The sequence below is a fragment of the Ammodytes marinus genome (assembly GCF_949987685.1).
Source record: "Ammodytes marinus genome assembly, chromosome: 6".
Lineage (NCBI taxonomy): Eukaryota > Metazoa > Chordata > Actinopteri > Uranoscopiformes > Ammodytidae > Ammodytes > Ammodytes marinus.
The window spans coordinates 29784241-29926327 of NC_137235.1; the positions used below are offsets into that span (position 1 = coordinate 29784241).

The 142087-nt window shown below is 42.3% G+C and overlaps 9 protein-coding genes across 10 annotated transcripts; 4 read left to right on the forward strand and 5 right to left on the reverse strand.

Annotated features, from left to right (window-relative positions):
• Window positions 1-683: 683 nt before the first annotated feature.
• On the reverse strand, window positions 684-28080 carry LOC307251883 (ribosomal protein S6 kinase beta-2-like). The gene is made up of 16 exons (XM_080029326.1): window positions 27891-28080; window positions 26651-26705; window positions 26447-26484; window positions 26229-26343; window positions 25183-25251; window positions 24552-24699; window positions 23608-23665; window positions 22763-22863; window positions 22257-22347; window positions 21862-21952; window positions 21240-21347; window positions 20900-20962; window positions 19931-20008; window positions 19622-19729; window positions 4933-5039; window positions 684-4254 (listed from the first exon to the last, which is right to left on the reverse strand). The coding sequence occupies exons 1-16, from the start codon at window positions 27902-27904 to the stop codon at window positions 4083-4085; spliced, it is 1416 nt and encodes a 471-aa protein (XP_079885452.1). The 5' UTR covers window positions 27905-28080; the 3' UTR covers window positions 684-4082.
• Window positions 28081-33496: 5416 nt separating this feature from the next.
• tk1 (thymidine kinase 1, soluble) lies at window positions 33497-41460 on the forward strand. Its single transcript, XM_080029628.1, has 7 exons — window positions 33497-33667; window positions 33884-33915; window positions 34340-34453; window positions 35065-35158; window positions 35346-35435; window positions 35689-35808; window positions 36997-41460. Exons 1-7 carry the CDS (start codon window positions 33602-33604, stop codon window positions 37177-37179), a joined length of 699 nt encoding a protein of 232 aa, XP_079885754.1. The 5' UTR covers window positions 33497-33601; the 3' UTR covers window positions 37180-41460.
• Window positions 41461-41601: 141 nt separating this feature from the next.
• Window positions 41602-49335, reverse strand: syngr2b (synaptogyrin 2b). Its single transcript, XM_080029627.1, has 4 exons — window positions 49105-49335; window positions 45931-46168; window positions 44542-44678; window positions 41602-43466 (listed from the first exon to the last, which is right to left on the reverse strand). The coding sequence occupies exons 1-4, from the start codon at window positions 49213-49215 to the stop codon at window positions 43206-43208; spliced, it is 747 nt and encodes a 248-aa protein (XP_079885753.1). The 5' UTR covers window positions 49216-49335; the 3' UTR covers window positions 41602-43205.
• Window positions 49336-49597: 262 nt separating this feature from the next.
• On the reverse strand, window positions 49598-65511 carry LOC307251523 (platelet endothelial cell adhesion molecule-like; the record flags this gene model as incomplete). The annotated part of the gene is made up of 13 exons (XM_080028891.1): window positions 65423-65511; window positions 65300-65326; window positions 65052-65178; window positions 64768-64964; window positions 63898-64084; window positions 55200-55306; window positions 54479-54751; window positions 54042-54347; window positions 53535-53636; window positions 53382-53409; window positions 51309-51357; window positions 50863-50928; window positions 49598-49684 (listed from the first exon to the last, which is right to left on the reverse strand). The coding sequence occupies exons 1-13, from the start codon at window positions 65451-65453 to the stop codon at window positions 49598-49600; spliced, it is 1587 nt and encodes a 528-aa protein (XP_079885017.1). The 5' UTR covers window positions 65454-65511.
• Window positions 65512-73031: 7520 nt separating this feature from the next.
• Window positions 73032-79817, reverse strand: tmc8 (transmembrane channel-like 8). Of its 2 annotated transcripts, none has more exons than XM_080030125.1 (16): window positions 79606-79817; window positions 78804-79038; window positions 77562-77710; window positions 77324-77458; window positions 77174-77226; window positions 76942-77081; window positions 76681-76828; window positions 75976-76140; window positions 75400-75551; window positions 75184-75247; window positions 74915-75024; window positions 74574-74760; window positions 73936-74087; window positions 73665-73808; window positions 73398-73476; window positions 73032-73209 (listed from the first exon to the last, which is right to left on the reverse strand). In XM_080030125.1, exons 1-16 carry the CDS (start codon window positions 79646-79648, stop codon window positions 73096-73098), a joined length of 2070 nt encoding a protein of 689 aa, XP_079886251.1. In that variant the 5' UTR covers window positions 79649-79817; the 3' UTR covers window positions 73032-73095. The 2 variants fall into 2 exon arrangements, with proteins under 2 accessions (XP_079886251.1, XP_079886250.1); XM_080030124.1 differs by having other exon boundaries at window positions 75172-75247.
• A 1774-nt stretch (window positions 79818-81591) lies between these two features.
• Window positions 81592-102325, forward strand: tmc6b (transmembrane channel-like 6b). Its single transcript, XM_080029785.1, has 21 exons — window positions 81592-81624; window positions 86196-86375; window positions 87525-87655; window positions 89739-89912; window positions 92647-92802; window positions 93041-93149; window positions 93522-93606; window positions 94107-94364; window positions 94692-94906; window positions 95014-95155; window positions 95560-95715; window positions 97729-97916; window positions 98012-98102; window positions 98238-98335; window positions 98535-98630; window positions 98717-98792; window positions 99174-99307; window positions 99803-99979; window positions 100833-100911; window positions 101477-101563; window positions 101671-102325. The coding sequence occupies exons 2-21, from the start codon at window positions 86320-86322 to the stop codon at window positions 101683-101685; spliced, it is 2523 nt and encodes an 840-aa protein (XP_079885911.1). The 5' UTR covers window positions 81592-81624; window positions 86196-86319; the 3' UTR covers window positions 101686-102325.
• Window positions 102326-102451: 126 nt separating this feature from the next.
• Window positions 102452-109904, reverse strand: notum1b (notum, palmitoleoyl-protein carboxylesterase b). The gene is made up of 11 exons (XM_080029786.1): window positions 109159-109904; window positions 107724-107776; window positions 107514-107609; window positions 106917-106977; window positions 106456-106514; window positions 105715-105817; window positions 105377-105568; window positions 104877-104974; window positions 104630-104777; window positions 104456-104503; window positions 102452-103434 (listed from the first exon to the last, which is right to left on the reverse strand). The coding sequence occupies exons 1-11, from the start codon at window positions 109533-109535 to the stop codon at window positions 103089-103091; spliced, it is 1581 nt and encodes a 526-aa protein (XP_079885912.1). The 5' UTR covers window positions 109536-109904; the 3' UTR covers window positions 102452-103088.
• Window positions 109905-114575: 4671 nt separating this feature from the next.
• aspscr1 (ASPSCR1 tether for SLC2A4, UBX domain containing) lies at window positions 114576-134731 on the forward strand. Its single transcript, XM_080029653.1, has 17 exons — window positions 114576-114673; window positions 114913-114968; window positions 115499-115613; window positions 118958-119058; window positions 120592-120637; window positions 120979-121052; window positions 121769-122336; window positions 123004-123063; window positions 124035-124174; window positions 124996-125077; window positions 125516-125582; window positions 125943-126005; window positions 127924-127976; window positions 131875-131926; window positions 132070-132139; window positions 132631-132818; window positions 134397-134731. The coding sequence occupies exons 1-17, from the start codon at window positions 114584-114586 to the stop codon at window positions 134405-134407; spliced, it is 1836 nt and encodes a 611-aa protein (XP_079885779.1). The 5' UTR covers window positions 114576-114583; the 3' UTR covers window positions 134408-134731.
• A 5383-nt stretch (window positions 134732-140114) lies between these two features.
• On the forward strand, window positions 140115-141652 carry LOC307251847 (myeloid-associated differentiation marker-like protein 2; the record flags this gene model as incomplete). The annotated part of the gene is made up of 2 exons (XM_080029273.1): window positions 140115-140392; window positions 141001-141652. The coding sequence occupies 2 exons, from the start codon at window positions 140115-140117 to the stop codon at window positions 141650-141652; spliced, it is 930 nt and encodes a 309-aa protein (XP_079885399.1).
• Window positions 141653-142087: the final 435 nt, after the last annotated feature.

Genomic DNA, 142087 nt, shown 5'->3' on the forward strand with positions numbered 1-142087 from the left:
TTTAAGGTTATAAATCAGAACATTTGGTGCCCACTTTGCTTTAAGACCTTATAATAGACCTTCTGTTATACGAGGAATACTAAAAGGTGTAAATTCAACTTCTACAGAAAAAAACATATCCAAGGGTTTCGATCCATAAGGGAAAGTAAAAATATCACTATTAAAAAGGTGGTTAAATTCATGTATTGTCAAAATCAGTGAATATCTCCTCACGATCCACTATCTGACTATTCTGTCAGTGCGCTGGAAAACAATCTGGTGTTAATTAATACACAGCCTAGGCTTTGTAAACTGTTACTGTATGTAAACAAAGGGGCCAACCGTTGCTAGCCACATACCTGTTTTAACAGCCTGGGCTGTGTATAAACACTGTATTTATTTTTTCAGCGCACACAGTACGTACAGGTAGTGGATCATGAGGAGATAGCCACTGATTTAGACAAATATTGATTTAGACAACAAGGATACTCTAGAATTGCTGACTCCACCTTTAATGAAACATTATTTACGATTCTTTTTTATTGTATTCATAGCTATCAGAAATGTTCCTTTTAAAATGTAACTGGCACCTGCATAAATCAAACTCTCAAAACTACAATTCATGTTTGTTTTTTTAATTCTTATCACATTCATCAGTTGCCAGGAGAAAAACAAGACGAAGAGAACACATCAGTAATCGGCTCAAAAATAAACTGAAGTCCAATCAATTCCATTTTCAAAATATAAATTTCCAAATAATTCCAGAAGTGTAGAATCCTTTCAATACTGTATCTTTCACTCCATAATTATTATTAATTATTTTAAATAAATATACAAAACTGAACACAATAATAGCTTTTTCCAGCTCTCCAACTGTAAATATTGTGACAAGACGCTGGCAAGTTGGAGTTGGGACCAAAAAAAAGAAAAAAAAAAGAGCCATGTTTCTTTTTAACTTGCATTACAAATACTTAGTTTACAATTCATGATGAACATGTACAGCCTGTGGGTCCAGTGTTAATGAAGACAGGCTGCTAGAGGAAGACATTATGTGACGGAGCAGGAGAGACCTGCAAACAGGAAACTTCTTTAGGAAAAAGAAAAATCCTGGCTTGATTTTATGGCAACCCAGTGTGTCCAATATTAAATAAATTAATACAAGATTGTGACATTCATATGAAAGGACAGACAGAATACATATCCATGACCTGACTGACTCACCTTTTAAATGGTTAAAAGTTTTTTTTTAATGTCCTTTTTCCAGAGTCTGTAATCCAGTTTGCCATTGTCTGACTGAATGAGCAGAAAGCCAACTACACTGTTGTGAGTTAACAAGACAAGAGCCTACAGCCATGCAAGCGACTTGCTAAGGCTGTACTCAGGCACAGCATTTCTAAAAGTCAGCATGACTCCAATGACAATGCTAAGATGCGGATGTACTGTATAGCAGGTAGGCTATAATGTGTATTGTGGCCCTTAATCATGGGACACCATGATGCCATGTTAGCATGCTAACATTTCAAAACTATGCACTAAACACCAAGAATAGCGGAGACTGGTTGGAATGTTCAGTATTGAATTAAGTCAAAAACCACATCAAAATAAATAAATAAATCCAATAACTCTCGACTTAAAAAAATAAAGAATCACTAAACTGATGACAATTTATTCTTATAGACATATAACATTTCAAGTCCATTCAATATTTCAGTCTAGATTTATCAACCACTGACATACAGGCACTGCCATCCCTAGAACCATGAAGCTAGCGTAGCCCAAAGTTTATAGAATTATTTCAGTTTTATAGTTCTATTGTCATATTTTCTGCCTACATTCGTATCCACTATGTGTTATTCATTTATGTAATAATGAACACTTGGTAAAATACATTCTTTATTCTCCAGAACCAGACCATGACAGACAGGCAACATGTGGAAGCATTGAAGCAAATATACACACATGTTAACTTATTCAGCCATGTTATTTACATCTATTGGTGTGGCAATATTTGCCCATCTCCATCACCTCTGATTGTACATACATGTCACATACATATATACACATACAGACTGGAGGATATGATTAAAGGCTATAGCTCTTCTTTTTTTTACTAAAAATTAAAATGTCATATTTTGTTAACTTAAATTCACTTGAATGTTTGCACTGTCTCTTCTGCCTTTGCCTGTACTTTAGTGATGTAAGACTCAAGAGTGCTTTTCTTTTCTGATTTGTACTGTATTAATACAAGATATTGGGACATGGGTCAGGGAGGTGGGTAAATGTACCTGCACCTAGGAGCTATTTACTCTTTAAGAAAAATAAAATATCAAAAAGCAGAAAGAATTTTGGCATCAAATTAATCTCATAGACTTTCTCTGATCCATGTAAGTGCTGAATTAGTATTTGGTGGATCACACCCCAGCAATACAATCAAGCACTTCAAAAGTATCTAGCATTTTCATTATTTGTGAAAAATACCACAAACCAAGCTTTCATGTGTAAAAATATGTTTGGTTAAATAACCCAAAATACTCTTTTTTTTACAGGAATATAATTAGTTTAGTCAGTGCACCACAGTCTACTTTGAACTTATATGGATGTATGTGTTTATGTAAAAACACATGGTAATACTTGAATTACTATACAGGGGCTTTTTGATGAAGGATGAAAGATAACGTCTTGATTCACCAAAATTAGGAAAATACAGCGTATCACTCTTTTCAAATCATATCACTGTGCGATTGGTCCTTCTAAACAGTATGAAGAAAAGAACGTTAAAGCTTTGGCAGTAAAACTGAATGAAAGACCCTCTTGCTAAGACATATCAAAGAAATGAAAAAAAACCTGATAAACGTCACCATATTTTCAGACAGAGAGGATCGCCCGGAGAGACAATTTGACATTAGTGAAGACATTATCTTCAGTGAGCGATGCAACATTGTATTCAGTGTATTTTCAATATGATATAGTCCCACCCTTACACACGTAAACACATCTTTAAAGGGATAGTTCAATATTTTGTGTATAAGGTACTTATATATAGTTAGTTTGTAACCTTATGGAGATGGTGGTCAATGCAGTCATCATCTTAATGGCCAGCGGAAAAAACTTTTTTTTTTTTGCCACGTATATCAGCAGTGAAAAAATCCTAAATTGAGAAGACGATTGAAAGGACTTTTAGGTAAGCTTTTATATACATGGTGAAAACGTTTTTTTCGGCTGGCTCTGTCTGCAACAGTACAAGGCTGCCTTCTTCTCCTTTAAATGACTGTGTTGATCAGCCATCTCCATAAGGTAGCAGCCCTTAATATGCATAAGTACCTCATACAACGACACTTCAAAACTACAGACCAATCCCTTTAAAGCTAACTTGATAACCTGATGGCCAGAAGATCAGCTTCACAGTTCAACCTTAATGGAAAAAGAATCAGGACTTCTATCAAGTGATCCTTCATCAGTTCTCTAATTAAAATGTCAGCCTGCGATAGCCTGAACATCCTTGCCAAACTCTGAAGAACCAATTAAAAGCTGATGAACTAAATTATACCCAAAGACTTTTATCTCACAGTGTCCCTTTACTGTAATTGTGCCAGCGTGTGCACACAAAATGAAACAGTTACCAGTCAATCCATAATTTATCTGACCCTGACCACTCATGATAAGAGTCAGTGTTAAAAAAAAAAGAATCAATGGTTCTCTTCCCCCTCTTCCTAGTGCTATCTTAGGTAAAACATAGTCAAGTCATTGTTCCACCCTTATTTTAACTATAAGAAGAGACTAAATGGGAGCTGTAAATTAAAGCTTTGGAAAATAAAAGGTGACCGTCGGAGACAAAATATAAAACTGAAGTTATTTGATTTAACTTCACCAAAGTATAAGCACATAAGTCCATGTTGATCAGGTGAATGGTTGAAGGGGGATCTAACCTGTACATAGCTCTATGACCAACACCTGTATTATGTTAATCAAACCACCTCAAAAAAAAAAAAAGCCTGATACTCGCAAAAGAAAAAAAAACACTTTAGCTCTGTTCCTCAACCCCCCTTACTGTATAGTTTTAAAACATGTGAATCCCTCAAAAGGCTGCTTGAAGACTTGCACCTTTATCTTCGATGTCCCTTCTGCTTCTTGTTCCGAGCGGGCGTCCTGATTGGCTGACTGGCCCCTCCGTTTTCCATTGGAGTCGGAGCTGCGGGCGGAGAGGTGGGAGGGTAAAAGTCTGGCTCTCTGTCCATGCTGGTCTTAAAGGGGCCGCCGGAGGAGAATTTCATGGGACTGAAAGAAATAGACAAAGTCAAAAGTTAAAGTCAAAATGATTTCTATAGCACATTTAAAAACAACATCAGTTGACCAACAAGATACAATACAAAATAACATATAAGATACATGAAAAAAAAAAGTTAGGAGTGTCAAAGTCTCAACTTGTGTTAAAGGCCAATGCAACAAAAGTGAGTCTTCAGCAACAAATTAAACTGTTCAACTTTACAGGGATCCAGACAAGGAAAGCAGTTGTGAGAAATACAAGATAGTTGAAAATGAGGCAGATAAATAATGATTTTTTCTAATCTTTAAGAGACACCAATTATAAGAAATAAGAGCACATTTGATTGAGCTATAATAAACAAGGAAACAACAGTGTGTACAACATTTATGCTTTCTTCCAATACAAATAATTTACAATTGTTGGTTTGACGAGGTTGTGGTGAACCTTTAGGGGAGCTTTAATATGTATGTTTTTTTTAAAAAGAAGAAAGCTCTTCTCCTTGTTGTACTGGATGATGTAACAGAAACAGTTTAATCATCAACCTTTTTATTGTTGGGAAATATTGATATTTTTTTAAAGGTAATTTGTAAAACTATATGTCAAACAATAATGATAATTGTGTGTGTGTGTGTTTCCGTGTGTGTTTCCGTGTGTGTTTCCGTGTGTGTGTGTTTCCGTGTGTGCGTTACCTGATGGGTGTGCGAGGGCTCTGTCGGCGTACATTTCGTGTTCGAGGTGCGAATGAGAAGCCTTCCTTTAGACTCTCCAGGACCGATGGAGCCACGTAGGTGAAGCCCTGTTAGGAAATCAGCATTCCTTTTCACAGTCATATCATAGGTTGCTAATGCTACTATGCTACTAGCTTACTAGCATTAAAACAAGTTGTTAGAATTGTATTTTATTACAATGGAAGAAGAAAAAAAAAAGAGAGGACAGCAGTGCACTTAAGTAGGTAGCAGAAAGTTAGCTTTCTTTTTCAGTTGACAAATACAAAAAAAACTAGAACTGCAAGCAGTTTTTACCGGGGGCCAAGCCTCCGACGCAACTCGTCGTCAACCGCCGCGCCGGCCGCTCACTCCGCAGAATCTGCGGATGTAAAGTTTTTGACCGTGGGATGTTCGGTGCGGGAGTTGTATAGGTATCGCTGTTTACGGATGAATTTCGCGAAAGTGCCACGGTGGAACGATGCAGCTCAATTCACAGAACAAGTGGATGTCAAGTTTTTTAATGTGCGATGTGTGGTTGGTGAGTTATGAGTAAAAGCAGATTGTCAGCCTTGACAAAATGGCCGCCGGAGCTAATTGCACAATGTAATGTCAATGGACATGCTAACATTCCCGCCTTTTTTCTTTGACGGAAAAAAAAAAATCTAATTTTATTAAAAAGTCCCTTACACATTAATATTTCTTGGCCATATTTTTTATATAGACTCGTGTATGCCCCTTGATGGTTTACCGTGAGTTTTAAGAAAATTCCTCTGGCCAATTAGGAGATATAAAATTTCCTAATTTATGGCGCCCCCTTGTGGCGAAATTCTCCAAATATTTTATTGAACGCAATTAAGGGTAGCCCCAACATATGTCTAAAGTTTGGACTTGATCCGACTTATGATTTTGGATTTATGAATATTAACGTAAAACGTAGCTAATCAACAAATATTCAAAGCGCTACCGTTTCGTTATCGATGGTCGTATCCAAATTCTTTCGAAAAATTTGTTTCCGTATGGGTCGGTAGATGTTCTGTGCAAACTTTGGTGTCAATTGTCCAAAAATTGTGGGAGGAGTAGCGAAAAATATGTTTTTCAGTTTTCGCGATTTTGCGAAAAATCTATAATATCGCAAATGGGCGTGGCCTATGCCAAATGATGCAACTGACTCCAGTGCATCTGTGGGTATAAAGTTTTTGACTGTGGGACGTTCGGTTTGGGAGTTATGACCCCAAACGCGTTTTCCTTCGTTGTAGCGCCACCTAGTGGCCGGCATGTCTGAATTTTTTTGTAGGCCGAGAGGCCGGGGGTCTGAACTAGTCATACAAGTGGCATGTCCCAACCCTTTACGGTTTGGGCTGCAGCACCACTTTTACTCGGAGAAAAATAAAAATAACTAGAACTGCAAGCAGTTTTGACCGGGGGCCAAGCCTCCAACGCAACTCGTCGTCAACCGCCGCGCCGGCCGCTCACTCCACGGAATCCGTGGATGTAAAGTTTTTGACCGTGGGATGTTCGGTGCGGGAGTTGTATAGGTATCGCTGTTTACGGATGAATTTCGCGAAAGTGCCACGGTAGAACAATGCAGCTCAATTCACAGAACAAGTGGATGTCAAGTTTTTTAAAGTGCGATGTTTGGTTGGCGAGTTATGAGCAAAAGCAGATTGTCAGCCTTGACAAAATGGCCGCCGGAGCTAATTGCACAATGTAATGTCAATGGACATGCTAACATTCCCGCCTTTTTTCTTTGACGGAAAAGAAAAAATCTAATTTTATTAAAAAGTCCCGTAAACATTACTATTTCTTGGCCATATTTTTCATATAGACTCGGGTACGCCCGTTGATGGTTTCCCGTGAGTTTTAAGAAAATTCCTTTGGCCAATTAGGAGATATAAAATTCCCTAGTTTATGGCGCCCCCTTATGGCGAAAATTTCCAATTTTTTTTTTGAACGTAATTAAGGGTAGCCCCAACATATGTCTAAAATTTGAACTTGATCCGACTTATGATTTTGGATTTATGAATTTCTACGTAAAACGTAGCTAATCAACAAATATTTAAAACGCTACCGTTTCTCTATCCATGGTCGGATCAAAATGCATTAGCATGATTTCTTTCCGTGTGGGTCGGTAGATGTGCTGTGCAAACTTTGGTGTCAATTGTCCAAAAATTGTGGGAGGAGTAGCGAAAAATATGTTTTTCAGTTTTCGCGATTTTGCGAAAAATCTATAATATCGCAAATGGGCGTGGCCTATGCCAAAAGATGCAGCTGACTCCAGTGAATATGTGGATATAAAGTTTTTGACTGTGGGAGTTTCGGTGTGGGAGTTATGGCCCCAAACGCGTTTTCTTTGGTGTAGCGCCACCTAGTGGCCGGCATGTCTGAATAGTTTTGTATGCGTACACGGCCCGGACCTGGATCTAGTCATGCAATTGGCATGTCTGCACCCTTTACGGTTTGGCCTGTGGACACAGTTTTAGGTGACTACAAATAATAATCCTTACTAAAACAATAGGGTTCCCTGCCCCGCAGGGCTTGGGAACCGCGTTGCTGTGCAAAACGCGGTCCCAGCTCCTGCTCGGGCTTGGCCCCCTAATAATAATAATAATAACTAGAACTGCAAGCAGTTTTTACCGGGGGCCAAGCCTCCGACGCAACTCGTCGTCAAGCGCCGTGCCTGCCGCTCACTCCACAGAACCTGTGGATGTAAAGTTTTTGACCGTGGGATGTTCGGTGCGGGAGTTGTATAGGTATCGCTGTTTATGGATGAATTTTGCGAAACTGCCACGGTGGAACGATGCAGCTCAATTCACAGAACAAGTGCATGTCAAGTTTTTTAATGTGCGATGTGTGGTTGGCGAGTTATGAGCAAAAGTAGATTGTCAGCCTTGACAAAATGGCCGCCGGAGCTAATTGCACAATGTAATGTCAATGGACATGCTAACATTCCCGCCTTTTTTCTTTGACGGAAAAAAAAAATAACTAATTTTATTAAAAAGTCCCTTACACATTAATATTTCTTGGCCATATTTTTTATATAAGGTCGTGTATGCCCCTTGATGCTTTCCCGTGAGTTTTAAGAAATTTCCTCTGGCCAATTAGGAGATATGAAATTTCCTAATTTATGGCGCCCCCTTATGGCGAAAATGTCCAATTTTTTTATTGAACGCAATTAAGGGTAGCCCCAATATATGTCTAAAATTTGGACTTGATCCGACTTATGATTTTGGATTTATGAATTTTTACGTAAAACGTAGCTAATCAACAAATATTTAAAACGCTACCGTTTTGTTATCGATGGTCGGATCAAAATTCTTTTGAATGATTCTTTTCCGTGTGGGTCGGTAGATGTTCTGTGCAAACTTTGGTGTCAATTGTCCAAAAATTGTGGGAGGAATAGAGAAAAATATGTTTTGCAGTTTTTGCGATTTTGCGAAAAATCTATAATATCGCAAATGGGCGTGGCCTATGCCAAATGATGCAGCTGACTCCAGTGAATATGTGGATATAAAGTTTTTGACTGTGGGACGTTCGGTGTGGGAGTTATGACCCCAAACGCGTTTTCCTTCGTTGTAGCGCCAACTAGTGGCCGGCGTGTCTGATTTTTTTGGTCAGCTGAGAGGCCAGGGGTCTGAACTAATGATGCTAGTGGCATGTCCCAACCCGTTACGGTTTGGGCTGCAGCACCAATATTACACCGTTTTTCCGAGAAAAATAAAAAGAATAATAATAATAATAATCCTTACAAAAACAATAGGGTTCCCTGCCCCGCAGGGCTTGGGAACCGCGTTGCTGTGCAAAACGCGGTCCCAGCTCCTGCTCGGGCTTGGCCCCCTAACTAGAACTGCAAGCAGTTTTTACCGGGGGCCAAGCCTCCGACGCAACTCGTCGTCAACCGCCGCGCCGGCCGCTCACTCCGCAGAATCTGCGGATGTAAAGTTTTTGACCGTGGGATGTTCGGTGTGGGAGTTGTATAGGTATCGCTGTTTACGGATGAATTTCGCGAAAGTGCCACGGTGGAACGATGCAGCTCAATTCACAGAACAAGTGGATGTCAAGTTTTTTAATGTGCGATGTGTGGTTGGCGAGTTATGAGCAAAAGCAGATTGTCAGCCTTGACAAAATGGCCGCCGGAGCTAATTGCACAATGTAATGTCAATGGACATGCTAACATTCCCGCCTTTTTTCTTTGACGGAAAAAAAAAAATCTAATTTTATTAAAAAGTCCCTTAAACATTACTATTTCTTGGCCATATTTTTCATATAGACTCGTGTATGCCCCTTGATGGTTTCCCGTGAGTTGTAAGAAAATTCCTCTGGCCAATTAGGAGATATGAAATTTCCTAATTTATGGCGCCCCCTTATGGCGAAAATTTCCGAATTTTTTATTGAACGCAATTAAGGGTAGCCCCAACATATGTCTAAAATTTGGACTTGATCCGACTTATGATTTTGGATTTATTAATTTTTTCGTAAAACGTAGCTAATCAACAAATATTTAAAACGCTACCGTTTCGTTATCGATGGTCGGATCACAATTCTTTCGAATGATTTTTTTCCGTGTGGTTTGGTAGATGTTCTGTGCAAACTTTGGTGTCAATTGTCCAAAAATTGTGGGAGGAATAGAGAAAAATATGTTTTGCAGTTTTTGCGATTTTGCGAAAAATCTATAATATCGCAAATGGGCGTGGCCTATGCCAAATGATGCAGCTGACTCCAGTGAATATGTGGATATAAAGTTTTTGACTGTGGGACGTTCGGTGTGGGAGTTATGACCCCAAACGCGTTTTCCTTCGTTGTAGCGCCAACTAGTGGCCGGCGTGTCTGATTTTTTTGGTCAGCTGAGAGGCCGGGGGTCTGAACTAATGATGCTAGTGGCATGTCCCAACCCGTTACGGTTTGGGCTGCAGCACCAATATTACACCGTTTTTCCGAGAAAAATAAAAAGAATAATAATAATAATAATCCTTACAAAAACAATAGGGTTCCCTGCCCCGCAGGGCTTGGGAACCGCGTTGCTGTGCAAAACGCGGTCCCAGCTCCTGCTCGGGCTTGGCCCCCTAATAATAATAACTAGAACTGCAAGCAGTTTTTACCGGGGGCCAAGCCTCCGACGCAACTTGTCGTCAACCGCTGCGCCGGCCGCTCACTTCACAGAATCTGCCGATGTAAAGTTTTTGACCGTGGGATGTTCGGTGTGGGAGTTGTATAGGTATCGCTGTTTACGGATGAATTTCGCAAAAGTGCCACGGTGGAACGATGCAGCTCAATTCACAGAACAAGTGGATGTCAAGTTTTTTAATGTGCGATGTTTGGTTGGCGAGTTATGAGCAAAAGCAGATTAAAATGGCTGCCGGAGCTAATTGCACAATGTAATGTCAATGGACATGCTAACATTCCCGCCTTTTTTCTTTGACGGAATTTTTTTTTAAACATTTTATTAAAAAGTCCCTTACACATTAATATTTCTTGGCCATATTTTTTATATAGACTCGTGTATGCCCCATGATGATTTCCCGTGAGTTTTAAGAAAATTCCTCTGGCCAATTAGGAGATATAAAATTTCCTAATTAATGGCGCCCCCTTATGGCGAAAATGTCCAATTTTTTTATTGAACGCAATTAAGGGTAGCCCCAACATATGTCTAAAATTTGGACTTGATCCGACTTATGATTTCGGATTTATGAATTTCTACGTAAAACGTAGCTAAACAACAAATATTTAAAACGCTACCGTTTCGTTATCCATGGTCGGATCACAATTCTTTCGAATGATTTATTTCCGTGTGGGTCGGTAGATGTTCTGTGCAAAGTCTGGTGTCAATTGTCCAAAAATTGTGGGAGGTGTAGCGAAAAATATGTTTTGCAGTTTTCGCGATTTTGCGAAAAATCTATAATATCGCAAATGGGCGTGGCCTATGCCAAATGATGCAGCTGACTCCAGTGCATATGTGGATATAAAGTTTTTGACTGTGGGACGTTCGGTGTGGGAGTTATGACCCCAAACGCGTTTTCCTTCGTTGTAGCGCCACCTAGTGGCCGGCATGTCTGAATTTTTTTGTAGGCCGAGAGGCCGGGGGTCTGAACTAGTCATACAAGTGGCATGTCCCAACCCTTTACGGTTTGGGCTGCAGCACCACTTTTACTCGGAGAAAAATAAAAATAATAATAACTAGAACTGCAAGCAGTTTTTACCGGGGGCCAAGCCTCCGACGCAACTCGTCGTCAAGCGCCGCGCCTGCCGCTCACTTCGCGGAATCCGTGGATGTAAAGTTTTTGACCGTGGGATGTTCGGTGCGGGAGTTGTATAGGTATCGCTGTTTACGGATGAATTTGGCGAAACTGCCACGGTGGAACGATGCAGCTCAATTCACAGAACAAGTGCATGTCAAGTTTTTTAATGTGCGATGTGTGGTTGGCGAGTTATGAGCAAAAGTAGATTGTCAGCCTTGACAAAATGGCCGCCGGAGCTAATTGCACAATGTAATGTCAATGGACATGCTAACATTCCCGCCTTTTTTCTTTGACGGAAAAAAAAAATATCTAATTTTATTAAAAAGTCCCTTACACATTAATATTTGTTGGCCATATTTTTTATATAGAGTCGTGTATGCCCCTTGATGGTTTCCCATGAGTTTTAAGAAATTTCCTCTGGCCAATTAGGAGATATGAAATTTCCTAATTTATGGCGCCCCCTTCTGGCGAAAATGTCCAATTTTTTTATTGAACGCAATTAAGGGTAGCCCCAACATATGTCTAAAATTTGGACTTGATCCGACTTATGATTTTGGATTTATTAATTTTTTCGTAAAACGTAGCTAATCAACAAATATTTAAAACGCTACCGTTTCGTTATCCATGGTCGGATCACAATTCTTTCGAATGATTTCTTTCCGTGTGGGTCGGTAGATGTTCTGTGCAAAGTCTGGTGTCAATTGTCCAAAAATTGTGGGAGGTGTAGCGAAAAATAAGTTTTTCAGTTTTCGCGATTCTGCGAAAAATCTATAATATCGCAAATGGGCGTGGCCTATGCCAAATGATGCAGCTGACTCCAGTGCATCTGTGGATATAAAGTTTTTGACTGTGGGACGTTCGGTGTGGGAGTTATGACCCCAAACGCGTTTTCCTTCGTTGTAGCGCCACCTAGTGGCCGGCATGTCTGAATTTTTTTGTAGGCCGGGAGGCCGGGGGTCTGAACTAGTCACGCAAGTGGCATGTCCCAACCCTTTACGGTTTGGGCTGCAGCACCACTTTTACTCGGAGAAAAATTAAAATAATAATAATAACTAGAACTGCAAGCAGTTTTGACCGGGGGCCAAGCCTCCGACGCAACTCGTCGTCAACCGCTGCGCCGGCCGCTCACTCCACGGAACCTGTGGATGTAAAGTTTTTGACCGTGGGATGTTCGGTGTGGGAGTTGTATAGGCATCGCTGTTTATGGATGAATTTCGCGAAACTGCCACGGTGGAACGATGCAGCTCAATTCACAGAACAAGCGGATGTCAAGTTTTTTAATGTGCGATGTTTGGTTGGCGAGTTATGAGCAAAAGCAGATTGTCAGCCTTGACAAAATGGCCGCCGGAGCTAATTGCACAATGTAATGTCAATGGACATGCTAACATTCCCGCCTTTTTTCTTTGACGGAAAAAAAAAAATCTAATTTTATTAAAAAGTCCCTTAAACATTAATATTTCTTGGCCATATTTATTCTATAGACTCGTGTATGCCCCTTGATGGTTTCCCGTGAGTTTTAAGAAAATTCCTCTGGCCAATTAGGAGATATAAAATTTCCTAATTTATGGCGCCCCCTTGTGGCGAAATTCTCCAAATTTTTTATTGAACGCAATTAAGAGTAGCCCCAACATATGTTTAAAATTTGGACTTGATCCGACTTATGATTTTGGATTTATTAATTTTTTCGTAAAACGTAGCTAATCAACAAATATTCAAAGCGCTACCGTTTCGTTATCGATGGTCGGATCAAAATTCTGTGTGATAATTTCTTTCCGTGTGGGTCGGTAGATGTTCTGTGCAAAGTCTGGTGTCAATTGTCCAAAAATTGTGGGAGGAGTAGCGAAAAATATGTTTTTCAGTTTTCGCGATTTTGCGAAAAATCTATAATATCGCAAATGGGCGTGGCCTATGCCAAATGATGCAACTGACTCCAGTGAATATGTGGATATAAAGTTTTTGACTGTGGGACGTTCGGTTTGGGAGTTATGACCCCAAACGCGTTTTCCTTCGTTGTAGCGCCACCTAGTGGCTGGCATGTCTGAATTTTGTTGTATGCGTAGTCCGGACGGACCTGGATCTAGTCATGCAATTGGCATGTCTGCACCCTTTACGGTTTGGGCTGTGCACGCAGTTTTAGGGAGGTACAAATAATAATAATAAAAAAAATCCTTACAAAAACAATAGGGTTCCCTGCCCCGCAGGGCTTGGGAACCGCGTTGCTGTGCAAAACGCGGTCCCAGCTCCTGCTCGGGCTTGGCCCCCTAACTAGAACTGCAAGCAGTTTTTACCGGGGGCCAAGCCTCCGACGCAACTCGTCGTCAACCGCCGCGCCGGCCGCTCACTTTGCGGAATCCGTGGATGTAAAGTTTTTGACCGTGGGATGTTCGGTGTGGGAGTTGTATAGGTATCGCTGTTTACGGATGAATTTGGCAAAACGGTGGAACGATGCAGCTCAATTCACAGAACAAGTGGATGTCAAGTTTTTTAATGTGCGATGTGTGGTTGGCGAGTTATGAGCAAAAGCAGATTGTCAGCCTTGACAAAATGGCCGCCGGAGCTAATTGCACAATGTAATGTCAATGGACATGCTAACATTCCCGCCTTTTTTCTTTGATGGAAAAAAAAATATCTAATTTTATTAAAAAGTCCCTTACACATTAATATTTCTTGGCCATATTTTTTATATAGACTCGTGTATGCCCCTTGATGGTTTCCCGTGAGTTTTAAGAAATTTCCTCTGGCCAATTAGGAGATATGAAATTTCCTAATTTATGGCGCCCCCTTATGGCGAAAATTTCCAAATTTTTTATTGAACGCAATTAAGGGTAGTCCCAACATATGTCTAAAATTTTGACTTGATCCGACTTATACTTTTGGATTTATGAATATTTACGTACAAGGAAGTAACTGTGAGCTAATTTTCAAATATTCAAAGCGCTACCGTTTCGTCATCGAAGGTCGTATCAAAATTCTTTCGAATAACTTTTTTCCGTGTGGGTCGGTAGATGTTCTGTGCAAAGTCTGGTGTCAATTGTCCAGAAATTGTGGGAGGAGTAGCGAAAAATAACTTTTTCAGTTTTCGCGATTTTGCGAAAAATCTATATATACGGAAATGGGCGTGGCCTATGCCAAAAGATGCAGCTGACTCCAGTGAATCTGTGCATATAAAGTTTTTGACTGTGGGAGTTTCGGTGTGGGAGTTATGGCCCCAAACGCGTTTTCTTTGGTGTAGCGCCACCTAGTGGCCGGCATGTCTGAATTTTTTTGTATGCTGAATGACCACGGACCTGGATCTAGTCATGCAATTGGCATGTCTGCACCCTTTACGGTTTGGGCTGTGCACACAGTTTTGCGCGCGACAAATAATAATAATAATCCTTACAAAAACAATAGGGTTCCCTGCCCCGCAGGGCTTGGGAACCGCGTTGCTTTGCATACAGCGGTCCCAGCCTGCTCGGGCTTGGCCCCCTAATAATAATAATCGCCACAAAAACAATAGGGTTCCCTGCCCCGCAGGGCTTGGGAACCGCGTTGCTGTGCAAAACGCGGTCCCAGCTCCTGCTCGGGCTTGGCCCCCTAACTAGAACTGCAAGCAGTTTTTACCGGGGGCCAAGCCTCCGACGCAACTCGTCGTCAACCGCCGCGCCGGCCGCTCACTCCGCAGAATCTGCGGATGTAAAGTTTTTGACCGTGGGATGTTCGGTGCGGGAGTTGTATAGGTATCGCTGTTTACGGATGAATTTCGCGAAAGTGCCACGGTGGAACGATGCAGCTCAATTCACAGAACAAGTGGATGTCAAGTTTTTTAATGTGCGATGTTTGGTTGGAGAGTTATGAGCAAAAGCAGATTAAAATGGCTGCCGGAGCTAATTGCACAATGTAATGTCAATGGACATGCTAACATTCCCGCCTTTTTTCTTTGACGGAATTTTTTTTTTTAAATTTTATTAAAAAGTCCCTTAAACATTACTATTTCTTGGCCATATTTTTTATATAGACTCGGGTATGCCCCTTGATGGTTTCCCGTGAGTTTTAAGAAAATTCCTTTGGCCAATTAGGAGATATAAAATTTCCTAATTTATGGCGCCCCCTTATGGCGAAATTCTCCAAATTTTTTATTGAACGCAATTAAGGGTAGCCCCAACATATGTCTAAAATTTGGACTTGATCCGACTTATGATTTTGGATTTATGAATTTTTTCGTAAAACGTAGCTAATCAACAAATATTTAAAATGCTACCGTTACGTTATCGATGGTCGGATCAAAATTATTTTAAGTGATTTTTTTCCGTGTGGGTCGGTAGATGTTCTGTGCAAAGTTTGGTGTCAATTGTCCAAAAAATATGGGAGGAGTAGCGAAAAATATGTTTTGCAGTTTTCGCGATTTTGCGAAAAATCTATAATATCGCAAATGGGCGTGGCCTATGCCAAATGATGCAGCTGACTCCAGTGCATCTGTGGATATAAAGTTTTTGACTGTGGGACGTTCGGTGTGGGAGTTATGACCCCAAACGCGTTTTCCTTCGTTGTAGCGCCACCTAGTGGCCGGCATGTCTGAATTTTTGTCGTATGCGTAGTCCGGACGGACCTGGATCTAGTCATGCAATTGGCATGTCTGCACCCTTTACGGTTTGGGCTGTGCACGCAGTTTTAGGGAGGTACAAATAATAATAATAATAATAACTAGAACTGCAAGCAGTTTTTACCGGGGGCCAAGCCTCCGACGCAACTCGCCGTCAACCGCCGCGCCGGCCGCTCACTCCGCAGAATCTGCGGATGTAAAGTTTTTGACCGTGGGATGTTCGGTGCGGGAGTTGTATAGGTATCGCTGTTTACGGATGAATTTCGCGAAAGTGCCACGGTGGAACGATGCAGCTCAATTCACAGAACAAGTTGATGTCAAGTTTTTTAATGTGCGATGTGTGGTTGGCGAGTTATGAGCAAAAGTAGATTGTCAGCCTTGACAAAATGGCCGCCGGAGCTAATTGCACAATGTAATGTCAATGGACATGCTAACATTCCCGCCTTTTTTCTTTGACGGATTTTTTCTTTTTTTAAATTTATTAAAAAGTCCCTTAAACATTAATATTTCTTGGCCATATTTTTTATATAGACTCGTGTATGCCCCTTGATGCTTTCCCGTGAGTTTTAAGAAATTTCCTCTGGCCAATTAGGAGATATGAAATTTCCTAATTTATGGCGCCCCCTTATGGCGAAAATATCCAATTTTTTTATTGAACGCAATTAAGGGTAGGCCCAACATATGTCTAAAATTTGGACTTGATCCGACTTGTGATTTTGGATTTATGAATTTTTTCGTAAAACGTAGCTAATCAACAAATATTTAAAACGCTACCGTTTCGTTATCGATGGTCGGATCAAAATTCTTTCGAATGATTTTTTTCCGTGTGGGTCGGTAGATGTTCTGTGCAAACTTTGGTGTCAATTGTCCAAAAATTGTGGGAGGAGTAGCGAAAAATATGTTTTTCAGTTTTCGCGATTTTGCGAAAAATCTATAATATCGCAAATGGGCGTGGCCTATGCCAAATGATGCATCTGACTCCAGTGCATATGTGGATATAAAGTTTTTGACTGTGGGACGTTCGGTGTGGGAGTTATGACCCCAAACGCTTTTTCCTTCGTTGTAGCGCCACCTAGTGGCCGGCATGTCTGAATTTTTTTGTATGCGTAGTCCGGACGGACCTGGATCTAGTCATGCAATTGGCATGTCTGCACCCTTTACGGTTTGGGCTGTGCACGCAGTTTTAGGGAGGTACAAATAATAACTAGAACTGCAAGCAGTTTTTACCGGGGGCCAAGCCTCCGACGCAACTCGTCGTCAAGCGCCGCGCCTGCCGCTCACTTCGCGGAATCCGTGGATGTAAAGTTTTTGACCGTGGGATGTTCGGTGCGGGAGTTGTATAGGTATCGCTGTTTACGGATGAATTTGGCGAAACTGCCACGGTGGAACGATGCAGCTCAATTCACAGAACAAGTGCATGTCAAGTTTTTTAATGTGCGATGTGTGGTTGGCGAGTTATGAGCAAAAGTAGATTGTCAGCCTTGACAAAATGGCCGCCGGAGCTAATTGCACAATGTAATGTCAATGGACATGCTAACATTCCCGCCTTTTTTCTTTGACGGAAAAAAAAAAATCTAATTATATTAAAAAGTCCCTTACACATCAATATTTGTTGGCCATATTTTTTATATAGACTCGTGTATGCCCCTTGATGGTTTGCCGTGAGTTGTAAGAAAATTCCTTTGGCCAATTAGGAGATATAAAATTTCCTAATTTATGGCGCCCCCTTATGGCGAGATTCTCCAAATTTTTTATTGAAGGCAATTAAGGGTAGCCCCAACATATGTCTAAAATTTGGACTTGATCCGACTTATGATTTTGGATTTATGAATTTCTACGTAAAACGTAGCTAATCAACAAATATTCAAAGCGCTACCGTTTCGTTATCGATGGTCGGATCAAAATTCTTTCAAAAAAATCTTTTCCGTGTGGGTCGGTAGATGTTCTGTGCAAAGTTTGGTGTCAATTGTCCAAAAAATATGGGAGGAGTAGCGAAAAGTCAGTTTTGCAGTTTTCGCGATTTTGCGAAAAATCTATAATATCGCAAATGGGCGTGGCCTATGCCAAATGATGCAGCTGACTCCAGTGCATCTGTGGATATAAAGTTTTTGACTGTGGGACGTTCGGTGTGGGAGTTATGACCCCAAACGCGTTTTCCTTCGTTGTAGCGCCACCTAGTGGCCGGCATGTCTGAATTTTGTTGTAGGCCGGGAGGCCGGGGGTCTGAACTAGTCATGCAAGTGGCATGTCCCAACTCTTTACGGTTTGGGCTGCAGCACCACTTTTACTCGGAGAAAAATAAAAATAATAATAATAATAACTAGAACTGCAAGCAGTTTTTACCGGGGGCCAAGCCTCCGACGCAACTCGTCGTCAACCGCCGCGCCGGCCGCTCACTTCACAGAATCTGTGGATGTAAAATTTTTGACTGTGGGATGTTCGGTTGGCGAGTTATGAGCAAAAGCAGATTAAAATGGCGACCCGAGCTAATTGCACAATGTAATGTCAATGGACATGCTATCTGAGATTAGCAATTGCGCCAAATCTCTTTGACGGAAAAAAAAAATCTAATTTTATTAAAAAGTCCCTTGAACATTACTATTTCTTGGCCATATTTTTTATATCGACTCGGGTATGCCCCTTGATGGTTTCCCTGGAGTTTTAAAAAAATTCCTTGGGCCAATTAGGAGATATCAAATTTCCTCGTTTTATGGCGCCCCCTTATGGCGAAATTCTCCAATTTTTTATTGAACGCAATTAAGGGTAGCACCAACATATGTCTAAAATTTTGACTTGATCCGACTTATACTTTTGGATTTATGAATATTTACGTACAAGGAAGTAACTGTGAGCTAATTTTCAAATATTCAAAGCGCTACCGTTTCGTCATCGAAGGTCGTATCAAAATTCTTTCAAATAACTTTTTTCCGTGTGGGTCGGTAGATGTTCTGTGCAAAGTCTGGTGTCAATTGTCCAGAAATTGTGGGAGGAGTAGCGAAAAATAACTTTTTCAGTTTTCGCGATTTTGCGAAAAATCTATATATACGGAAATGGGCGTGGCCTATGCCAAAAGATGCAGCTGACTCCAGTGAATCTGTGCATATAAAGTTTTTGACTGTGGGAGTTTCGGTGTGGGAGTTATGGCCCCAAACGCGTTTTCTTTGGTGTAGCGCCACCTAGTGGCCGGCATGTCTGAATTTTTTTGTATGCTGAGAATTCACGGACCTGGATCTAGTCATGCAATTGGCATGTCTGCACCCTTTACGGTTTGGGCTGTGCACGCAGTTCTAGCGGCGACAAATAATAATAATCCTTACAAAAACAATAGGGTTCCCTGCCCCGCAGGGCTTGGGAACCGCGTTGCTGTGCAAAACGCGGTCCCAGCTCCTGCTCGGGCTTGGCCCCCTAATAATCCTTACAAAAACAATAGGGTTCCCTGCCCCGCAGGGCTTGGGAACCGCGTTGCTGTGCAAAACGCGGTCCCAGCTCCTGCTCGGGCTTGGCCCCCTAATAATAAAAAAAATCCTTACAAAAACAATAGGGTTCCCTGCCCAGCAGGGCTTGGGAACCGCGTTGCTGTGCAAAACGCGGTCCCAGCTCCTGCTCGGGCTTGGCCCCCTAATAATCGCCACTAAAACAATAGGGTTCCCTGCCCCGCAGGGCTTGGGAACCGCGTTGCTGTGCAAAACGCGGTCCCAGCTCCTGCTCGGGCTTGGCCCCCTAATAATAATCGCCACAAAAACAATAGGGTTCCCTGCCCCGCAGGGCTTGGGAACCGCGTTGCTGTGCAAAACGCGGTCCCAGCTCCTGCTCGGGCTTGGCCCCCTAAAAATAGTGATTTTGAAAAGTAACTCACAGCAAAGGCGAGCTCTGCACTGTGGCTGAGTGTGGTATCGTCCGGACTGTCCACTGGTGTCTGTCTGGTAAACCTGGTGTCAAACTGACTCACGTCCTCGTCAGAATGCTACAGAAAATGTATCAAACATTTATTTTGAAAGCGTACAGTGTGTAAATACTACATGAGGATGTGTGACATTGTAACACAAAGACAGCAATAGGTTTGCAAACATGAAAGACATGGCAAATAGGGGGCAGTTGAGGAGGAAAAAATAAGTAATAGAATTTAACTCTACTAGCTAGGAAGCTACTCAATAACATGACTTACCAGCTGGGGCCTGTATGGCGGCTCCACTCTCTTCTCCAGCAGGTCTTCCCAGTTGATGTGCCTGAAGAACGGGTGTTTCTGCCATTGCAACAAAAAAGTGCTCAATTTAGAGATTTATTTCAGATTCACCCAGACCTCTGCACCAATCTAAGCCTCACCTAGTGCCATACACTTATTGTCCCCTCAGTACTGTACATGGCACATTCTTTCATTTGCAGTAGAAACATGGGCTGTGCTAAAAAAAAATGTATACACCAATATATTGTGATATGTACTGTTGTGATACCTGTATCGTATCGTCAGCTCCAAAAAATTCGATATTTTACAAGAAAGAAAAAAACATGTCGCAGTACGGCTAGTCAAACTGCTGGGTTTTGAATTTGAAATAAATAGTTTTGACTTTCATTTGTCCACTGAATTATCAATATAATGTGATGTGATTCATTCACTATAGTACTGCGAAGTACTATAGTGAATCCTTTGCCAATATCCCTAGTTGAATTGATTTGTTAGTACATTTGTCTCGTCTTTCTCTTCATACATTATTTTCAGGTTAGCGCATCTTACTGGCCTTTTTGCTTTGATTATACAGTAAATGTGTTATATTGCTTTTATTCTTGATGATACATATATATATACCCCCATAATATATATACACACACACCACACCACCATACCTATAATTTCCCCCCAAAACTTTTTAACGAAACCTAGTCTATGCCCCTGTATGTACGCAGGTTATATACCTAGATATCTTGTCTTATTTTTAGATTAAAAATAAGGCATGTCAGTAAACGACATGTCTGGCCCTTAGTGTGATTATCATGTCGTAGAGTGGCCCTTGTGTGAAAATGAGTTGGACACCCCTGAGTTAGAGGGAAACCAAGGTAACAGCAGGTTGAAAGCTGATATGGTGAATAGTGGTTACTACTAGGGATGGGGAATGAGTGAAAGGCTTGCCACAGTTACCTGGATGTCAGCACAGTCTGATTTACTGGAGCCAAGTCTTTGGGATGGATTCTTCTTTAACAGCTGAAACGACACAGAGTGGCACATGTCAAGGTGAAGATTGGTGACTGTCTGCTCTCGTACCCAAGTATAAGCATGCTGTATGTAGTGTGTGTGTGTGTGTGTGTGTGTGTGTGTGTGTGTGTGTGTGTGTGTGTGTGTGTGTGTGTGTGTGTGTGTGTGTGTGTGTGTGTGTGTGTGTGTGTGTGTGTGTGTGTGTGTGTGTGTGTGTGTGTGTGTGTGTGTGTGTGTGTGTGTGTGTGTGTGTGTGTGTGTGTGTGTGTGTGTGTGTGCGACAGACCTTCTTGATGAGGTCCCTGGCATCGATGGTCAGATATGGCGGCAGATTGATTTTACACTTTAAGATCTTATCGATGGTCTTCTTCCTGTTTTCAGCAGTGAACGGAGGCTGGTGGAGAATCACAGGAGGGAGTCAGTACACAAGACTAAAGCTATTGGTTTTCTCATCTGTAAATAGGAGAACAAATGATCCCACTGACAGTATAACACGTGCAAGTTTTGTTATCAGTTAAATTGTCCACACATTGTTTTACACGACACATCCAGTTTCTGTTTGTAATATTGTCACAAACATTAGGTTTATACCAAAAGAATAAGATAACTGATCCAGGCTGCTTGGATTATCCCAAGGTTGATTGTTCTCACTCAGCCCCAAAGTCCTTTACATTTCTTAGCACATTCACTCATTCATACACACACTCATACACCGATGGCAGTAGCTGCCATGCAAGGCGCTCTCTGAACCATCGGGAGCAATGTGGGGTACAGTGTCTTGCCTAGGAACACTTCGACATGTGGCGGGGTGATGGGGTATCGAACCTCCGACCCTGCACTCCAGAGGACGACCTCCCTACACACTTCGTCACTGCCGCCCATAAGATGAAAGCACAGTTGTAACTTACTGATCCCGTCATCATATCGTACATGAGGGCCCCCAGGCTCCACCAGTCCACTGATCTGTTGTGACCCGTCCTGTTTAAGATCTCTGGAGCCCTGGCACACAACAAGACATATACGAGAACGTTTGAAAAGTTCATATTTTTAATGATTAGAAGAAAATTCATTAATAAAACTCTAAATTAAATTAATTTGTTTTCTGAAAGACTGAAATAAGCAAAAGTTAGCTCATTTGATTACACAATTCAGCATTTATGTTCACAACTTTATAATAACACATTCTTCCAGTTTTACATGTAGGGAGTGTGTGTGTGTGTGTGTGTGTGTGTGTGTGTGTGTGTGTGTGTGTGTGTGTGTGTGTGTTCGTGCGTGCGTGTACTGTAAATATGCAGTTACCCACATGTACTCTATGGTGCCACAGAATGTGTGTGTGACGCTTCCATCATGAATTGATTCCTTGCAGAGACCAAAGTCAGTTAGCTTGATGTGTCCTAAAAAAAATATATATTTATATATATAAAAAGTAACACAATAAAAGGTTAACATATAAGGCTACATTCAAGTAGAAAATGACTAATAAAATGTATCTCAACCTCAATTCAAACTGGTAACAGGGAATAACACAAACAAACAAGGATGCTCTAAATTCAGCTTCAAGGTCACACATTATTCAATGCAAATTTCACATGATTCAGTCGATCAGTTTGTTCCCGATTACATTTACCCACTGCGCATGTACTGTATTTTGGAAGAAAAAACATTCAGCACCCACCACAGACCACATGAATATATGATCATTCTGCGTTTTACAACAGTAAATGTTACTTTTTGACAACTACCTTTCTATTTCCATATTTGGTGATACATCCCCACATTGATCCTATTCATTTGTATGAGGTGTGTTACCTTGGTGATTAAGCATGATGTTCTCAGGTTTGAGGTCTCTGTAAATAATCCCGTTGGAGTGGAGGTGACCCAGGGCCATTGTGATCTCGCCTAAATAGAAACTACAGGACAGAAAATGATTTGAGTCCAATATACAAAATAAAAGAAAGAGGCAGACTCCTCTGACATAACTGGGAAGGAAGTGATAAAACGAGTACATCAGCAAATTTAAAAAAAAGGTGTAGCAATAAAGCCAACACACAATAAACAAAAGCTAAACAACAAGTATATTTAAAGTGAAACATTCAAATCAGCAAATAAAATCAGGCATTATGTAAATATGTAATGTAAATTATGTAAAAAATAAAAAATTATCATTGGCTGAAGGCAATTCTGAAGAGGCGTGTTTTAATTAGTGATTTGAATGTGTCCAAGACGGTACAATCTCAAATGTGTATGGGTAGGGAGGGGGGCTGCTATGGTGAATGCTCTAAAATAACCCCTGCGTTCCAATCCCCATACATCCCTACTATTTAGTATGCCAGAAAAAGACTTAGGATGTCCCAATAAGTGCATGTCAATTGTAGTATGCTGAAAATACATAAATGCCCCACTGACTCCAATAGCATTTTGGAGTATTCGTCTATATACTTGACATTTCTCGACAAAATGAAAATAAAATCTTCCTTATCTGATTTTATTCCTCTCCCGTCGCCCTAAAACTCTTACTGTACTTTAGTGTGTAGTGTAGTAAAAAGAAAAAGTATGTGTTTGGAACGCAGGGAATGTATCATGAAGTGGCTTAAGATAAAAGAAGCTGCATTTTTTCCCCAGGCAATGTGTGAGTGTCTGCCCCTGAGTCTTACCAAGCTGTGTCCTCCATAAAGATGCCTTCTTTCTCTAGCTGCATGAACAGTTCCCCCCCTGGTGAGAAACAACAGTAGACAGGTTCATGGGATTAGACAGATCTTTCTCAAATGCATTCCTTCATTTTCTCCCGTCATCTCTATCTGTCCCTCTTTCCCTCCAACAACCTTAAGGGCCATTACTGCTCTAAACGGAGGGATCTGAAAAGGGGTGTGTGTATATATTAGGGCGCAACTCTCAAACTATATTGATAGTTGATTGATCTACTGATTACTTAAATGATTAGTCAATTAATTGGATTATGAATCGCAAAATTACTTAATAAGCTATTAGCCTTAACATTTAATATGAAGCTTGTATTAATTTAAGAATATGTATTCAAATAAACTTTGCTGCTGATTAGGCTTCTACTGATACAAAATACATTTTTAGACTTGTATTTGAAATATTTTATACGGCGGAGTTTGAGATTAGAGCATATGAGCAATGCACGAGCATTTGAAGAGGTTCTTCTGTTCAGGGCTTATATACAGTCTATGGTTGAAAGTGAAATGCTCCCAGACTCAATTCTCCGGCTGCCATTTTGCTGCTTTCTTTATACCTGTTGCGTTATTATTACTTATTACATGGCACTTTGAGAATCCTATGTAAATCACGGCATTCTACAGGTCTGTTATTTCCAGCAAGACAGACCGCTGTCAAGGGCCGTTGCACAACTCTCAGAGATAGAAGGGAAGTGAGATGGCTCACTCCATGGCTATTTCCATCATCACCTATAGAGAAACGATGCGTAGTTCAAAAAGCAGGCGCGATCACGTAAACGACTAATTAATGATCTAAATTTGTCTGCAACTAATATAGTAGTGAATTCATAGTCGATGAGTGGTATATACAGTATGCATTAAAGCTGGCCCATGTCTTCCTCCACAGCCCTGTGTCTTACCACTCAGACACTCCAGGATGAGGTAGAGCTTCCCCCCGGTCTGGAAGGCGTAAAGCAGGTCCACCAGGAACGGGTGTCTCACCGTCTCCAGGATCTCCCGCTCTGCTCGTGTGTGGGCCGTGTCTTTAGCATTACACACTATCTTTGCCTGGAGACAAATGAAAAGTGAGTGGCATTAAGGCTGTTACATACTCCGCGAGAAAAAAAAATAACAAACTTCTCTGTGACAGAGCTGCGAGAACAAGAACTAAGTTATTTCTGGTCTGGACATTTCATACTTCACGATGGATGGATTTTACTCATTGACTTCAGACTGACCAATCACACAATAGTTCTCGGACGAGCTGCGAGAGGAAATGACGTCATTTTCTTCTTGCAGCTCTGTCACCGAGAACTTTGTTCTTTCTTCTCGCGGAGTATGTAACAGCCTTTAGACTGTCCAAGGTGGGAAAGCAAGGGGGGGGGGGGGGGGAATAAAGAGGTAGACCAGGAAATAAAGGAGGACAAATACAGTGAAGGGAAGGAATAAGATGAAGAGTGGGGTGGAGAGAAAAAGGCATGTAGAATAAATGGAACAGCTTCCCTAGATGTTGTCTGTCTTAGGAAGAAGATGTGGGCTATGACAACGTACCTTTCTCAGGACTTTCATGGCGAATATTTTCCCTATCTGAGTGCCTTGGACCTTCCTCACCTGGAACACCTGAAATAAAACAATACTTTGAGTTCATGTCAGACATGATCTGATAAACTCTTATCATAGTGGCATAATGTTAACCTGATTATTAGAAGTAGTATAAGATGATCAGGTGCATTCTCCAAGGAAACTAACCAAAGAAAGTATTACGGCCTCTGCACACATCCTGCGTCTACCTCTGGAGCGCGTCGCCTTACCTTACTGCTGCCTCTCTCAGACTTTTCTCGGACACACATGGAACGTCTCAACTGCTGCTGCTGCAGCGCTGCTTCTAAAAGCCCTATCTTTCTACATGGAGTTTTCATAGATAATTCCCATTAAAAATGAAGTTCTTTCGTGTTATTTATGATGCATATGATTTATATTGAGTCTAATATTGAGTCTGGACAGTAATCCATGCGCCCCATTGACTTTTTTTTTTGCCACATTTTCGCTTGTTGGAAGTTTTATTTTGAAAGGGACACACCAGGAAATGGTGAAACTACAGCGAAAGCTGCCGGTGTGAAGTCAATATGACTCTCAGCAGAGTATTTCTCTATCAGTTAAAGCAGAGAGACCCGAGAGAGACGCGCGGCTCTCAGAAAAATATAGGCGAGCCTCCTGAGGTAAAGGGGAGCGTCGCTGCAGACGTGCCTCCGACGCGCATCAGCAGTGCGTCTGAGGTTGGATGTGTGCCCGCTCTAGATTGATTACACGGTCAGTGACTAAAAGTCAGACCCAGACGTGAGGTAGACGCGCAGTAGAGGTAGGATGTGTGTGTAGGCCGTTAATGTTGGCTGCTTTAAAAGTTTGAAATGACACACCTGGCTGATGAATTACTTTAATTCTGTTCAATTGACATTAAACATTAAGACATCTTAAAGCACATTCACAATGAAAATATTATTTTAACACTGTGTGTGTTCTAGGACGACTTAATTGACTGGCTATGAATAAAAAAACAAAGTATGTAAAAATATCAAGAGAAAATAACACACACACACCTTGCCATAGGCTCCTTTCCCCAACACAGTAAGAAGCTCAAAGCAGTCTGGTCCGACTCTCTCACTGTCTCTGTTGACACTTTCACTGGTCAGCTCCACTTCCTCCGTCTGAACACTGGGAGGAGCATCACATACAAAAAGCAAATGCATGTGTAACTTCATCTTTGTACTTTACCAGCTTCTACTTTGCTTGAGATGTAACGCTCAATTCAACATACTTCTCTGGTTCTGTCACGGCGAAGTCACAGACGTCATCCTAAAGAAATGAAAATAAAGTTAGAATAGTTCAAATGTGTAAATTGATGTACACTTTAGCCATTATGTTTCTTTTTAATTAAACTTATCATGGCAATGTATTCTAGCATGACTTTTGAGAGCATGTGTAAGTTTACCATAGGTAGGTAAAGCACAAACAAACAAACCTCTGCATCACTGATGTCCTCAGTCTCCAGGTCTATGTCGAATACTCCTGCCATCCTGAAACACACACATTCAGTCTTTTATTATTATTTTAAATGCATTCATTAACACCTCAATGAGGAATGTAGCGTTGCTGTAGTGTGTTGTAGCAACTTTGAAACATACAAGTCTCCTGAGCAATACGCAACAAATAGACCTGTGACATGTTCTACACACTGACAGTTGCAACAAAGCATGGTATTACGGCAACAATACAATAAGTCATTCATATGTCCAATCGTCAGAAATACAATATATACAGTATACATCATAATGTGTTATATTATCCACAAACACTTTATCAATTAACTGTCCAAAAAAGGTACCATATCACAACATATAATGATATTGCTGTGTACATTTATATTTCATTTGATGGAGGATTTTTATCCATATACATTTGCGTGTATAACCTGAACAATAAGTGGCACGTAGTGTCCTAGAAATACACAATTTATTTCATAAAGTAAGATCTAAATGTTATTTCGTTTTTGTAAATGTGCTGAATGTTCATACAGAAATGATGTTTTTTTTTTAATAGTATTGTTCCATCATTATAAAGTCCTGTACAGATATTTCCATTTACCGACTTATCAAGCCTACTGAACAGCTGAAGCAGCTGGCAAAAAAAATCAAGCGATAACAGCACAACACATCAAATCAACGTGTTGCAGCCATAGATAGTGGCAGCTGGCAGAGTGCTCTAAACATGGTGACCGTGTGGGCCACTATGCTCTAAAATAAACCGGTCCATACAAAACCCCAACGTTAGCCTAGCGCATAGCCTCCACCAAGCAGTAGCCAAACACGACACAGCTACACCTTTGAGTGAGCCTGGAACAGAATCCCAAGAGCCGTCAACTCGTCCCAAATAGTTTGGCTTCAGTATATGGAATGTTATTTATCATGTGACTCAAGTTACAGACGTGTCAGTATGAACACGCTCTGAGAGCTAGCTTCACTTTTTCCAGTCAACGTACTAGTTTGTTATGTGGCAACCAATAACATAAAGGTGAATAAATATAGTGGTTTCACTGAACGGATTTAACGTGGACTGTACGCTTGTTAAGGCGCTTTTCCCCCTGCTAAACCCCCCTACTGGTTTAAACTGTCTGCCAATGGCAAATGTAAGCTAAAGTCGCGTTGACAGATTGACTGACGGGTGGCGAACCAACGACAATGCTAATGTTCGCTAGCTTTCACCTGTCAACGCTCATTCATCCGGCAGCTCCTTCTTTCAGTCCGCAGTCCGATAGATTGAAGACCACGTTATACACAAACGGCTGTGGCCATCATCGCTCTTGTTACGCTACGGTCAGCTAACCAGCTACACATGCACAGCGGTTTAGGGCTACGTTGAGCTCCTGTGCGCAGCATGAACGCTCCGTGCTGTTGTTGTGGTTGGGACCATTGGGACGACCTTTAACCTCTGACGTCATGGTGTTGGTGAAAAGAAATAGAGAGAGGAACGATGTTTTTTTGTTTTATTTTCTCTATATGTTTATACTTTATATCAGGGGCGGCGGTAGCCAGGGGCCAGGGTGGGCAGTGCCCACCCAAATGTGGGCTGTGCCAACCCAATCAAAAAAAAAAAAAAAATGTTTTTTTTTTTTAGGTGGAAGTCCAGACCCACTATTGGACGGACCTGTTCATTCGCTGTCCAAGAAAATGTCAAATTAAATTCAGACAATTAATTAATACTAAAGAATATACCATTACCATGCATTACTTCTAATTGTATTATTGGGTGGGCAGGACAGCCTGCCTCCAAGTTACCCACCCGCTCATAGTAGTCACTGGTCAGCAGAGCTGGCCCGAGGCATAAGCAAAATGAGCGGTTGCTAGGGTCCCGACTGCCAGGGCCCCCCATTTAGTTTGTGTGTTTGATATCAACATCATATTATGTAAATGTAAATTATCATACAATAAAAGGAATACAATGTTTTGGTAGATAGTTAATAGCTTAATAATTGTATCAGTTCATCTGGGAGGTAATCCGAGGTTAACTGATCACATCACGTTCAAGTCCATGGCATGCACAGTTTGTATTGAGTTTATTTAAAAATATTTGATAATGGGGCTGCCCTCAGTTGCCAATGCACTGTGTATAGTCTATAGCCTATTTCAGCCTCGTCAGTGAAAAAAAAGATAACTGGACAACAGAGTTCTTCTGCTTCGTTCCTCTCACTGCATTTAAATTAATTCATTATATTACAGAAAAATATGTCCCGTAAAAGAAAAAGAGCACCAAACCCATCCCAGAGGACCCTGCATAATATTTTATTTCAAATTCATATTTCTATGGAAAATCCATGTGTCTTTCTTCAATAGCTTTTAATTCATCCGACCCAGTGTCTCCAAATTATTTGTTCACACAAAATTCCTCAGATCTAGCCTCTTAATTTTCTTCTCAAAGTGCACCAGATTCATAGCCTGGAAATCCAGACCCTGATATCTTGAACGATAGAGGGTCTGGCGACGATCAATTGTAATTTCCAACTCAAGGGGCGGCTCCTACTCGTGCATTTCAAATGCCACTGCACGCAGTTGGATAGCACTACAACTAATCAGAGCGATGCACAAGGCGACGTAAGCCCCTTTCGTTTAGCGAACAGCTGTTAAACTGTTAAATTAAACGTTTGCCGTTGTCGGTCGGCAAAATAGAACATTCCACTTACTTGCTAATGAAAGATTTGAGTGCCGTCTTCCAAATCGTTAAGAGTCGAGGCCAAAGCAGTCTCAAACTCACACAACATATCCGCAGCCATCTCTGATGTTTACTATCACGGCTTCGACGTCACATGCACGTCACTGTCGTCATCCGGTTACGTCCTCCCCAGAGTACCATATAAAGGGCTCTGGCGCGCCCATATTAGATAGAACCAATTGAAACGTGAGCCCAGATTTCTGGTCTTCTTGATAAAGCTTCAACGGAGCGTGTCCAGACCAACTAGCGCAGCAAATTTAATTTGCCAGCGCCTAGTGGCAGGTCTGGGAATGCCAGGCTACCAGATTCATGCATTTCACTTTGAAAAAGGTAAAAGAAAATCTCCTGGGGGGGGCATACCCCTGGAACCCCTTAGCAGGTTCATGACCTCGGCTGGCTACTATTTTCACCCAGCTGGACATCGGAGCCAATAGTGGAAAGACTATATATCTATATAGTGTGTATAGTATATAGCTCTGGACTACCACCATCCAGGTTGGCCAGTCCCAAAGCTTTCTCTTCAATCAGCTCAGGCTGCCTACAGTTAATACTGCGATTAAAAAAAAAGATACATTATGTTGTATAATGTATATTATATGTTATTCATAAACATTTTGGAAAAAAACATGCAAGAATCAAATCTCCCACACAGCAACACTCAAAGTTTATTTGCATATTGTGTTCTACACAATTCACAGTAAATGTGCCAAAAAGCAGACGCAGAGATCTTACAAGGGCAAAAAAAATCCGGCTCGCGCGCTCTGTGCGCACTCGCATCTTCGGTCTCTCTGCCCAGTGTGCCCACCTAAAATTTCTACAGGCCCACCCTAATCTAACTTTCTAGAACCGGGCCTGCTTTATATACTGTATGTATACATTATTACAGTATATATAGGCATTATAATATATTTTTAAATTAAATGCAAATTATAATATGATATATAATGAAAAAAAATAATAATAGGTATCATTATCAACTATAGTTAAGATATTTTCTATGTCTCTGAATAGTATATGATTTTTGATTATTTTGGTAATCTGGACCAGTTGTCCTGTGTAGTGTATCAATAGGTTTGGTGGTAGTGTGTTACTCCTTTGTAGCTAAAATTGTTTAAACAGGCATTATGTATGTGTTCCCCTTTGTTAGGTCACTATGGTCTATTCATTTCTATTCAGTTTTTGTTCTCTGGGACTTTTCATTGAATGAAGCCCTCTTTGGTGTCTGCTCGTGGCTGCCAGCTTTAGGTCGCTCTGACCTTATCCTTTAACCCGTATGTGGTTTAGAGGTCAAATTGATCCATTTTTATCTTTTACTTACAACAACACATTTTTTGCCTTAGCTTATTTTTGTGTTTAAGAAAAAAAGTTAATTGGGTATACATGCTACAGTACCACAACATGTATGTCACACACCCTCACACCAGAACCACCAAAGTATCAACTCTAGTCTATTTTTTTACACATATTATAACTGTATTACAAAAACTAATAACACCTTCATTGTTAAATTTGATCTAACAACGATAAATTGCAAAGAATATTCACAATTAGTATCTTTATTGTTTGGAACTGAAATAAAGGCCGTATATGTACAGTGCATACGGAAAGTATTCACAGTGCTTCACTTTTTCCACATTCTTCCTCTTGGTCTTTCCCATCCTTGAGAGCTTGATGCCTTATTTGCCACTGTCAAAAAGTCTTAACAATGAGTGTATTTTTATTTAAATGAACCGAAGGTGGAGGAGCTGAGTGAAACGCCATGTCCTGCTCTCTGCGATCTCACACAGCAATTATTTTAAAGAATACATTTATGGTAGGTGTTGCCCTTAGTTCAGTCTCAATATTCTCTAAAGCATCTGGACTATCATTTAAAGGCCCTGGCAACCCAAATTCACTGAATCGTTGTAACTATGTTATTTGGGGGGTAAACTGAATGCTAATATGTATATGAAAGGTTTTAGGAATATATGTCAACCCCCTTTTTGGTAGAGTAATTCTATCTAGAAACAGAGGGTATTTCCAGAGTAATAACTATACCCATGTCACTCCCTGTATGTCTCTAACAGGGCCGGCGCTAGCCAGGGGCCAGGGTGGGCCGTGCCCACCCAAATGTGGGCTGTGCCCACCCAATCAAACATTTTTTTTTTTTTTTTAGGTGGAAGTCCAGGCCCACTATTGAACGGACCTGTTCATTCGCTGTCCAAGAAAATGTCAAATAAAATTCAAACAATTAATTAATACTAAAGAATATACCATTACCATGCATTGCTTCTAATTGTATTATTGGGTGGGCACTGGGCAGGACAGCCTGCCTCCAAGTTACCCACCCGCTTATAATGGTCACTGGTCAGCAGAGCCGTCCCGAGGCATAAGCGAATGAGCGGTTGCTTAGGGTCCCGACTGCCAGGGGCCACCCCCAAATTTTTTTTTTAAGTTTGTGTGTTTGATATCAACATCATATTATGTAAATGTAAATTATCATACAATAAAAGGAATACAATGTTTTGGTAGATAGTTAATAGCTTAATAATTGAATCAGTTCATCTGGGAGGTAATCCGAGGTTAACTGATCACGTCACGTTCAAGTCCATGGCATGCACAGTGTGTATTGAGTTTATTTAAAAATATTTGAAAATGGGGCTGCCCTCAGTTGCCCATGCACTGTGTATACTGTAGTCTATAGCCTATTTCAGCCTCGTCTGTGGAAAAAAAGATAACTGGACAACAGAGTTATTCTGCTTCGTTCCTCTCACTGCATTTAAATTGATTCATTATATTACAGAAAAATATGTCCCGTAAAAGAAAAAGTGCACCAAGCCCATCCCAGAGGACCCTGCATAATATTTTATTTCAAATTTATATTTCTATGGAAAATCCATGTGTCTTTCTTCAATAGCTTCTAATTCATCCGACCCAGTGTCTCCAAATTATTTGTTCACACAAAATTCCTCAGATTTGGCCTCTTAATTTTCCTCTCAAAGTGCACCAGATTCATGCATTTCACTTTAAAAAGGCAAAAAAAAATCTCCCCGGGGGTCATACCCCCGGACCCCCCTAGCAGGGTCGTGACCTCGGCTGGCTACTATTTTCACCCAGCTGGACATCGGAGGCAATAGTGGAAAGACTATACATCTATATAGTGTGTATAGTATATAGCTCTGGACTACCACCATCCAGGTTGCCCAGTCCCAAAGCTTTCTCTTCAATCAGCTCAGGCTGCCTAGAGTTAATACTGCGATTAAAAAAAAAGATACATTATGTTGTATAATGTATATTATATGTTATTCATAAACATTTTGGAAAAAAAACATGCAAGAATCAAATTTCCCACACAGCAACACTCAAAGTGTATTTGCATATTGTGTTCTACACAATTCACAGTAAATGTGCCAAAAAGCAGACGCAGATATCTTACAAGGGCAAAAAATTTCCGCTCGCGTGCTCTGCGCGCGCTCGCATCTTCGGTCTCTCTGCCCAGTGTGCCCACCCAAAATTTCTACAGGCCCACCCAAGTCTGACTTTCTAGAACCGGGCCTGGTCTCTAATGTTTAAAAAATAAAAATAAATTATCTTTCAGTTCCTTGGGGAAAATAAAACCCATAATATAAAAAAAATTCGCAGTTAGTTAAAGAATATGATAAGGGTGTTATCAAAGCATTGGGTTTTAAATCAATGTGTGGGACATTTAAGATGAAATGGCTGAAAACACATGTGTCACACCCAGATTATATATGGTTTCATATACCTAGATCTATGTTTAAGGAGGGATTTAATTATTTTTACAATGTGAATTTGAAGTATCTAAGATTCCTGTTAAATTATCAAACTTCCACAAACAAATCCTTCGATATTGGAAAATGATATTTAGCCACAATTGTTGTCCCCGTGGCTCCATCTTGTGGAATAACAGGGTCATTACAGTTAATAGAAAGTCAGTGTAAAAAAAAACACAGAGCCTCTCTGCTCTGATTGGTCAGCAGTGGCGCCTTCGCTTTCCGCTGTCCCGTCGCTGTGTACGCTGATAGGTTCATAGGCTCACGTGACTCGACGCCATTGGCGGGTTTCAGATAAAACAGCTGCTGGCGCGCGGGTCATTCAACATTATTTCCAGAGCACGTCTCCCTGAATGATTGAAATAGCTATATATTTGTTTTAATCGTTTTTTAAATAAACGTTTGTTATACGTAAAGAGTCATCAAACAAAAGAATGGACTGTATGGACTTTCCAAGAGTTTTTCCCAACTCACCGCGGAAAACAAGGGGACAGATTCAGGTGCGGATCTGACTGATGCAACATTATTGTCTTCCTTAAATCATACACTCGTCGAACGAGGCTGAAACTACTGTTGGCAAACATAGTGTAATGTTAAGTCATTAACATAGCTAATGTTAGGTGTGTTTGCTGTATGTGTCTTTGACTTTAATCTCTTAACGTATTACATTCCGGCGTCTTCAGTCTTTCTAACATCTTCTCTCCTGTTGTTTGCAGGTCATCTTTGGACCGATGTTTTCAGGGAAAAGGTGAGTTATCCACACGCAAAATAAAAAAAACAGCAGGGATTTTGCCGGTGAATCCAGCTGGTGTTAATGTTTCTACCGTTTACAGCATGGTTTACAGTAATGTTAAAACAACAGAAGTTTCCGCCCAGACTCGGAACATCCCGCCAAAACCCATTGTTTACCAAACTCTTACATCTATAACATCTATAAATCCTATTTTTTTATACGCACAATTGTTATTCACTAATGCCTTGTATTAGAACACATTTAAGGGCCATTTCACACTGATTTTTTGCAAATAATTCTGAACGAAATTGCATTATGACCTGAAGCTGAAGTTGTAGTATGACGTTAGTTAAAGTATGAAGTTGTATTTTCATGTGCTAAAAAAAAACACATGGGTAAGGGTTCACTGATGAATAAATGATTGTCATTTTGGTTGCAGCACTGAACTGATGAGAAGAGTACGTCGTTTCCAGATAGCCCAGTACAACTGCCTGTTGATCAAATACGCCAATGACACACGCTATTCTGAAACCGGGATGGCCACACATGACCAGTGAGTCCCCTGTTTTTAATTTGACTTGTTTATTCAGCTGACAGTGTCTCACACTCTGAGATAATACACTTGTCTTTGTGGATGTTGTATTGAAGTCAAGAGAGATGGTATGTATACCTAATGGCTTTGTAACCTTGCTCAATAGTTTAGATTTATTTTGTGCTACTTGCAATTTTGATACAATAACAAATACAACATGTGGTGGGTGGGCTTGTGCTGTGTACATGGCATTACATATGCAACTAAGAAGTAGAGCATCATTGAGATGACAAAAGAGAAATGTGAAGCTGAGGTGCATACACTGAAAAGCTATCTATAAGTAGAGCATATAACCCTGTGCGTAAAAGAGTACACTTCAATTTAAATTGATCTGAATTAGGAATTGAATTAGTTTTTACACATCTAGTGGTGAGGTTAATTTTTCGATTTTAAAATTTCTTGTCGGCATTGGAACGTCTTTTGGTTTGTGGAAGGCAGATTGAGCAAGGTTAACAAGGTACCTTGAGAGAAGGGATATGCGAAAAACGAATTTTGATGTGCCTTGTGTGAATTGGTCTTGTATAATGAAACTTAACCACACAGTAAACCATCTTCTCATGCATCTTTTTTAGAAACACGATGGCGGCTGTACCGGCCACTAAGCTGGGAGACGTGCGCTCGCTGGCAATGCAAGTCTGTGTCATTGGAATCGATGAAGGACAGTTTGTAAGTGTAATAATACGGTATATTTACCTGCACATGTATAGATACACATGCTTATTTTTTAATATTCATTTAATGAACTGGTTACTGTTGATTTGACATAGAGACATGAATTTCTTACTGTGCTGCTCTATTGAGCAGGATGTATTCCTCACTTACTAATTCTGTGCTTCTTTTTGTGTTGTTGAAGTTTCCGGACACTGTGGAGTTTTGTGAGGAGATGGCCAATTTAGGGAAAACTATCATTGTTGCTGCGTTGGATGGAACCTTCCAGAGAAAGGTGAGCGTCTGTGTATGTCAGTTATGAACTCTTGAGTGTTTTGTCCGGGCGTCACCCTGACATATCAAGACAAACAGGACTCTGTGTGTGTGTGTGTGTGTGTGTACGCGCAGTAGACACAACAGAATGGACAACACACTCTGCATGAGTAGCACTATGACGGCACCGATTATCCCACACTATAGTGCATCTGTTCTGGTAATGTAATCAGACCTGTGCTTTTTTTTTCTTGCTGTCCTGTGCATTCTCGTAGGCGTTTGGAAACATCCTGAACCTCGTCCCCCTGGCAGAGAGCGTGGTCAAGCTCCACGCCGTCTGCATGCAGTGTTACAAGGAAGCTGCCTACACCAAGCGGATAGGAGCAGAGAAGGAGGTAAGGGAGGCAAAGCTGACAGAAGTCAAATGCCATATAGGCCGTGTTCCAATCCCCCATACTTTCTACTATTTAGTATGGTAGAAAAAAAAATTAGGATGTCCCGATTTTTTTTTTTTGGCCAGATTTAGGATGGTTAGAAAGACCCGGATGTCTACTACATCCGACGAGATTTACCCTGCATTCCAATACCCATACTATCCACTATTTAGTATGGTAGAAAAAAAGATTTAGGATGTTGGCATGCTATTTGGGCGATTCTGACCCATAATCCAGTGCGCACCTGAAGTGAGGTCACATCGACAGAGCCTCCGTATGAAAAGAACCGGGGATGCGACGGATATGTAAGCAAGAGGAAAGATCAAGGCGCGATGTTGGGATGAAATAAATAAGTATCTCTTTTAAAAGAAATTGATGCCCACACAGCGTTTAAGCAACACAGCACTACAACACTTTTTATGGTGTCTTTTTTTTTAAGCGGACTTTTATAATGCACAGCATTAAGTATGCCTTTTTTTAACATTGTCATTGTTCATTTATGTGAGTTATGTCTAAATTCATTTTATTCTACTGGACTGAAACTGGGATATTATTTGATCTTTATCCCCTGCCCTGACATGTAGAGTTGGGCGATTTTTCTGAAACAGTCACATTTTTTAAATTTTTTCAATTTAAATGTTGCTCATGGCTGTGTTCAGAAAGCCATACCAACATCCTACTCATACTCGTTTTGACTTCAATTTGAGTTTGGGTATGCGAGAATTGCCCGGATGAGTACTAACTTCCGGGAAGATATTGGGTATGGATCGATTGGATACTTTTCCTACTCAACCGCCCCACAATGCATTGCGTCTCTTCAAATAACAAATACGTTTTTTTTTTTATTCTTTATTTACAATTCTGCATTTCCTGCACAAAACCGGACTGTATGTAAAAATATCTAAATCTAACCTGTGGAGGGCGGTAATACGCTAAACAGCGTCTAAACGGCCTGAATCTTATAAGAAGAAGACATTCTTTATAGCTTGAGTATACTTCAGTGTGAATGTTTCGACGCACCTCGCATACACAATCGATCTTTAAGTAGACAGTATGTAGTATATAGATGTTGAGTATGTAGGAGGGAGGATGTTAGTATGGCTTTCCAAACACAACCTAACAGTCAACTGTTGTTGGTCTGTGCCACAGGTGGAGGTGATTGGCGGAGCCGACAAGTATCAGGCCGTGTGTCGAAAGTGTTACGGAGGTCTGACAGCGGGCAAAGAGAACAGTGCTCCCTACAGAGATGAAACTCCACCACAGATCCTCACGGGGAAGCTGCAGGAGCCTGGGATATCCAGGAAGCTCTTCTCCTCTCTCCAACTCAGCTGAACACTAATAAGACTTGTTGGGAAAAGTGGTGCGCAGAACCAATCCGGGGGTCAAATGGTCCTTTTTTTTTCCCCCTCAAGCCTTTGTTTGTATAGTTTGTCTGTCTAATCGGTGTGGGTTTTATATTTTCTATTTTTGTATGTTTTTTTTTTTCGATAAGACGGTGCACTTAATAATATTAACCTTCTTTTTTTAACGAGTAAAGCAATGAATAACTCACCGACACATTGTCAAGTACATCCTCCATCTGCATCATTTTGTCTCGAGTTTTTAAATAATTTTCTTGATTGACTAAATGTATTATTAACTGTATATTCAATATGGATGGTTTGATTTGTATGTTACTATTTATGGCAGGTCAGGAGTGAGTTTAATTAAAATATATTGATTCAAGACAAAGGATCTAGCTTTCTCCAATTTAATTTTATTTTATTTATTTATTTTTTAATTGTGAATTTCACCTCTGCCAACACGTACAAAACTTTTAATGTTTTTAACTCCTTGCGCTATCTGTGTAATGTAATCCAATGCACTCACATGCTGCAGTGGACCAAAATAACCTGTTTAAATCCTGGCAGGCTCAAAGGCTGTTCAGTGAGCTGGCAGGCAGGAATGGAAAAGTATATCCTCCTGCATACTTAGTACGTCAAACCTGCAATGCATGTAATGTATTCAACGCTATCCTCCATTAACTGGAACGTCCTGTGAATGATTTTATTTCATAAACAAACAAAAAAAGGGCTCATGTAAATTGCTGTTGTGCATCTGACACCATGACAATCGATTATGAACAAAGAAAAAATGAAAACGAGGGAAGTGGGCACACCGCAAGTCAACAGTCAAATGGAGTACTTGGAAACAGTAGAAAAACTTGTGCCAGTTTCTAAGAAACATTGGTCATAGAAACCAGCCCTGTGTTCCAATCCCCATACTTCCATACTATTTAGTATGCCAGAAAAAGATTTAGGATGTCCCAATACATGCTCGTCAACTGTAGTATGCTGAAAATACATAAATGCCCCACTGACTATAGCATTTTGGAGCATTCGTGTTTATTCTTGACATTTCTCGACATAATGAAAATAAATCTTCTTTATCTGATTTTATTCCTCTCCCGTCGCCCTAAAACTCTTCTGTACTTTAGTATGTAGTGTAGTAAAAAGAAAAAGTATGTGATTTGAAACACAGGGCAGATATCACACAAATCAGTCTAGTTTCATCTAAAACATGGCATGGGGTCTTGTTGAAATTTACATTTGACAAATTAAACCAGGCAATAAGCTTTGCAAATGTTTCAATGTGGCTATTACATGAACATTAAGTCAACAATCAGGCACGCAAACTCGTCACCTTTCGGTGAAATTCACCTTTTTGAAAACAAAATTGGCCACTTGTGTGATTCGTGGAGATCCGTTGAGAAAATATTTTTTGGGGGTGGGGGGGGGGGGGGGGGGTCTGATGGCCAGCACTGTGGGTGTGTGTGTGTGGAGCGGAGCGGAGCGTAGCATGGACATGGAGTGACCATAGTGACTAACTATGATTGACGGATGTTAACTCCTATCATATGAGCTTTGACGGTCATTTGGCCAATCAGAAACAGTGTTTGTCATTGAGGGGCGGTGACATCCGTCAGTCAGAGCGTCTGCAGGGAAGTTAAAAAAAAATTCTCTCCGGAGCGTTCAAGTAGCCGCAGCCGCAGTACTATTATTTTACCGTGTTAATATGCCAACTAGTGTTGCCACCCGTCCCGTTTTTCCCAGAATTGTTCTCTTTTTTCACCAGCTGTCCCGGGAAAAAATAAATCTCTCCCGGGACACAATTTGTCCCGTTTTTTGGGGGGAAATGCCAAAACCTCATTTGATTTCCTTCGTTCAGTAGTTAAGGCCGTTTCACACGGGCTGAGGCGTTTGTTGCGCCAACTAATGCATTCTCGATGGAGAGGCGAGCGGGGCCGGGCAGTGAGAAAGCGCAGCGGGCAGGGGCGGTCTCAACGATCTCGGGGCCCGTTTCAAGACCCAGTGTGGGGCCCCCACTTTTTTTTTTTTAATAAATAATGCTTGTGCATGCTCCCCGCGAAAATAGAAAAAAAGATTGTGGAAACCATTTGGTTCATATACGGATTATGAGATAATGGGCCCAGAATGCCCCCCCCCCTCCTCCTGCCCCACTCCTCCCTATCCCTATTCAACAGATAAAGGGTGGATAGCTACTTTTTATGAACAGTATAGAATTTACACATAGAAAGCTTATTCCTGTATGTGTGAGAGGGCCTTCAAGGCCCCTCATGAAGCCCCTAAGACAGAGCTAATAATGCTTTAGTTTTGCACTTGCTTTTCTATTATTCACCTACTAGTTGAGGGGCCCATGATGATTTATTTCCTTATTTTAGGTGATTCCTTTTTTTAGACCCTTTTATTGACATGAGTGACTGAGCTCTTTGACAATGTGACATGTAAAGTTACTATCAGTATTTCTGGCTTAGGGCCCCTGGGCCTGGTTGCATGCAGTTTTCTTCTCAAAGTGCACCAGATTGATGAATTTTACTTTAAAAGGTTGCATTTTTTTCTTCCGGGGGAGCATTCCCCTGGACCACCCTACAAGGTCCAGGGTTCCCACCTCAGTCTCCTTATACTGTATATCCTACTGTAAAAAGCACTGTAGATGTTTATGGTTATTATAGGTCATTACACTGGTCAGTCTGAACTGGTAGCCTAATAATGGCCGAGCCCTCCGCCCCAAACATCAAGTGTCCCTTTTTTTCCTAAATCCAAGGTGGCAACCCTAGTGCCTACTCGGTTTATGTGAATCACTTTTTAAATAAATTCACAGCGTTTGACAACCGTTGTTTTACAGCCATTTGCATTGATTTATGCTCGCGCTGGTTAACGGCCGCGGTTGGCGGATTGTCACTGCAGATTAACATCCAGACCCCCCTACCGGTGTTTGTTTTCGGACTTCTCACCTTTTTCATGGCTTATGAGTTTGCATGCCTGAACAATACATTTAGAAATGTTGCTGTGGTGCCATTACAATACCGTAATGAGACACAGCAAGTCTTAAGGCATAATTTAGACATTCATTTTCAGTTGGGTAATTACAAGCTGCAGTATACACCATCAGAGGCATACATCGAATTTCAAAATAATAACAAATTGAACTTAATTTTCTGTGAGCATGAAAATAAACCTTTGCAAAGCATTAGTGAGCTGTTTAACCTTAATATAAATTATTCTCCTTCCCCAAAATTCCTTTGAAGTTGTCTCTGCTCATGGTAAAAGTCAATGGCACTATTACCCATATACACTCACCGGCCACTTTATTAGGTACACCTGTTCTGAGGCTTATAAAAACAAAAAGCTAATCGGCCAATCACATAGCAGCAATTTAATGCATTTAGACGTGGTCAAGACAATGTACTGAAGTCAAACCGAGCATCAGAATGGAGAAGAAAGGGGGTTTAGGTGACTTTGAACATGGCGTGGTTGATGGTGCACTGCAGGATGGATCCATACTTTCATGTTGTTTACGCCAAACTCTGAACCTGCCATCTGAATGTCACAACTTAAATCGAGACTCATCAGACCAGGCATGATTTTTCAATCTTCTATTGTCCAATATTGGTGATCCTGTGAGAATTGTAGCCTCATTTCCTGTTTTTAGCTGATAGGAGTGGCACACGGTGGGGTCTTCTGTTGCTGTAGCTCATCTGCTTCAAGGTTGGTCGTGTTTTGCGTTCAGAGATGGTATTCTGTATACCCTGGTTGTAACGAGTGGTTATTTGAGTTACTGTTGCCTTTCTATCATCTCGAACCAGTATGCCCATCCTCCACTGACCTCTGACTTCAACAAGGCATTTTACGTCCACACAAATGCCGCTCACTGCATATTTCTTTCTTTTTCGGACCATTCTCTGTAAGCCCTAGAGATGGTTTAGAGTGAAAATCCCAGTAGATCAGCAGTTTCTGAAATACTCATACCAGCCCTCCTGGCACCCTCAACATTGCCATGTTCAAAGTCACTTAAAACCCCTTTCTTCCCCATTCTGTTGCTCAGTTTTAACTTCAATAAGTTGTTCCGTCCAGGTCTACATGCCTAAATGCATATTTATGCTGATTAGTTATGTGTGTTAACAAGAAAATTAACTGCTGTACCTAATAAAGTGGCCGGTGAGTGTATTTGCCTTCAGTAAGTTTAGCAAAAGATTTTTCTAAAAGATATACATAATCAAAAAAGGTCTTCGCCTCCAGTGTGGTACCATAACAGTGTCATGTTTTACAAAAACACACATTCCAATGTTTGTCTGTTTAACCTGTCTGTCTTTCACAGACTTTAGACTTTTAAATGTGTCACCGTAACATATCTTGTTTTAGACAAGGCAGTTAAGGTGTTAAAGTGACAGGCGTATAACTGAGGCACAGAGCAAACAAAGTAAACCCCGGCCTGCGTTCCAATACCCATACTTCCATACTATGAAGTATGGCAGAAAAAGATTTAGGATGTCCCAATACAAGTCAATTGTAGTATGCTGGAAATACCTAGATTCCCCACTAACTCCAATAGTATTTTATTTGTCTTTATTCTTGACATAATGAAAACAAATCTTCCTTATCTGATTTTTTTTTTCTCTCCCGTGGACAACACTCTTCTGTACTTTAGTATGTAGTGTAGTAGAAAGAAAAAAGTATGTTATTTGGAACGCAGGGCCATAGTCTTTCTAGTGGACAGGTGTTTTGAGTCCCACCACTGCAGGCTGACGTGTTATTAAGTAGACAAAACTACTGCAGCCTGCCTTCAACAGTTTTAGATGAATGAGCCTGTAAACAGGAGATAAACATCAGCGCTCACCAAACTAAATACATGTCACCCAGACCATGGAGGAAGTGTGAGGCCGCTCTGCTTGCTGGGGCTCAAGAAAAGGACTGGGTGGCTGGCAAGTTAATAAGTGACTTGTTTAGTACGAGGAAAAATGCTCCGTGGATAAACGCGCTCTATAAGTGCATCGTTAACGTATCTACACACTCCTCCCTTCTTTATGAACGTTGGCCATAGGTTAAAGCATAAGCCATAAGGGCAAAACAAAGACTGGGAAATGAACTGAATGGCACATGTGACCTAACACATATAATTGTTGCATTTGGTCAAGAAATGTAAGGTTTGTAACTGTTTCTCATGTCATAATCAACAGCACCTTTTTACTAATTAGTGGTCTTATAAACATAGCTCATTTAGATTGGCGGGAAAATTATCAATTTTGTTGTAGCGCAAAAGTTGCCAAAGTTTCTTTCAAGAATGATTTTATGGTTATGTGGCAAAAAAAGTATCTTCTTAATCTATAGAACCCACACTGGGACATTTGGCTATACGGTCTTCGCCCACTGTACTACTCCCCCCTTCCAAAAAATATCATCTGTTAATTTAATACATCCCAGATTGCTCATAGGTCTTCAAGATAAATGCACTGAAGGGGGAACATCCAAATAAGAGAACAGAAAATCAGGCACATACAACCATTAAAATGGCAGCTTTGCATAGTCAAATCTATGTACAAATGCATATTTGCAGGTTTAAACAGAGAGTAAAGAGTGTGGCCTTCTACCTCTCTGATTGGAGCTTGTCACAGGTATTCTTCACATTGTCCCATTATGTTACCTTTGACCCCCCCACAAGGTACATTATATCTACCTCTCCCCTTCAGGATCAGCCCATTTGAGGTTAAAAAAAAAGTTGCGTCTTTGCACACACAGGCCCAAGGTCAGATTACCCAATCACCAGCGCTTATCTCCACAGTCTGCCCGGCGTCTTGAGATCTGATCAAGGACAGACAGTAAACCAGCGCTGCGTCACACAATCTCTGACTTGCGGTTGCACTGCTCAGGTTGGAAAAAGTGTGTTGAATCAAAATGAAAAAAAAAACCCCACATCAATATGATATGGCTCTGGGTCTGCGCAGTGCAACCACAATCAGTCCGACCAGATGACCCCGGGAACACACCGCCTCGTCCACTCCTCAACCTCCCCTTTGTGTCTCAGAAGCTGGGGGGCTGGTAGCCGAAGTCCCCTTGCGGCTGGGGGTTTGGGGTGAAGGGAGGCTGCTGGTGCATGTCGGGCACGCCGCTGGGGTAGGCTGTGTACGTGGTAGGGGTGTAGGTGGTGGGGTTGTAGGAGGTGGGCGCGTAGGTGGGAGGGTAAGGGGTGTGGTGGTCGGACGGCGTCTCCGTGTACGTCGGTATGGAGACTTCATCAACACCACGGCGGAAACGACCCAGGGCAAAGTAGGTCAGGATCCCCTGCACATAGAAATAGAAAATGTCAAGGCCATATATGGGAGTTCCTTTACAGCCTTTTACCAGTATTTCAATATAATTCACAATATTGCTAAAGCTTCACTTCGTAACAGTGTTAGAATAAACTTAAAGCCTCTGGAAACCTGGTCTAAAATAGTAAAATATATTATATTAAAGTTGAATGAACATAATTGTTGATAAATATTACAAAAAAGTAGTAAAAAAATTAAGCTTTTTTACTGTCTAGAGACCGTTTACCAGGACTGTGTGGGCGTTGCCGTATCAAACAGTCTCCTTGGCAACAGCCATTGTTTTTATAGAATGTTCGAAGAGAGAACTGCCGTGATTGGTTCAAAATACTTACTGTGTTGTAAGAACCAGAGCATAGCCCGCCTCAACTAAACCGACTTTCTGTAAAGTTGATCAAACTAAAATGACAATATCTTTGATTTGGATTGATAAATATGCATAACTCTTTTCGAATGCTTACTATCATGCAACTTACTTCCCAAATGATATAGTAAGAAGGATTTTGGTTTACAGTGGTTTTGAAGCTTGCTTAGGGAAGTTACGCTGTCACAATGACACTCAGTCTGTCAATGCAATACATTATTGCTACATCACAGACAAGGTTTGATGTAGGCTTTTCCTGAAAAAGCCTTCTGAAAAAGGCATTCAGGTGATGACAGGAAGATTTGAAAGCCCTTTCAATTTTGAGTTTTGTTGTTAGAAAAAAATAAGGTCTGCTGTTACAACTACACTGTGCAAACTACAAAAGATTACCACCAAACCCTCCCACCTGGAAGACTTTTACAGATAGTAGGCAACCTTCAATTGTTATTACGCACGAGTCTGACAGTAAGAAGAATACTATTCAAAAAGTCAATGACAGGTAAATGTCTCTACCATTGTTTTATTATAGGAAAAAATGTATATAGAATTGAAGAATGTGTAATGTGGTAGACAGTTTCTGGCCAACAGTCAACAGTAGAGCCTTCTCACTCATAGAGCTCAGTGGCTAAAATCTGAGCTTTGTGTAATTTAGAGAAGAAGAGAACAGCAGTCCCCACTCACTCACCCATGTGGCGATGGAGAAAAACGAGAAGGCTATGATGGCTCGAGCGGCGTCCATGGGGACACCATTGACGTCATGAGTGCGACCCCACATGCTGGCCAACAGGCAGAAACAGACGAACCACAGGAAGGTCCACGCCCCTAGAAAACACACCGAGACACAGATGCACAAACACAGGAGCAGATTATAAGCCATTGTTTTTTGACTGCCTGAAAAGATTTGAGAAGCTGAAAAAATAAAAGCGATATGAAAAAATATGAAAAGTGAATTCCTATGAAAAACATACCAAAGAACAATAGGGAATAGAAAAAGAGAGGGTGGGGAGGTGGCAGGGGGGGGGGGTCTCTTGTTGCCGTCTGCTAAAATGACCACGAGCTGTTTTTCACACTACCACTCCTTTGTTTCCTTGAAGAATGGATGACCATCTACTGCGTGTAACAGTGACACACGTTTTGTTAAGTTAGGGAAACAAGGCAGTGGTCTGTCCAACTCCACGCCTATACTCAGAGAAGGAACCAACACACAGTACAATAATAAAGCTGGGATAAAAAACGTTTTAAAAATCCCTATAAACTACAGCTAATCACCATCTTCAACAACCACTAATATAGCTCTCATTAAATGTTTTTGTTGGATTGTTGGAGAGAAATTTCATCGCAATTGTTTGAATGTCAATTTATATCTTTAAGTAGTATGAAAAAAAGATTTGTTGTTGACATTAGTGGTAACATGTCAACCGATTTTTTCTGTACGGGGGAAATGTAAGACATGTCTGCCATTCTCCTTTACAGGCTATACTACACCGTTCATGTTCATCTCCCACACATCAAAAGGGGGAGTGTCCTGAGAAACCCTTACCAATGCTGAGGGGAACAGCAGAGTAGAGTGATAATACTGATGAGTCGGTCACTATGAGCGACACCTTTCACTTTTACACCAACCCTGCGTTCAGAATCGCATACTCTTTCTTTTTTCTATTCTACATACTACCATTTGACGATAAAAATAATCTAGTTAGGATGCAGTATGCTACAATTGGGACATACTTTTCCCTATCTATTTCATCATAACATCGCGCCTTGATCTTGCTTTAATATCCGTCGCATCCCTGTTTGTTTTTTTTATACGGAGGCTCCGTCGATGTGACGTCACTTCACGTGCGCACTGGATTATGGGTCAGAATCGCCCAAATAGGATGCTGTTTTCAACTAAAAATCTTGGTCCGGAAGTAGCAGACATCCGGGTACTTCTAACCATCCTTAATCTGGCCACATGAATCGGGACATCCTAAATCTTTTTTCTACCATACTAAAAAGTAGAAAGTATGTGATTCGGAACGCAGGGAAAAGTCATTTGACCCAAAGACATCACTTTAACTCTCTGGGCTTATACCTGAGAATCCCAGGTCGGCCATGACAGCATACTTCCTCTCCTGTGCGTTGCTCATAAAAGGCATGTAAGCATCCAAGACCAGGAAGGCCACACAGGCAAGGAAGGCAATCACCCCGATGCCAACGGCGTATTGGCACGCCGAGTCATTCTGGTTGAAGATGCACTTTGCCGTGGCACTGTGGACAGAGTTGATGTATCCTTCTGTCGTGATGCTGGCAAACACCACCAAGGCAAAGATCTACATTGGGAAAAAAAGGGGGGGGGGGTGATGTGGCCTTCAATGATTTGCAAAGACAACATGAGAACCATGGTTTTTTTCAGTCTTTAGGTTTACCCATTAACTTCACATTGCATACTTTACATCGCTGCCAGCCATTTTCTAAAGCAAAAGCTAAAACATGTTGAGACCTTTTCCGGGACAGACAGTGGTTTCAGTTCATGAAAGTACAGCATAGAAATCTACTGGCAGAGACTATAAAAGTGGTACACTTATTGAATCATTGTCTTCTTTAAGAAGCAGGGCCCATTTGGTAAGTTTGGAAAAACTCTTCCTTATTGGTAGTTCATACAAGACACTCGTACATCTGGTAGTTTGGTCTTCTGCTACTAAAGTTCTGATAGCAGGAGCCTCTACTGTCACAAAGTCACCAAACTATTTTTCTTTGGCATTATACGGCTAAACTGTTAAGCAGTTTCTTGAATGCAACAGTCTTGAAAATGAACATTCTTGTGACAAAATGAACAAACATTCTCAGATTTATTATGTACGGGTTAACGGAAAAAGATCATCGCACTTTAATGATGCGTTAAGACATTTTCAACCAAAAAATCTCAAAAACCTGGAACCACTGTTACATGTTGACTGTTACATTATATTGGCATCGGTGTATCTCTTTTCTTATCGCTGACTCTTGAAATACACACCACACACACACACACACACACACTCTCTCTCTCTTGGTTGTCCATCGATTTCGATGATGACGTCCACTTTTAACCTTTTCGTAAAAAAAAACATTTTAAATAAGCAAAAACATACTTCTTCACTTACTTACTTTACTTTCCCTATCCTATCACATGGCTACCACAGCCCAAACAGCACAGCCACCTTCAACAGACCCAGGCTCTGAACACACACACACACACACACACACACACGCACACACACACACACACACAGACACACGCACACACACACGCACACACGTTGTTTGTTTGGTAAGTGAAGAACGCTAACTGAACGTCCCGTGGTCTGCTGCCTGTCTGCTCTGGTTACCCACCTAACCATGTGACCTACTTCTGAGTGCAGCTGCCTTGAACATGTGACTCCAGAGATGCCACCGACTCCCTAACAACGCTCATAATGAGGAAAGAGAGAATAGAGAGCGACTGTTTGACGGGTGGGAAGGGAGAAGTGAGAGGGCAGAGAGAGATAGAGAGAGAGAGACAGACGGACAGAGAGACATAAAGAGAGAAAGAAAGAAACAGGCCACAAATCCTTCCAAGGGGATCACCACCAAAAAGTACCGAAAGTTACAGAAGACAGGAGAAGTTAAGGGGAAGTGAATATGGGGGAGTTCCAAAACGCAAGACAAAAAGTGAGACAGAGGGATCATTAGCGGGACAGATGGACATTTTTTTTTCAGTATATAAAATGGACAGATGGAAGGCATTTGAGTGTCCAAATGTCCCATATGTACACAGAGGGCTTACTTCTGATGCGTGTTGCTCATTATGTTGGTATATACTGGAAACTACTGTACAGTTTCAGTGCAGAATTTAACCGTCAGGACAAAAACAACTTCAAATGAACTTTCTTCCTCATTCTGGCATTTCTGAGAAAGGTATAAGGATGTGATTCAACATAAATGTTCAGAAGCTACTGCACGCACAAGCCTTTTACCCAGGAACCTGTGTGGTGCATTATGGGACCTGTAGGCAGGAGTTACAGACCTAAGAATGCTTTCTGGAGCCACAGGTGCTGGCTGGATGAAGTAAGATTAAAACCACATGGGGGTCCAGCCAGAGAATTTGAGATAAGGTGTGCACAGCTGCAGTATGTGTGTGTGTGTCTGTGTGTGACCAGTAAAAGCAAGGGTCACTGGGGGAGAGGGATCACCTTACCTGCTCATCAGCCCCTGTTTACCAGTGACACACGTAATCTCTCACACACACACACACACACACACACACACACACACACACACACACACACACACACACACACACACACACACACACACACACACACACACACACACACACACACACACACACACACACACACACACACACACACACACACACACACACACACACCAGTTGAGGCAACCAAGGGCACATTCTGTCCTCAGTCCTCATCAACCACACTGGATATAAGGCACACTATTCAGGTGTAGGCCTACATGTGTGTTTTCAAACCATGAGCTCACCAGAGCAGTCTTGCCCAATAAGCGCCATTAAAACTCTCTCTCTAACATCTACTGAGGATCCACACCTTTCATTTCAGGGAAGATAGAAACCCAATCCTTACCATCTGTTTGCTCACAGTCACCCAGGGTTAGACAACATTGTGTTCAATTGTGCAACCACAGAGATTAATGCTGGACTTAATCCAGACCAGTGTCCAAACCACAAAAACAAATATGTGCCACAAGATTTGCCTAGCAACAAGTGATCAGAAGCGTATACAACAACTTTCCCTGGTTCATGAATTCCCCCCTTCACACAATAACCCTTTTGTTCTGATAACGACTGTGAATAGCCTATTATAGTCTTGTATCTCTCTACTGCTCGATTGAAACAGTATACGCGTTAAAATGTACAAACGTTTCCCATTTCAGTTGTGGTTTTGCTTCCAGAAGTGGACGCCTCGGATTATCTGGCCGTTTTTACTGTCTTTTGTCCTCTGACAACAGCAGTGTTGACCTGAGCTGTCTCCGAGCTGCTGTCACACGCCAGCTGCAATGCAACATGACGCCCCGCGGAGACGCTGCTTACAGTAGCCTGTTGTTCACCAAACACAACTCATATCATATTAACCGCTCCAGGGACGCAGGACGGGAAACGCACCTGCTCACGCACCATGTCGGACATGATTTGTATCTTATGAACCTTTAACCCTCTTTTTTTCCCAAACACAAACTGCATACCTAACATCAACTGCACACTCACCCAGCTGAGCAGGCGCACGATGGTCTGCGGTTGTCTGATAAACTTGCTGGGGTCGAAGCCGCCACCTGCGAGCGAAGCCCCGTACGCGCTTGCACCGCCCGTCTCCTCCATGTCTCTCCCGTTCAGACGATCCTCTGGTGGGGCTTTTTCTTCTGGTTTCAAGACAGACCTGACAGACAGGGCAGCCTTCTACCAGCTCAACCACGCTCAAACTTTAACTACCGAGCTGCTGCTTCAACTTGACGGAAGGCGAGAGTCAGCCAGAGGAGCTGCGCGGGCGGCTGCGCGTCAGAGAGGCGGGGCTGATCGGTTAGTAGGAACCAGGAAAGATGATCATGTGCAAATGTCACAATTATTACGACACTACAACCACAACGCACGCTCAAGGGACAGACACGTTGCTTGTACATTGCGAAAAGGCCAGTCAGTAGGTTTGAACAGAGTTTATTGAAGCACAACAGTCAGTGTGTACAGAGCAAACAGTTTGAAACCCTCAGGGCTCCTCCACCGCTTCATGTTCAAACGTCGTCCCCTCTTTCTCCAATAGTAGGGGCCAGTCATCAACAGAGGCTTCAGACGCCTGAGGGAGAGAGCAGGCAGGTGAGCAGGAGGGTTTCTTAAAGGTATCATCATGAAACATTGCCAGTTGATTACACTAAAACGATTATGTATTTAGTTTTAGGCCTACAGTTTATCAGAAATGTTGGAATTAATAACTAATTAGCCTATGGGTTCATTTGCTTCTTCAAAACAACAAATAATAAAAAAAAATCTAGATGTTGGATAAACGTTCAAATCCTTATTTCATCTTCACAACATATCAGTGTCCAAAGTCTTTAGTGAAAAGGTTTTTATGATTCTATAAATCACCATCACAATATGTTGATGGTCTCAAAAATGCATTTTTGGCATTTTTTTAAGAACAAAATGTATCATGAACAAAATCCTTCTCTGTAATAACCTTCTGAATAGGCCTAGTGCTTAGACTGACAACAGGAAGTTAAGTTGATGTAAGTGATTTAGAAGTTGAGATGTCGGTTAAAGATGGTTAAATAGGAGGAATATACAGACTCAAACAGACCAGGTTTAGTAAAAATACACACCTAAATGAACATGTTAACCTGTTATTTATACTAGTACTAAAGAAGATATGTTATGGAAGCACAATAGCCACAAATCTCAAAATTGAGCAGCGCTTGAATGAACAAGGTTTTTGCCTGCAGTGTCTCGTCTTAAAGCTTGGGTATATTATTTCTGATTGGTCAAAGTTAACATCAGCTGTACACTTTGACCAATCAGAGCGAGGCTCCGATTCTCTGTTCTAATTGGCTGTTGGGACTGTCCATTCACTTTGGCACAACGTTGTTGGTGTAGAGCGTGTCAGGGAGGGACCAAAGAGAACAAGTGGAGCGGTTGAGGTATTTGGATTCGAATCTCTATCCCAACTGCCATTTTCTCCCCAAATCATATACCCCAGCTTTAAAGGTGCAAACGGGGAACTTTTAGATATTTCTGAAGCAGTCAAATTTTTCCTCTGATGCTCATATATTACTTTTAACAGCAAACAAGACCATCAGTGCAAAGCATGCTATTTTTATATTGTTTTTCTTAATGCCTGTGTCATGGGTATACGCTCACCTAGGAACAACAGCTGGGGTAGTAAAAGTACCACTTCTTTCCAAACGGGGGTGCAAGATTAAAAAAAAACAGAAAGTTCCTCAGAGCAACTTTTTAATTATTATTTTGTTTAAATCTCACCTGATCAAATTCCTCCCCACTGGCTGCATACGCCACACCGGCATCCTCGTTGTACTCTGACACATCCTGCAAGGAGACATACACAAACAGCTGAGTTATACTGACAAATGATATGACGCGAGAGGTAAACGCATGGAGGTGAAGTGTAAACACCCGTTGAATCCTGGAGATAAATAAATATACCCTGCGTTCCAATCCCCATACTTCCCTACTATTTAGTATGCCAGAAAAAGAAGGATGTCCCAATACATGCAAGTCAATTGTAGTATGCGGAAAATACATAAATGCCCCACTAACTTCAATTACATTTTAGAGTATTCGTCTTTATTCTTGACATATATCGACATAATGAAAAAATCCTGTGGCGCTAAAACTCTTCTGTACTTTTGGTATGTAGTGTAGTAAAAAGAAAAAGTATGTGATTTGGAATGCAGGGATTGACTGACCAGCTCGCCCTCGTTCGCAGCTAACACTCTCTCCATCTCCAAGGCAAACCTGAGAAGAAGCAAAAAGAAAGACTCATTCAGAGATTCATCTTATAATTAAATATATTATATACCTATATATGATGTTATAAAATAAAGACCTGAGTATTTGTCCACCAGAATAAAAATGTAGGCTTTCTAACTGTGGTATCTGCTACATCAGTGACCACTTGTTTCAGTTCCTTAGCCATCAATAGAGGTCAACGATATGTGGCCTTCTGCTTACCCACCTGGGGCCGTATTCACAAAACATTTTAAGGCTAAGAGTAGGTCCTAACGTGCTGAGTAACTCTCAAAAATAAGGGGCGTTTCACTCCTAATTTTAGGACTCCTAACTTTTTAAGATAAGTTTAATTCACAAAGCATTTTAGCGCTAAAACTAGCTCCTAAATCTATGAAAAGCTAAGAGTCCTCGAGAGGACTCCTAAGTCACTAAGAGTAATTCACAGACAACCATTTGATGGCATTTTGGAGAGATTTAATGATAGTGAGCTTAACAAAAGGTACCTTTAATAACTGTGAGGGTTTAATGATCTTAGTGAAGTTATATTTAGAAAGTATAGACACATTTATATGTATTATATTCATATAATTCATATATATATTTATTAAGTTCCTTTTCCTGCAGTTGCTTTGGGTTTACGATGCGCTGAAAGTTACTGTTGGTGTCACGTTTGGGTTTAATTTCGTACTAGAGTAGGCCTATAGCCTATGTGGCGCTTCGCAGCATGTCCTCCGTTCCACAGGTCCGCTGTCTGTATAGGTGCGCGTCTCGCCTTTTTCCTTCCGCATGCACTTTACGATTTCGCCGGCTGTTGTTTCCAAATTGTGAATTTCCTGGTTTGTCGCTGTCTGACTATTGCTGCATAGTCGCCGTTGAGAGAAATACAGTGAGAGTGCATGGCGTGCAGCTGTTCAATGAGGATATTTGTCCCGATTCAAATCATTGTAAAATGTAAAATGAATAGACCTATGTGGCGCTATTGTAGCCTATAGGTTAATAGTGAACGAAAGTGTGGGAAACCCTGCAGTATCTTGGTTTCATGTTAAATCAGTGTCACTTGTCATTAATTGTATTAAAAACTCTTAACTTTAATACAGCGACACGATATGGATATCTCCCACAGTGTTTCTATCATAAATTCACTCTTAGCTCTCATTCCCTTTCAGCCAATCACTGTGGGCATAGAAGGTATGAACATGACGTCATCCATAGCAACAGGGTCAACCCCGCCCCCTTATCTTATCTTAGTAGTCCCTCCCATTCCTTAGTAAAAGTTGGTCTTATCAGCTTTGTGAATAGGTTTTAAGAAATGACTCCTTACTAAGAACTTTTAGTGCTCCTTAGGAGTACTCTTAGCGCTAAGATAAAATGTTTTGTGAATACGGCCCCTGGTCTAATACAACTACCACATCCCAAGCTCAATGCCAGCTCCAAACCCCTTCCTCTCGAGATCCCTTCCCTTTTCTCACCATGTTTACCTTCAAGCTGTCTAATAAAGGCAAAAAAAAATCCAAATAAATTGTACTTTCAGAATTTTGCACCCCAAAGTGTTGTCCCGGCTCACTGTGGTTGTTTGCAGTCTTAACTGTGTTCAATACGTCTATTTGAAAGCTCTAACAAAAGTATGGTTCCATTCCTGTTAGGTGCAATGTGTAGCATTTTAACACACAGTATATCACTAATATGTTATTTCACGCGTAACTATATCAGCAAACAAGCCCACAGGTGAACTGTGGATTTCACATTGTCAGCTGTTTTTCCAAAACTTCTGCATTGGTTTAAAGGCACATATTGGGGAAATAGAAAAAGAGGGTCATTTTACTTTTTCAAATAGTACCTGCTATTGTTTTCTCTAATTGCAAATGGTGGATGAACTGCCAACACGTAATTCTTCCTCAGTAAAAAAAAACAATAAAGAAAAACCTGACTGAGAAGCACGTCGTTCTCTTCACAAAGTGGAAGTAACAACTTTGTGGGAAATGCGTTTGACATTTTTCAATGTGTGAAAATGAGACAGAGGAATAACTCACAGGGACTTTTCTCCATAGTGCCTTCGCCCTGAAAGAATAGCAAAATCATTCATTCATTCACAGTTAGCAACGAGGATGTAGCTACATAGGATAAAAACACTGCTCAGAAATGATGTTCGTAAAAAAAAATAAAAGAAAAAAAAGTCAACTCACTGAACAGCACTCCCACCCAACAACAACCGGAGACCAGGAGAACCAGGAATGTGAAACTCCCAAAGACGATTGCCACCACCACGTCGGGTAGGCGATTCAGCACTGGAATGAGAAGGAAGATTAAAGGAGAGGTGAATCCAGCTATCACCTGTTTAAGGTAAAGATAAAGTTAAGATATACTTTATTCATCCCAGCAGGGAAATGTAGTTGTTACAGCAGCCAGCATACATATACACACAACACAACACATATACATATCCCACCCCTACAAATAACATGAGCCCGCGATACATAGCCTAGATTAAAGAAAAGTGGTATGGATGGTCCATGTGCATAAGTAGCTGTTACTCATAGATAACAGTACATAAATACTAGCTCTGCCAGTGCATGGTATGATAGGAAAATACAAATTATGATAAAAAAGCAATCTAGTGTGCAAATATACAGGTGCAAAAATACAATCACACACACAATCACGTTCAGTTAGGATTAACCCATCAACCATACCTTCACTATCCAAATACCGGCCCTTGCTGCGTATGCCGGTGGTGTTGTCAAAGTTGTCGGACACTTTGCAGTGGTAGGTCCCGGCCATGCTCCTTCCTACGGACAGAAGCAGTATGGACTGTTCTGGAGGCTGGTTGACCACATAGTAGAAGTCTCCTCTGTCATGTAGAAGGGTTCTGTTGAGGAACCACTGGTATCGTGGGAGGGAGCCCCTTGCCGTCTTGCAGTAGAACCTTAGGACTATCACAGCATAGTTTTCTCCAATGTCGTAGTCGTAATTCATTGTCACAGGCCCACCAACGGGGACTGTATGGAGACAGTATGATAGTTATAATAAATAAGACTCATATATGGATCGAAAAGAGACATTGTGGACATTAAAACAATAAGTGTGCACCACTGTATGTTTCTTTGGCCGTTTCAAACAATAAACATACCAACTTCTAGGGGGATCCATCTACTGTATGCAGTCTGGTCTCCATTGTTTGCCTGGCACTGGAGCCATCCCAAGTGCTGGTCCAAGACCAATGGAACCTCAAAGGTGGCGTTTCTCTCTTCAACCGTGGTATTGGCAGCCAATTGTGTCCTGTTGTATAATGAGAAGGTGACAGGCGGAGTCCCTTTTGTTGACTGGCAGGTGACCAAGGCGGAGTAGTTTTGGGAATCCTCTTTTAGCACGGTGAAGGAGATATCAGGGTCTGACACCACGTCTAGTGGGGAAAAGGATGGAGGAGAATTTCATTTTGTTCAAAAAAACCATCCCTGCGTTCCGAATCGCACACTCTTTCTTTTTTCTATTCTACATACTACATCTGACGATAAAAATAATCTAGTTAGGATGCAGTAGGCATACTATTGGGACATACTTTTTTACTTATTTATTTCATCATAACATTGCGCCTTGATCTTGCCTCTTGTATTCATATCCGTTTGTTTTCATATGGAGGCTCCGTCGATGTGACGTCACTTCAGGTTCACACTGGATTATGGGTCAGAATCGACCAAATAGGATGCTGTTTTCAACTCTAAAAATCTTGGCCAGATGTAGTTGACATCCGGGTCTTTCTAACCATCCTAAATCTGGCCACAAGAATCGGGACATACTAAATCTTTTTTCTACCATAGTAGAGTTTATATCCTCAACAGATGACAGCTAACCTTTGACCGTGATGACCACTTCAGAGCTGCTGCTGGTGAAGACTTCGGTTTTGTTGAAGTAGTTGGTGGCGATACACATGTAAGATCCGCTGTCTTTGGAAGTAGCTCTGACGGGGATAACACAGATAACCATTTTTATTTTATTTTACTTGTTCAGTTCAAAATTAGCATGTTGCTCAGTGGCCAAAGTGGTCAATTGTCAAAAGCTGTTGGCAAATGGCTGCAAATCCACCACAAAACCCCAAATGAACACTATTACATTTAATTCAGCTAGGTATACGGTGCTGTGTGAAAGTTTGTGAACCCCTTGAACCTTTTGGAATTTTATTTATTTTGACCATTATTAATTAATTTTTATCAATACCAGTATTTTTTATATGAAAAAACAGATGTTTGTTTATCAATTCAACATTTTTCTTTTCCAGAAATAAATTGTTAAAACAGATAAAACAAATTATTTGACAACTGTTGTATGTGCAAAAGTTTGTGAACCCTAAGCTGCATTGCTTAAATCGAGCAAGTAAACACAATCAGATGGGCCAAATTGAGTCATGAAATGGACCAATAGTGAGAGATCTTTAGGGAAGAAATTGGGCGGCACTAGATAAAACAGAGATAAAACCAGGTCAGTTTAGGCTCACCAAAGTGAACCCATACAGGTCAGACATGCTAAAAGGGAAACAAATCTCTGAGGATCTCAGGAATAGAGTTGTGATGCTGCACATTTGTCTGGGGACAGCTATACATTATTTTAAAAAAAGTTTGAGCTCCATCAGTCCACCGTGACGTGAGGCAGATCATCTACAAATGAAGAGCTTTAAGAGTGACTGAACATCTGCCTAGAAGTGGACTTCCTTCAAAAATATCCACAAGCGCCACAAGAAAAGTGATTTTTCAGTTTAAAGCCAACCCAAACATTACATCTAGTAATTTGCAGACCTCTCTTGCAGCATCTGGGACAGATGTGCATGGTTCCACAATAAGAAGAAAACTCAGTCAAAATGGCTTTCATGGGAGGGTTGCTGAAGAAGCCTCTGCTCTCAAAAAAGAACAAAACTGCTTGTCACAACTTTGCCGGAGAGCACCTGGAGATACCTGAAGTGTTATTCTGTGGACAGATTAGTCCAAAATGTAACTGTTTGGTCGACTCGTAACCAAAACCACCATGTTTGGGCAAAAACGCAACTCTGCCTACCACCAAGATAACCTTCTCCAAAGTGAAGAATGGTGGTGTCAAATTGTCTGCAAATCTCCAGATGTAATGTGTGGGTTGGCTTTTACCTGAAAAATCACTTTTCTTGTGGCGCTTGAGGATATTTTTGAAGGAAGTCTACTTCTAGGCAGATGTTCAGTCATTCTTAAAGCTTTCCATTTGTAGATGATCTGCCTCAAGGTGGACTGATGGAGCTAAACATTTTTATATGAATTTATAGCTGTCCCCAGACAAATGTGCAACATCATAACTCTATGCCTGAGATCCTCTGAGATTCTTTTTCCTTTTAGCATGTCTGACCTGTATGGGTTCACTTTGGTGAGCCTAAACTGACCTGGTTGTATCTCTGTTTTGTCTAGTGCCACCCAATTTATTCCCTAAAGATCTCTCATTACGTTGGTCTATTTCATCAATCAATTTGGCCCTCCTGATTGTGTTTACCTGCTCGATTTAAGCAATGCAGCTCAGGGTTCACAAACTTTTGCACATACAACAGTTGGCAAATCATTTGTTTTATGTCTTTTAACAATTGATTTCCGGAAAAGAAAAATGTTGAATTGATAAACAAACATCTGTTATTTTATATAAAAAATACTGGTATTGATAAAAAATTAATTAATAATGGTAAACATAAATAAAATTCCAAAAAGTTCAAGGGGTTCACAAACTTTCACACAGCACTGTATATGTGCTAAAATGGGGCGACTGTGGCTCAGCTGGTAGAGCGGGTCGGCCAATGATCAAAGGGTTGGCGGTCCGATTCCCGCCCTGCCACTTGTGTCATGGTTGTTGTGTCCTTGGGCAAGACACTTCACCCGACTTGCCTTGTGTGACTGTGTATGACTGCTGTATGTTTGTGGTGGTCGGAGGGGCCGTAGGCGCTGAATGGCAGCCACGTCTCCGCCACCGGTATGACTGTGTGTGAATGGAACCTGGAACCCTGTAAAGCGATTTTTGAGTGCCTAGAAAATCGTATATAAATCCATGTTTGTGTGTGGTAGCGCCACAAAAGAAGCTCATTTTTAGGATGTTTATATATAGATAAAGGCCTTTTAACGCTAGTGTCAGCTTGGTTAAAAAGTGAAGGCAGAGATAAATGCTCATTTTAGAAAAGTTCCCTATGTCCTGAACATCAAAGTCTGCCAGTTACACCACTGGTAAACTCCATTTAAAATGCATCAGAATAACCTAGTTCCTCTTTGGTCCCTCCCCTATGGTCCCTCCCTGACACGCTCTACACCAACAAAGTTGTGCCAAAGTGAATGGACAGTCCCAACAGCCAATAAGAACAGAGAATCGGAGCCTCGCTCTGATTGGTCAAAGTGTACAGCTCATGTTAATTTTGACCAATCAGAAATCATATAGGGGAGAGTGGCCTAAGTTGTGCCGGTGGGCAAGTTGTGCCACCCCTTGTTTCTAGAAAACCATAGAAGAAATTGGAAATGTGACCACATATTTAAGAAGAGCCATCCATTAAACTCATCCTGTAAAGAAGGGAGAAACATGGAATAAGATATAAGCACATTTAAGCTAAAAAAAACTGTTTTTTGCCTTTCAAAGTAAAATTTCCATGATCAAGGTTGTTTGATTACTGTGTCTGAACAATTATACACACGTTTGAAAACATTTGACACATGTTTTAGTGCTTTAGTATGCTACACTTTGTGTCTATATAGTTAGCACCAAGTCAGCCCTAAACTGCTGCATCATGCCTATTATCCAAAATTCTGGGGATGGGGTGATTTGTGCCAGAGGGCCTAGTTGAGTTATAAGTAAGTAAGTAAGTAAGTAAAATGTATTTATAAAAGCACATTTATAACAGTTTGCACTGTCCAAAGTGCTTCACATAGTGCATTCAGTAGGTAAAAAAGTAAGGTAAAATAACAATAACCAACATAAAAGACATAAAGCCCAGACATCCACATATGAACAAAGATAGTAGTGCAGAGGTAAGATAGTTAATTGGGAGGAAAAACCAGGGTGTACAGATGGGTTTTGAGCCATGATTTAAAGGCAGAAATGGAGAGGGAATCGCATATGCCAGGTGGCAGTTGGTTCTACAAGGGCGGAGCAGCTAGTGCAAAGTACATTTCTGAGAGTTGTGCCATTGGCATGGCTGTATACGCTGGTCACCAAAAGAAAGTGATTGTCTACAGTAGCTCAGAAGAGACTGACATCTCAATTCCACTTAACGACACCACTGACAAGAGTTCAGATTGCCAGAAAGATGATAATGGTGACTTTGTCATCGTGAGCTTTGCAAGTAACCTCATGGTTACTGGTCGGTCCTCTTTCCTCTCCATCCTACCACCTCCGCTGATGAATTATCAGTGGTGAAAAAAGAATAGAGGAGAGAAGGGAAAAGGGAAAAAGCTGGAATGAGATGTCAAAACAGAGAAGAGGATTTGAGAGAAGAAGGGAAAGATAGAGGGGGAAACATACAGAATGAGGAAGAAAAAACACTTAAAAGGGAAAATAGAGAAGGACAAAGGCCGGTGAAACCACAGAGGCAGTTGGAGCTGAAAATCATTTAGCGCTTAGCTAAATGCCAACTAAGAATACTGAAAGACTTTGAATCAATCAAGCCCAGATATCTGGCTGGAGAATTAATATGTCCCCCTACAAAGCATTACATATTGTCTAAAGGATAAAAGAGGACATACATTTTCTGACGGAGACCACGCTTATGTGGACGGATAACTTTCATGTTACAGGCTACAGAGACAAATGAATTAAAAATAGGGCTGTCTTATTAATCACATATATTGTTTTGCATTTCACAACATATTAAGTCAATTTTAACAATGTAAAGTAATTCGTACCAGTGTTAATTGATTGGAATCAAATTAATGCAACTAAAGTTTCTATATGAACTTGACTTATGTCAAATAATGTCCTATGATGCTATATTTGAACATTTGTACTTGGTGATAGTAGACAAAGATTAATCAGAGTCCTCCTCAACATTATCCTCTGTTTCAGACACAATCTCCTCTATGTCAATATCACTGTCAAATAGCAGTGACAAAACATTCATATTGTGTTAACATAAAAGCGTCATCTTAAAAAAATAAAAATAAGTTATACAAACAAATACTACTAAAAAAAACTCTATATTTATGAATTTAATTTTTTTATTGCTTTTTGTTGTTATTGTTGTTAATTCCTTTCAATCCGATGGCAGGAAGAGGAAGTCAACTCAGGTGCCTTGTTGAATGTGGATTTGTTCTACTTCTTCCACTTCTGAGGTTTCCTCAATCCTAGAAAGTGGCGGACTCTCTTCCACATTGAAGTATGTTTTGTTGTCTCTAGGAGCTTCTCATCAAGGACTTCGGTCTCAAGAAGTTCAGTTGGAGGTTTGATGGGGAGGCCCTCCTCCTGCTTGCATTGTTTCTCCTCAGCTACTTCGGCCTCCTCCAGAATAGCTAGGTCTTGTTCTTTGGGAAGGGACTGCCTGCACGGCTTGTCAGATTCTTTAACCTTCTCCAGAATATCAAGGGCTTGTTCTATGGGGAGGATCTCCTCCTGCTTGCATAGCTTCTCTTCAGCTACTTTGACCTCCAAAATATGTAAGGCTTCTGCTTCGGGTAGCGACTCTTCCTGCCTGCACGGCTTCACTTCAGATAATTTGACCTCCTTTAGAAGTTCCATGGTTGGTTCACTTTGGAGGGACTCTTCCTGCCTGCTTTGCTTCACCTCAGAAGCATTGGCCTTGTCCATCATTTCCAGAGCTGGTTCTTTGAGGAGCGACTCTTCCTGCCTGCACGGCTTGTCCTCATATTTTTTGGCCTCCTTAAGAAGCTCCAGCTCTGGATTGTTGGGCAGGCACTCATCCTGCTTGCATTGATTCTTTTCAGCTATTTCGGCCTCCTCCAGACTATCAGGGGCTTGTTCAATGGGGAGGGACTGCCTGCACGGCTTCTCCTCAGGTACATAAGCCTCCTTCAGAACATCCAAGGCTGGTGCTTTGGGGAGTGACACTTCCTCTCTGTAGGGCTTGTCCTCAGATACCTCTGCCTCCTCCAGAAGTTCCAGGGTGGGTTCAATGGGTAGGATCTCCTCCTGCTTGCATAGCTTCTCTTCAGCTACTTTGATCTCCAAAATATCTAGGGCTTCTGCTTCGGGTAGCGACTCTTCTTGCCTGCACGGCTTCACTTCAGATAATATGACCTCCTTTAGAAGTTCCATGGTTTGTTCACTTGGGAGGAACTCTTCCTGCCTGCTTAGCTTCACCTCAGAAGCATTGGCCGTGTCCATAATTTCCAGGGCTAGTTCTTTGGGGAGTGACTCTTGCTGCCTGCACGGCTTATCCTCATGTTTTTTGTCCTCCTTAAGAAGCTCCAGCTCTGGATAGTTGGGCAGGCACTCCTCCTGCTTGCATTGATTCTGTTCAACTACTTCGGCCTCCTCCAGACTATCAGGGGCTTGCTCAAAGGGGAGGGACTGCCTGCACGGCTTCTCCTCAGGTACTTTAGCCTCCTTTAGAATATTCAAGGCTGCTGCTTTGGGAATTGACTCTTCCTCTCTGCAGGGCTTGTCCTCAGAGACTTCCGCCTCCTCCAGAAGTTCCAGGGTGGGATCAATGGGTAGGGTCTCTTCTTCTTTGCTGCACAGCTTCTCCTTTGATCCTTCAGCCTCCTGCAGAAGTTTCTTGGTTGGTTCATTAGGGAGGGACTCTTTGTGTCGGAATGGCTTATCTTCAGATAATTTGACCTCCTTTAGAAGTTCCATGGTTGGATCACTTTGGAGGGACTCTTCCTGCCTGCTTAGCTTCACCTCAGAAGCATTGGCCTTGTCCATAATTTCCAGGGCTGGTTCTTTGAGGAGTGACTCTTCCTGCCTGCACGGCTTGTCCTCATATTTTTTGGCCTCCTTAAGAAGCTCCAGCTCTGGATTGTTGGGCAGGCACTCATCCTGCTTGCATTGATTCTTTTCAGCTATTTTGGCCTCCTCCAGACTATCAGGGGCTTGTTCAATGGGGAGGGACTGCCTGCACGGCTTCTCCTCAGGTACATAAGCCTCCTTCAGAACATCCAAGGCTGGTGCTTTGGGGAGTGACTCTTCCTCTCTGTAGGGCTTGTCCTCAGATACTTCTGCCTCCTCCAGAAGTTCCAGGGTGGGTTCAATGGCTAGGATCTCTTCCTGCTTGCATAGCTTCCCTTCAACTACTTTGATCTCCAAAATATCTAGGGCTTCTGCTTTGGGTAGCGACTCTTCTTGCCTGCACGGCTTCACTTCAGATAATTTGACCTCCTTTAGAAGTTCCATGGTTTGTTCACTTGGGAGGAACTCTTCCTGCCTGCTTAGCTTCACCTCAGAAGCATTGGCCTTGTCCATCATTTCCAGGGCTAGTTCTTTGGGGAGTGACTCTTCCTGCCTGCACGGCTTGTCCGCAGATTCTTTGGCCTCCTTAAGAAGCTCCAGCTCTGGATTGTTGGGCAGGCACTCCTCCTGCTTGCATTGATTCTTTTCAGTTACTTTAGCCTCCTTCAGTATATCCAAGGCTGGTGCTTTGGGGAGTGACTCTTCCTCTCTGCAGGGCTTGTCCTCAGATACTTCTGCCTCCTCCAGAAGTTCCAGGGTGGGTTCAATGGGTAGGGACTCTTCTGTGCTGCACAGCTTCTCCTTTGATCCTTCAGCCTCCTGCAGAAGTTCCTGGGTTGGTTCATTGGGGAGGGACTCTTTGTGTCGGCATGGCTTATCTTCAGAGGCTTCAGCCTCCTCCAGGAGTTCCATGGCTGGTCCATTAGGGGGCTCATCCTTCTTGGATGACTCATCGTTAAGCATCTGCTGACTGCTAGAAATGTTTTGTCTGGATGGCTGGTACTCTTCTCTCTCAGTCTTGAGCTTAGCAGAAAGCTCAAGGTTGAGTGAGATCTGGCTGTTGAGCTGAGCTTTCAGCTCTTCCACCTCCCTCCTAAAAACTATTTCTCTTGTGAAGGCATTATGATGCAGGATATAGATCTCCTCTGCCTTCCTTTGATGAATAGCTTCCTGTTCAGCCATATAGGTGTAGATCTCTTGCCAGTTCCTACTCAGCCTGTCTGTGTGGGACTTGATTTTGTTTTCAAGTTCACACTTAAGGTTGTCAGCCTCCTGTCTCGCAGTGAGGATATCTTTTTCATACCTCTGGCTGATCTCATGGTGTGAAACTATGACTCTATCCATTTCTTCTTGGAGAAGCTTGTTCTTCTCCTTCTCGTCCTGTAGCTCCACTGTATGCTTTTCCTGGGCGGTGATGTGTGCCACTTTAAGCTCCTCATAGTCAATTAGAAGGAGTTTCTTTTGCTTCCTCTTAGTAGTATCTCTCACCTGATTGGCGATATTGGCAGCACTAAGAGTTTCTGGATTGCTGTACTTCTGCAGCCTCTCCAGTGTTCTGTTTGCTTCTTTTTCCCTGTTTATAAACACTTCCTTTAGGTGTTTCTGTCGGGCCAACTCTTCTTCTTTTTTCTTTAACACGTCATTAAGCCTCATAACATCTAGACGAAGTGTATCGCACTCCTTCAAGATGTTCTGCTGAGGTCTGTCTCTGCGCTGCTGTCTGTTGGACCTATCACCTCCTCTTGAGTCTTTCTCTTGCTGCATTTTCTTTGGTTGTTTAAGTCTAAAGTAATGCTGCTTTTGAAAGTTGCAGTGTGTCTCTGATGAACAGATGTTGTCTTAATGAGTGGTCCTCCTTTGATATCTTTTTAAGATTCTGCTTGCTGTAAATGATGTCACCTGTTGAAAGGTTTGAAATCAACTGACTGGTTTAACAGCTAGTTCTACTCATAGAATTTATTGATGATGTCATAATACACATCAAATGGAATGATTCCTTTGATGTCATTTGGAAGTCACATTGTATTTCCTTTGATCATACCATTATAAATAACAATCTGTTATTCAAATGTAAACAAAATGGCTGCTACACTAATAGCACTCCAAATAGCTTCAAAAGCTGATTGATACATGTTTAGGATAGAGGTTCCATGGATAGGATAGAGATCCACAGTCCACTTTCATTCATAATTTCAAAAATGTATTAAACATTTATATTGTCAATGTCTTTCTATTGTTCAGTTTTACTTTTTTTTTCTTCAATGTTTGAGCTTACATCTCGTGTTAAAGTTTGTTAATACTGGTTTAAACAATACTGTCTTAAAAGGCAATATATTTTCATTCTGCTTTACAGACCGTTTGGCATTCATGTGTGTTTAGGCTGTTGCCACCATGTGCTTTGAGAAGTACATTTTTTTTGCCATGGATGACATAATGGATGTCCCCTTTGAATCTGTCTTGCCAAATTCCTGAGTCCCCATTCATCACTGTTAATCATTTCCTGCAGATTTCTCAAGACCACTTTTATTGAATGCATAGTAAGTTAGCACTCGGGATAACCACTGGGACCTTGATTACAACAGCTCACAACAGCAAAGCAACCACCTTGTTATGTAGTGGCAGCCACCCACAGAGAAGCTATCTCCACGTGATTTCACTGACCTGCCGATCAAGAGAAGGTCATCTCTAACATAATGGAGAGGAGACCTAGAGACAACCTGATCATTCAGCAGCCACTTGTAGGAGACCCAATTTCTTGCTTTCAGTTTGCAGCGCAGCTCCAGTTGCCTCCCCTCGAAGAACTCCACTGCACCAGAACTGACAACAATCTCTGCGCCGTTCACTGGTTCTGAAAAGAACAGACAACAGACTGAGATCCATGGTCTTATTTCAAACCAACAATAATTGTAATTGGAAAAACACCCTCTCTTTAGTAAGTAAGTAAGGAGAAGATCCACTGATGAGCTTCCTTTTTTTATGATGTTGTTAAATGAATTTATCATTGCAGATCCATTTCTCTGTTGGCTTTACAGGCGACAATGTCTAGTTTAGTTTAGTTTAGTTTTATTTGTGCAGATAAAGAAGATTAAAATGGCAAAAAGATGCACATAGACATACATAAATGCATGGGTGGGACAAAAGAAATCCCGAAGGACCTATAAAGGATGCTATACCATTAAAATACAATAAGGTAAGGTAAAGAAATAAAGTAAAGAAAAAATACAAACAAAAATAAAATTGTAAGATAAAACAAAAACAACTACAAAATCATGATTGCCTCAGCTTAACTCAACCTCTGATAAGTCTGAAAGTTTGCAAACGTTTTTTGGACTGTTTAGCCATGCGAGCTACGCAGCTTTAACGATGGCAACATCTTTCATGTGGGTCAGTGGATCCCTTTGTCTGACCAGTCTTAATTATCTCAACTATCATTGGATGATCCGAAGTGATATTTTGGTACAAGAACGAAAAACAATCAAAAGTAAGCTGTACAATTGATCTAAAAATATTTATAGATATAAAGAGACTCACCAACAACCTTCAGATAGTGTGTAACAACCTTCAGATAGTGTGTGTTGCTGACAGTGGGCAGTATGTCGGTATTGTTTTGCGCTTTGGCCTTACACTCAAAGTAGCCCTCATGGTAAGGTTTGACTACGATGTGGAATTCTGCAATTTCTCCCTCCAGGGAGGTGAATTCGCCCAAAAACCTGTCTGGGTCAGTTGTCCTAAAAAAATGGCGGTCAGAGGGATTTTCTATAATTCCAATTAACCTTTTAATGTAGTGATCAGATTGAATGTGAACTAATACTCACTTGACTAACTGCAGCAGGACCGGTTCATCATCTGGGTAGATTGGCACGTCACACACAAACACTACAATGTCTTTCACCTTTGCCTCCGAAGGACCAGACAGCCGTGGACTCCCAAGGAGTGACTGACCTATCACAGAAGAGAAACTGAAATAAAATAAAACTGCACCACTAAGCAAACAGAATGGAATCATAAGCTTACAAATTTATATTATTTGACTGTAGAAGTCACACAAAAAAAACTGACTTACTACTCTCCTTGCTACAGGCGCACAATCCTGAAGAGATGAGAAAGAAGTGAAATTGTGCACACCGGAGTTACAAATAGTGACATTTAAAGTGTGCTGCAGTGCAGTTTGTGTCGATTCACTCACCCAGTATGACCACAAAGAGGGAAGCAGACATTCTTGAAGAACAATGACTGTCCTTGATACAACTTTGAATATTATTGCCCTATACGCTGTTTGATGCAGGAGCTTTGACCGTTTTCGAAGCACGTTTCCTAAAAACATGTGCAAATAGCTGATATGGTTTTACTACACCTCCCCGCCGTACCCTCCCTCTCTGTAACATCACGAGCATACCCGTCGCTATGGGCGGGCCATAGGGGGCCGGGCCCGCCCCCAGAAATGCTTGTGCCCCCCCCACTTGGGGCACAGATCTCTCAAAAAAAAATTACTTTCATTTTTATTTTATACTATCATAGTAGCTAATTTTGTGTTGATAAATACTAATGTTGCATTCTTTATCATCAAAACATTTAAAATATAAATAAATAATGGTGTGATTTTGTTTTATTGATGGGAGTCTATCTACACTGCAACAGCCTATCACCGCCTTACTGAAAAGAAAGTAAGGCTGCGTAGGCCTACGTAACTACGTCAATGCAGCCGCTCAACAGTTACCGCGCATTTTTGAAAGTGAAGCTGGATGAGTTTTCGCCGGCTTACTATTCCATTTCTAGTTCATCATAATCGATATTCGGTAACGGTTGAAAAGCCCACCAACAGTCTCCTCTACCAAATCGGATCGTCAAACTGTTGTCACTTTTCGAGCCGCATGACAGACTACAATCCGAAATTATGGACTTGTTCAGCGCGGTGACACTTCTGATTGCGTGAAGCCACAGTTTTGCACTGTGGGAACTCTGCGCTCCTCCAGCCACGGCCATCGAGGCTGTGCCGGAGACCGACCCCGGACCGAACGCGGTCCAAGCAAGAGAAGGCGCACAATTTACAAGAACCTCCGCGGATTTGCAGTTGAGGAAACAGTTGGTCCGTCAGAAAGTGACATAGACGAAAAGACTGAGTTCAAGAGTATTTTACAGTGTTATTGATGCTGTGCAAGGAGAGATGGATGCGCGTTTTGGAGAGCGCAGTAGCGAGCTCATTGGCGCACTGGCTGCTTTGAACCCGGAGGCCGAAATATATGTTGATGAGGAGGTTGAGCTCGGAGAAACGCCGCCTCCCGCTGTACTGATAGAAGGGACTGGAGAGAGCACAGCCCTGCCTCCACTCAAAGTAGGCTACCGTGTGTGTGTGTGTGTGTGTGTGTGTGTGTGTGTGTGTGTGTGTGTGTGTGTGTGTGTGTGTGTGTGTGTGTGTGTGTGTGTGTGTGTGTGTGTGTGTGTGTGTGTGTGTGTGTGTGTATCCCTCTGTTGACTGCTTTAAAATGCAATGTTTGAGATATGCGTCTGGTGTTAGGCTACATCTATGTTGAATAGTCAAGTGTTTTATGGATATTCATAACATTGCTTCTATGTAATGTATTGCTTTAAATTATGAATTATGAGGACTGATGTTGTAGGCTATAGGCTACCGCTGTTGGTTAGTTTAACGTGATGATTACGTGCTGCGCGAATAGAGTATAGGACTATTAAAAATATACGTACTGTAGGCTAATAATAATTGTGCCCCCCTATGCATTTCATGTGCCCCCCTTAAGACTGAGGTCTGGCGACGGGTCTGATCACGAGATGCCATAAGTGCAATGGTGTTGGTATACTCTGAAAACAGAGAATATCAACAAAAAAAAATTTAAGACAAAACATTATTTACAATCGTCATTTTTATTTGCAAAAGATAACAAAAAACAAACAAATGCATATTGTTTTAAAATATACTTTTAATTGAACATTTTACCAGTTTCTTATAAGCAACACCGCATCTCAGGGAAAGTAATAATTATTTACAACAAATAGTGTCTGCAGATCAAGAAGAAATACTGTAGCTCCAGATTTCAAATGATAGTGAGGATCGCATGAGGAGATGATCAGTTAAATGATGCAGGTTCCTCCTGTGTCACATTGTGATCTCTGATATCTGAAAGCAGAGAGAAAAGTCTTGTTTTTCTATCTGGTTTAAAATAGTTTCAGATATAAAAAATAATAATAATTATAACACCAGCATCCAGAGATGGTCCACCAAATTTAATTCTAAGTAGATTTTTTTGTCCCTTCTTTAAGAGCTGACTATGTCTTAGTAAGACATAAATGGCAGAAGGTTTTATGATTTTATAGTTTTGCAATTTCCTTATTGTTTCTTAGAAGTGAGGGGCCGTAGGCGCTGAATGGCAGCCACGCTTCCGTCAGTCTGCCCCAGGGCAGCTGTGGCTACTATGGTAGTTTACCACCACCAGTATGACTGTGTGTGAATGAATGGAACCTGGAATCCTGTAAAGCGTCTTTGAGTGCCTTGAAAAGTGCTATATAAATCCAATCCATTATTATTATCATTATTATTATTGGAAGGAACTTTGTAATTTGGTATTGGTATGGGGAAAAGAGAGGCAAATGCATCTAGACAATAAGTAGGTAATTCTTTAATTCATGGGTCTGTATATTCATTAAAATATCATCACAGATTTTCATGAAAAAAGTATTAATATTTGCACTAATAATAAAGAAAATAGACATCCAATTCATTCTCCAGTGATCAATTCCAATGAAATGCTAGTGTAACATTAAGAGGCTTTTGGTCAGTTGAATATGACACATATGAAAATGTATATGAAAATGAATGTTTCCAATAATATTTTTTATAATCAACCTTGGTTTGAAATGGGAAGTTATTCCAAGGAAATACCTACATTATATAGTATGTACTGTATACCATACTACGTAGTTCAATCTTCTATGAAACTTTTTCGGGAAATATAAGGAATATATACAGACCTGTAAAATAAAGTGTAACCAACTGGAAGTTTACCAATTAAAACATGTGGCCATTTTTCACTTAATTACTATCAAATTATTTTAAAAAAATATTACATATCAGTTCCACTCCAATAATAAATTATTAATCAAAAGCATTGAGTTTATATACAGTGTTGTGTGTGTTTTATGCAGACCTGTATACCTGACTCTGAAAATCCCAGTCTGCAGAGGAAGCATGTGCCTGTATGCCCACTGACTGAGTACTGGTTGCAGACAGAGGAAGTGCATCAGAACTGGGAGTGGAAGACACAAACACAGTTGAGCAGAGTTCACCTCAGTTACAGAACAACAAAGTCTCCGGTGGTTCATGAAAAAAAAATCTTACTTTGTTCTAGACATGTGGGCGCGAACTGTGAAAGAAAAGTGGATGAGAACAATCAATATAAAATCGCTTCCAGTCAATACACCCCCCCCCCCCCCGCCCCCCCCTTGCCCACACACACACACACACACACCTTGCTCGTTGTCAATCATCTTGTACACAAAGGCCGTGCACACAGCCAGTGTCAGGGAAAGGAAGCAGCAGAAGGTGATGGCTATGACCTCTATGCCGCTGAAGAGAACCTCTGTGGGAGAGACGGGACAAAGGCCAGTGAAGCGTTGCATACTGTAGAGGCAGCATTTTCAAGCCTTTTAAATAGACAATATACGTGCTTTTTTACTTGGTGGTGTTTCAGTGGGACACGTTGCTCGAGGCTTGGAGTCAGCGTTCCCGTCTGATCAAGAGTAAAAAGTTGTTCTGTGGTAAAGAGTGCAGAGAACCACACACACAGCACTACAGCAACAACAACGAGAATTGATAGCACTCTCATATCTGCCAGCTGTCTGGTTAGCTTAGGTTAGTTCGGTATAAGGACTGGAAACAGCAAGTCTATAGCTCAGTCCAAAGGTCATGAAATCTTGCCTGTTTAACCTGTAACCTCTAATGGGTCTTTCACTCTTGTCCTGGTGTGACCGCTAAGGGCAAATATGAAGCTTTTCACTCTATCGGGGTTCCCCTTCTATGGCCCTGCCTCTTTTAGACAGTCTGTGCACACCACATTGTTCCCATAGAAACCAATGTGCACCTTGTTTATTGTATGGATTAAACAAACGCCATAGAACCTGTTAATGACTGAGCTTTAGAGACGCTGCAGGCAGAATAGCTGTTTCCAGTCTTTATGCAAAGTTAAGCTGTGCTGTTTTGCGCAGAGATGACAGTTGTATCAATCTATTCATCTAACTCCCAAAATGTCAAACTTTTCCTTTTAGGATCACTTTTTATCTATATTTCTTTTAAAGTCTTAGATCTTTTCACCTTTGACTCGGACCAAAACAGCGGCACTCTCCACCCAGGCCCCCAAGTCATTGTAGCTGTCCCTGGCCCTGCAGCGGTAATACCCAGCCTCCTGCGGGGTGAGCTTGGGCAGAACAAGAATCCGTCCGTGGTATGCTAGTGCATAGCGAGACAGGCCGGGCTGAACATGGTTGTCTGCTTGTGTCTTAGAGGGGAGAGCAGAGTAGTTGAAGAGCCAGGAGAAGTGAGGGAAAGTCCCTCTTCTGAGCTCACAGCTCAGCCTGGCGGCGGCCAGCTTGGAGTCGGCTCTGTAGAGGTATTCAACTTCCACCTTGAGATCACCTCCGACTGGGACTGGAGGGACAGAAGAGAGTGGCAGAACAAGAGGAAGATGAATCATGACCAAACAAAGAAAGACACATTTCTCTCTCTCTCCCCCCCCCTGGCCTGTTTGTGTAGCTCATACCCACTTCCAGAGTCACGGGTTCACTCATCAACTCCTCCACCTCAGTTTTCACCCGACATTGAGCCAGGCCCATGTCCATGCCGGGTACAATGGCCACTGGGAACCACGCAGCGAGGGTGTCAGCTGCTGTGACCGACCCCACCACTCTGTCATCCAGGGAGAGGGAGATGTTGAGCGGAGGACTCCCTCTGGCTGACCAGCAGCTCACGTTGCCCTGGTAACCGGCTCCCTCTTTGATGATGGAGAAAGCGATCCGTGGTTTTGAAAGGTAGACTGGTGGGAGGAAAGAAGAGGGGGACAGAGAGCGTTACAGAGCATATTAGGTAGCACTGAAATATAAGCTAACCAGCATTTCAGATAGGTGAATGAAACAGGGATATACAGTATAGGGCCAAAAGCAGGCCTATGTGGACCATGATTGTCTGGGGCTAGCCTATTTCCCATGTTTAGGGTTAGGACCCTTTCTTCCAAGTAAGATCTTAATGCTACGGCATACAATGATATTTGAAACCATAGCGTGTTTCCAAACTATGCTGCAACAGGAAGGCCGTTTCAACACACAACACCACAATACACCCTTTTAATGTTAAACGTGACTAAGCGTCTAAAGCCATGCCAGTGACTGTGCTTAGATGCAGTGTGCTTAGATGCAGTGTGCTACCATGCGCAAGATTTTTGGAACAACCAACGACTGGCATTGCAATCACTGAGTTGTTGAGTAGCTCCACCTTCTGGTAAGTCTTCAGTGTACTCTGCTACATTTGTATTATTATTTTTTTCTTCCTGAAACATATATACCTTTGACCGTCACCAGGAAATCTGCACTGCTGGAAAACCTCCTGATGTCATGCACCGACGACCAAGCCATGCAGTAATAGTGGCCAGCATGCTCGGGCGTCACCACCTCCATCACAAGCTTGTTCCCCGCCAGGTGGAGGGAGGGAACATTGGAGGGTTTGACTTCCTTCCTGTTGAAGAACCAAGTGTAGGAAAGGTGGGAGCCCTTTGTGACAGCGCAGCTCAGAACGATGCGCGAGCCTTCGTATGCCGATGGGGGAAAGGGTTCAGAAGTCACTCTGACTTTTGATGGTGGAGCTAGAAGTGAAGATGATGAGGGGAAAAAGGTCAAATTTGGGGACGGATATAGTCTCCAGTAAAATAACTTAAAGACTCTGGAAACCTGGTCTGATACAGTAAGAATCGGTATATCCATATCAAAGTTGGGGACGTCTCAATCATTTTTAACAGAAAAATCTGATCGAAAATAAATGTTCAGAAATATTATAAAACTTAGTTGAAAAAAGTGCCTTTGAAATAAAAGTTATAATAGTAAACAACAGTTTTTATAGAACGTTCGACCATAGAACTGCCGCGATTGGTTCAAAACACTTATCGTGTCATGAGAACGAGAGCACAGCCTGCCTCATCTAAACCAAGTTTTCTGTTAAGTTTACCAAACCTAAATTACATTATCTTTCATTTGGATGGATAAATACGCCTAACTCTTTTCAGATGCTTACTTTCATCCAACTAACTAACTAACTCCCCAAATGACTTACTTAGAAGGATTTTGGGTTTACAGGGACTTTAACCAAATGAAAGCTTTCTGTGTCTGTGTATTCTACTCACTGACTACACTCAGCCTGATGCTATCACTGACTCCTGTGCGTCCTCCTGCCGTGGCCCTGCAGCGGTATGAGCCCTCTGATGTTGCAGCTACTTTAAGGAAGTATGAGGCAGGTTGGTCAATGTGGAGATAGGTTCCCATGGGGATGACAACACCGCCATCTCCAAACAACTCGTAGAAGACCGGCACAGGAGAGTTAGGCGCAATACACCGGAAAGCCACTCTGGATCCGAGGTAGGCCATAGCAGGACCAGTCAACACTGGGGGAAGACTAGAGGTCGATCCGCCTGAAGAAAGCAATTTTAAACACTGGGAGTTTTGGATGGAGAAATTCAACTATCACACGTTTGAAAGAGAGTATGAGCAAAACACAGCTACCAAATCGTTTCATGTTGTGAAATTATCATGAACTCAATAGCTCCCAAATGTATTAATTGAACTCTATAAGACTGCCACAATATAACAGAACCTGCAAAAACAAAAGATCTCCTCAATCCGAGCACCATATCTTAAGCACCACTTACTAAATAACTTACTTATTATTTTGATGAACAAACTTGCCAGAGCTGGAGGGGGGGGGGAATCAGGAAGACGCATTTCAGAAAGAATATTAATGAATTAAGCAACTTATGTATGTTTCCATTTTTAAATCAAATTCAACTAACTTACCCAGAGATGGCAACAAACGAAGAGTCGGTAGATTCCTCATAACAGTGCTAACTTTCATATGGTTTCTCTAGCTCGGTGTGTTTCTGTGTGAATCCATGTGTGTGTGTGTGTGTGTGTGTGTGTGTGTGTGTTTGTGCAAGTGTGGATCCATGTGTGTGTGCGCGTGTGTGTGTGTGTGTGTGTGTGTGTGTGTGTGTGTGTGTGTGTGTGTGTGTGTAAAGACTAGGGTTGTCACACATGTGTTACAAGTAGATAACATGTTAAGGCTGCGTGTTTGGAACTTATTTGTGTACGGTCTGTGTGAGGTTGAGCATAAATAAACTTACAAAATATTCACAAACCACAAAGGTTTAATGAGCAGAATAGTTTAAAAAAAAATCCTGAATCCTGACTGAATACTTTGAGCATCCTACAGCAGTATTATAATCATATGCATAATGTACATTCTTCATTGACTCGCAAAAGTGAAATGGTTCAGACACAGAAATCTTACACTTCTTAAAAAAAACAACAGCAGAAAGATTAAGATATTGCATCATACGAAGGGAAAATGAAAACTTTACAGGAAAAGATTGAGACACATTTCTTATCTTTGTATGTCAAGTAACTGGAAAAAGTTTGGCTTCACCCTTTGAGTTTCTATTCCAACCCCCCCCACCCCCCCCTGGCCTACCCCACCTAGCTAGGGTGGGCCGAAGCAATATCTTTTTTTTTTTTAGGTAGAAGTGTGTGACAGCTCGGTGGCTTGTATCAGTTTGTATAGCTGAAGGAGGAGGGGGGGATCCTTCCGGGTGGTTATGGGGGGGCTGTCCTCTTCGCAGCCTGCAGAGCGGACTCTGTGTGGGTGTTTTTCTTACTTCTGAGCAGGGTGGCATGCTGCTTCACCAGGAAGCGCTTATCTGAGCTGCTCTGTGAGAGAGAGAAAAAAAATACACACAAATGTACAGACACAACTTGTGCACAGCGGAGAAGCATAACACACTGTTTCTACCCTCAGGAACGATACACTTGCTGTAACCACCAGTAACGCTTCCTTATCTTGTTTGCTGTGACAAATTGTTCAGTATGTTTAAGTAGTTTGATGACATGTGACTGACCATAACCAGCATGTCTTTCAGTCTCTCGATGGCCTTGCGATTGGCTCGTCCCCGTGACACGTATGAGGTTAAGATTATACTGTGGAAAGAGAATGCCTTTCATGTCACATCCCAAGAAGACCAGCTGATGAAAGTAGTAGTGCAGCTTTTTTTTTTCAACAGTTTGTATTCGTTGAGTAAATTATACAAACTGGGGGAAAAAACCATCTCATGGCAAATACAGAGCCAGGGTATGCATAGACATGTCGCCTCTCTCTGCATACTTACATCTCAGCTAATATGAGTGGAATCGCAAAGGCCTCAGAGGCCAGGTAGTGGAGAGTTGTCTGGGCGAGTCTTGGGAGACTCTCTACACACACTCCGGTCACATTAAACACAGTTTCTCCGTTTCTAAATGGACCACAGGAAGACCTGAATGGGGGGAAACGTTGGGTGGAATTAGTGGAAAAGATCTTTCCGTCTTAATGCCAAAAGGGAATATAGGCTTTTAAAATATTACCAAAGAAACAACTAAGAAAATAAACAATAAAAAGAGTACATATTCATGTCCGATGTGACTTCTTGCTGGTGGAGGTTGAAGCCCAGTGTGGCTACAGCCATGAGCAGGCCCAGCAGCAACATGAAGTGGAACAAGACTGAAGAGTCTCGAAACATCCTCTGCTCTGCCACACAGCAGCGCAGCACCGTGAACTGAAGACCGGGAGGGGAAAGAGATACAGTATGTTCAAATGCAGTTGATATAGTGTGTCTTAGTCACAACTACTCCATCTAAACATGTACCACAGACTGGCTCAAAGAAGGAAACAATGGCGCGCAAAGGTATTTAACTTGCAAACGATGTCAGGACAGGCACGGGAGAAAGATAAACATCATTTTTCTAGAATATATCAGAATATTTTCTGAAAAACTTGCAGAGTCGGATTAGAAGTTTGATTTCACTTTCATTTTGTTTGTGGGTGCTGTGGCGAAGTGGACAATAGTATCCAGGGTTGGTGGTTCAATCCCCCGTCTCCCCGCCACATGTCCAAGTGTCCCTGGGCAAACACTGAACCCTAAACTGATCCTGATAGTTAGCCAGCACCCTGCGTGCAGCTGCTGCTATCGGTGTATGAATGTGTGCTCCAGTTCTAAGTCGCTTTGGATAAAAGCGTCTGCTAAATGACATGTAATGTTTACCTTTTTAATGTAGAACGTGGCCATCAGCGTGACAGTTCCTATCAGAGGCAGCAGAGGGCAGTAGTAGACTCCCACCCAGGACACTGTCTGACTGTACACCAGATCCAACACGTTGAAAGGGATCAGGAAGAGCTGTTTCCCCAACAAGCGGGCCAGCAGGGATGAGGGATACTTGCTCTGCACCAGCCTGAGGAAAGACAGTTTACATAGAAACGTCATGGATCTTGGGTTCAGTAGTTTTCAATCTTTTTCCCCTTGCTACAATGTTAACTGTTGTGAAATCTACTGTTTTCCATTTAAAAACCACAATTATGATGATGAAAGACAAGACACAAACCCACTTCCTGGGGTAGTTCAAGAGAAAGGCGTTGCAGAAGGTGGCGAGGAAGTTGAAGACGCAGAGTTTGTACATCTCCCTACCGAACATGTTCTCCCTGCACTGAAAAGGATTCTGCCAAGAAACACACACACGAAAAAGATAAAAACATCTCACATCAGTCCTGAAAAGTCTGAATCAAAGGCTGATGAAGCATAACTTTGAACTCGATGACTTATAGAAGCTCAACATTGTTTTTGATACAGCGCACTCTCCACTCACCTGCTGACTTACTGTTGTTGTTGTGAAGACGAAGAATAAGTAGATCCCCAGTGAGGCCAGCTTCAAGAAGATGCTCCTGAGGAAGAGCTAGAGTCAGTCCATGAACTGTCTGTTTTTTTATGTGTGTGTGTGTGTGTGTGTGTGTGTGCGTGTGTGTGTGTGTGTGTGTGTGTGTGTGCGTGTGTGTGTGTGTGTGTTCGACAGGGTGTCCTTGTGCCGCCCCCTTACCTAACAAGAGTGACATTGACCTGCGTGGTGAAAGAGTAGTCCTCGAAAGATGAGATCTTGCGGAAGATGTGAGGGAGGACCAGGTTGACTAAGGTGATGGTGAAGGGAGGGAGGTACTCCAGGACCAGACTGACCAACCAGTAGTGTCCACTCTATAGAAAAAAACATGCCACAAAAAATAGCTAGAGAGATTGATGAAAGTATATGACATAGAAATAATAACGGCAAAACTTCATGTAAAGACAATTCATTTCACTGATAGGCCCCGTTCATTGCTTATTTAGGATGGCCAAAATGAAAATGGTTTTCTCTTCTGGAAATTCCTGTAGTCTTGTACAAGATGCCATGAATGATCATTTGTATGTTTGTTTGCAGAACTATGTAGGTGTATGTTGTATGAACTTGTGTGTTTTTTTGTGTCTTTTACATGAAAAAGCTGCTGTGTATAATATAAGTACACATTTGTAAAAAAAAATTAAATAAATAAACACATCCTGGGGGAATTAGATAGCAAAATGTATTCACCAAAATCCAGGCTTACTTTAGCATCTTACATAACACGCGTTAACGTCTCACCTCGGACTGTGATGTTTTTGTGGCGAAGTAGATGAGGTAGAAGGCTCCTCCCAGTAGAGACAGAACGATCAGGTTGAGGAGCAGCCTGAGCAGATAGAGACGCACCCTCTGTCCTACAGTCCTCTGGGCCTCGCGCAGGGAGAAGCTCTGCTCCACCAGAAACAGCTGACAGCCATCACAGAGAAATACGTGAACCATTTATATTGTGACCATCTTCTATCATTGCTGTTAAATAGTCAATCAATTTACAAAGATGTTGCTGCTTTTAAGCATCTTTGCAAGGACTAATGGTAGCAAGCTTCCATGCAGGGAGTGCCTGCCCATTGGGAGTCATTTTGGGATTCAGTATCTTGCCCCCAAGCATGTGCATGAATGTGAGCGCATAGGGGTTGGAAGCAGGGTGGGAAACTATTAGGTGAACAGTTGTCAGTGCCTGGAAGATTACAAAAATCAGGATCAGCTTTTGTGAATGCAAATATCAAGTAGAACACTATTTACTGTATAGAAAGCTGTAGAACTATAAATATGTAGAGTGCAACTGTGTTCATAAAATCCCATTCTTAACATGAAGATGAATTGAGAATAGTGAATATAGGTTAGAGAGGAGAAACATAACCAATGCTGAGCAGTTTGATTTACCAACATATGACCAGGGACTGTTGTAAATGAGAAGAGTTTACCATGCCTGCCTGTGCGTGCATTCACCTTGAGCTCATTTCTAACAAAGCTGTGTTTGAGAGTAGCAGCCGCAGGGTCCTGGATGGTGAAGTCCCAACCGCAGAAGACCTTATAGCTCACGTTGGTGCTGTAACGTTTCCCCAGCATCCAGGTGTGTTTGTAGCCAACAGTGGTTCTACCAGAAAAGAGTTTACAAATGATCAGCTTTCTTTATGATGTAAGGGAAAGTGGTCATTGAAGATTTCCCTTTTGTTTTTTGTTTTTTTTGGCAGTTATACCCTAACCGACCTACGGACCACCATGATGAGACTGAGGGAAAGGATGGTGAGGATTCCAGCCAGGTACAGCAGAGGTGTATTCAAACAGGGCAAACTCAGGGAACCGCGAGTATAGAAACCAAAGAAGACAGGAGAACGATCCAGGTAGCCCTGCACAGAGGAGAAGTTAGATTACATGAGAGGAATATGAAAAACATACAGTACACACACACACACACACATGCAGGCAAATAAACCCATACCGATCCCAGGAAGAAATCCAAAACGGAGTCATTGCCTCGAAACATCAAAGGTTCTGTAAAAATCAGAACAACACAATGTTGTTTTTTAGCAGGAACACTACAGTGAGCTATGGTTCATTGACTTGAATCTGTCGTTACAGCCCAACTCACCACTGCTGTTGCTCCTGCCATAATAAGCTGTAGGCCCCAGAATGAAGCCGCAGATAAGAGCGCAGTGAAGTAGGTTCAAGTAAACCAGATATCTGAGGAAAACAAAGTAGGCCTTCACGCCGACTCCAAACCTGCCTGGAACAGATCAGTGTGGGGTCATGTCATTTTAAAATCATTTATAGATGGTGTTACAATTTACTGTAAAATCAACAGGTTACCCAACAATTTTCTTTCTCACCCTCAATGGCGTGGAGAGTGTGCTGCCATGGCAACATGCCAGCTAGAGCTCCTCCCATCTGCGCCCACACCCTCTTCCTGTTGATGCTCTGGCTCCGCCTCCACGACTCCCAAAAACCAATATTGCTGATTTGCATCTTTCTCCTGTCCCTAATAAAATATATATATATATATTTATGCTGCTTTAAGATATTTTTTGGGCATTTTTATGCTTAATTGATAGTGTAGAGACAGAGTTGAAATGGGGCAGAGAGGGGAGTGACATGCAGAGAACGACTGCGGGCTGGAATCGAACCCGGGTCCGCTGCTGGCCGAGGCCCATGGGGGGGGACGCCCTACCAACTGAGCTAAGGGCGCCCCCCCAGCATAAATATTTTTGACATGTTAATGCCAGAGCCCAGAACCCTACGGATCTTCCCCCATAGAGATCAATGTCTTTATCATGGTTGGTACTACTAAGTCTGTGGAAACAGTTATGTCTGCTCAGGCTCTGGAGGAGCTTTACTAACGTCTGGGAGATAACCCTGATGATGTCACAGTGATGTCATCAGGGTTGGCTCTAGGACAAATCTTTGGAGGAGGTGTGACACGCTTGGCAGGGAGGGTTTGATGACAGATGCTACTGAGGGGCCTTCACACCTGCCTTGTTTAGTTAGATAGAATCAAACTCGGGTTTGTTTCCTGCCCCAGACACATCTGACCAATGAGTGAAAAGAACGTTCACGTGGATTATACTGCTGCATTTTGGTTCCTTTCGGACCAGAGGAAACATGAAAGAGAAGCAAACCTGGGGAAAAACCAAACAATGTATCAATCTCGCATCCTTTGCAAACGATTCAACGAAGGAAGCAAAAACTATCAGGCGTGAAAACCGCCCTCTGTTGCATTTTGGGAATTGTAGGATGAGGATCCTGTGTTTTTGAGCTTGACCCACATAAGGAATTAGAACCCAGGATATTTTTTTGCCTCGGTTGTGAAAATTTCATCCATTATATTTCTTTTTTTAACATGACTCTGGATGTCCCACAACTCAATAAATCAATACTTAGTCAGTGTATTACCCCTTTAACTGGATGCCATAATGGCAAACATGATGACAGGATGTGCAGCAGATTTATTTAAACTTTGTCATCGGATCCCACGTTATATATTGTGATACAGCAATAGGTGAGGACAAGACCTTTTCCTATGTAGAATGAGAAGATGTAGATTTGAGCAGTGTGTGTATAGGAGGCTCTCCCACCTGGCTTCTCTCTTCCCCTGAATACACAGGAGCAGGTTTCTGAGCGGCTGTGTTGACGCAGTGTCTTTGGTTCCTCTGGACAGGTGGCCATGGCTCACCTTCTCCCCCGGCTCCAGGCTGCCACCCTGGTAGGTCTGCTCAGCCCGGCCTGCCTGGACGCTTGGCAGCTGATCAAATATCTCGGTCTTATAGTACTCACAGGAGGCCGACGACTGGATGGAACAAGTGCTCTCATCTGTGGTGAGAAGGATATGTTGAATGATCTGTTGATTGACTGGTTGATTCATTGACTAAGCTGCTGCATGTTTGATTTAATGTATTTTATATCTTATCTGGTTGTGTCTGCTTGCTCTCTTTTGTGGCTTTTCTCTTGCTCCCCTCTCCCCCCCCCCCCCCCCCCCAGACCTATTTTTTTTTTGGTACATCAAAAACATTCACCTCAATGTGTCAAGGAGGTGTCTAAGCAAACATGAAATACTAAAATGTAAACCTTTGTGAAATATTGACATGATTTAGACCTGTGCAGTGCTGGCAACTCTGTCACTTTAAACATATATGTTTCATTCCTGCTATACCAGCCTTTTCTGTGTGCAGCTTGTATGTAATCCAGTATAGAAACATCCACCCTACAGTATGACAAATGCCATCGTGTTCACCAAAAAAAAAGTCATTAATCAATTATCATAGCTTTTTGATAGAAAACAGAATGCAAAGGCACATGTTTATATGATGTATGGCACTCTGAATCACTCAACATGCCACATAAAGTCACATATAAGTACACATATATTTTTTCAAATACCTGACAGCAGTCTCATAAAGTTGACAGTTTTGTGCTCCTCCATTTTTTTCTCCTTGCACTTCCTCTTTAACAACAACAGACGTTCAAAGCCCAATCTTCTCGCTTCAACTCCACAAACATCTCCGCCAAAGCTGCAACTTAAAAGTGTTGTCAAAAGTTACTTCCGCAAAACTGCATCAAAAATACCCTGCGCTGTTAATCACATCAACACCCCGTTGAAAATGGAGTCCCCCTCTGTGGCTGGTCTGGAATCAGTGGCGTTTCTCAAGTCCAGTATATGGCTCACTTTCTGGCAGGTGAAGCAGATGTAAAAGCCTGTCCACACGCTGATGGACTGTGTGGCTGTAGCTGAATTTGACAGCTCGCAGGAAATCACATGACAGGATGCAAAAAAACAGACATTGCAATAGAGGGTGAAAATATCACACACATACACACTGGAGTGGAAACAAGTCATAATAAGTATGAGAAAAAGTTTGAGGTTTGGACTAAGGCCAGACACTGTACTGTAGATGATAGTACCAAAGACAATGGAGCTTTTTAGTGCTATCTGATGTGTTTAGATTCACAATGTAATCAAAGTTTCTATTGTTCGGGCACTACTTACTAATTTATAATGCAATCTGATCTGTTTTCAGCTGACTTTGTGAAATCATCTAAGGAGGAACAGTGCTTAACACTGCATGGGTTTCAAATTAAAGTGGAAATTTGAATATAAAATGTAATTTGCATCCAAGATCATTATCACATTAGGGAGGTTTGTGAAGGTCACAGCAAAATGTGAGATTTCCTTTCACTCTAGGTTAAATAATGAATAAATGATCATCATTTGCCTTTTTTTCTTCTTCGCTGAATCCATGTAAACTACTATTATGTCAAATCAAATCAGTTTTATTTGTATAGCCCAATATCACAAATAGACAATTGCCTCAGTGGGCTTCACATTCCATACAGTATGACACCCTGCCCTTAGACCCTTAGCCACTTGTTTGCTTGAAAATACAGAGATGAGTAAGTGGAAAGGTTCTATCCAGACACAGGTTAGGGTAGGCCTACACCACAAACACATTGGTAATTTGAGCATCTGGTGGCATTTCTTATGTGCTATATACTGGCTACATGGTCAGTTTCAATTCTACTGAATCTCAATCTCCACTTTGTTCACTGTCTGTGTCTGTATGAGATACAGTTTTACTAGAGAAACTTCTTACACTATCAATATCCAGATCATATGGATACATCAGGTTTTACTGCAAATGTCAAACAAAGTGTCAGTGAAACACAACATTGAACAGGTTCACAACAAATGATGGAAATGGAATTCAGCCATCATTCGTTTTATAATTGATATAGGCCTACACCTGCTCTTTTCCAACTGTGGCATGTCAAAATGTTTGTGCAGGACAATTTGTAGCTATTTGAGCTGATAGGCCTAGTGTTTGTATTACCTCCCCCCACCAACCTTTATGAGATGTGTTAGGCTATAGTAGGCCTACGTTATGTAGCCTAGTGTATTAGCCTACTTTTCTTCACAATATACTGTTTTTTACCTTCATTGTAGACCATGTCTGGGTCATGTCACTTTTTATAAGTTACACAATTTCAGAAAACACTGTCCGTTTCGACAAATGACGTTCAGACTGTCTATGTATGCTGCATTGTTTCAATAGACAAATAGGCCTACCGGTACAAGAATGTCAAGCCTGAATAGGACTGAACCACGAGTGGCAACTCTGCGGGGGTCACATGTACGTTGCCTAGTTATCAGTAGAGTGTCATGCCGGTGAATAAGTTAAATTCATGGATGTATGGAAAGTAAGACAGAGTTTAACACAATTACTTGTCGTGTAACTGAGGCTTTAGTTTATTTTTTCTTTCTCGGCTTTACTGTTGTTCTTGTTGACAAAAAAACACTACACCCCTCCGAGAAAATGGTTTATCCTCCGTTGTCCACTTGCGCGTGTAGACTATTTTGACTGTCATTCACGAATTCAACTGGTTTGTCAAGTCTCCGAACGGGTGAGTGCACTGTACTTTGCCGTCTCCGTCCAAAAGTTTGGAGCTGTAGTTTCGCTTTATTTTAGTTACCTCTCGAATTGTAACACCGCACAGTTGTTGTCACCTCTAACGTAAAACTTTTGTAAGCGTAATGAAACTCATTGACTGGTTGCCAACTTGCCGTCGGTCGTCACTAATCAAAGTTTAACCTATAGTCTGGAAAACAGACAGCTGAAAAGCATGCAGAAGTAAGCCCACAGATTCACAATTTGGGCTGAACGTTGTCTGTTGTGCCAAGGCGGGGGGTTGTTGTTGTAGCAAAGTGCCTTCTCGTGAGTCAGACTCTTCAGGAATATGAACATTGACCCGACATTTTTAGATATACTTGGTTTTTGTCTCGAAGCCAACTTTGAACCTATGATGTTGTGTTATTTTTGTCTGAATGAAGGCGGAGAGGCATGCAGTAATATGTGCCACAGACAGTGTGCAATAACAGTGTAATTGTGTGTGTGTATGCATGCATGCCTGAAGTGTTAGACAGCAGAGTCTTGTTAATTGCACGCACATTTTATCTTTTAAGTCTGCTCGCCTAAAAGTAGCTCGGTACCAGGCCACTCTGCCTCCTCTGCCTGGCTCTATACTGAATAACCTGTACTTCATTTGACTAAAGCTAGCATTACAGGTCTCCTCTCTCTCTCTCTCTCTCTCTCTCTCTCTCTCTCTCTCTCTCTCTCTCTCTCTCTCTCTCTCTCTCTCTCTCTCTCTCTCTCTGTCTGTCTGTCTGTCTGTCTGTCTGTCTGTCTGTCTGTCTGTCTGTCTGTCTCTCTCTCTCTAACCTCCCAACATTTGATGCCAAACTAATAACATGAGGTCATTGTGTTTAGGTGTCTCTGTCTGCTGCCTTGTTTACTGTAGCGTTGTGCCTCCCTGCTTCCTCTGTTTGGTTCAACTTCTCCTCAGCGCTGGGGAAACTCATTTGAAATGCAGTTGTTGAAGGCTGTCAAAGTGTTGCACCCCTCCCTTCCCTTTAACCAGTATGCCAACATCACCCTCATATCTTTTCCGGGAACTGCTTTCCATTTGCAGTTTTTGCCAACTGAAAATGCTTATGTGACGTTAGGCAATGTCTTCATGTTTTTCCGTAGAATATAGCCTACTGCCTTTCTTTACTTCTTGCAGCTGTAGTGCACTGTTTGTCCTGGTTTGTTTCTTACTAATTTCCCTTGTGGAGCAAAAAAAATCTCTTATTAACTTGTTGTTAACGGACTTAAAGTCACATTTCAACCAATCTGAATGCTGTCGTCCCTTCTTTGTTTTCCCAGCATGTTGTATTTGGCAGTAGTGCAGCTCATCCCTGACCCCCCCCTCTCAGGCCACATTGAGTGTTGTTCCCACCCCCACGCAGTATCCGGCTTAGGCGAGTACAGTCTGAAAGAGAACTGCTCCAACATGAGGGATCACATATACACACATTAAAATTGGACCCAGAGTCACTACAAGGCTCAATGCACAATGCTAGAGCCGCATCAGCAATGCAGTGATGCGAGAAGTGTGTGTGTGTGTGTGTGTGTGTGTGTGTGTGTGTGTGTGTGTGTGTGTGTGTGTGTGTGTGTGTGTGTGTGTGTGTGTGTGTGTGTGTGTGTGTGTGTGTGTGTGTGTGTGTGTGTGTGTGTGTGTGTGTGTGTGTGTGTGTGTGTGTGTGTGTGTGTGTGTGTGTGTGTGTGTGTGTGTGTGTTTGTTTTTTTTGCTCTTCCCTGCAGAGCTGAAGAGCTGACTTAAATAATTCAGCACAATAAGGGAATCAACTCAACCAAATGTATAGAATAGGAAACGCTTAAGGAGAGTGTAACCTGATCCTGGAAACCTCAGCTAATGAGAAAAGTATGTTTGGGAAAGAAGAAAGCGGAGCAGATGTGTGCTGTGGATTGTAGTTACAGGGCCTGTGAAGGAACAGCTCGATAGAGGGGTCGAGGTTGATGGTGGTAGATAGACATTTTTGAGCCATTCAGTCATAATGTCAGGCAGTGTGTTTGGCTGATATTCAGAGCTGCGCCCTGCTTCAAGCATGCAGATGATATCATATACGCTAAGGCTTAAGCATATTGCAGTAAGTAAGAGTGCACCGTGCCCCTTATTGGTGTAGGAGCCTATGACTGCATGGGAACGAAACTTAAGTAGTTCAGGTTAAGGGGAAATTGGTTAAGGGGACTTACCCAGACAAACTCTTGTTCTCCTTAGGTCTGTCTGCAGGGTTTGTTGAATGATGAGCTGAGCCCAGTTGAATTACTGGATGTCAGTGGGATCAAGTAGCAGCTCTAGTCTGCATAGAGAAATGTAGGGGATATACTCCTTTGTGCTACAGAGCATTCAACCCGCGGATGTTTTCACAAGAACATGCAAAATCTTAAGAGGCCCATCACTATTCAGAACTAGTGTTCCTGCTGTGCATGCATGTAAACAGGAAGTGGGTGTGTATGATGCTTTATAGTAACCTTGACTATTCTGACAGTGAACTTTTGTAAAGACACATGACTTTGACATTGACAGCAACATGTTGTGTAAAAAGAGCAATTTCAAATAGGGCTACAGATTCAAGGTTGCAGTTTATCATCTCACCAAATAGTCGATTATGATACAATTTCCATACAGAATTAGCTCTATAATAGTCGAGACCACCACCATTTTGTTTTGTAAATTATAATGATTTGGTTTGTTTCAAAGGTGTGACATAATTTGATATTTAAATATATATAAAGTATTGTAGCATAGATATTGAAATAGTGTTGTGAATTTGATACCATCTTCACCTCAGTAGGAAACAGCAGTAAACAGGGTTGGGCGTTATAGATAAAATCTGTTATCACGATATATGTATTAAGTGGGAGGTAAATGGATTATGGATAAGATAATACAAAATAAATGGTTTATTCAGTGACTTAAAGGTGCTACGAGGAACTTTGAAATATTTCTGAACACTGATGATCATGAATTACGTGTAACAGTAAACGAGACCATCAGTGCAAAGAATGCTATTTTTATATAGTTTTTCTTAATGCCTTTGTGATGGGTACGCTCTCCCAGGAACAACAGCTGGTGTAATTAATGCAAATATCTTGCAAAAATGCATTAAACTTCTGCAAGATCCTTCTCATGGATCCTTCTTCTTATTCCGTCATAATACTCACCCTAAAAGCCTGGTCCTACCAGACCATCGTACCAGACCATCATTTCATTTGTACAGAAGGTCTGGAATCGCTCAATTGACAAACGTTAACTCACTTGAAGGCGGGTGTCTGTTGAAGTTTAAATCAAAATCAAATCAAATCAGTTTTATTTGTATAGCCCAGAATCACAAATACATTTGTCTCAGTGGGCTTTACATTTCATACAATATGATATATGATACAATATGATACAATATGACACCCTGCCCTTTCACCCTTAGCTCGGCTGAGAAAAAACTCCCAGTAAAAACCCTTTACGGGAATAAAAAAAATTGAAGAAATCCCAGGGAGAGTCGAGTATCCAATAGTTTAAAACTATTGGATCTGCCCAGTGTCACTCTGGATCTGCCAACCAATCGCATAACGTTTGGTCGTGACGTATGTCATGCGCCGGCTTCTGACTACAATTGAAACTGGCGCACGACCTCAACGTCATTGTTCTCAGCCACTCCCTCTGTTTGCTGATTGGACAGCTAAAAAATCTGGCTGAGAAAACCTGCAAATATACCGCGGACCCAGACTGACTACTGAATGGAAATGAAAATTGAGCGGAAGTAGGTAGGCGGGCGGTGGCAGGCTACCTAAAAATAACATTTAAAGAAGTAATCCATCAATTTAACGTCATATTACTAAACTGTGATCATGTTTTTAACACAACAGAACATGTGCTCTCTTTGATGAAAGTTGCCATGCAGTGGGTTGCTATGCAGAATGAAGCAGGGCCTGATTTTTAAAAAAAAAGAAAAGAAAATGTACTCACTCAGGAACCAACTTCCCAACAAAACGTCCCATATATGACACACTGTGACTGTCAACACTGACAATGCATCTTTCTGTCTCCTCCTCTGGGCTATGAATATTCATTTGACTGGTGATGGTGGTGACACCGCCATCACCTGACCCTGAAACCACAGTGCCACAATGGAGCTCTCATGAGTCTGGACAAAATGACCTAATCCCCTCAACTTCATGAGTCGCTGCTTTCCTCACACTGATCGGGAAAATGGCGGTGAATAGTGACAGCATGCAAAAACATAATACAATTTGAAATCTTTTTTTTTTTTTTATACCACTACACCACAAGCACCCCCAAAATATATCTTTTTTTTACATGGCCTTTGGTAATTATAGCACATGAGACGACATTTGAGTATCTGTCTGTCTAGTAAGTGTCACGGTCAAGTTTGTTGTGTACACAACAGTTACCAAAAGATGTGTTTCCTGTGCAGTTTATAGTCTGTGAGCCAGAACAAGCAGCAACATGACAAGAGCGTTCAAATTCCATGGGAGTCTGCTGGCATTTTTTCCCCCCCTCACCTCTTTAACACTTCCCATTGCTCACCCCCCTCTTCCCTTTCCTCTCCCCAGGTAGAGGAGCATGGTGGTGGGAGTGGAGCGCAGGTCTGAGCAGGTGAGGGCGTGATCCCTTACTGAGGGTTTTTCGCTCGACGGAATAGACTGACGGACAAGAAGAAGAAGAAGGAGGAGAAGAATGGCTCGAAGTGTTAACTTTGACCTGAACCACCCGCTCATGGAGGCTGGACTTGAGTAAGTGTTTCGCTACTTGTCTACTCATTGCCTCTCTGTTTTCTCTCTCTCTCTCTCTCTCTCTCTCTGTTTATCTTGTTTGAAGCTGTCGGCAACATACCTTAGTGCTGCTTAGTGTGAAGGCTGTGAGGGTGTGAGGGAAAATAAGGAACCGAGTTGACAGGATTAACTACAGTGGCACTTTGATGTCTTGTTAGACACTCAATGTGAAGGCGTATTATAGTGCAGTGTCCCAGCAGGGCTATCTTTGATGGTTTTTAATGAAACCATGTGACCTACTGCGTGAACCTCCGCTTCATTGTCACTTAAAAAATGACTCACATTTGTTTGGTTGTGTGGGTGTTTGAATATGAGCGTGTTACTTTGCACAGTCTGTCTCTGTAAAAGCCAGTGTTTTCAACTTTAAAACAGTACAGACATGTTCTTGTACTATCTGTGTTAAAGTACAAGTCAAAGGGAGCTGGACTTTGCTGTGTTGTTCTTGTTTTCTTCGTCTTATCCCTCTCGCTTTAAGACAAAAACAGTCCAGCCCAGTTGCCTTTGATTTACGCTACATCTAGATAGCGCAGGAAGAGGGTCATCCACAAGGCAATCTGGGCTGGGCCGCTCACGAATGAATGAAAATGACTTCACAGACTCCTCCTTTGGCTGTTTTGTATGTTGTTGGTGTATTCCCCCCCCCCCCCAGGAGATTTACTGGAGACTGAGTCAGAATGTGTCTTATCTGCTTTGCTGTCATTGGGCCAACAGTCCTCAAAGCTCTCTGGATCTGAATATAAAGGTGGAGTCAGCGATTCTTGAGAACGCTTGTTGTCAATATCACTTTTTGTCAAAATCAGAGAGTTTTCTTCGGGCATGTTTACATACCCTTAGCTTAGCTTAGCCTGTTTTTTTTAAGCACCAGATTTGTTTTCAGAGCACACACACACACACACACACACACACACACACACACACATTACGGACAGGTAGCAGATCGGGAGAACATATTCACAAAGCGATTTTTTTTTTTACAACAAGCATTCTTCTGAATCGATGTCTCCACCTTTTTAAGTGTGTCTTTGAGCATAATCAGTGTTTCTGCGCCTCTATCGCCCTGTGTATTCTGTCTTTGTATCTGTCCTAACGTACCTGTGTCCCTCTTGTCAGGAGCCCCATAGACGAGGAAGGTGTCCATGACTCCTTCCACCAGCTGATAGCCGAGCAGAGCCAGAATGGAGGAGAGCCGGATGCCTTTGAGCTGCAGCAGCTGCAGAGAGAGCTGGAAGAAGAGGGTCGAGGTACGCCCTGATTGAGAACACATGGATCCATGTCCGCATGTGGAGGGCTGAATCTGTCTAAGAGTGGTGCCAAAAACCTATTCTAAAACTAAAAGCGCTGACTAATGCCAGGGAAACACAAAGAATAGAGCGATCCCTAAGCTCAACAGTAAATCAAAATGTGAGACAAACTCTATAAAAGAAATGGCAACCCACCCCTACCGGACACAATTACATACAACAATTAACACATTATACACCGGTCAATAAATCAAAGCGGGTTTGGGAATCTGCGAGCGAGTGTTGCTGCTGTCAATCATGCCACCGGCTGCGTGAATCCGGTGGAGCTTTAACGGGAGTGAGACTGAGCGTGAGCCAATCAGCTCCTGCCACTTTGGGAACCGGCCTCCAGCACCTGAATAGAACAGCTCATTCAAGCAGAGGTCTCACTCGCACTCACAAGCACAGGAAAAACTAAAGAAAACAAGAACAAACAGAACTAAACATAATACGGCCAGGGTCGTAACAATACTTATGATGAACCCTCTGAGGTGCGCGCATATCTTTATTAATATCTCCCTGAAGATATGGCTGAAAAATAAAATGAAAACATCATCTCAAACTAGAGGTCCTCCTGATTCCGGGGAATGTTCTCGTGATACTGTCAGTCCCTTATAGGCTTAGAAAACACCGTGAGAAGCAAGACCCAGAAGCTCCCGAGCTACCACTTAGCTTGTAAATAGTGCATAGAGTATATACATAGTATGAAAGTAGTTTGTTATTATTGTTTTTATATTTACCTAATGGTTTGTTTGAAAAATGTTTTGTGATGCTTCCTCTTTTATTAGTATACATCCCCATGAATCATTATATGTGGTTCAAAGTCTTCATTCAGTCTAATTTCCTAATGTTTTTTGAAAGTAGAGACAACATTTCTACCAAAAAGCGTCTGGACCAAATGTTATATTAGTCATGTTTTGTGCACTCCCCTACTGTGTTTTGGAAAATTTCCACTGCATTTTTGAAGCTAAGGCTTAGGAGAAGCAATTTCAAGAGCCAAAACAACTCAACAGGATGACTAAAGGTTCTTCTTTCACACAAATGTCCAGGTTTTTCAAAAATCGCAATTCATTTTTCAGCATTTAAGCCAATTATTTATATGCACAATGGTCTAGGACATAAGTAGACCTCAGAAAACAAAGGCCTAATGTGTTCTGAACATTTCCATATAAAACACTTTGGTATAATTTATCTTCTTGCACATTTGAAATAGGTATTTATAGAAGTATGTAAAATCGGAGAAAACACCCCTAGACCTCAGAGGGAATGACATTGTGATATAAGACTTGAACCTCCTACGAGGAACTAGTCAATGTTTATGAAGCTTATTTTTCTTCTTGTCATTATAAATGACCTGTGACAGCAAACGAGACCATCAGCGTAAACAACAACGCTGTTTTTAAATAGTTATTATTATTATTAATGCCTTGGCACGGATCTGATCTCCCGGGAACTTACAAAACAAACAGCCTGTGTTTCCTGAACGGTACTAAATCAAAAGTTGAATCTGCTTCACCATCGTCATATTACCATTATTAATCTTACATAGTCACATATAAATGCATTAGCTCATTGTGATGCCTCCTGTGGTCTCTCTCTCTGCATTCGATTCCTTAACAAATGCGAGCACCGCCCGAACGCGCTTTGGCGTCATGGTAAAAACACTACCGCTTTTGTCCAAAGGTGCAGCTTGAATCAACAACTGAATGTTCCTCATAGCCACTTCAATATGTGGGATTTCGTTAATAGCATTTTTTTGTAATGTCGGAAAATTGCATGTCCTCGTCCCAAGTGTCCTAATAGGTCTAACACTCATTAACACTTACTAAACTCATTTAACTTTTCAAGCTGAGGTTAAATGATTGATTGTGTCTCTGTAATAAATGTATAATCAAAATGTCCACACATTACTAACATCACTGATCAAAAACCTCTTTTGTCAAAAACCCTCACAGTTTTCCAAAGGTTTAAAAATGTCATCTTAAGTTATGTCTTTTCTAGTTGTAGCTGTTTTATTAACGTGTTTGCTTTTTTTTTTTCACAGACGATGTAGCGTACCTGTCGGGCCCTAGAGATGACTTTGGGAGAATGGGTCCGGGGCCAAGCGACCTGGAGTATGAGGATGAGGAGGATGAAGGACAGACAGACTCCCTGATGGCTCAGCCTTGGTCCACAGCCACCTTGAGAGTCTTGTCCTCCATGCCCAGTCGCACCATCGGTGAGTCTCTTGAGAGGAAAGTCATCAGACAGTACTGGCTGTACAAAGTTTAGCAGGAGAGTTTAATTCAAATCAATGATTTCGCGTGAGGATCATTTCGCACTGCACAGAGAAGTCTTAAGGCCAGGACGCACCAGCCCGATAATCGCCGTCGTCAAAAAAAAAGACGAATCTGTTTGGTGTGTGCCGTGACGTCGGCCGACGTAGAGGTCGTCGGGCATGTTTTGAGCCTGTCGGCCGCCGATTGACCTTGTTCAATCGGCGACCGCCGACCGTCTTTCATTTGGAGCAATTTGATTGGTGGAGGGCTAGCGAATCAGTGAAGCCCGGAAGTGAGGCGGGTAGCACAAACAGCTAACAACAGCTAGCCATCGTTTTAATGTGTTTGTTCGTTTCGTTTTGCGAGTACTCACATGCATCAACCCTTGTTGACTGCTCGACACCATGCTCGACACTCTGCTAAAAATTGTGCTCTTATGGTCCATAAATATAAATACGTATTTCTATCTATGTTTATGCTCTAGAGAGCTGTCCCATCATTTCCGGCTTTCGTATTTTTTCGGGCCACAATACAGATTAGCGCCGCCTGCTGTTGTGGAGACATTACGTCCCGCGCAAGCGCAGAGCGTACGGAAAATAAGCAGTCGTCTCGGTGTGTTTTTGGGCCGCGACGGAAAGACTGGAGCTTCCTGAAACGGCGACTCCAGTTTTTGGGTAGTCGGAACGTGTCGGACTGGTGTGTCCTGGCCTTTACAGTACGGAATGATAATCTTCAAAAACACAGTCATTTAAACCATTTTCTCAAAGCAGCATCACAGGAGCAAAATCTCTGCCCTGCGATTGGTTCACACCTCAGCCAGGTACAGACACACAATGCTCACAAAGAGAGACAATAGGCCAGAATATACAGTATGCAAACAGGAGTCAGGAAGTCTCCTTTTAGACTGAATAACACAACAGGGAATGTCTGAGGATGAGGGGGGGGGGGGGACAGCCTGAAGACGCTAGGCTGGGTTTAACCTGAAAAGTGTTATACACATAATACACATTTGTCCTGTGGGGAGGGGGATTTGGATGTTTTCGAAATGCAGCCAGTGTTAAGAAGAGGAACAGTTTAGTTTAACAGAGAATCACACACTATATGTATTTCTCTCATCACAAGTCCAATACACACAGAGAGGTCACTATGCAGTGGTTTGTTGTTGTATATAGTGAGTCCATGGCTTTGTAGACTGCTCCTGTTTGCCTTCTCTGGCATCTTATGTCTTTTCAACATAAGATGCTTGGTAGGATTGAGTGGCGATCACTCTCTCATGGAGCGCATTAGGAGACCACTCATTGGATAGGTACTGACAATGAGAGCTAGAAACTGAGCCAACCAATGAACGACTCAGGGCTATGCAGGAGCATTTTCTTTTGTAATATGTGTGTTGGGACAGACTAGTGACTGTCTGAGAAAAGGATTTGATTGCATGTCATTGCAGATTTTTTGAAATAATTTGTCATATTTTCTTTTACAAACTGCAAGGGTGAGAGTTGCCAATGGAAAAAAACAAAATCTTCATACATTTGAGTTTAAATAATATACTGACTCAGCAACAGTGACACCTGTATGTTGTAGCCTGCTGTCAGAGGTTAGAGCAATATTTATGCTTTAGGACTGAATGGTATTGTAATTGTTAAACATCTCAAGATCCTCCGAGGGTTGATAGTTGCCCGTATAGTTGCCGTATAGCACTATACTTGACTAACAGAGCAATGGTTGTAATGGCATGGTTCAGTGGAACCCGGCATCACATGTCAAGCTGCAGTGTAAAAGTTATCAACAGACTGTTTCAGTTGAGCAGAGTTTCATGGGGAAGCAGTTTGTCTGTCATCTTCCTGTCAGCGTCTGTGGCAGGCCAGGTGCCTCAACGTGAAGATGGCTCGATAGCTGTTGTCTGATTTTTTTTTTAGCTGTGCCACATGATTTTATCTGCTGGTTTGACTTTCAACACGGGAAACATAAGTGTGTGATAATAACTGATACTCTTTCAGTACTTCTCCTTTGTAAACAGCAATATTAAATAGTTTAAATCTACGTGTTAGGCTCTCTTGTAAAAACAACCTTGCAGTTTTACAGCTTTGCTTCATGCTATGTTTTTATCATGTCAGATATGGCTGTAATACAACCATCGGTATATGAACCAATCCAATCCAATTTAGTCATTAAAAAATTCTGCAAATACAATAACAATTAAGCCCCACTATCATGTATAACATTCAGATTTAGGAAGCAGCCATTATCTTATGTTATGGGGCTTTTTGTTTTGGTGCATATTTCTTTCGTTACACATTTCTTTGCACTTTAAGAAATAATTTCAAAACCTTGTGAAGGAATGGAAGTTCTGATCTGTTTCTGTGTTCAACAGTTTTTTTTAAATATTCTTTGCTCTTTTAAATTGGAATGGCTGTGTTCCTTAAGCCTTATAACCGTTACACCTAATACCTCCACCACCAAATAAAGGTATAATAATTATGACCTGTATCCAAAACCCAGATATATCCGAATCAGAATGGGACTGAAAAAGAGTGGATTGGTACATCTCTACTTGAAGTTTTGTGCCAAAAATGTACTATGTAGATTCAAGGTGCACCCGATACGTAGGGGTTAAGACACTTACCAAGAAATGCAATGTCCCTTGTCCTGCCTACAGACCTTGCTCCGAACAGTGTGATTCTCTCTCCCTGGCAGGTCGCAGCAGGGGAGCCATCATCTCTCAGTACTACAACAGAACCATGCAGCTCCGGAGACGCAGGCAGAGCAGGCCGTCCATCGGAGAGTTCTCCCGCTCCGGCAGGCCCAGCATACGATGCTACGGCATGGAGGCAGACAGTACGGACGCAGAGGGTGAGGAGAATGACAAGCAACTGATAAAACAATAGAATCAACTACTCATCCGGTATCGGACATGTTTTTAACGTAGGAGACCCTTCCTCTGTGTTTGTTTGTTTGTTTGTGTGTGTGTGTGTGTGTGTGTGTGTGTGTGTGTGTGTGTGTGTGTGTGTGTGTGTGTGTCTCTGTCTGTCTGTCTGTCTGTCTGTCTGTCTGTCTGTGGTTTGTGCGTGTATGTGTGCGTGTGTTACAGCAAATAAGAGAGAACGTTTGGTGAACAACCTGCAGAATCTGTCTGTGAGCGACAGAGTGAAGATGCTTCGAGCGATGCCTCTCAGTGTGGCGGAGAAGAGGGACCTCAGGTACACGTGCTCCTAGTTCTTCTCATTAATTCCTATTGAGATTGATCGGGTGTTAATAATATATTTAGTTTATATAGCGCTTTTCTCACACTCAAAGCGCTTTACATAGGAGCACAACAGTAAACAAACAAAAGGAAAATGTAAAGTTGATGGGGCTTGGGTTGGTGGGTGATCTAGGGGTAGGCAGAGGAGAAGAGATGGGTCTTGAGGTGGGATTGGAGGATGGTGAGGGACTCAGTCACATATATGTTGGGGGAGGCTGTTCCAGAGCCTGGGAGCTGCCCTAGAGAAGGCTCTGTCGCCAAGGCTGTGGAGGTTTGATGTGTGTGTGTGGAGAGGGTGTTGAATGTGTGTTTGTCTCTGTGTGTACAGGAGGCCAGCACTACAAAAGGAGAGGCCCTCATTCTCTCGCAAGAAGCTCCCATGTTGCAGTCGACTCAAATATTACATCATCATTGTAAGTCAAAAAATCAAAATACCTTTTTACCTCTGACAGAGTATCTACATGTTAAGCCTGTTTGTATTTCTAGCTGAACAAACAAGGAAACAAGAATTCTTCTCTCGGAGTGTGTGTGTGTGTGTGTGTGTGTGTGTGTGTGTGTGTGTGTGTGTGTGTGTGTGTGTGTGTGTGTGTGTGTGTGTGTGTGTGTGTGTGTGTGTGTGTGTGTGTGTGTGTGTGTGTGTGTGTGTGTGTGTGTGTGTGTGTGTGTGTGTGTGTGTGTGTGTGTGTGTGTGTGTGTGTGTGTGTGTGTGTGTGTGTCGTAATCCATGCAGTGTTATTGCTCTGTTGCACAAATATGTACTGCTCTGAGAGGCACAGACTTCAGACTTAAAAAAAGCACATGTACTTTTTTGCACTTTGTGTGGAGTCTAACTGCTTCATTGTGAGTCATACTAAATAATTATCTAAAATGCAATATGAAAATAAATACCCCCCTGCCCCCTCCCCCCCTCCAGGCTGCAAGACAGAGTTGGTACAGCTGCCTGTCCTTCCTCCACTCCCTCCAGCTGTGGCAGGTGGCTCTGAAGAGAGTGAGCGGGCGCTTTGGCACTGGAGTCCTCTCCTACTTCCTCTTCATTAAGACCCTCCTCTTCTTCAACCTCTTCCTCTTCCTGGTGACCGGGGTCTTCCTGGTGCTGCCTCAGGCTGTGCACCCTCCAGTGCTGCCTGAAGGAAGAAGGCCCTTCTCTGGCCTGGAGCTCCTCACAGGGGCGGTAAGCTATTTGCTCCCGATAGTTAGCCTGCTATCGGTGTATGAATGTGTGTGTGAATGGTAACGTGGGAAAGGGAACAGGTCTCCCTTGAAAAAGAGTCTCCGGTCTTCAATGCGATTTACCTGTACAAATAAAGGTTAAAAGTGTGCCATGGCCATATGTTACTAGGCTCGTTTGAGTAGGAGACATCTCGCTTAGACCTGCGCAATTATGACGCGCGTTTTGAGCGCTCAGCATTATGGTTAGACTTTTTGTCCGACTTAAGATACTCCATATAGTAAGTTGGAAATAAATTGTAATTCTCTGTGTATCTTTTTTATGCCTCAGGGCTATTTCTCAGACACAGTGATGTACTATGGATACTACTGTAACTACACACTGCGTATGAGCTGCGGGGACGATGTTACGGGGCAGAACGTCTCCATGTCCAATGGAACCAGCCTGGACTGTTTGTCCAAGCGCCACTCTTACAACCTGCCGCTTGCATACTTCTTCACCATAGGAGGCTCTTTCTTCATCACATGTATCATCCTTGTGTACAGGTTAGAAGATTTTTTAAAAAAAGCACGTTTGAATACACACTGTAACAACATAATTGCTCATTCATATGTAATTATTATCTATATGTTATATTTCATTCCCCGACTAGCATGTCAAAGTCGTTCGGTCGGAGCTTCAGAGTGAAATCTCGCAGTATCTTGGCCATTAAGGTGCTGTGCTCCTGGGACTTCAAGGTCATTAAGAAAACCTCCGTCAAACTCATGTCTGAGAACATCTGCACCCAGCTCAAGGTACGTGTCCAACGCGCACACACTCTCCGTGTTCTAGCTTTCTCATCTCACCTGTCAAATAATTGGCAGACAGGAATGTAGTCATCTCATACACTCTCTCCCTTTCTACATCCCTCTGTTTGCTTCACAATACTCTGCCTCTGTTCCTCTCTCTCGCCCTCTTCATCCCCTTCCCTACCTCCCTCTATCTCTCTCTCCCTCTCTCTCTCTCTCTCCCTCCCTCTCTCTCTCCTTCCCTCCTTCCCTCACTCTCTCTCCCTCCCTTCCTCCCTCTCTCTCTCTCTCCTTCCCTCCTTCCCTCTCTCCCTCTCTCTCCCTCCCTTCCTCCCTCTCTCTCTTTCTCTCTCTCTCCCTCCCACCCTCTTTCCCTCTCTCTCTCTCTCCTTCCTCAAACCCCTCCACAGGAGCTGCTTGCAGAGAGGAATCACAAAAAGATCAAAAACACTGTGTGCCAGAAGGTGTGGAGGAGGACGGTGCATTGCCTGGCATGGGCTATCTGCATAGCAAGCACCACCGCCTGTGTGCTTGGTATTTACCACTTCTCTGATCACATGTTCACGGTGAGGCCAAAGGTTTGACGGTCCAAAGTCAACAGTTTATATTGAACAATATTTTTGGCTTTTATGTTTCTCCAGACATTTATACAGTGGAGGAAATAAGTATTTGATCCCCCACTGATTTTGTAAGTTTGCCCACTTACAATGAAATGAGCGGTCTATAATTTTAATGCTGGGTTTATTTTAACAGTGCAAGACAGAATATCAAAAAGAAAATCCAGAAAATCACGCTAAATAAAATATATTAATTTTTTTCCGTTTCATTGAGGGAAATAAGTATTTGATCCCCTATCAAAACATTGCTTAGTACTTGGTGGAGAAACCCTTGTTGGCAAGTACAGAGGTCAGATGTTTCTTGTAGTTGATGACCAGGTTTGCACACATCTCAGGAGGATATTTGGACCACTCCTCTTTGCAGATCCTCTCCAAATCTTTTAGGTTTTGAGTGTGTCGCTTGGCAACTCGAAGCTTCAGTTCCCTCCACAGATTTTCGATGGGATTTAGGTCTGGAGACTGGCTAGGCCACTCCATGACCTTAATGTGCTTCTTCTTGAGCCACTCCTTTGTTGCCTTTGCTGTATGTTTTGGGTCATTGTCATGCTGGAAGACCCATCCACGACCCATTTTTAGTGACCTGGCTGAGGGAAGGAGGTTGTTTCACGGTACATGGCCCCATCCATCTTTCCCTCGATGCGGTGAAGTCCACCTGTCCCCTTAGCACAGAAACACCCCCAAAGCATAATGCTTCCTCCTCCATGCTTGACGGTGGGGATGGTGTTCTTGGGGTTATACTCAGCATTCCTCTTCCTCCAAACACAGCGTGTTGAATTAATACCAAATAGCTCAATCTTTGTTTCATCTGACCACATCACCTTCTCCCAAGCATTCTCTGAGTCGTTCAGGTGTTCATTGGCAAACTTCAGACGGGCCTGGACATGTGCCTTCTTGAGCAGGGGGACCTTACGGGCGCTGCAGGATCTTAAGCCATTACGGCATAGTGTGTTACCAATGGTTTTCTTGGTGACTGTGGTCCCAGCTGCCTTGAGATCATTAACAAGCTCCTGCCGTGTAGATCTGGGCTGATCCCTCACCTTTCTCATGATCATTGATACCCCACGAGGTGAGATCTTGCATGGAGCCCCAGACCGAGGGACATTGATGGTCATTTTGTGCTTCTTCCATTTTCTAATAATCGCACCAACAGTTGTCTCCTTCTCACCCAGCTTCTCGCCAATGGTCTTGTAGCCCATTCCGGCCTTGTGCAGGTCTACAATCTTGTCCCTGATGTCCTTAGACAGCTCTTTGGTCTTGCCCATGATTGAGAGGTTGTAGTCTGATTTATTCTGTGGACAGGTGTATTTTATAGAGTTAACGACAGGTGTCTTTTATACAGGTAAAGAGTTGAGATTAGGAGAACTTTCTTAAAGTGAAAGGACTGTTCTGTGGGAGCCAGCATCCTTTATTGTTGGTAGGGGATCAAATACTTATTTCCCTCAATGAAATGCAAAATAATTTATATATTTTTTTTATGTGATTTTCTGGATTTCCTTTTTGATATTCTGTCTATCACTGTTAAAATAAACCTACCATTAAAGTTATAGACCGCTCATTTCATTGTAAGTGGGCACACTTACAAAATCAGTGGGGGATCAAATACTTATTTCCTCCACTGTACATCCAATATATGACCCTGCTTGGCAGCATCATTTCTGTCAAGCATATCAATAATGCATTTCTGATTTACCGGTGACTCCTTTCGTATTTTCAAATAAATCACACACACTGTATCATCTATGAAAAACACTGTTTAAGAAGTAATTCTTCACTGCTGGAAGGTCACATTAAACCTCCTACAAGGAACTTTAAATGTTTAGGAAACTGTCTCATTTTACTCACGATTCAAGGCAGGCACAACGAAAACAGCCAAGAACACATCATGTAGTTGCAAGCTGAGATTCCTTTAACTTATATCTCTCTCTCTCTCTCTCTCTCTCTCTCTCTCTCTCTCTCTCTCAGAAAGAGACCGAGAGAGAGCAAAGATCTCACGTAGCCGTCCAGGACCCCTTGTTGAACGAGGCCAGCCTGCTGGCTCTCCCCGTGCTGGTGTCCTTCATCAACCTGCTGCTGCCCGGCCTCTTCAACCTGGCAGCCTGGATGGAGGACTACGAATCGCCTACTGTACGCACATACGTGGCCATCAGCAGGTAGCAGTCCACAGACGCCAGAGATTTTAGAGATGGAGAAGTGCAGAATTGATGGTTTCACTTGGTAAACTAACCCGTTTGTTTGCGTTTTCCAGAAACTTGCTGTTGAAAGTAAGCGTGCTCGGAGTCCTGTGCTACCACTGGCTGGGTCGGGTGGCTCAGGACCCTAATATTATTGGACAGAAGGTAACATAAATGACGAGGCATTTTTTTCACACCACCACAGCTGTGTTGAGGAATATGAATCATATTGAATATATTGTGATATTGGTTTCATGGCTATTTCTGTGCTTTCTGCTTCTCAAAAAACATTGGATCCAGTGCTGGGAGAGTTTTGTTGGCCAGGAGCTTTATCGGTTCCTGCTCATGGAGTTTATCTTCACGCTACTGGACACCATTTTTGGAGAGTTCCTTTGGAGGTTGGTCATTCAAAATGTTCTCTTTGTTGATGTCCAATGTGATAGGAAGACATCACACTAAATTAGACCAAGTTTTATGGGAATTCTCACTTTAAACATGTGAGCCCTTTAAACACACCCCATTTATATTGGTCAGTGCCTTCTGTTCTTTTACTATTTTGTGTTAAAGCATCTTCATTTCTCCTCCTGGTGTCGGCAGGTTGTTTTCTGAGAAGGTGCTGAAGAGGAGGAGAAAGCCGGTGTTTGATATCCCAAGGAATGTCCTTGAGCTCATCTACGGACAAACGTTGGCCTGGTAAAAAATAATAAAAAACCTACTGTGATGTTAAGAAAAGTCAAAAAAATGTCTTGGTTATGACCTTAAGCTCTGTGTGTTTTCAGGGTGGGTGTTCTCTTCACTCCTCTCCTGCCCGCAGTGCAGATCCTCAAACTCTTGCTGCTCTTCTACATTAAGAAGGTACCTTTTGCCCACTTTTTTTTTTGTTTTAATGTTGAGTTTGAAACTATCCTCTGTTGTTGCTGACTTCAGAAACATTTAGTTGTCACCTTTTGGACCCTGGATGTGTTTTGCATCCTCGCAGATTGATATGTTTACCCTTTAAAATAGTGTAATATCTCCCCGTAAAAAAAATGGGTTCTTATTTTTGTCATTTGTCATTTCCGGTCCTGCAAATTCATCTGTGACCTACTTTTGAAACTGTAGTTGAACAAACAAAAAGCCTAATAATCTACCTGGGACCTCTTAACCCTCTCATGTTGTTCTCAAGCTTCTGACTTTGATGTGATTGAAGGCATGACCCTTTTGACCCCCAGCCTGTGTTTTTTTTCTCTCCAACAGAGCAGCGTGATGATGAACTGTCAGGCCCCCAGGAAGCCCTACAGAGTCAGCCAGATGACCACCATCTTCATCACTCTCCTCTGCTTCCCCTCCTTCGTGGGCGCCTCCGTGTGCGTCACATTCACCATGTGGAGGTACGGCACCAACCAACACACACTGAAAACATTGTGGTCGCTGCTGGAGATTCTATTGACAAAGCTCTTCTGTTATTAACCAAACTCCTTATCAGAATCTTATTGAGCTTTTGATCAGTTAACTTACATGACACACTTTTTTCTTCCTAATAAACACATGCACAAGCCCTATAATAAAGTACAGAAGAGTTGACATTTGAATTACAAAAAAGCCGACCAGTGTTCCTCATGTTGCCACGTATGCAGCGACATGCAGGGTTTAATGCTGTGTGTGTGTGTGTGTGTGTGTGTGTGTGTGTGTGTGTGTGTTTCTGTGTCTGTGTCTGTGTGTGCCTGTGTCTTTGTGTTTGTGCGTGTGTGTTTGCGTATCTCAGAGCGTCATGTCAAATATATTTTGGAAAAGTCACAACAAGCAAAAAAACGAGTCCTGTGTGATGTGAGCAGTTTTTGACACACAAAAGTTTCACATCACCTGTCTCTCCCCTCTGTCCTCAGCATCACGCCCTCCACGTCGTGCGGCCCCTTCCGCGAGCTCAAATCCATGATGCAGGCGGGCAAGCGCTGGGTGGAAGGCCTGGAGAAAGACAACCCCAAGCTGTCCCTGCTGGCCAGGGCTCACTCCTACCTGGTGGAAAACCCTCTCTTCCTCTTTGTCGGGGCAGGCATCTTCCTGTGAGCACGCGCACACAAACACACTAATGCTGTTGGGTTTATAAAGCACTGAATGGTGTAGTAGAGCCAAAATACCCATGCGTTCCAATCCCCATACTTCCCTAATATTTAGTATGCCAGAAAAAGATTTAGGATGTCCCAATACATGCAGGTTAATTGTAGTCTGTTGAAAATACATGAATGCCCCATTAACTCCAATTGTAATTTGGAGTATTCGTCTTTATACTTGACATTTCTTGACATAATGAAAAAAAATCTTCCTTCTCTGATTTTTTTTCTCTCCTGTGGCCCTAAAACTCTTCTGTACTTTAGTATGTAGTGTAGTAAAAAGAAAAAGTATGTGATTTGGAACGCAGGGCCTCTCTTCCTCTTTGTCGGGGCAGGCATCTTCCTGTGAGCGCACGCTCAACAAACACACTAATGCTGTTGGGTTTATAAAGCACTAAATGGTGTGGTTAGAGCCAAAATATATTTTTTTAATCCTAGCTGCTACTTCATGAACCATCCAGACCTGTCAGGGTGACATGGACAAGCAGCTTTCAGTTGTTATCATGTGGAACAAACTCCGCTGTAGCTATTAATAGTACAAACATATTGTATTTGCTCTATATATAGTTATTTTTCTTTTAAGTTGCTCAACTCAATCACTCAGCTCCTTTTAAATCAAAGCTGAAAACGTCGTTTCTGTTTGCCTTCTAACATGTGAATTTCTATTTGCTTTATTGTCTTTTTAAATGCATATTTTATTTTTTTTACTTTTACTGTATTGCCTTGACCTTCGTTTACTGCAGTATTCTTGGGATCTGCCATGATTGTATTGTATCTGATGCGCTCTTGTTTTCTCTCCCATCAGCCTTGTGATCTACTTCCACAGTCAGGTGGTGGACGGGCAAAGGAAGATCATTGACTTACTACAGGACCAGATAGAGAACGTAAGACAATCGACCTGCATATTGTACAGTTCTGTTTCTCAGTCTGTGGGAATTCTAAAGATCAGATGAAATTTGGTGAATTTGTCAAAAGGTTCAGTAAGCGGAATGGTCAGTTTAGCTACCTTCCTGCAGTTAGCAGTCCCCTCCCTCGTCCCCACGTCACCACATCAAGCAGCAAGTTATCTAGCATCATCTCAGATCCGTAAGTGTGATAAAACACGATATAAACCAGACATCAAAAAAGACATTGGGAAGGATTTTTACCTGCTCCGCCATTGTAGGCGCATACACATTCACCCATCTGTCGCTCTGCACGTGCACCGGCAGTGAGACGGGTGCCGGTTTGTAGCGTTTTCTCTTCTGATTGGTTATCAGTAGTGGGATCCCCGAGAAAGTTTATTTGCCGATTACATGCAGAGCTGGTGACTGAGAGATCGGCTTTATGAAACACGCACACTATATAAGTGATCACTGTATGAATAAAGAGCGATTTAACACTTATATTAACGTAAATAAATCGCTTACTTCACCTTTAATCTTCCTCTGTTCATCTCTGTGTTCTCAGGAGGGAGAGGATAAGAAGTTCCTGATCACTAAGCTGCAGTCTATCCACGAGCGAAAACGAACCCCCGCTCGTAGACACACAAGTCAGGTGGGTTCTGCTCTGCTGCTTTACAAACAGCTAGAAAGCAATGGGTATGCTCTTGCCTCCTCTTACCTCTAATATGTGTGTGGTTTGTTTTCTTCTTCTCCCACTAGGATTCAGGCTGCTAAGATCCCCGCCTCTCTGGCCGCACTAGACAAACCTCATTCATTTTTCTGTGCACTGAGGGTCTAGAGGAATCTTAAACCAAACAGGGGATATAACTGGAATAATACCAGGGAAGGAAAATTGTATATATTTATAAATATATACATATGTATGACCACATTCAACTGTTTTGATGCATTTGGAATATTTTCAACTTGGATTTTTAATAGATGAAGCGTTTGTGAAGAGGGGAAACGATCCAGATGGAGATATCAGGTGAAACAAAGCTGTCTGCTTTTACAAACTATGTTTCTAGACGAGATGCCTGGACTCAAAACTTTTTAAGACATTTGATGTTATAGACAGTTCAATCTGATACATCTTAAAGCGGGATGTTTTTCAGTTTACATAGACTTAACATTTAGCTCTCATAGAAGCACCTTTAATATCAACTGTGAACAACTTGTTTTTATTCGTTTGTATGCCTTTTTAATGTTTTTAAATCATTTTATTGGTATGTATGTCTGTCATAGGTGAGCTGGGTGTTTTGGGTAGTGTGATTATACTGGACTTTTCTTATTTTGTTTCCTGAGCTGCTTTTTTTCCTTGTTGAAAACTACCCGGGCATTGTCATACTTTTGTAATTAAAATGTTTTTATCATATCAGCGTGTATTTGGACATTACAAGTGTTAATGTAAAAGTGTTTGGCACTTACAGGGAAATATTTGTTACAAACTCTTGCATATAAGTAAACATGCAAATATATATTTGAAGTATGGAGACACTGTTACAGTAGCTAACTGTAAATACATAGAAAAATAAATATACAAGCACTTTTAAGTAGCCTGAAGAACAAAGTTATAATCTAAATCTTTGTACCTTTATTACTATTAGTAAATAAAATTATTAGCAGCATATTTGGTGGAGGTTAGAAAACAGCAGCACCATAGATTGTTTTTTCTGAATGTGATAAGAGTTGACGGACAAAGAGCACAACATACCCACAAAAAAATAACAATCTGGTGCTTTCCCCAGCATCACTCTAATACTGTTACTTCTTTTAAGACTACCACCATGACAGTCTCAACTGCACAGATCATGTTGTACGGTACATATTAACTGTAAATATACACACTGTACCCACCTTTCATTATATATATATATTTGTATACATCTTTTACAACAGCATATCTACAGTATATAATATATATATGTCTATATGTTACAAGAAGGAGCATGTGAAATTGTCTGCTTTCATTCTGTCTTCAAAACAAAATGGTACACTATAGAGTTTTTCAGTCTGTTGTTGTTGATGGAAGACAGTGTTTTTGAAAAGTCTGTCCTGTTTTCATGTTCCATTCGTGTTTGAGAACGTCTCACTGAAAGGACACCAAACACCAGCACTTGAAGAAGAAGAAATGCCACTCAGTTGCCGTTGTTGAGCATGCCCAGTAGCGTCCTGGGGTCCATGCCCTGCTGCTGCGCCATCTTCTGCACGTCGAAGCCCAAGTGCTTGAGGAACTGGATGACGCTCATCTCCTGTCCTGTCAGCTGGTCCCGGATGGTGGGGCAGGTGGGGTTACAGTGAGGCCACGGGCAGCTGTCCATCAAATGCATGGGGCAGCCCCTCGCCGGCGGGGTCTTGTGCTTTTGGTGGCCGTGGCTGCCATTGATGTTGTTGTTGTTGTTGTTGTCGTCTTGGAGGCTGCGGTCCCAGCAGTGGAGGGCTCTGGGCAGGGAGGTGCCCTTCACCTGGATGTCCAGCCAGTCACTGTGGGTACGGGGGGAAGACACAGTTAAAGGTTCAGTAAGCGGAATGGTCAGTTTAGCTAACTTCCTGTCAGTGACTGCAGTCAGCAGTCCCCTCCCTCGTCCCCACGTCACCACATTAATGCACTGCGGTCTTCAAGCAGCGAGTTATCTAGAATCATCTCAGATCCATAAGTACGATAAAACATGATTAAAAACCATCAAAACAGACATTGGGTAGATTTTTACCTGCTCCACCATTGTAGGCGCATACACATTCACCTATCTGTCGCACTGCACGTGCACCGGCAGTGAGACGGGTGCCGATTTGTAGCATTCTCTCTTCTGATTGGGATCCCCGAAAAGTTTATTTGCCGATTACATGCAGATCGAGTGACAGAGATTGGCTTTATAAAACGTGCACACTATATAAGTGATCACTGTACGAATAAAGAGAGATTTAACACTTATATTAACATAAATAAATCGCTTACTTCACCTTTAATAAAGAATTGAGGATTGAATCAAGATGTGATAATGTATGGTCCTGTGTAAGGATTTGATATGGTGATGACCATGAGGGATTTTGCCAATCACTTTACACTGGAATCGAGGCCCCTTCATTTCCAACTTGACAAGGTCGATTTTCAAAAAGTTAAAGAAGCATAATTTTGTTGAAATCATTATTTTACACAGACGACTCGCATGCAAGCCCTTCAATTAGTTTTACAGAACTATTACCAGTGTATATCTGGAGTGGGACGTTTTACAATTTAAAATTAAACTCTTCAGTGCCCTCTGGTGGACAAACTAACTAATACTATTTCTAAAGCATCTCAAAACAGCTGGTAATTGCACAGTACAGGTGATAGACATACATCTGTGACAATCTTGACCATCATTTAAGGCAATGTTGCAAATGAATGGTTACCAACGTTTAAGGGTAAAATTACATTTACAGGATGTTTTCATCAAAGTAACTAATCTGGTCACTACCTTTTAAAAGCTTAAGGTTCTTCTACTAAACAGTTGTATTTACTTACGTTCTGGTGATGAGTTCATGTGACAGACAGGCCGGAGCAAACATCGCCCTGCCATTCAAAACACAGGAACGAACAATCAACAAAACTGACTCTTTTTTTTTCTTAACAGCTGTGTGTGGGTGTGTGTGTGTGTGTGTGTGTGTGAACGTGTGTGAACGTGTTTGGCAGTCTTACGGTACGTCAGCTAGCGTGCTCCTCAGTTCCTGTCCCAGGTTCTGAATGTACCTCCACTGGCCCTCGTTGACGGGATGTCCAGTCAGGTGGATGTTGTTGACTGTCAGCTGGGCCTCATCAAACAGCCACTGCACCACGAACACCGGCCCTGGACCGCACAGAGGGGTGAACCACATGACAGGTTTAGACTCTAAAATGTCACCGCTTTAGCCTGTGACTTTAGGGTATGTGTGTGGTTGTCACTCACTTTTTAGCGTGGGGAAGACTTTATATCCAAAGAAACAGTTCCACTCTTCCCCAACGTGAGCCTGCCTGCAGCTCTCTGGCACCAGGCCGCCCCAGTACCTGCACAACAGCAAAGAGTCACCAAAGGGTCTCAAATGACTTAAAGTTGGAGTCAGCAATTCTGGATTTTTTTTTGTCAAAATCAGTATATCCTCACAGCCTGCAACCTGTATATACACACCGTTGTTCGTTTCCATACAAATCTGGTGGCAATACACAGCCTAAGCTCTTTCAGAAAAGGGGTCCACCGACCACTGTAGCTAGAAAAATGCCTGTCTACACTGTATTACCACTGGATTTTTATTCAGCGCGCACACAGTACGGACAGCTAGGTCGGGTTGTGAGGAGGTTTCCACTGATATTTGACAACAAAAGTGCTCCAGAAACGCTGACTCCACCTTTAATTCCCCCCCATCATTCCATCCACCTGTCCTTTTTTTGTGCTGTCCATTTAGCCCTTACCTGATGCCTCTCTTTACGGCCTCGGTGGGGGCACAGCTGATGGTGTCCAGGCATTCTGTGTGTTTGTACTGTTTGTTGTCCAGGAACCAGCCGGAGTCAGCCAGGCCCCTGACCTGCACCCCTCTGTGGCCCTGAGAAACCAGCTGCTCCGCAACAGAGTCCACGTTCATCAGGACGCCCGTAGCGCCCGCACTGGTGACAAGGAGAGGGACTACCATTAGTATCTATGGTAAAACACACACACATACAGTAGAGTGTCACACACACACACACACACACACACACACACACACACACACACACACACACACACACACACACACACACACAGAACTGACCTGCCTCCTGCCAGAAGCAGAACCCTGGCGCTGGCCAGACCTTTTGTCAGCAGCTCATTCACCACCTCCTTAATGATCAGAGAGCCCATGAACGCATAGTCACCTGAGAGCAAAAAGAGTCAAGATAGAAGTTAATACATTTCTTTTTAAAGAGTAAAGTATATTCAAGGTAACATTGAAAAGTAAATGTGTTTATAATGCCTTTAAGGTTTTGTATGTGCTTAGTTTACAGGGTTAGTCCAAGTGGCACCAGACTGATTATTACAATTAACCATACTATACCTACTTTTTATTAAAGTATTAGTAAGGGATAATGTATCTTGATTTCATGCAGAATATTCCAGGGTATTTAACGGATGACGTCATTGGGGTTGGTGTGCATTGCATCGACCCAGAAACTGGGACACCTGCATCTCACCTGGTTGTGATGTGTTATTCCTTAAACAACAAGCCACAGACATAAACTAACCAGGGTTTTAGAGTCAAACATACTCGAGGGTTAATGGAAGAGGTTCAAAAATGCAAAAGACACACACACACCCACACACACACACACACACACACACACACACGTACTGAAACCGTGCGCCGCCATGTCTTAAGATCTCTGCATCTGCTGCCTCTATTCTGTTTGCTTGCTCAACTCTTTAAAAACAGCGTGTACGTCAATACATCTTTCTTTGTATATTCATCCTCAGCCAAATCCACCGGCTCACGTGCTGATTTATTGGGCTGTCTTACTGTCATTTGTCTTGGCCGTTGCTCCGGTCCACACATCACTGGAGCAGTATGGGATGAGCCTGCAGGAGAGAGAGAGAAACACTGAAAATATGGAAGCAAAGTAAAAAATCAAAAAAATCAACAGATTTTCTTTTGGTGGTCTGCTGATAGCTGCCATAGAAAACAGTTTTATGAATTGCATTTTTCGGAGACTACACACTCGTACTGTGTGTCCGTCTTCTTCATCTAACAATGACAAGCAGCTGAAACATTAACCATTACATTTAAAGTGCCGAATAGTACATCAGTATTCAGTAAGCAAAATCACTCACTATATTGGAATAGTCCTTTATCCAAGCATACACATTACTACTTATTAAAAAAAAAGTGATTCAAGGGAGATGTCCAAGAAAACATGGAAAAATGGCAATACACAGGAATGGGTTTAAGACTTAAGAGCAGGAGAAGGAGGGGGTTCTTACACCATGTTGGAGTTCCACCAGTGTGGGTTGTCCTCTGGCTGCGGGGACAGAATGCCTGTTCCTGTGAGACAGACAGAGAAACATCATGTCACGTTTACCTCACAAATGTCCTCAGCACTGAGTCAAAAAGCTTCAGGGAAAAACTTTAAAAAAGGGGAGACGTTCAACAAAAATATTTTAGGCTACTTGTCAAACTTCCCAAAGCACAATTTAAAAGCTGGGGTGTTTGGATTTGCGCTGAGGTGTGTGTGTGTGTTTACCCTGCGGTGGATTAGTCATTTAACTTTTCCCTGCTTTGGTCAGCAATTACATGGAGGCCATTGAGGAGCCCTGCGGCCACTGGCGTAAAGTATAGACGCAGGGGGGAGTCACAAACAAACAAGGAGTTCCCTGACTGGCCGGAGGGAAAGAACCCCAGAGTTTGACTAGTAAAGAGAAACGCAAACTCAGCTTAAGAGGAAAGACAAACACGGCCATGAATCTACTTCATTCACGGGACGGCCCTCTTCCCCACTGAAGGAAAGGTGTGTGTGTGTGTGTGTGTGTGTGTGTGTGTGTGTGTGTGTGTGTGTGTGCTTTCGTGCATGTCCATGCTACCTGTTCTGGTTTGTGGCCACTTGGTGGAGCTCATCAGTCTCCTCATGGTCTCGTACCTGCTGTCACAGGTCTGCCTGTTGAAACAGTACCACCCACCTGAACAACACACACACACACACACACACACACACACACACTCGTTAACTGTTTACATAGAGTTGTGTTGTACATCCATCTGTGTGGTGTGTCCTGTGTGTGGTTCATCCTCACCCTCTAAGAACAGCAGCCACCTCTTGCTGCCTTTTGACTCCTTGATGTAGTACCTGTGTGAGAGTGTCAAAACAAATGACTGTGAAGGTTTCCAGAGTGTAACATACACACACACACACACACACACACACACAAACACACACAGCTCCACAGTAGGGATGCTACCTTTGATCCTGACATGAAACATTTGGCTCCGATCGCTCTGCTAGAAAACAAAAATCTTGGGAGGCCTTCAGCGCTCTACATCGTTTATTTAAGGAGGAAACTCCAGTAGAAGAAACTCTTTATGCTCTTGGACACACACACACACACACACACACACACACACACACACACACACACACACACATACACGATGTCTCAACCCCTGTGGGCTGCACTGCCTCGCCTGTTAGTGATAATGCAGTGATGGCACGCTATTCATGCACAACACACTTCTGAACCTTTCTGCCCATAACATCAAAGTATAAACTTCTAAGATTTAATTCCACATATGTGCAAATTATTTATTATTTACAGATCAACTTGACTGCGTTCCAATCCCCATACTTCCATACTATTTAGTATGCCAGAAAAAAACATTTAGGATGTCCCAATACATGCAGGTCAATTGTAGTATGCTGAAAATACATAAATGCCCCCACTAACTCCAATAGCATTTTGGAGTATTCGTCATTATTCTTGACATTTCTCAACATAATGAAAAAAAACTAATTTTCCTAATCTGATTTTTTTTTCTCTCCTGTGGCCCTAAAACTCCTCTGTACTTCAGTAGGCCTATCTATGTAGTGTAGTAAAAAGAAAAAAGTATGTGATTTGGAACGCAGGGTAAGTCTTTAAACTGAGGTCTGACATGTAGCCTAAACCACCTGTCTGTGGCTCTATAAATGGGACGAATTCGCGACCAAAACGATCCAAAAGTCCATCTGGATTTAAAATGCGAGTTGTTAGGGATGTTTAATGATCATGAAGTGGGGAAACACTTTCCAAAAAAATTCAAATGTTTCCACCAAACAAATGAATAATTCTCACACGATATGTCATTGGTGGTTGCAGTCTACCTATATCAGTCTGGATTTATATTGCAAATACCCGATTTAGATAAAGTCATCATCTGCCAGCATAGGCTATATAATAAAGGCCACGCGTGCTCTTTTCGCTCCCTTTCTCGCGAAGCGGCAGCAGGCACCGTGCCCTCTGATCTCCTCTGATCAATGTTGGTCACAGACAGACAAGGGATTGTGGACAGGACAGTCAGCCAGAGAAACACAAATTGGTTGTTGGCTGCAGCTGAACGCAACTCTAGCCTCTGCGCCTTCATGGCCTCTAAACCAACATGTCTCTACGTAGGTTACACATTGTCTTTTAAGTGACATAATTTATATGCTATAGCTTATACACGTTAAGAAGAAGCTCTGCAGCACATTCAACTTACCCTGCTGGTGACCCGTCATTGCAAGTCACGGATGCATTCTTCAAAAAGTGCAACTTCATGTCTTGGTCCAGCTTCTGCGCAGAGCACGGGTACAGCGACTGCGCCAGGTTCTTGATCTGCACCATGAAATTGTTCATGTTTCCCTCCACGGCTGTGAAGTCTAACGGGAAGCTCTCCGCTCCCTCTACCCGCTCGCTGTTCACTGGATGCTGCTGCTGCTGCTGCTGCTGCGCCCGCCGGCTCTGCGCCCGACCTCCGTACGCTCTCTTCGCCTCGCCCGGTGCACCGTTCATCATGTGGATGAGGAACAGTAGTAGGCAGGAGCGCACCGCGGACAAACCTGCCGAGCCTTTCACCACACCACCACGGATCTGCATGTCTAACTGTTAGTGGGAATAAAAACCTCGTTCAAGCGTAATGGGACCAGGGACTTGAGAGTGAAACTATCGAAGCATATCCTGGTAGTTAGTTATTAGAGAAGTGACAAGTTCTTTGAAAGCGCACGGGATGCTCTGGTAAGTAGTCGTTGAGGATAGGTGGGAGCGTGCAAGACGAGCGTATGACTGTTCTTCATGGTGCCTTCAGGTATGGTTGGTGAAGAAGAGACGGTTTGAAATTCACCACAAATGCACGTGCAACTCCCACACAATTAAAGTCCTAAAAAAAAAGAGTGAGCAGCCAGTAAAAAAAAGCGTCATTGGGTCCCTGATTGCATTGGTTTGGCAAAAAAGCTTCGCTGGGACGTCCTGTCGCCTCTCGGTTCAAGTCCGCATGAGCAGCGGACGGAGTGGAATTTTATTTGAAGTCATCCCCGCCCCCTTCCTGCTCAGTGCCCCCATGCTTCTCACTCCTGCGGGCCAATCGTTATTATCGTTGGCTGATGCTCCTCGCGGGGCGTCGGTCTCACACCAAGAGCTCACGTAATATTATGCCCGTCACACACCTCTAGTATAGGCCTACACGCGGCCCCTTTGATGTTGCATCGTCGAATGACCCGCGCCGCCTTTGAAGTGGTTCTGATTGAATAGTGTGTGTGTGTGTGTGTGTGTGTGTGTGTGTGTGTGTGTGTGTGTGTGTGTGTGTAAGGCAAACTGATTATGTTTATGACTTTGGTAAGTCTCCAGGAAAATGAATGTAAGTCTATGCAGATACCCCAAAAGTGGTAAGGGATGGGGGTTTAGAGTTATGGTGTGTGTGTGTGTGTGTGTGTGTGTGTGTGTGTGTGTGTGTGTGTGTGTGTGTGTGTGTGTGTGTGTGTGTGTGTGTGTGTGTGTGTGTGTGTGTGTGTGTGTTCAGTCATGACTGCAGCATACATTCAATTCAGTTTCAATTCAGTTTATTTAAGAAGGGAACAGTGCAATTTAACAAAACACATGATCATACATTTTTCATCTGTAGTCCCCTGACAATGTTAAAATAAAATAAAATTAAACAAGATAAAAAAAACAACAACATAAACAGGAGGGAACCATAGAGCACAACACAGGGCATCACAGAACAAACAGACCTGACTGACTAAGGTAAAACAACAGGACACAAAACACCAGTGAAGAAAATAAAACAAAATAAAAACATAGTGTGTTGACCACATTCACAACAAATGATTTTAGTGCTGACATGTATATGTATTATTGATCAACCATTGTCTTAACTGCTAAGTAACAAACGATTTGTATGTGTTTAGTTCCCTGATATGTTGTGGGATTGAATTCCATTCCCTTGCACTTTTGACGGATAGAATACCTCATTTAAAAGACACAGAGGTATGCAGAAATTGAATGTAGTAGAGTTTTAACACTCATTACTAAGAACTAATAGCCTACCAAGGGTATTGAGGCAAATTAAATGCTGCATTACATTTTTGTATCAGTCATGTTTGGCCGATACGAGCTTTACTAACATGTACATGAAAAGGTTTGAGTTGTCAGCTGGTCAAAGTGGACCTTCCCTTGCCCGTAACATCACCAGGTAGCAACAGTTTTAAATTAGGTATTCTATCCAGTGAGGTGTGTGTGGGGGGGGGGGGGGGGCATTACTTACTGAGTGCCACATCAGGACATGAAATACTTGCAGCAAATTTTCAGATGTATATTTTGATATAGCCTACATTCTCAAGGAGTATTTGAGCCCATCAAGAGTTTAAGAGGAGCTCAACAAAAGCTTTCCCTTCCGCGATCGACGGAATTGTCAAGGTTGGCCCCTCCATTCACCGTCCTCCTTCCTCTGACGCCCACTCAATATTTTACTCATCTTAATTTTTTAACGCAAGGGAGGGCTTTTCTGGTCTCTATATTTTTTGTCATAACTCTTCCTTTAAAAAAGCAAACCATTTCTCTCTGTGGCTGGCCTGAATCCAGCTGGTTTTATCCAGGAACTCTCTCTCTCTCAAGACAGAAGCAGCCCCAATTTGACTTGCCTTTCCCCACAGAACTTAGAAGTTTTAGCCTGGCACCGCCCGCCTACCTACTTCCGCTCAATTTTAATTTCCCTTCAGTAGTCAGTCTGGGTGTGCCGTATATTCTTTGGTTTTCTCCGGACAGATTTTTGGCGGACCAATCAGCAAACAGAGGGAGTAGCTCAGAAGCCGGCGCATGGCACTGGGCACGTCCAATAGTTTTAAACTTCAACCGACACCCGCCTTCAAATGAGTTAACGTTTGTCAATTGAGCGATTCCAGACCTTCTGTACAAATGAAATGAAGTACGATGGTCTGGTCTGGTAGGACCAGGCTATGGAAGTGTTCAGCGGCTACCTAGTCCAGTTGAAGCACTTTTATCAGATGTCTTCTGTTCTTTTTTATTTATTTTTTCAAAGTCTCCACGTTTTTTTTTCCTCAAAGTTGTTTTGTCTCATCTAAAGCTTTTATTTATCGTATCTCATGTCCCGATTCAAGTCATAAATGCTCTAGCCTATACTTTTGTTCGCTTCTGATGAAACCTTTTTATTAAGTATTTAAATACAAACGCAGCATTGTCTTTAAGTCTGACATTCAGCAACATACTCAGTTTTCCCACTTTGAAAGGTATTAAGTATCCTGAAATGAATCACGGTTTTCAACACGTGTATATGTTGCCATTCATTCATTAGTGATTACATTATTTTTTTTTGTGTGAATATGTCTTGTAAAACCCCATCAAACTCCCAGCACAAATGCCTTCCAAGTGTTGCAGAAAGTGTATAGCCTAGCTGAGTGAGGAAGGGAACTGATTGTTTGTCTGTTTATACAGACAGTGGCAATTTCCCCCCCAGACCTGAGAACTGTATTAACCTCTGTGCTCTCCTATGGTGGACTGTGGATGACGCTGAAGTGGTCAGTCAGACAGCTGTATGCCCACACCTCTCCATCTGTCTGTAACCATGTGTTGTGTTAGTGTCCATTCAGTCTGATCCCAGCTTTGATCCAATTTGATTCACGCTGGGAGGGGGAAAATGGCCCTTTATTCTCAACGTGTCTGTGCGTGTCTCCTGTCTAACTGCATATGGTATGTATATATTTGGAGTTGTACATATGGGGCACAGATTGGATGTGTTGTTGCCAGTTTACAGACAGGATCAATCTTTTTTCCCCTCATAAGGGTTGTCGCATCTATATCAGGAAGGCGTTAAGAGACAGAATTATGGGCTACTTAGTTTGGATGCTAGTTGATTGTGTTGTGTTGTTATTGAAATGTTTAAATAATAGGTTACTCCGCGCATTCATTTGATACTTTGCACGAAATGCCAAAACGATGGTACTGTCTCTGGCTTTTATAAATGTAACACTTTGATACACTTTTGCCACTTCACAGACTTACGCAGAGGGATATTCATTATTTATTACGTGGCGGGATTGTCACACTACATACTGTACATTACTAGCCTGGCACCGCCCGCCTACCTACTTCCGCTCAATTTTCATTTCACTTCAGTAGTCAGTCTGGGGCTGGGGTGTGTTCATTTGTTCCTGCTCGTCCAGATTTTTGGATGTCCAATCAGCGAACAGAGGGAGCGGCTGAGAACGATGACGTCGAAGTTGCGCGCTATTTTCAGTTGAATGCTGCGTTCCTTTATACTCGGAACTCGGAATTTAGTTCTGAGTTCCGACCTGTCTGTGTTCCAGTGCATCTGCTCGGGAAAGTATGGACACCTACAACTTTTTTTTTTTTCCAAGATATTTTTTGGGCATTTTTATGCTTTATTGATAGTGCAGAGAGACAGAGTTGAAATGGGGCAGAGAGGGGAGTGACATGCAAAGAACGACCGCGGTCTGGAATCGAACCCGGGTCAGCTGCTGGCCGAGGCCCATGGGGGGGACACCCCCTACAACCTTTTTCATCCAAATAACTAAACGTTAGGCTCTAGCGAGTTACCATTGCCAGGTACCGGTAGATCCATAGACTACAATATGTAGTGAAGTCGGAAATTTTCGAGTTCCCAGTACAACTGGAATGCACTGTCAGAAGCCGGCTTGTGACATACATCACAACCAAATGTTATGCGATTGGTTGGCTGATCCAGAGTGACACTGGGCAGATCCAATAGTTTTAAACTTCAACAGAAACCCGCCAATAGTGCAGTTCCAGACCTTCTGTACAAATGAAATGAAGTAGGATGGTCTGGTAGGACCAGGCTAGTATATCACTGTCATCCAGAAATCCATGCACTATAAATGTATCAATATACTCTTCTCTCCCACCGCAAAGATCACAACAAATGAAACTCCAGTTAATCCATATTGCGACTTTTATCAAGTAAAATGTTACATACGTATCTCACCAACAGGAATGTAAAGTACCATTTGTATGCAGATGACACGTTGCTATAGGCTATTTGCGATTGAAGCCAGATCCTGGCATCCTCAACAACCTCACAACCTGCCTCTCTGTTTTTCAAATCCTGTATGTCGCAAAATGTTCTTAAATCGAATGACAATAAATCTCAGGTCATTATGTTTGGTCCCCCGAACCCCAAATACCATCAGCTACATTGTCCCATTGCTTAGTGATCCCTAAAATAATGTTAAGCAGGCTGCTAAGAAATCTAATGGTATAGGCTTATATTTGATGCAAAAAATCTGTTTTGATGTTCAACTTAAAAAAAATTGCAAGTCTTGTTTCCTCCAACTGAACATTTCTCAAATTAGGTTTGTAGACCTATACCTATGAGACTAACTCAGCTTTTGCTTTAAAAAAAATTCAAGCTAATTTTTTAAAACCGAAATATATGGAATTTAGCCATCAATCATTTTTTTATTTAGATATTTTGAGCTTTATCTTCTATGTTGACTTGTCCAAATGTCTCCATTGAGGAACATACCTGTGATCACCACCACCAACAAAACTGAAACTTCTTCTTATAATGTGGGTGTATTGGCCCTTTAAACTGTGCGGCTGCTGCAGACTCAATAAAGTTTATTCAAACAAACACCGTGACGTCACGAAGCACAATGGCAGCCTGTGGTACAGCTGTGACGGTTCTCGCTCCAAACGGGAGGAGACAAACTGTTAAAGTGTCCCCCAACACACCGTTATTACAGGTAACTCGTGTTTCAAGGACATTTCATGTTTTTTGACACGTACAGTTTTTTTTTAATCATTCTGTTCCTTAGTTTTCAAACCAGAGCAAAGTAGTTTCCTCCGTTAGCTTGTTTGGCTAACAGTGGGTTAGCCAGTGACAGATCACTTTCTGCTATTGTGACGGATCAAATGAAAGGATTTTGCTTATTAGGTGTAAACGTGTCGTCCGTGTTACCCAGCATGTTTTTGTCATCCTCAGGTGCTGGAGGATGTCTGCAAGAAGCATGGCTTTGACCCCGAAGACCACGGGTTGAAGTGAGTATCAGCCGGTGGATGAAGCTGTCAAAAACTGAAATTTAAGCTAAATGAAAGTTTGCTTTGTTTTCCTGACTTGAAATTTTTTTTTTAGCAAATGAAACCTTGAGTTCATGCTGTATTTAAATGCAGTTATATAGATAATTGAGCCGTATGTGTGCTCTAAATTGTACATAGTTAATTGTGTGTGTAGGAGCCGAGTTACTGTAATGAGTTTAATGACATGGCAGCTAAGAATGAAGCGGTGGGCGTTGTGCTTGTAAGATCTGATTTAAATGAGTAATTCAACCCTGGAGCCAAATTCATGCGTTGCACCTTATCGATGTGTAAGGAAAAAGTATGAATTTTAATTATAATGAAATGAAACTGTCATGTCAGAAACGGAATGCAGGAGAACAATAATGTCCAGCTGAGTCAGAAACCCAGAGCATATAGAGGTAATATTTATAATAAAATAATCATTATGTAGGAAGGATTTGATTGTGCCAACATGCCCTCACGCCTCTACGTTGTCATCAACTCTTTGACAGGTTTCAGAGGACTACTGTTGACCTTACGCTGCCATGGAGGTTTGCCAACCTGCCCAACAACGCTAAACTGGAGATGGTGACGAGTGCAAGGAAGCAGGCGGCAGTTGACAGCCAGGTTAGTTAAAACACACCCTGCGTTCCAAATCGCAAACTCTTTCTTTTTTCTATTCTACATACTACATCTGACGATAAAAATAATCTAGTTAGGATGGCAGTAGGCATACTATTGGGACATACTTTTACTCTTTTATTTCATCATAACATTGCGCCTTGATCTCTTGCCTCTTGCTTTTATATCCGTTGCATCCTCGTTTGTTTTCATATGGAGGCTCTGTTGATGTGACGTCACTTCAGGTTCACACTGGATTATGGGTCAGAATCGCCCAAATAGGATGCAGTTTTCAACACTAACCATCTTGGCCGGGTGTAGTAGACATCCGGGTCTTTCTAAACATCCTAAATCTGGCCACAAGAATCGGGACATACTAAATCTTTTTTTCTACCATACTAAATAGTATAAAGTATGCGATTCAGAACGCAGGGACAGTTTGTGAGCGAGAGAGAGCGCGATTAACGTGTTAAGTAGTAGTGGCCGACTGCATGATAAAGACCCCTTATAAGTCATCATTTTTACAATTTTAGGGTAACATGTTTAGGTATATATGGTGACTGTCTTCTGGTCTGTATCATTGTCAGCCCTAGTATAGTAGCTTGATTCTCATGGCTCACTTAGTCAAGCGTAAACTCATCACATCAATAAAAAAAAATTTTCAAGTGCAAAATTAAAATGTTATATTTACAAAATGATGAACAAAAAAGTGTAATTCTCAACGCAAATCTTGGAAGATATCCTGCAGATGTAACCTAATAAATAGAACATCGTTTAGCATGGCTTTCATAGTAATAATTAAAATGCTGTTGAGAATGTGGTTGAAAATTCCTCGTTGACGCTTGTCCCATATCTACATGGATGCATATTCACACTTGATGTGTCCAGAAATGATACCGTACTGTACTTGACTACGTGTGGAGGCACGGCTGGATGATTCAAGTCTCTGGAGACTCTGCTGGAGGGATGGAGCACCATTCTTTCCAAACTTGCCCTGCGTTCCAAATCACATACTTTTTCTTTTTACTACACTACATACTAAAGTACAGAAGAGTTTTAGGGCCACGGAAGAGAAAAAAAAAATCAGATAATGAAGATTTTATTTTCATTATGTCGAGATGTGTCAAGAATAAAGACGAATACTCCAAAATGCTATTGGAGTTAGTGGGGCATTTGTGTATTTTCAGCATACTACAATTGACTTGTATGTATTGGGACATCCTAAATCTTTTTCTGGTGTACTAAATAGTATGGAAGTATGGGAATTGGAACGCAGGGATATTCACTCATTTGGTGTTACATTGGTTTGGACGGTGAAGGTCAAAGCAAATGATTCACATCATGTTTCAGTGACCCCTCGTTCAGAACATGGAAGCATCTGCTCTCATTTGATTTCACCAGTGCATTGATGAAAGTGTCTCCCTTTTTAAAATGTGTCACTCCTCTGTAGCAGCATGATGATTAGAGCTGGCTATTGGACTCCATTGAAGAAAATATGGATTACGGGGAGCTTTCACCTCCACAAAGGGTGCTGTAAACGAAATGGTTCTTTTAGCTAACTTCCTGTCAGTGACTGCAGTTAGCAGTCCCCTCCCTCGTCACCACATTAATGCACTGCGGTCTTCAAGCAGCAAGTTATCTAGCATCATCTCAGATCTATAAGTTCGATAAAACGTGATAAAAACCATCAAAACAGACATTGGGAAGGATTTTTACCTTCTCCGCTATTGTCACATACAAATTCACCCCTCTGTCGCTCTGCACGCCCACCAGCAGTGAGAAGGGTGTCAGTTTGTTGCGTTTCTCTCTTCTGATTGGTTATCAGTAGTGGGATCCCCGAAAAGTTTATTTGCCGATTACATGCAGAGCGAGTGACTGAGAGATCGGCTTTATGAAACGTGAACACTATATCAGTGATCACTGTATGAATTAAGAGAGATTTAACACTTATATGAACATAAATAAATCGCTAGCTTCACCTTTTAAGTGGGGAAAAGGTGTGATGAAACCCATGCATTACAAAGTGTGCAGATTCAGCCACATGGACACATGTGCAGATGACCCTAAATTGGCAAAAAGGCAAAAGTGGAAATATCTGCCGAACGGAAATACCTCTTCTGCAATAACAAACACAATAACGATATGGGTTGCCAGAGTTTCAGTATTGTATTGCGTCCAATCCTATCAAGATATGAATAAGTTGTCCCTCATGACATGTAGCCTTATACACTCGGCTCTACATTTGTTGGTTTCCATTGGCTGTACCTGGAAATCAACAAATTCCCCGCCTGCTTTCCCGCATTCACTGGGATCCGATCTGTATCCAAAGAAATACTTTAGTTGAGCTGTAGTTTCCTATGACGTCATGGCATCATAATCTAAGCAGTAAAAATCGCGGCTGGGTTTGATCTCATGTTTTTGTTCATTTGATGGATGGTTGACTGTGGATACCTCACAGGTTTTATATACTCACACACACACACACACACACACACACACTCATGTTTGTACCACACAGACAGACAGACACACACACACACACACACACACACACACACACACACACACACACACACACACACACACACACACACACACACTTAGGCTCTCCCAACAGTTACCTCAGCCAGACTGGTGTGTGAGAGTGTTTCATGTGTTGGCCACTGACAGCCAAGGCGCTCTTTTTCATCTCTCCCGGCGTGCTGGACAACACGGTTGTGGGGTAAACATAAACAACTCGTAGAATGACTCAGAGAGAGAGAGAGAGAGAAAACAACAGACTCACTGATGCCTGGTGTTGCTCATTTCCAGACTGAGGGTAGGGCCACATGTGCAGCTTAATCTAGTTTGATTATCAAAGATCCCCCCCCCCCCCCTGCATGATGGCTCTTGAATGCAGAGCCAAGAAACTTACAAATGGGACACATATGGAGATTAACTTCCGGCATGTAAGATGCAAAAAAAACGGCCATTGATCAGACACCTGCCTATTAATATATGCATACTGGAGGGGGGGGGGGGGGGGGGCGCTTGTGGTGTAGTGGTTAGAACACCCCCCCCCTCCCAGTCCTCAGAAGCAGCAGACCACAGATTCAAACCCGTGGTCGTTCTCTGCATGTCATTCCCCCTCTCTGCCCCCATTTCATCTCTGTCTCTCCTAACTGTCTAATAAAAAGCATTAGAAACAATAAAATATGCATCCTGTATGAGGTATGGAGGTTAGACATGCAGCTCAAGAGGAAGGGATGGACTGCTGTGATTGGTTTCCTGGATCATAACCCTGGTTCATGTGTAAAGAGTGTATATGGTCCCTGGTTCAAATACAGGTGTGTGTTACTGTGCTTTCTCAGGTGCGGATTGCGCTCCAGATGGAGGACGGCTCTCGGCTCCAGGGTTCCTTCTCGTGTGGACAGAGTCTTTGGGAACTGCTCACACACTTTCCCCAAATCAGGTGTGTGTGTGTGTGTGTGTGTGTGTGTGTGTGTGTGTGTGTGTGTGTGTGTGTGTGTGTGTGTGTGTGTGTGTGTGTGTGTGTGTGTGTGTGTGTGTGTGTGTGTGTGTGTGTGTGTGTGTGTGTGTGTGTGTGTGTGTGTGTGTGTGTGTGTGTAGGCATTCGCAAAGTGCGTGCGTGTGTGTGTGCAAACAATACAATACAACAAACAACTTGAGTTGAGTGATGGGAAATAGTAGGATACACTTGTACTGTATGTTCAACTTTTTTTTTCATCTAATCAAAGAACCAGCTGTTTTCTATTGGAAGTTGTTCATTTTTTGGTACTAATGATCCAACAAGGAGAGTTTAATGCCGATCCAAGTTGTAGTATCACTGTCTGTGTAGGAAATGAATGGGACTGAAATATGTCCCCCCCCCCCTCTTTGCATCTCTATTCAATATAATTGACTTCAGATGAGTTGTATAGTGATGATATGAGTGAGGCACGGGACGGTATGAAAATGTCACGATTATATTAACATAAGTAATTACAATTCACGATATTATCACGATTATCTTTCAAATATCCTGTTAAGTGGTACTTTTATATGTTATTATGACACATACATTTGCTATATCGTACTATGGTATATTAGGCAATAACACACAGTCCCAGTTACTTAGAGATGGTCCTTACAATTTATTTTTTATTTTTTTTAAACCTTGATTTATACAGGTATATCCCATTGAGTCCGAAGACTCTTTTGCAAGGGGGACCTGTTCCCATTTACACGTTACCATTCACACACACATTCATACACCGATAGCAGGCTAACTATCGACATTCACACAAGTTTCGATGACCACTGTGTTTTTCCTCTGTTTTTTTGTTTGTCTTCTGACGAGTAAAAAAAAATAAACGCACGCCATCGCTGCGTTAGATAACATCCCGTCTTTACAGCCCCCTCGACTTTCGGGTTTTTAAGTTTTCCCACACATCACCAGCTCACTCACACACACACACACCCTCACACACACACACACACACACACACACAGCTGTTACTCAGTAGTTCCAGCTGTGTGCGGTCCCAGGTGCTCATGCATCCGTCTGTCCGGCCTCCTCATCTCATCTCTTTATTAAATGACATCACTCCCCATTTTCTTGATCCTTTTCCAGTCAAGTTACGCTTCCATGAAATGAATATTAGCCCCGCGCCGACGTAAAAAAATCCCCCGGAGAATGTTGTGAAATGGAGGGGGGGGAAAAGCTTTGATTTTCAGCATTTAAGGAGAACAATAGTAAAAACATTTATGGTTCAATTAGTTCCTACACGGGATTGTGCACACATGGTTTACACATGCGGGACAGCGTGCCACTGCATCCATCGCATGAGGTTTTATGGTAACATCACAAGAGCTGATTTCCTCCAACGAAGCAAAAGCCACTTCAGTGTTTTTTTTGTTTTTGTTACTGTTGAAGCAAATAGAAATTAATTGGGGCCATCATTTTAATCTCCTGTTTTTCTTCACCGTCACCACCTGATTGCAGTGTGTCGGAGGAGTCCACCCCCGTGTGTGTTTACATGAGAGACGAGGTATGCAATGTTCCTTCAACTCTCCTCTTTTTTTTTTTTTTTTTTTTTTTTTTTTAAACAAGAGATGAAAGTGAGTTTTATGGTAACAGAGGCGTGTGCGTGTGTGCGTGTGTGCGTGTGTGTGCGTGCGTGCGTGTGTGTGTGTGTGTGTGTGTGTGTGTGTGTGTGTGTGTGTGTGTGTGTGTGTGTGTGTGTGTGTGTGTGTGTGTGTGTGTGTGTGTGTGTGTGTGTGTGTGTGTGTGTGTGTGTGTGTGTGTGTGTGTGTGTGTGTGTGTGTGTGTGTGTGTGTGTGTGTGTGTGTGTGTGTGTGTGTGTGTGTGTGTGTGTGCGCACACTCATAGGTGAGTGGGGAAGAAGCACTCAAGCGGGCCACTCTGAAGTCTCTGGGTCTAACAGGAGGAAATGCCATTGTCAGGTAGGTAGCTTGTCGTCAAGCTGTTCATATTTTTCAGGTTCAATATTGTAATTTGGGTTTTCTACTAGAAATTGTGTTCATGGTGTAATGTCCAAGAAAGCCTTTATATTTATCACAGTGCCGTTGCTGAATCTCCTGTTTTTTGGCCTCTGACTCAAACTGCAACTTGGATTCAGGTGTATCTGGGGGGTGGGGGGGGATGCTTATCACAAGGTGGCGGTAATGCTAAGTCAGGTTGGTAATGAGGGATGGCATGGCTTCTCCCATTATGATGTAATAATGGCTGCAATCTGACTGGAGTTTTTGAGGTGGAGAAAAACTGAGTATTTTTATTAATTTATTTCTATCAAGGAGGTCATACATAGTGGAGAATTCAAAATACAGTTAAGCACATACTCTTATTCAGATGTATATACATAATGGGTCCATTAATGATACAAACATCGCTCCTACAGTTGCCTCAGGTCATGACTCAACTCTTTCCTTTCATCTACTGTTCTCCCTTTCATTTGACCTTAATCAACGAGAGTTTTCTCATACTTTGGGAGTCTCTAGTCACACGGGGGACCCATATTAATGTTGACAAAACATGAAAAAAGTGCATTTTGCAAAATAGCTGACCTTTTTAATAACATGTACAAGCAGCATACTGTGCGTGAAACAATGTAAACCTCAGAGTTTACCATCAAGCTTTTTGGCTCCATTTTGTTTTTTAGGTTTTTACTGAAGAAGACCAAAGCACAGGGAGAGGAAGATGACAGAAGTGCCACTGAAACAGCTGTTGTGCCAAGTTCCACATCTGCTGCCAAGGAAACCACGCCAGGCCCGCCATCACCGCCGTCCGGCCGCGCTGCTCCTTCACATCCGGAGACGACGTCGACAACAACAGAGCTGCCAAAGAGACCAGCGATCCCCCAGCAGCTCCGTAGGCCAGAGGAAAGCCCACCCACTGCCACCAGCAGCACACCACCTGGCAAACAGGAAGAGCTTCCAAACTCCCAGGATGCAGTGCGGCCAAAAGTTCCTCCCGTTGAGAGAGGAGGGCCAGAGGAGGATGGAGAGAAAGCAGGGCCATCAGGACTGAACCGTCAGCCATCTTGTTCTTCCTCCTCCTCCTCTGCTCCCTCTGCTCCATTCATTCCCTTCACTGGTGGTGGTCAGCGCCTCGGGGGTCCCACGGGACGCGCAATATCCTCATCATCCTCCTCTCTGTCGGCCATGACGGCTGCAGTAGATTCGCCCAAAGCCAAGAAAGCCAAATCCAGCCACGGCCCTAGCACCAAGGTGAGCCAAAGCTCCACAACTTTATATTAGGATTATTTAAAGTTGGTGGAGTCAGCGGTTTTGGAGAATGCTTGTTGTCAAAATCAATTTGTCGAAATTCTGTCAATATTTCCTCACAAACCGCTACCAGTATGTACTATGTGTGCACTGAAAGAAAACAAGCTGATCTTAACACAGCCTAGACTCTGTAAACTGATATGTAAACAAAGGGTATATAAACAAAGGGGGCCAACCGTAGCTATCAACCTGCCCGTTGACAGAGTCTAGGCTGTGTATTAACAATGGGATTTCTTTCAGCAGCGCACACATGGTACGGACAGGCAGTGGATCGCGAAGGGATATTCACTGATTTGACAAAAATAATATTTTGACAACATTTTGAGACTTTTCCAATTTCATAAAAAGGATTTCAGCACAGTTCATCCAACAGTTAATTTGCCCAGTTTTCATGAAACATGGAATGTTGAAATGTTGGCTTATAAGGTAATGATCTTCAGGTGAACTGATTTGAGAGCTACAGTGCAGCTACTCCACTGACCATGTGTTGAGATCTTTTTTTCCGATTGTTGTTACCGTCATTCTTGACGTCAAAAACAGCAGTCCAGTAAACAGTATGTCCACAATAACCTACAAGTTTAACTTAAAGCCTTCTCTGTTCCTTTCACAGCATCAAACCTCTACCAACCAGCAAGACGAGGACATGGATATGGGGGAGTACTCCTTGGAGGTAAACTCATTTTTTTTTTTTTACCTTAACTTTAAACTTTGACATACCAAGATTGTGTAAATCATCAAATAAGAACCTGTTTCCACCTGGCGCTAACATCTGGTTTGAGTGATCCAAACACAAGTGGACAGCTCTAACTAAAGGCTGGAGACGCAATGAAGACTCTTTGAGATTAGATCTCCAATACCACATTGGGAGGTGGTTTAGGTCGCTTGTGTCCGCATTCAGTTAGTTGTGTAAACGAGCATGTGACTTTTGTCCACATTAGGGACCGCCTACATGGTGTTATAAGTCCGTCACTATGGGTCTCCAATTAGCAAAAAAATATGTTTATTCTAGATTAATTTTCACTCTATTTGTGTGTGTGTGTGTTTGTGTGTGTGTTTTTTTACAGTTGGCACAATCAAATCTATATTTGCGGTTCCTGTTTGCACCGTACACATGTCTATACCTCCTTTTATATACAGTCTATGGTCTGCACAGACAAATATCACTAGAATATTTTGATACTGAAAAACATATAACATTCTCAGGCGAGTCCTGGCATTATAACAAGCTCCTCTTTTTGTTGTGAATGACTCCTAAACCATTCTGTGTGCCTCCCAGTTTGAAACCCCCTCTGTCTCCATCCTTTTATTTTTTTTTATTTTTTTTTATTATCTTTATTTGGAGTCACATGCATATACACAGTTTACAATCATCATTGATGTAATATATACGCTGCTCCATCCTTTTTTTTTAATAGAGACAATGAAAAGGAAAAAGAACAAACAGAACAAGGGGTGTTTTCAGTTTCAGAAATTAAAAATAAAATAAAAAGTACAGCAGGGCTAAAAACAACAACACAATCGGACAAAAGAAGGTCGTTTCTGGGAGATATATCTCAAATGAATTCAAATATATTTTCAAATGTACTCTGCTGGAGCCTTACGGAGAACGTTATTGTCCTCCATTCTTTTGTGTGTCTGCAGCCAGTAGAGAGGGAGCCTCTCATCTACCACCTGGACTCCATGTCCCGGCGCTCCTCCAGCCACATGGATCTGCCCGACGAGTTCTTTGAAGTGACGGTGGACGATGTGCGCAAGCGCTTCGCCCAGCTGAAGAGCGAGAGGTGGGAGCAAAAGGAAGAGGAAGGGAGCGCTCGAGTGACTTTGGGTCAGAGAGGGACTGCGTGTGATATTTAGTATAAATACCTTGTTGCCGCAGAAACACACGTCTGGATCAGATGTGTTTGTTACGGATAATTAAGTCAGTTTGGCATTTGCTTCCTGTGGTGTTTTCGGTGATGTATAACCATCCTAATTGCAGAAATACCGTAGGGATGATGAGAGGCCATAGGGGGAGGGAGAATGCCGGGCAACACTGCGTGCGTTTTTTGAAGTTTTGCTATTTATTTATTTATTTATGTATTAAGAGTTTGAAGTTTTTATTTATTTATGAGGGCCTCTTGAAAGCAGATGCAGACCAGTTTACTCTGTGGAAGTGGCCGCGGCAGGCTACAGATGCTGAGACGCTGTGTGTGTAAACATGTTCCCATTTATAACACACCACGCACACTACTACAAAAGCTTCTAAATATGGCACACGAGGAGTAATTAGAACGCCCTGTTTTCTGTGTGGACGTTCTACCAAACACTGTCAGGTTGACCCCCCCCCCACTCCCCCCCACATCCTTTTATCTCCGTCTGACATTGACTTCACTACCGTGTCAATGAGTTGCAATTACAGAGGGTGGGAATTAAGCAGACCACAGCAATTCATCTTTAGCCTCTGACACGCACACATGCGTATGTGCCACACAGGAGTATGGGTAGAAGATGAAGCATTCGTCTGCCCATCTTCACTCATTTATCATTCTACAGTCTCCGTTTTATGTCCCAGCTTGTTTGGTTGTAACTGCGTCTCTCTCTCTCTCTCCCTGGTTCCCTGCAGGAAGACATTGGAGGAGGCGCCCATGATGACCAAAGCTCTGAGAGAATCGCTCATGAAGGAGAAGATGAGAAGATATCCCAAAGTGAGAGCAAGGATCGGACACAGGATCACAGTTCTGTGTTTTAAGACGAGAGTCAGCCAATTCTGGACAATGCTCGTTGTAACGAAATGACTTATTGTCAAAATCAGTGAATATCTCCTCACGATCCTCCAAGTTGTCTGTACAGTGTGTGTCCGCTGAAGAAAAGAAATCCAGTGTTCATGCACAGCCTAGGCTCTGTAAATCTGCATGTTGTTAGCTACCGTGGGCCCCTTTTGTTCACAAACCCCTTTGTTTAAATACCCTTTTACAGAGCGGAGGCTGTGTATTAACACACACAGTGTGAACAGGTAGCAGATTGAGAGGACATTCTCAAGCATTCGCCAGAATCGCTGACTCCACCTTTTTTTTGTTTTTAATGTGTTCATTTGTATGAAGTGTGCAGCCTTTGAATAACCCACTGCCACTGTGTGTCCCCAGGTGGTCCTGAGGGTCCAGTTTCCAGACAGACATGTTCTACAAGGCTTCTTCAGCCCCCTGGAGACAGGTGTGTGTGTGTGTGTGTGTGTGTGAGTATAGTGTAAAAGAGTGTTCATTTCAGCTAGTCAGCCACAGGTATGGCTGCAATGTGAAAGCTCACTTGCGGCTACCTCACCACATTTACGACTGTATAGCCACAGCAGAGTGACAGAGAGGCAGACAGAATGAGACAGGTCTGTAATTCCAGGGATTAGATCCACCTCAGCCCAACACAACAGCAACACGAACAAGCAGCAGAACAACACATGTGAGGGGAAATTCCGTGTTAGAAAAATGAAATGGTGCTCCCCCCACACAGCGCAGATATAGATGCACAGAGCTTGTTCCCCACTTTTAAGTTGTTGTTCTGTGTCTTTTCTGTGTCCAGTTGCCGCTGTGAGGCAGTTTGTGGGGAGTCACTTGGAGGATCCTCAGCTCCCTTTCTACCTATGTAAGTGTCACTTCCCCCCCCCCTCCCATACTAATGAATAACCTAGCATAAAAACTAGAGGTGGGCATAGATTAATTTTTTTAATCTAGATTAATCTAGATTAATTTTGGAATTAATCTAGATTAATCTAGATTAAAATGTCTCATTTGAATTCATTCATAATATGTGTGTGCTCCTAAATAATGACTCAAAGTAAGTCTTTGTGCTCCTAAATAATGACTCAAAGTAAGTCTTTGTGCTCCTAAATAATGACTCAAAGTAAGTCTTTGTGCTCCTAAATAATGACTCAAAGTAAGTCTTTGTGCTCCTAAATAATGACTCAAAGTAAGTCTTTGTGCTCCTAAATAATGACTCAAAGTAAGTCTTTGTGCTCCTAAATAATGACTCAAAGTAAGTCTTTGTGCTCCTAAATAATGACTCAAAGTAAGTCTTTGAGAACGTGTTTCTCAAGCCAGGTGGCGCATCAGACCAGGGGCTCATCTCCTGTTTCCAACATGCATCACAAACTGCTTGAGGAAGCTGTTCTACTATGATAATTGGTGATGAAAATAAATAATGTTCAACAAGATGTTACATAGTAACGCGTTACCGGCATCGGACCTCTTTTTTCAGCAACGAGTAATCTAACGCGTTACTATCTCCAAACCAGTAATCAGATTAAAGTTACTCATCAAAGTCACTGTGCGTTACTTTTTCTGTAATTTTCCTTAGTGAAACATTTTACATAACTGCACAAATGACTGCGATTGCGATTTTATGTAAATAAATGTGCACGCATGTGTCTCTAAACGCTCCAACTGCTCCAACCGCTCCTCTCGTCTTTTTGGTAGCGCCCCTCTCTGACATGCAGCGTGTGTGTGTGCGCCTGTGTCTGTGTCTGTGTGTGTGTGTGTGCAGCAGCATTACGGCCGAACTGTGGCGCAAAACAAAGTTTTCCCCCCGATGAAATATAGCGTCTGCTAAGGGGATATTTAGGATTCGGGTACGGTGACGTTGAAGAGATAGAAGTGTTTAAAACTTGGAAACTTATAGTCACGTGGCGACCGGTGGCCACACACACCCACCCTGCGTTCCAATACCCGATTGTGTCGTGGGCAAGTGATGGAGAGAGAGAGCGGCGGGTGTGTGAGAGAATAAAGGCTCCTCAAGTGTCAACAACGGCCCCCGGCTATTATTATCTCCCCTGAGCCGAACAGGAGGTGGAATAAGAGATTAACGGCGATATTTTTTTTATCGCCGATAAGAGTCTTGCGTTAACGTAGCACGTTAACGCCGATAACGGCCCACCACTAATAAAAACCCACTGCTGTAGCTCCTCTTGTGACGTTTTTTAATATTGTTATTAACCACATGACGGTGCATTCACGCACTGGGAACATCTCAAAGGATAATTCCGGTTTACTACAAGTTTTGTGTTGACTAGTTTTGGGGATCATTTCTATCAGCGAGGAGGATCATAACCCAAACCCTAAAACAATAATGCCTGACATAAAAAAAAAACGGCAAGTGCTTGGTGCATTCGATGTGGATTCATGATGAAGTCAGATGGTCAGTGTGACAAAATAACGCCACACAGGTCTATTAAGACTTCATTAACTTTTGTTTTTAAAAAGATATTCATGTATTTCTACTGCTGATTTGTTGTTATTCGTAATTTGCCGAAAAAACAAAAACCTGTGAAATACATTCGGCCTTCCTCGTTTACTGTATCTGTTGATGTGGACAGAACTGTCACATGGCCGCGTTCGTTTCAATAAATTTTTTTAAAGGACATAACGTGTGCATGTAACACCTAAAAATATTGGTCTCATGATTCTGCTAGTTTTTTTGAATGAACTTATTCTCCACTGACTTCAGTATAGATTTTTTATTTTTTTTTTAAAGCCTGTCCTCTTTCTCATCTCTACCTCTCTTTCAGTCATCACCCCCCCAAAAACCATTCTGGACGACCCTTCGGCGACACTGTTTCAGGTGAGATCCCTCGCATGCCGCCTGATTTTGTCTTCCGACAACACTTTCTTCAAACCCGCAATAATAAACAGAAGGACTCGACTCAAACGAACCACATCAAAGTCAAGTTGCAGAAAACAACAACTACTAAACTCTGCCTTCCCATCTTTGAAACTCTCTCTCCACACACAGGCGCACACACACACACACACACACACACACACACACACACACACACACACACACACACACACACGCGCGCGCTGACCGTAAAATGTATCGGCTGGTCCTTCTCTCCTCTTCAAAGCCCCACAACATTCCCGTTCCCCCCCTCCACTGTCCTTGACCCCAGCTGGGCTTGATTTTTCCCAGACTGGCACATGGGGTTAATACAGGCCTTGCTTTGATCTCTGCACACACACACACAAACACACACACACACACACACACACACACACACACACACAGAGCAATGGGCAGCCTTGATGCAGTCTTGCCTTCAGAGTTCAGAACTATTCAAATAATGGAAGATTTTAGAGCAAAGAGTTACAAGTGGGGAATGTGTCAGCCCGTAACCCAGACACCCTTGTGAATTATTTTAATTTTTTCAGTGACATCATTTTAGAATAACTAGAACATTTTTGCGTGGCCTCCCGTGTGACACTTAGACTCAACCTTAAATAGACGGAAGAAGAAGAAGAAGAAGAAGTGGAGGGAGGAAGGGAGCGTTGTTTGAAGTGATATCCTGTTGTGATGAGGAACAAGATTCGGCTCCTCAGAGGGGGACCACTAACAGAAGATAACCACCCTCAAAAGAACACTTTGAAGTGTGTGTGTGTGTGTGTGTGTGTGTGTGTGTGTGTGTGTGTGTGTGTGTGTGTGTGTGTGTGTGTGTGTGTGTGTGTGTGTGTGTGTGTGTGTGTGTGTGTGTGTGTGTGTGTGTGTGTGTGTGTGTGTGTGTGTGTGTGTGTGTGTGTGTGTGTGTGTGTGTGTGTGTGTTTCTCTGAATCAAGTCTGATGTTCTGATTCAAGTGGGGACGTCTTGCTTTCTTTTGTTTTTTTATTCATATATATATATTTTTTTCTTTTTGAAAACCCAGCCTGCCTTCCAATCACAACACATCCCTCCTCTGTACCCCAAACTCCACCATCACCCACTGCTGTCCCCCTCTCTGGTGCCTCACCCCCTCCCTTTACCCCCATGTCGCTTTCCATTAGGGACTTTAAAGCCATAAAGTGCACAAAAACAAAATCTTTCATCCTCTTGGTGTCATGTCACACACATACACATATATATATACACACACACACACATGGAGAGACACGCATGGTCTGGCTCTGGTTCCCTGTCTATACATCAATCTTTGACACACACACACACACACACACACAAGGAATCTTTAATCTTTTTTTTTGTTATGTCACATAGACAGGAGGGCACACGCATATGCACTCTGTCTCTCTCACACCCTCAAACAGACACACATGCACACACATGCACACACACACACGCATGCACACACACGCACAGACGCCCACTTTAATCACTTTGTGTCATGTCAGGAAAGGAATGTTTCCCAACCCAGAAGCCCTTTGATAGCAGGCGTCCCCTCCCTCGTCCGTCTCTCTCCCTCTGTCTTCCATCAGGATCCGTTCTGCCTCCTTCTCTCCCTCACTCCATTCCTCTCATGTTTTTGTTTTTTTCTCAACGTCTTTTACACACACACACACACACACACACACACACACACACACACACCTCTGGTCTTCTCCCATCGCCCTGTCTCATCCCGAGTAGAAGTGAGCACTGCCATAGGGAGCACGATGGCAGGAATGCCCGTTTGTTTTTCACTTTAACACATTGTTTCCTGCTCACAGGGCTGCCATAATAGCAATTAGGGCCAGCGTGTCCCAATTTAGCAACTGGGCAAGGGTGCCAGGGTGGGGTGGAGGGCAGAGAGAGAGAGAGAGGGGACAGTGTGTGTGTGTGTGTGTGTGTAAAACAGCTAGTAGGGGAGGGTAAACCCGCCTAATCCCAGGGACCGCCATGCTACCTTCTCTTTTTACCAAATGTTTCTCTGATAGCTTTAGCGCCGCAGCTAACGGATTATTTTCAATACCGATCAGGACGTGGTCGATGCCGAACTTGTTTCTCATGCCTTCCTATCAAACCGACTCATCACATACTTGCAAACCAAATTATTCAACCCCCATAGCAAATTAGGTTTATGGCATGATTTACTCCCTTTAAGCTGTATGCAATAAACAAATAAAACCAGAACAATTCTTCAATTAGCTCAAAATAACTAATATCACAATTGGTTTCTCCAACACAAAATGCCAATTGTAATGAATTCTGCAGTCTCAAAATGATCCAACCCCCTTAAGAAGTTCCCAATGAAGAGCACATTTTTTCCGATCAGGTGTTGTCCCAATCCCACCAGGGTTCCATTAGCTTGTATTAGGTCTGCTCGAGATGGAATACATCAAATACTTTTTGACTATTTGACGGCATGTTACAAATATAAGTCGAGAAAATTGTCCAAAAAAGCTAAGAGAAGAGATCATTGCCTTACACAAACAAGGACATTCTATAAAAAAAAGATAGCAAAGGCAGTACATGTTACTAAATACACTGTCGGAAGCAAGTTAAAAGGTAAACGTTTGTAAAAGAAAAAATAAACGTATTTGCATAGGGGCTGAATAACTTTCTCAGTAATAGATTCATACTTTATTAAAAACATTGAAGGGTGAAGTCAGTGGATGTCTGATTTGATTGGATTTGCTCATAGGATTTTTTTTTTTTTTAAATTTTTTTAGAACATTTTAAGCTAAGCATTGAATGTGAGATACATGAGGGCTAAGATAGGATGAGGTCAATACAATAGCTGAATTTATTTAGGCTGAACCTTTGTTGTATTTCGTTCTGTGATGGAGCACTGCTTCTGCCTGCTGCTATGCTTACAAAGAATAAGGTCACCCTATTGGTCTAATAGTATTATGTCATTTATAACAGCTCTTTACAACACTTCCCTGTGAATAGAAGAAAGTGTTTTTCTTCACCGGCTTTTTGTTTTGCGACTCTTAATAGAAAGTAGACAGACTTGTTCCCCGCTCACCTCGCCTGCCTGCCTGCCTGCCTGTCTGTCTGTCTGTCTGCGTCTCCACCTCATAATTGTACGGTTGATTATATCATGCCTGCCACCGTTCCATTATAAGGCATTGAGACGTTCACCGGTGGCGGGGGGAGAAGTGTTGTGCTTCAGGGGACTACTGTAGAGTGTTTTCACTAACCGTTTGATTTGGAGCTCATTTTGTGGTCTTGCTTCAAAGGAACCGTGGTTACTGGAGCAATGAATCATCTTAAAAAAAAAAAAAAAAAAAAAAAAAAGGAACCCGGCTATGGCTTGGATGTGGTGGAGAGCACTTAGTTTGTGTGTAGCAGGAGGGACTCTTTTTTATTTTTTATTTTTATCAAGGTTTTTTGATTTTGTTTTTCACATTATACAAAGAGAAACAAACACAAACAACCCCACCACCACCACCCCCAGAGACCAGACATATACATACAATTAATACAACATAACCAGACATCCGTAAAGGAAAATAAATAGCATAAAGTTAATAGAAATTATACAAATGAAACTGTTTACATTGTCACGTTGTCAGCTTCCATTCCCTCAACAAAAGTTTAAAAAAAAAAAAAAAAAAAGTCTGCCAGATATTATAACATTTCTCAGTAGACCCTCTAACTGTATATCTGATGATTTTCTCCAACTTTAGATGGCACAGGACCTCCCTGATCCAGTGACTGTGTGTCAGTGGAATGCAGGAGGCACTCTTGTTTAGATTATTCCATGTTTTGCAGAACATTTTTTTGATGGCTTCTGTTTGCGTCTGTCTGTCTGTCTCTCTGCAGGCAGACCTGTTCCCTGGTGCGCTGGTGTACTTCGGCTCCGATGCTAAGACAGGTTCTTGCCTTTTCTTAAGTTCTTTTCTTTTCAGATGATGACTTTGAATATTTTTTTTTTGGGATACTGGATTATTAACTGAGGAATGCAATGCAACACAACAATAGTTTACATTGTGTGAGCGTGTGATTTTTCTTCCACAGAGTTTTACATAAAGAGGGGACTGCTTGAATCCTCTGTCTCAGCCTCGCAAGCAAACGAGTCCATTGCAAGGTATGTGTTACACGTGTGTGTGTGTGTGTGTGCGTGTGTGTGCGTGCTTGGTCGTGCGTGCATTTGTGTGTTTGTGTATATGCACTTGTATCCCGCGGCAACCAGCCTATTTTCCTGTCAAAAAGCTGTCATCATTGGAATCCCTTTGAGGTTGTGCCTAAACAGCAGGTGCCCCTATGCACCCTCATTTCCTCCCCACACGCGCACATATAAACATACATACGCGCGCACACACACAAAGCATTTTCCAGCCCTTCTAAAGATAGAGGGCCTTACCCAAAAGTGACCCCCACCTGTTGCCTCTTAAACGAGGTCATTACTCCTTCTCTGTTTTGAGTCTTTATTTAACTTCTGCTCCTCCATTCTGAAAAAGATACAGGGATTATTGAAGAGGACTTTAAAAACAAGCTGATTTCTTCAAAGCATGTGCTAAGCTTGTGACATATATATTTTAACCTCTTTTCCTCGTATTCCATCCCCTCCGTCTTCAGCTGCATGGTGCGGTCCTCCTCTCCTCCCTGCAGCTCCGCGGGCACCGAACAACCGTCTTCAGCTCCAGAGCCGGAGGAGGGGACCAGCGAGTCCACACAGGACCAAGCAGACCCGTCTACCAGCGGCCAAGCTGCTAAACCCAGCAGACCAGACCAGGGCAAGGTGCCCAAGTGGCTCAAGCTTCCAGGTCAGGACAGGAATGGAAAATGGGAATGAATCATTTTATTTACACTGCACCAAAACCTCACATGCCTTAGATGAGGTACTATACTGTGGCTCAGTATCCTTTCACACTTCACACCTCTGATTTAACCCTTTTTCTATTTCTGATGCATCAGAGAAAATTCACACTCATACCATGGTAACAGAGTGGTTTTGCATTATATATAGCCCTATAATACAACCCACGTTTCTTAAAACCTATTATTCTTTATAAAGACCGCTTAACTAACAGTTTTTTTTATCTCCAATGGCTAATTGAAACATCTGCCTTGTTGCTGCTCTGTTTGTTTCTGTTTGCTTTCACACCACATGACAATCAAAACGAGTCCAACTGGAAGCTCCTCCTTTTATCAGGTGATTTGGGTCCAGTTGTTTAGTCCCCACCGGAGTACCATGGACACACTCTTACACACTATGCCTAAACTAACCGAACCAAACGGGTAAATGCATCGGAGTTCATGTGAAAGCAGCCGATACACACGCAACACAGATACAAGTATTTCACCCCTGCAGCCATCCTTCTCAGGGATCACTTCCCGAACAGAAGGCTTTGAGCTGCTTGATTCTTCTGCTAAACACACACACGAACACACACAAACACACTCACACGAACCCCCAAAACCACAGTCAATAGGAAATAGCCCTTTTGAAAGCCAAATTCCTCATGACTCAGGAGATAAGGATGCATGTTAGTAGGATGAACCAATTAGTTCAGGATGGTCCCCCCCTGCGGCCCAGGAGACCACTACAGACACTGTGTGCCCAGGGAGAAGGCCACATCACACACAACCAGCCCCTGTGGTCGGTCCAGTCACGCCCGCTTTTACTGTTGTCCTATTGTGGGGATTCTGGTGCTCCCCGTATTGATGTTTTCCTTTTAGAATAATACTCCCTTTTTCTAGTTTGTGTTTTTGTGCGCCCCTTTTTTTATGTCTGGCTGAACTCTGTGTGTGTCCATGTGCGTCTTTTTAAAGAACGTTTGTGGCTGCTTTCTCTTTCATGAGGAAAGTTAAAAGACAGAGGGGAGGGGGGGGCTGAATGGAGAGTTATAGGCTCCATGTGTGGACCCTACAGCACAGACGACACTTAAACACACACACGCGAACACACACACACACACACACACAACTGAGAATGGTTGTCAAAATCACTTTTTGCCAAATCGGTGATCTCCTCACGATCCGCTACCTGTCTGTTCTGTGTGTACCGAAAAATAAATCCAGTGTTAATACACAGCTTAGGCTCTGTAAATGGGCATGTTGATAGCTACAGAGGCCCCCCTTTGTTTACATATCAGTTTACAGAGCCAAGGCTATGTATTAACACCTGACTTTATTTCAGCACACACACACACACACACACACACACACACACACACACACACACACAAACACACACACACACAGAGTACGTACAGGTAGCAGATCGAGAGGAGATATTCCCTGATTTTGACAACATTCTCTAAAATATCTTACTCTACCTTTTTTAAGACAAGAATAAACTACTTTTAATGTGGATTGCTTGCTGTTTATTTCCTCCACAGGTAAGAAATAATTCTGCTGCCGAGTGTTGATGATGTGAAGACTTACCAGGACGGACGTGTGACAAGCTGCTTGCAGACTAGTAGAGCACTTCAACCCCTTTGCTGCACTTTGACCCCAGGCTCCACTTTGCAACCACAGCGGACTTAATTCATTGCGCGAAGAAGCCTGCGCTTGAGTATAGGGGTTTTTAGAACGACAAACGTCAAAATAATGAGATAACTTGACTTGAGGAAAATAGTGGATATTTCATCACCAAGAAGATTGTTGTGTTGCATCCCGGTTGGAAGGAGAGTGTGCCTGAGGAGGCTGTGTGTATTCAGCTGCTGAAAAAAATGTAGTGAAAAGTGAATAAAGACAGTTGTACTGAAACTAAGCCTTACATTGTCTTGTGTTGAAGCATGTGGGGGTGTTCCCCAGTCATTGAATTGTAAATCTTCCAATGTCCATTTTTTGTTGTGTAGCACTGTCAGTCATTCTCGTCTTATGTCCTTGTCCTGTTTGTTTTTTAAAGGCCAAGAACAAACTCTGATACAGTTTGAGTTTCCTTACTTCATCCAGAATTTTGAGCATTTCATTTTAGAAGTGATAACACTATAGCCTTTTGTTTTTGGCCGAAACACTAATGTCTTACTCTACTGTACATCTTATTGTTATAACTGTGTTGTATATCGCTCTCTTCTGCATCTTCCCTTCTTTTTTTGACCTGCCTGTTTGTTCCAGGAGTTTGTAGCGGAAAAAAGGGGTTGTTGTGAGCGAGTGTATTTGAGGTTACACCAGAGACAAGTTCAGTAAACCTCAGTCTCAAAGAGCAGCCTGAAATATTTCAGGTGCCTTCTTCCTGGAGCCATAGAGACCACAGCTGTGACCTCACTGACTGAACAGACCTTCATGCAGCCTCTGACATGCCCCCCCCCCACTCATCTGAACATCCACAGGTAAATGGCTAACAAGCAGCACTCTGCCATGCTGTTACACATTGTCAGTGACACACTCACCCTGCGTTCCAAACCACATACTTTCTCTTATTACTGTACTACACACTAAAGTACAGGAGAGTTGAAGGGCCACATGAGAGAAAAAAAAATCAGATCAGGAAGTTTTTTTTTCTTCATTATGTCGAGATATGTCAAGAATAAAGATGAATACTCCAAAATGCTATTGGAGTTAGTGGGGCATTTGTGTATTTTCAGCATACTACAATTGACGTGCATGTATTGGGACATTCTCAATCTTTTTCTGGCGTACTAAATAGTATGGAAGTATGGGTATTGGAACGCAGGGTCTATCTTACTCTCACACACACACTCGCAGCACGTTCCTCCACCGTCTCCCCGGCTGCACAGTTCATTCACTCTTTAAGCTGCCGCAGCAGGAACTTCAAAAAGAGGCCAAACACAGAGGGGAGCAGTGTGTGTGTGTGTGTTGTGGGAATATGAGGGAGGGAGTGCATTCCATCCACTTGTCTCTCTCTCTCTCACACACACACACACACACACTTGCAAATTAATTACTTCCAACTGCCCCTAGACTCTTTGATGGCCAAATAAAGCAATGGACACTTCCACTAGAGGCGCTATTCTCTGGAGTCTTGTGTTTGTGTGTCAGTGAGGGAAGTTTAACCTACAGCTAATGTACTCTCAATATTCTGCCTCATATCACCTTACTAACTGTAGCCTAATGTATAGAAACAGCTTTAAGAAATTGGAACTGTTGTACGTATTACCAAACAGTTTTTTTGTCTCTGCTTATTGTATACAGCAACAGTGGGCCCTGGTGGCAGCTGTAGCAATGACAAGTGCATTTTTGTTGTTGTTGCAAGAATCACATATTCACACTTCTGTGGAAAGATTGCGAATGACTTGAGTGAACTGCAGCGTAGCCAGTGACTGTGTATGGCAAAGAATGCTGAACTTAACATGATTTCATCCCATGTTAGCCTCATAGCATAATTGCCTAAGTCATATTTACTCTACTCTACTTTTACTCTACATCTAGGCTACTCTATTCTACATCTAGTCTACATCTACTTTACCCTGCTCTAAAACCCTTAAAATATGACTTGGGCAATTATGCTATTAGGCTAACGAGAAGTAGATGTAGAGTAGAGTAGATGTAGAGTTAATATGATTTAGGCAATTAGGCCTATGCTATGAGGCTAACGATATAATAAAATAATTAGATCCAGTATAATGATTCTCTTTCAGTCTTAGGTTCATAATGAACGATCTCAGACGTCGAGGTGAAATATTAGTGGAAGATTTTAGCACAACAGGATGCTCAAGTTCTTATGGTTTCTTCATGGAGCTCGGGTCTTGTGTATTTTGTTCATAAAAAATCAGTTAGACCATGTTCGACCATTGGGTAGGCTATGCCATGAAGATAAACTCTGACTGGCAGTTTACTATGTTTAATGTATCAATATCCATGTTAAACTTTCAAATATTAATATTGACAACTATCTATTTTAATTATCAGAGATAGCCTACACAGAGCATTGTTTAAGTATCTCTCGCAGCTGATCAATATTGCTTATTAAATACTATGTTATTAGTGGAGCTTTGCCTGGATACACTGCCAGGAGTTTTTACACCGATGTTGTGACACTAGCATATCTAGCAACTGGTACATTTCAATGGAAACCAGCAGGATGTTCATACATGCTAACATTAGGCTACTTATATTTGTAGCCTAATGTTAGCATGTATGAAGGGGCACACACTCTAGCTCCTTTACTTATAAGTGTGTGCCCCTATTATTTACTAGGCCTATCTATGGTGTGCCCTTACAGGTAGGATTGGTAGATTTGATTCGCGAAGCTTAGCCATCTAGGCCAAAAAGTGTGAGAAAAAAAATGATTGCACTTTCATTTTTTATGGGTCAGATTACATGACAACATGTCCCCCTTTTAGCATGGTTCATAGTGTACATTTTTAGACGAGTGAGTGTAAACTGTTGAGCAGAGAGGCACACCTGCTGTCACACACCTGCAGGTGGAGACAGAGACCTGACGACAGACGGAGCATGGTGCAGAGGAGCGACCACTAGGACTGATACACACGTAGGCCTACACACACTCAGAACCCGAAGAGTCCAAACGTTAAGTCACATTTCAGCAGAAACTCAGTCAGTCTGTTCTCACAACGTCATTACGTTTGGACAATGTAGCTTTGAGAACAATATAATCAGACATGACGATCAGTGTAAATGTAATAGATTATTTGGATGGATTTGCTGAACTGAAACATTAATTTAGAAATAATATCAATTTAACTGGAAGGGTGGCAAAAGTAAAAACTCATATGTCTGGAATATGGATCATTGGAATTTAAAGTAAATGCTATTCATTCTAATGGGGCTAAAATGTGCAATAATCATTTAAGATTTGGCACAAAGTTATAGTAGGCCTATTGTGTGTGTGTGTGTGTGTGTGTGTGTGTGTGTGTGTGTGTGTGTGTGTGTGTGTGTGTGTGTGTGTGTGTGTGTGTGTGTGTGTGTGTGTGTGTGTGTGTGTGTGTGTGTGTGTGTGTGTGTGTGTGTGTGTGTGTGTGTGTGTGTGTGTGTGTGTGTGTGTCTCTGTCTGTCTGTCTGTCTGTCTGTCCATTGTCTCCGGACACTGTGGTCCTTTCCAGTATGGGCTTTTTGTCATTTCTTTGTTTTATATTTTGGAATTGGATTAAAGCTGCACAAATCAATATGTTTTTATATTAACAATGGATTAAATGACAAAGTGTAATGTGAACACTTCCTCACCTCCTTTTAGTCTATTTTGGATTATTGATCCGGCTTGGACCCCAAACTCCACTTTCAGCATCCTCATCTAAAGCTCTGATATAAGCTCCCTTTAGTGTACACTGTCTCTTTAGTGTACACTGTCTGCAGCTACAAATAACAGGCAGACACAGTTAGCAGCTGATTTCCCTCAGGAGGTGGTGGAGACCAAAACAGAGCTCTGAGGAGGGTGACCTAAAACCATGCAGAAGTTTGGAATCGCCCGTCACAAAAGTTTGATTATAGAAATCATATCGGACTTAACATTCATCAGGTTGCTAGAATGACAACTTGAATTAATGCTAATGTTTCTCTGTGTCTGGCATGTACAGTACATATATAGGTAACTGTTTTTACGCATAACATTTTTATAACACTAAATTTAACCTGTCAAATAGGTTTTTACACCTTATTACACTGCTCCCATGGGGCAAAAACAAAAAAAATTAAACCAACCTTGATTTTTAATAATTCTGGGAAAAGTAGTTTTCCGATATCGAAATAAGAGGTTATGTAAAAAAAAAACACAAATAAAATGTCACAAAAAGGATGATATCTTTTATTTATTTTTATATTTTATTCATTCAAAACTCCTATTTTTATTTTATAGTGGCATTATTTCATATTTTTATTGGTTCATAATTCCCTATTTTACCCTGTAAAGTGTCTTTGAGTGCCTTGAAAAGCGCTATATAAATCCAATCCATTATTTGACACTATTTATTCATACGATTATTTATTTCTTGACTTTCATCTCTACCTGTGTTAAACTTGAACTCATTGGCGGCTCCTCATGTGTGAGCCTGTGTAGGGATTACTGCTTCTGAAGCATTGTTGAAATAAGGAATGTCATCGCGGGGTAAGTCATCTCACCTCATTCCATAGGGTCTGCAATGTGTCTGCGAGCCTCCACTCCACGCCCAACCACATGTACACATCCCTCCAACACTCATGTGGCCATGGCCCAACCCTAAATAACTTCCATTCTGGTCTGACTGACCAACAGCTTCCCCCCCTCCTCACACAGCTCAGTGAGGGGGACAGCGAGGAAGGAGAAAGTGTGAGAGGAAGACCGTGTGTGTGACGGAGAGAACGCACGAAGATGAGAGTTTGACATTTAAGGAGAGCGAGTGGTGCCTTTGGACTCACGTGGCTGCATGCATTCACACCATGGAGTGTCTACAGCAAACGGAGACAGACTTGAACATATCCGGATAATTGATCCACGAAGGTTAACCAGGAAGACTGTGAGTCCGGAACCTGGAAGTGTTTCAGCCTGAGGGTTTGGACTATAGACCAAAGTTCTGCTGTGGAACTCAAACTGACAACTCCTTTCTTCATGGAAAAACTTCATTTGTCCCATCGTTGCTACAGTCGGGCCGGGATTTCAACCCATCTTCCCTTCCCTGCTCTGTAGTTCTGTGTCTTGATATTTGTGATCTGTGACTCAGCGCGACCTCTTAGCTGAGGTGTGTGTGTGTGTGTGTGTGTGTGTGTGCCTGTGTGCCTGGCTGCCTGACCAGCCTGAGCTCTCACCGAAAGACTTCCCCTGTATTCATCATACTTTATATCTGTGAACTGCTCTGGTTCATCGGCACAGAAATAGAGCATCAGAAAGTCCCCAAGTCCAAGCACTACAGAAAAAAGGGGAGTTTGGACCATGCAGGGGAGGGACTGAAAAATAATACACCTCAACCTCAGAGCCCATCCAAGCCCCACTCATGGTAACAATGGCTCCAAAACAAATCTCATCTGGATCCCCTATGCCACACTCTGGAATGAGAAAGACTCCAGGGTGGACCTGATCTCTGGATCAGTCATTTTTCGTGGGACTTTTTGTGAAACTTTGGACTATTTAGACTCTGAGCTCCATCATCATCTATCTGAGTTCCTGAACACTCTTGAAGATCTCCCTGTAGAATATTTTTTTTTTGACTCAACACTTAGTAATGGATTCCCAGGGTCCGTACCTCAACAAGAGGGCCCTGTGCTCACCCCTGGGGGCCGCCCGCCTCTGCCAGTTAGCTATGGGCTGTGCGGTGATTGCCATGGTGGTCCACAGCGCAGGATACAGCGGTTCACAAGGGGTGTTCTGTATTGCGGCGTGGTGCTTCTGCTTCGCTATGACTGTCGTGGTGTTTTTCTTGGACGCTACTCGCCTCCACAGCTGCCTGCCCGTATCCTGGGACAACCTCACGGTCACGAGTGCAGCCTTCGCAACGCTCATGTAAGTCTCACGTTGGGTTGTGTTACTGGTACCGATGTTCACATCAAACTGGTTTTGTGGCTTTGCTTCCACATGTTTTCTTTCAAGGATGTAGAGAAAAAGTTAAGAAAAGCACAGCCAGGGTTTTACCTTTTTTAGAATGATGGAAGAAGGTTACACTTCCTCTTTCACCTGAGCCCTTAGCACACCATCCACTAATCCACATTTCAAATGCACTCTTAAGATTGGTTGACACATTAAAGGTCACATCTTGTGATCATTTTCAGGATCAAATTTGGCATTTGGGTTTCAAGCAGAAACTGTTTTCATGGTGTAGTGTCCCCCAAAAAACTTTATCTTTCTCAAAGTGCCATCACTGAATCTCCTCTTTTCAACCTCTGTCTGAAACTCTCTGTTTTAGCGCCTGTCTCTTACCTGCCAACTAGGGGTATCTGGGGGTTAGTATGTCACAGGTGGAGGTAGGGCTAAGTTAGGTTGGTGATGGTGTGGCTTGGCTTCTCCCCGTATGGCATCATATGGGGAGGGAAATCTGATGGGTGCCTGTATTCACCCGGCTATGAAACTTTATTTAATATTAACGTTCCTCATACTACTGTCTTGTCCTGCAGGTATGTGACAGCCTCTGTGGTCTACCCGCTCTTCCATGTCCAATCTGAGTGCCCCTACGCCGGCTGCGATGTCCGAAATTTCCGCTTGGCCGTGACCGTGTGCTCCATCCTATGCACTCTGGCCTACGGGGCTGAAGTGGCCTTGTCCCGAGCCCGGCCCGGCCAGACCGTGGTGGGCTACATGGCCACCCCCTCCGGCCTGCTCAAAGTGGTCCAGGGCTTCGTGGCCTGCATCATATTCGGAGCCCTGGCCAACAGCAGCGAGTATTCCCGCTATGCCGCCACGATCTACTGCGTGGTGGTCTTTGCTTTCTGCTTCGCGCTGACGGCAGTGGTGGTGGTGATGACTGTGTGCGGGCGGACCAAGGCCGTGCGCTGCATGCCCTTTGACCGCTTTGTGGTGGTGTGCACCCTCCTGGAAGTGCTGCTGTACCTGAGTGCCTCGGTGGTGTGGCCGGTCTTCTGCTTTGACACAAAGTACGGCTCTCCGTGGAGGCCCTCGTCCTGCCCTCAGGGGAAGTGTCCGTGGGACAGCAAGGTGGTGGTGGCCGTCTTCTCCTTCGTCAACTTTGTGCTGTACGTGGCCGACCTGATCTACTCCCAGAGGATACGATTTGCCTCCTCACATAGGCCGACTAGATCACGAGTTTAGCACCATATTTATTTGTGAAACATGGCTTAACAGGTTTAAGTTATTTGATCTATACTTCACTGTTTATAACTTTATTGTGTGCGCATTCATTTGATACTTGTAGACACATCAACTATTGAGGTGTAGAGATGGAATCTTGAGTCCCAGGCCTATGGACATCACTAGTGCTGCCGAACTTGGTCTGCTGCAGGGGAACCCAGACACCCCAAATTCAATGTGAGAGCTCTGAGGAATGTGGATAAGGAATTTTACCATTACACCCCCCCCCCCCCCCCCCCTCCTGCCGCACCCCATTGAGGTGACACCCCATCTCTCTTTAACTGCTACCCTCGGAGAGATGTCGGGAGAACAGCCAGCAGCCAGGGCACACTGGTTTGTCCTGCCAAATCCTCATAAACCAAGACAGTCCGCCAATTGTTGACCTGCAGCAAAACA

Excerpts from the sequence above, each read along its gene's own strand:
- LOC307251883 (XM_080029326.1), bottom strand. Across the intron at positions 23,666-24,551 it reads CATCCTGGAGTGTCTGAGTG|GGGGGGAACTGTTCATGCAG; the intron begins GTAAGACACAGG and ends GTTTCTCACCAG. Across the intron at positions 5,040-19,621 it reads GTGCAGAGCTCGCCTTTGCT|GGCTTCACCTACGTGGCTCC; the intron begins GTGAGTTACTTT and ends ATTTCCTAACAG.
- tk1 (XM_080029628.1), top strand. The coding sequence starts at position 33,602 with ATGGACTGTATGGACTTTCCAAGAGTTTTTCCCAACTCACCGCGGAAA. Across the intron at positions 35,159-35,345 it reads GAATCGATGAAGGACAGTTT|TTTCCGGACACTGTGGAGTT; the intron begins GTAAGTGTAATA and ends GTGTTGTTGAAG. Across the intron at positions 35,809-36,996 it reads GGATAGGAGCAGAGAAGGAG|GTGGAGGTGATTGGCGGAGC; the intron begins GTAAGGGAGGCA and ends TCTGTGCCACAG.
- syngr2b (XM_080029627.1), bottom strand. The coding sequence starts at position 49,215 with ATGGAGGAGACGGGCGGTGCAAGCGCGTACGGGGCTTCGCTCGCAGGT. Across the intron at positions 46,169-49,104 it reads TCGTGCGCCTGCTCAGCTGG|ATCTTTGCCTTGGTGGTGTT; the intron begins GTGAGTGTGCAG and ends TTCCCAATGTAG. Across the intron at positions 43,467-44,541 it reads TTTTCTCCATCGCCACATGG|GGGATCCTGACCTACTTTGC; the intron begins GTGAGTGAGTGG and ends TTCTATGTGCAG.
- tmc8 (XM_080030124.1), bottom strand. The coding sequence starts at position 79,648 with ATGGAGGAGCACAAAACTGTCAACTTTATGAGACTGCTGTCAG. Across the intron at positions 77,082-77,173 it reads TGGATTTCTTCCTGGGATCG|GGCTACCTGGATCGTTCTCC; the intron begins GTATGGGTTTAT and ends TCCTCTGTGCAG. Across the intron at positions 76,829-76,941 it reads CTCATCATGGTGGTCCGTAG|AACCACTGTTGGCTACAAAC; the intron begins GTCGGTTAGGGT and ends CTTTTCTGGTAG.
- tmc6b (XM_080029785.1), top strand. The coding sequence starts at position 86,320 with ATGGCTCGAAGTGTTAACTTTGACCTGAACCACCCGCTCATGGAGGCT. Across the intron at positions 87,656-89,738 it reads GCTGGAAGAAGAGGGTCGAG|ACGATGTAGCGTACCTGTCG; the intron begins GTACGCCCTGAT and ends TTTTTTTCACAG. Across the intron at positions 100,912-101,476 it reads TACAGGACCAGATAGAGAAC|GAGGGAGAGGATAAGAAGTT; the intron begins GTAAGACAATCG and ends CTGTGTTCTCAG.
- notum1b (XM_080029786.1), bottom strand. The coding sequence starts at position 109,535 with ATGCAGATCCGTGGTGGTGTGGTGAAAGGCTCGGCAGGTTTGTCCGCG. Across the intron at positions 106,515-106,916 it reads TGGTGGAACTCCAACATGGT|GCTCATCCCATACTGCTCCA; the intron begins GTAAGAACCCCC and ends TCTCTCCTGCAG. Across the intron at positions 104,778-104,876 it reads AGTCTTCCCCACGCTAAAAA|GGCCGGTGTTCGTGGTGCAG; the intron begins GTGAGTGACAAC and ends TGTGCGGTCCAG.
- aspscr1 (XM_080029653.1), top strand. The coding sequence starts at position 114,584 with ATGGCAGCCTGTGGTACAGCTGTGACGGTTCTCGCTCCAAACGGGAGG. Across the intron at positions 131,927-132,069 it reads CGGCTCCGATGCTAAGACAG|AGTTTTACATAAAGAGGGGA; the intron begins GTTCTTGCCTTT and ends TTTCTTCCACAG. Across the intron at positions 132,140-132,630 it reads GCAAACGAGTCCATTGCAAG|CTGCATGGTGCGGTCCTCCT; the intron begins GTATGTGTTACA and ends CTCCGTCTTCAG.